Raw genomic sequence first — 144,179 nt, 5'->3', positions numbered from 1 at the left:
TCTTCAGGGTCCAAATTGCGGATTAAATGAAGATATGATGTGAAACATCACTCCTGTGTCATTTAGAATCTTTAGGACAGGCCGGACATGGTGGCTCATGCCTGTAATCCCAGCACTCTGGGAGGCCAAGGCGGGTGGATCACGAGGTCAGGAGATTGAGACCATCCTGGCTAACAAGGTGAAACCCCGTCTCTACAAAAAATACAAAAAGTAGCTGGGCGTGGTGGTGGGTGCCTGTAGTCCCAGCTACTCCGGAGGCTAAGGCAGGAGAATGGTGTGAACCTGGGAGGCGGAGCTTGCAGTGAGCCGAGATCACTCCACTGCACTGCAGCCTGGGCAACAGAGCGAGACTCCATCTCAAAAAAAAAAAAAAAGAATCTTTAGGACAGTATTCATTTCCACCACTCCCAGTACCCCAGGATGTAATACTGTTTTGATTCATTAATTTGGATGAGGCAGGGGAGAGCATTTGAAAGTTTTCACCTGGCCTTCCCTCACTATGATAGCTCTTAATCCACAGGTTAAAAGTCCAATGTAATAGTTGTACTGAATATCAAATATGCCTATTTAAATTGTGCCTTCAGTGACCAAAAAACTGAGCTTAACGACCCAAAAGTCCCTCTTTGAGGTGTACTTTGGCTAGAACTCCATTTATTGAGTGGATTCCATGTACACTGATTAGAAGAGGAAAAGAGGGAGTATAGGAGGACATGTGATGCTTCAGGTTTCTAGCTTTCAGTGTCAACTCAGGCCTTGTGTCTAACAATCTTCCAAACATTTGTGTATTTCTCTGTCCCTATGTTCAGTTACCCTGGAACATGGTTGTTGCTTTCAATGGGGAAGGATGGAGAATCACTACTGCCACTGCTTACTGAGATACTGCCAGCTCCCTTAGGAGCTTCTTCCTAAGGTTCTTCCATCTCTGGGTTCTAGGTCCAAATGCTGGCTCTAGTTCAAACATTTGGCTAGTGATTATGTCTTTTTGTTGGGGAAACTACACTCAGTCTCCTTGACCATCCATACTTGATTTCTTCTGATGGTGCTAGTTGAGCACTGTCTTTTTGGATTGCCTCTTATGTTGCCCTAGCAACGTGTGCTTTATTCAGCACCTTCAGAATGATCTGTGGATCACTCCCCCTTCACTGCTTCTCTGACCTTAACGGTCTTAATGATAATTGCATTCACCTGGATCTTAAAAGTTCAGTGCTACCACCTGGTTTCAATGGTTTTTGCTCCTATTATCCCCATTGCTATCAATGAGACCAGTTCTGGATTGGCCTTTCCTATCACCAGCTCTGGCCTAGAGAGAAGAGTCTTGACGGAACTTCTTAGTGATGCTGGTGCAATTTTTTATAGCCTTCGTAAATGGTGTATTCTCTGTCCCTTTTCCTAAAACCTAATCATCTGGTGGGTTTTCCAGCCTTACATAGAATGTTTACGCCACATGCCCAGTTCCCTGAATTTTTAAATCCATTCTTTCACCATCTTCCCTAGCAAATCTGGCATTTCAACCTCACTGAGCATGGGCCATTGCTTTTCCCATGCTTCTAGCCCACTGTAATAACAATTCCTCACCATTTCCTGGGGTCTTTATCAGGGTATACATTCTATATCTTGGGAGTGTACTCCCAGAATTATCAAACTGTCCTTCATTCTTATGTTCCTGCCCCTTTGATCAAGCACCCTTCAGAATCCAGTCCCACATGTCTACCCCGGCTCCTGTCCACAGTCTAGCTGGGTCATGCAGCTCCTTTGACCTTTCCTCTATTTCCAAGTTCAGTACTTTCCAGATTGATTACACTGTTATTTAATCCTAATTAGTTTTATTCATGGTGGTGGCAGGGATATGAGGAGACATTCTGAAGGGTCACATGTTGACTTGCAAAGAAGAGACCTCTCTGTACTGTCTGCAAATACAAGGGATTTGGTGGTAGCTATTAAGAGAGAGAGCTGGCCAGTTCTGAAGGATCAGAAGTTTCAGAGGAGTCTAGGGGTTTAAAAGTTCTGGAGTAACAACCCAGATGTTGCTATTGCATGTGCCAGTGTCCTATTCTTTCATGGCAGACTTACCTTGACTGGGAGTTTAATCTTCTGCGAGGCTCAGCCACTCTGATGATTAAGTACTGTGCCTGATCCAGCTTTCTCTGACCTCCCTCTGCAGGAAACAAGGGCCTGTTTGTATGATAGGAAGGAAGCCCACTTTCTTGCACACTGGCTTTCAATTGGCTATTAATCAGTCTGTCTTTTGTTCTCTTTTTCTGGAGTGTCAAATGAGCTTAGCAACAGCCATCCAAGTTCACTTCCCCTAACATTACTTTCTCCCCATACTTGTGGATGCTTGATATATAGAATCAGCTACTGCATCCCCTTTTACCCATTTACCAGCCCAATTTGCCACTAGTAAAAGTTTTAACTATAGGATCACCACGACATGTGCAGGGTTGTCTGTGCTCCACAAACCTCAGAGATGGGGCTAACACTGCCAGTCAGGCAGCAAGCAATCTCACCACCAAACCTTATCTTATTACCTGCTTTCTCAGATCATTCTAGGCATCAGTTGTGGCAGACTGAGTTATCCGGGAAACAGACTCTGATATGAGGTTTGCTCTGCAGAACTGCTTATTAGAGATTACCCTTGGGATCAGTATCTGTGAGAGAGAGAGGAGAAGGTATAGAGAGTTCACAGGCGGAGATATTCATCCGTAATATAATTTCAACAACAAACCCCACAGGGCTAGAGCAAAAATGGCCCATTGGTGTTATCCTTCATTAGGCAAAAATGGCCAGGTCTTTACGCCACTGGCTCAATCAGTAAATGCGTGTCGGCTACCACTGGGTGGTGGTGGGCAGTGTAGGGGGCAGTATGAACTTGGGCAAGGGGGCTCTCTACAGCTTTGTCAATCCAGAGGGGCTAACAAATCCTTCTTTGAACGGAGATATAGGCACTGAAGCAAGAGGTCACCACCAGGGAGAGCCATTATCCAAATCTAGGCAGTCTGATTAAAGAGTTTTCCCTCTTATCCACTATACCACACACTCTCTCCTTACAAGGTGCTAGACATTTTTAACACCTAGAAATACAAGAAAAAAAAAAAAATAAGGCACAGCAGAGTTAATCTACTAACTTAATAAAATGTGGTGTTCTGAAGTTGAACCCTGCTATAGTTCAAATGCTTCTCCCGTCTAAAACTCATGTTGAAATTTGGTTGCAGTTGTGGCAGTGTTCGGAGATGGGACCTTTGTGAGGTGATGGGGAGTGAGGGCTCCACCCTCAGAGGCGGGATTCATGCCATTATAAAGTGTGAGTTTGGCCACCTCCTTGCTCTCTTGTCCTTGTACCTTGTGCCATAGAAGGACACAGCAAGAAGGCTCTCATCAGACCGATGCCAGTGATTTTCTAACTTCCAGAACTGTGAGCCAATACATTTCTGTTAATTATAAATTACCCAGTTTCAGATGTTCTCTTATAGTGGCACAAAAGGACTAAGACAAACCCAAATTTTCCTGAAACCAAAAACTTATTGATCATTTGATTGCTTCCACAGAATTGAAATATACTTTATCCTACTGTGAAAGTTTAATATGTGTTCATGGGATCATTGCTGTAATTTTCAGTGAATAATCTGTACTTTAAAATAATCAATCACTTAGGTCTAATGCCAAATGTTAGATAATACCAATAAAAATAAAAATGGCTATGAAATAACTTTCATGCTATACCACTCTTTACAGACTACAAATCAGCACAGCTCACCATAATTTACATGTAATTCATGAACAATATGACTCTGCAACACTCTATTAAAAAACAGAAATTATGTCTCTGAGCTTGGCTTATCTGGCTTAATAGCAACAGAAGTAAGCATTCATTAAATATATTTACCAAGATAAAACTTGGGAAATCTAACAGTATTTGCAATTTGAATTTAAAAACTCCTCTTGCATTTAAGATGTATAGGAAGAAACCCTAAATCACCTTTCTAAACCTTGATCCTTTCTTGTACTTACCATATCCCACACTTAACCCAATGTGAGCTACATTAGCCAATACCTAGAAGATGCCCCACAGTTTTTCTTTTCCTGTGTTTTGGGTCATCCTGTTCTCTTTGTCCTATTCCCTATGTCTATCCCTCTTTGCCAGTTAAGCATTATCTTGCCCTGTATCAAATAAGATTTCATTATTCTTTCAAAGTCTAAGTCAAACCCTACCACTTCCATGAAGTCTTCCTTTGACCCCATCAATCAAATAACAAATACCATATATTTACTGCCTCCAATGTGCCAAGTGTCTTACGTATTTTATATATAATCCTTAAGTCCACCACACAAGATTGGATTTATTCTTAATTGTGGGGATACAGGCCCAGAGTCACACAAACCAACCAAACTAGATTGCCAGGAACTGAAGTGGGGACTTTCAATGGTAAAAATGGACTGAGATGCTTCTCATGTCAGGCTTTCAGTGCTAAAATTGAGCATGAGTGGTTTCTCAGGATGTAGAACTTTCAGTGTTAAAACCAGACTGACCTGGGCAATCCAGGATCATTGTTCTTCCTATTGACAGCGGGCAAGATGATAGCTGGGATGCAAATCTAGGTCTATTTAACTTCAAAGCCCATGTTCTTTCTTCTACCACACTGCCTTCTTTAGGAATCTTCTTTTTAATTCCTGTGGTATCTTTTGCAAATTCGTTCATGACAATTGTTACATTTAGCATTGCGTCATAATTATCAATATATTTGTTACGTTGCTCCCGATAGATTCCCTTAAGAATGGGGCTTTGTCTGACTTATCTTTGAATCTCAGACAGCACCTAGCCTAGAGATCTGACTTGACCCCAGTAACCTCTGTGATCTCATCACCTACTTCTTCATCTTCCATTTATGTTCTATTATCTTCTATATTTCTTCTTTCTATATTTCTTCTATTATCTTCTATATTATTATCTTGTATATTTTATGTTCTATTTAAAGCTGCAACTGACTTCCCCATCCCAGACTACCAACCCACTTAGGCTTCCCTAATTTTCCTTTTTTACATACCACTATCACATTCAAACATTCATGTTATATAATGATTTATTATTAGTGATCTATTACCTGCTTCTTCCTGGTATGATGTAAACTCCACAAGGGCAAAATATTTCTCTCTTTTGTTACTGAGGTACTCCAAGAAGCTAGAACAGTGCCAGGAACAATGGAAACATTCCCAATAAATATTTGGCAAATAAATAAATGAATGAATAAATGAGGTTATTTGATTACATGCATAAATGCATACTGTAACAAGAATTATAGTGGCCAGGAATATAGTTGTCAGAGTTGTAAATAATGCAAGAGACATATAGAGATATGTCAGGATGTGGATTTCCTCTTAGTTGAAATTCAGTGTATCAGAGATGAGCTTTTCTTCTCTGCCTGCGAATGACAGACGCTCCCATCCATTTCTGGAACAACACTATTCAGTACAGTAGCCACCACCTATGAGGCATGCTAAATGTGAATTACATTCCAGCAGTTCTACTCTGAATTGAGATGTGATAAAGTATAAAATACACACCAGATCTCAAAGTCTTGGCATGAAAAAATATCTTATTAGTATTTTTACATTTGTTGCATATTTAAATGGTATTTTTATATATATTCAGTTAGATAAATAATATAAAACAAACAAAATATTGGATTAAATTAAAATTAATGTCAGCTGCTTCTTTGTATGTTTTAAAATGTGGCTAATACAAACTTTAAAATTTTATGGGTCCAAAGTCAGAATTGCTTTACAGAGTTCCTTGTCTCATGATGCAAAGGCCATGAGAAGGACAAGGATGGCAGAACCTGGGATTGGCTGGAAACAGAACAGGGCAGACTTGGTTTGGCTAGGATCCAATCCATAAAGTATCATGAGGGGAAACCAGGTAATTTGCAAAGTTATAACCCAAGACAATGATATGATGCATAGGCAGGTAAGTACTCAACATCAGAGAGGTCTGAAGTGGCAATAGACACAGATCCTAGCAGGCAGATGAACTCTTTCAGGGTGGAGCCTGATAGTATAAAATCAGTGGAGATCCAGGAAAGGAAGCAATCAGAATCAGAAGTCACTGAGGGCAACAGAAAAGACCCAATCTTAGGAAGACTTCAGCTCTGGAATTGAGGAGAATGAACCTAGTTCTAGGTAAGAGTGGAGGGCAAGACCTTAGTCATACAGGACATTAGTAAAGAACATAGTATAAGTGCTCAGTTATTAACACTGCAGTACATATACAGTGTCCAAAGTCCCAACAGCTGAGTCACTGAGCTACTGATGGGGCAACTTTCATATTTTCCTATCCCTATGAAGAATATTGGTCCCAAAGTCATGAGTGAGCCAATGGCAATGATGGACGAGTTGTGGGGCAGAATGCCCAACAGATAATTACATTGGCTCCTGTCAACTAACTAGATGAAGAAAACGCTAGTAGTAAGACTTCAGCCAATCCTGGCTTTCCCACACCCTCAAAATCATGAACCTAATAACCTCCTTCTCAGTCACTGCCATGAACTGAGCTCTGAGAAGGCACAAATGTCCTCAGACCTACTTTATTCAAATGACAAACTATTTTCTAGTAAATTTTAAAATAATTTATCACTATATTCATTTTATAAAGACTGTTAAAGGGGACTTAGCTACTAGAAATACAACAATAACAACAAAACTGACAGTTTTTCAAAGTGTTATTTTAACAAATGTTATTGTAAATTAGTATAGCCATTTGGAAAACAGTATAAAGGCTCTGAAACGGGAGGAGTTTTCCCTTATCCCCCTCGCAGGGCATGTGACAGGGGGTGGCTCACTTCTTCGGCACCCCACTGGTCAAACCTCTAGGGGAAGCATGCAGATGGGTAAGTCATGGGGCTCTAATACCACGGCAGTGTCTAGGATTGTTTACAGATCCCGAAGTCCCAGTGGGCATGTGTTACTGTGTGCTCTTTCCGCTTGGCCGTCTGCAGGCGGCTTGTGTTAATCACCTAAATTAGACCCTCTGTCATATTGCAAGGACAGAGGGCTTTCTGTATCCTGGGTTCTTGCCCTAGTATACCGGAAAAATTGGATTACACGTGAGCTTGGAGAATGAGTGCAATGTTTTATTGAGTGGTGGAAGTAGCTCTCAGTGGATGGGTGGGGAGCCAGACAGGGGATGGAGTGGGAAGATGGTCTTCCCCTGGAGTCTGGACGCTTAGCAACCGGGCTCTCCTCCAACCACCACTGGCTGAATTTCATTCGGCATCCGCGTCATTCTGCTGTGGATGGCCTGCCGACTTCTGTCAGTGTGTTTTTCTGCCAGTGTGTTCCTCTCAACATCCAGCCACTTATATGTGGCCGCTAGGGTCTTGGGGTTTTTATAGGCACAGGATCGGGGGGGGCATGACAGGCCAGAGTGATCTTGGAAAGGGCAACACTTGGGCGTGAAAACAGTGGTGCTTCTCCTCAGTTAGGTCCATGGGTACAGGTCCAAGGGTGGAGCCCTTGCCAGGGACCCCACACCCTTCACCACCCAGCGTTTCCCTGCCCCAGTCCCATATCAGTTCCTCAAAAAAATAAAATATAAAAATAAAATTAAAAAAATAAACTGAAAATAGAATTATCATCTCATCGAGCACTCAATATCAAAGAACTGAAATCAGTATGTTGAAGAGATATCCACACTCCCGTATTCATTGTAGGATTATTCACAATAGTCAAGATATGGGCAAAAAATATACTATTTTTAACTGAGGCACTACCCTATGCCAGATTCACAGAAAATTTTATTTAGTCCTTTCAAAAATGCTACAAGGGAGATATCATTAATAGCTCCATTTTACCTCTGAGGAAGCTGTGGTTCAGCATGTTTATATAATACCCATGGCCAAATCAGTCAGCAGGTTCTGAGGCCAGGATTCAAACTCAATCTACTTTGACTCAAGAGTCTAAGCTCTTCTCTACTGTGCTATAAAGCAGAATTATAGGAGTATCATGGAATACAATAAACAATGAGACAAATCCATTACTTGCCGGGAAGTCAGAACAAGACCTGACCATGGAGGATGTAAACTGAGGAACGGAATTGTAAGTCCAACCTGGGGAAAAACCAGTAGCTATTAATCATGACTTTAACCAATATAAAACAATACTATCTCTACTTCCTTATTTCCCATTTAACCCCTCCACCCCCAACCAATTCAATGCCTGCCTTCATTAAGGACATCAATGCACCAATGACCAGGTTTTTTATTCAAGGCCCTTTTTCAGTTCTCATCTTACCTGGCACACAATAGGAGCTTGATAGATACCTGTTGAGAAAAATCCATACATCTCATTCTATCAGGACTCAGTTCACATACTCTCTGCCTAGAGTAAGTCTTTTTCCCTCTTCCTTCCCTGGTTATCTGCTGCTCATTCTTTTAACTTAGCTTTCAACTTTTGATTTCCACTCAAGCTTTCAACTTAAACATCTTCTTCAGGGAGGCATTTCCTAACTATTCAAATCAGGTTGAGTCCTCCCTTTATATACTCTAAAAACAGTCTTGTACTTTTCTGACTACACTTATCACCACAGGAATTAATTTCTATTTGGGTAATCATTTATTGTTTATATCAATTTCAAATCCACCACTAAGACTATGAACTCTATATGAGTTTAGGTTTTGTTGCTGTTTGTTCTTAAGTGTTTTCATCACAAGGCCTGGCACATAGTAGAGCCTTGATATCTATCTGATGAATGAATAAATAACGAATAAATAATCACATAAATAATAAGATGGGTCATGATAGGGTTTTCTTTTTTTACCTGTAGCTAAAAAGTATTATAAAACTTGATTAGCATCATAAAATTAATAATTTTATCAAGTGGAATAAAACCCATTATAATCCAATTGTAATAAAACTCAAAGAGTCATAAGTATCATATCACAGAATCATAAACTCTTTGATCCAGAAGGCATATCTGGTCTACCGCCTCCATTTTCTTCATACATTCATTAATCCACTCAGCAAACATTTCCAGAGTCTACAGTAGTATAGAAATTAGGAGCATGCGCATTGAAGTCAGAATGCCTGAGTTTAAATATTGACTGCCACTTGTTAGGTATGTAACTCTGTATGTCTCAGTGTCCCCACCATAAATTAGAGATAATGATAGTATCTACATTATAGAGTTGTGCATGTGAAATACTTCAACACTATCTGGTACATAGGAGCATATAAGAAACACTAGCTATAATCTTTACTGCTTCTATTGAGCACTATGATAAGTACTGAGAGCACATAAATAAGTTCAAGAAGCTCAGAGCCTAGCAAGAAGTTTAAAAATCTTATAATTTCAGGTCTAGAGAATTTTACCTACCAAAGGCTTCTAATAAGTACATCTCTTTTTCTTACCTGATATATGGAGAAAATAAGCTTTATTTATATTAATGAGTCACTAATAGTAACTGTAAAGATTATCAATATATCTGTATTATACATAATTTACTTATAAAAATATATTCTTTTCTGGGTGGGCATGTCAAGTAGAAGCTATTAAGCACATTTTAAATTAAAATTACATAATGTTAGACATACCTTTTCCGTAAGTATGCTGTAACCTTACTTTTCATATTCAACTACTCCCAAGCTGTGTGTCGTTTTTAGAACGTAAAAGACAGACAGCATGTATTTAACCAAATGCATTAAAGAACCAGCAGTAGCTTCTGGCCAAGAATGCACAACCTGAATCTAATCATGAAAAATAATCAGACAAACTCCAAATGAGAAATGTTCACTGATACATCCCAAGTGCCTAGAATAGTATGTACCCACCATGTAGTACACATTCATTAAGCATCTGTTGAATGAATGAATGATTACATTCAACAAAAAGAAAATCAGTATTATTTTAAGAGAAAAAAAGAAGCATAAGAAAAAAACATGATATGGCTGAAATTTGGAAAACACAAGGTCTTCTTTCTGGGCACCTAACTAGACCACATTTCCCAGTCTGCCCTGCAGTTAGGTGTGGTCTTCTAAGTTCTGAACAATGGAATGTGAGCACAAATGATCAGCACTATTTATAAGCCTGGTCATTAAAACCCCAGGTAAAATTCTCCACTTTGTTTTCTCATCTGAAGGTTAAATACAGAGGTCTCAGAGACCCTAGAGGATGGTGGTGAGTCACAAGTTATAAGGAGCCTCTGCACCTGAAAGACCATGATAAATGCTGTCCACATCAGAAACACCACTACTGCACTTTCAGTGACTGAGAAATGAACTTCTACTGTGGAAAGCCACTAAGATGTGGTGGTTTGTTTATGCCAACAGGTAACATTTTCCTGACAGTCTGAAGGTCACATACACCAAGGAGATTCTTCTTTGGTGGAAACTTACATATAAATATACAACAGAGAAGAATAAGGTCCTATAAGAAAAACAAAAGACACAGTAACCTGAAGATAACAATGAATCATGTCTAAGTCAGTTTGTTTAAAATAGGCAAGGAAAGATTCTTTTTTTTTTTTTTTTATTATACTTTAAGTTCTAGGGTACATGTGCATAACGTGCAGGTTTGTTACATATGTATACATGTGCCATGTTGGTGTGCTGCACCCATCAACTCGTCAGCACCCATCAATTCATCATTTATATCAGGTATAACTCCCCAATGCAATCCCTTCCCCCTCCCCTCTCCATTGAAATTGATTTAAGGTGACTAAAGGTTTATAATAAAATACATTAAGGAGAGCCAGTCGTGGTCAATTTGGCAAAACTTGTTTTCAAAGGCACCTTTTCCAAGGAAAAGGAATGAAAATAGGGAGTCTAATGAATTAATCCCTAAATAAATTGTACTAGTGAATAACTATAGACATTTTATTTAACCCTGAGACTAATGTACTTTAAAACATATTACACAGTCAACATACTTATTGAACTTTTCTGTTTGTGAAAGATTCTCATAATGCCTGTCTATATTAATTTTTCATGTACATAAATATGCACATATTATTAATGTTAAGAAACAGAATGTACCCATATTAGCAGCAAATTACAAGATAAATACAAAATACAATATCAGGTTGATCAATTAAAATTAATTGCAAAATCTTCCAACTTCATTACCAAGCAAATTATTGACAAAGATGCTTTATGTTTGCTTTTTCTTTTTCTTTTTTTTGTAATACTAGCTCATTTTTAAATGAGGCAATATCTGAGTTTAGAAGAAGTCATTATCTTCTCACCTTACCAATTATTATGAAAGTTCAATTTAATCAATAAAACAAATCTTTAAAAATAGGAAACATAATCGTATTCCTCATTCTAAACTGCTACCTGCATATAACAATTTCTACAGGCAGAAATAAAAGTCACTGAAAAAGAAAGAGCTCCAGGTGATTGAGATTTATTGCTATGAAGGAGTCCATGAAAGTCTACTTCCTTCTCTTGCTCTCTTCCTTTCCCTTTCCCACTTGCTGCTTTTCAATGTGGTCTCTGCATTTTTGTTTTTCCATATTAAAACAGGTTTTATACTCTAGTCTTTCAGGCAGGCTCCTCCAATTGACTGCTTCACTTTGAGTCCTCACTTTGAGTTATCATTCTACCCAAATACTTGTTCATTCCAAAGTCTTGCACTTTATTGGTAAAGATGAAAACTAGTTTAATGGAGAAATGGAAGGAATGAAGTTATATGGGGAAAAAGTTGATTAGCACGTATTGCAATTATTAAAGAGGTCTATATATACCTACTATATAACCACAAAGTTTAAAAATAAACAAATGATTAAAAAATAAAAATAAAAATGTCTGACATCAGGGTACCAAGGAAAAATAATTTCTGAGGTTAAAGTCTTTAATGAATTCTTAAATAACTCTGAATATAGTTCAAATATGACTGTCTTTTTTCTATGTATATGAGATGGTGATCATTACAACTGTTCATAAAGATTATGTTTAATTTTGAAATTCAAATTTAAAATGAAAATGCAAAAACACTTATTAAGGCCAGGCAAATTAATTAGTTGGGACATATACTATAAAAGCAGAATACACTATTTCTAAAGCATTGTAAATTAACCCAAATCCTGGCATGTTATACAAAAGTAAAAGTGAGGACAAGATTTAGTATAATATCTCATATTTGCATTATTTGTCTTATAACGGTGCAAAACAAAGTATGTTGGGGGAATGACAAAGGAACAACTATTTGTGAGAATAATCTTGAACTAGCTGCCCTGATTGCCCAGGAAGATTGTCTTTCCTTTCTCTGCCATCACAGAGATGATCTTCCTGGATAATGAACGATTTCTCTTCAGCCTCAGTTATACTAATCGTTATCCACCTTTCCTAAATATTAATTTCAGTAGTCCATGTAGTCCATTCAGAGAGAAAGGGAAGCAGAGTACATAATGTTAGAACACCTTTAAAAATGTTTAAACAGTCGATTTTTTTTCCTAGGTGCTAAATATTTTTTAAAAATTTTCCGAGTCATACCAATATCCTCCATTATTTTCATACATGATTTATTATACCCATAGGTGAAAAACATCTACCCACAAGGGAAAAGTTTTCCACATAAGGTTATGCAACACACGTAATTTAGATGGTGTTATTTCAGACTAGTATAAAATAATTCTTTTGACTTTGTTTTGGCAGTAATTCATTTTTACTTCAAAATTTGATAGGAGAAGAAAACAGATGTCTAGTGAGATTGTACTTTATATGGGAAAAAATAATTTAATATATGATGCTTAGGAAGTTACCAGAAGTCAAGTTCAAAAGGAAAGGAAAAGCTCTCCTTTGGTTACCCTCCTAAATTTATCCTTTGTTTCTAGTGATCCCTAGCATAGAGTTTTCTGCTAACAAACATGATCTCCAGGGAAGCTGCCTGAGAATCATGATATCTAAGCTAAAAAAGATCATGCAGATTTTCTAGTCCAATTGTTTAATGCTTTAAGAGGCCAGGCAGAAAACTGAAGTGGAGTGTGTGTACCATAGCAGAGAGCGAAGGTCCCTCTTCAAATGTGTTCAAAACAAACAGAACGTGCTTTAGCACAATGTGAGAGTCTAACAAAACAAGGATACAGAGTGGATATCCATTTATATTCTCTGATTACAATTTTTAAACTCAGTGCTATAAAGCTTATATTTGTTAGCCTTTTATACTTTCAAGATTATCTTTCTCTTTCTCCTGAGGCACTAAGAAGCTGGAACTTAATTGTACCTTATAACATATTGCATAACTATTGAGAAGAGTGTTTTGTACTTGTCTTGAATTACTATTCCCTTCTCCATCCCACCCCAGCATCCAACAAAGTCCTGAGCACATATCATGTCCAGTAAATGCATGAATTGAGCTTTAAGAGATGACTTCCTTGCCTCCTTTCTTCAACCTTTGCAAGAGATCTCACCCTTGATCAAAGCCTGTCTCTCCACCAATGGTTTGAACTCCATCTTCTCATATCCTCCAGGATCTTAGGTCCTTCTTCCTCATACATTCTCAGTCTCTTCCATTTCTACAAGCTTCTTCTCCTCACCTTATACACATTTCAAGTTTCTCTCTTCTTCTAAGAAAAATAAAATCCTTCCTTGACCTTGTTGTTAGTTACTGCCATATCTCCTTCTTAATTAAAATTCTTCAAAGAGTCATCTGTTTATCCTTCCTTTCTTCGGGAGTAGATGTGTACTACATGTACCCCAAAACTCTTCCAGCTTCTATTACCCAGTTTCAAAGCCACATGAATATTTCTAGGTAATTTATATAGCAGCACTCCATTTCTTTGGACCAATTTTCTGTCTTAGTCTGTTCAGGCTGCTACAACAAAATACCTTAGATTAGGTGGCTTATAAACAACAGAAATATTTTTCTGACAGTTATGGAAGCTAGAAAGTCCAAGGATCAAGGCACCAGCTGACTAAGTGCCTGGTAAGAGCCCATTTCACTATCCTGATGATACCTTCTCAAATGGTGAAAGGACAATGCAGATCTCTGGGTTCTCTTTCATAAGGGCACTAATCCCATTCTTGAGGACTCTGCCTTCATGACCTAATTACTTCCCAAAGGCCTCACCTTCTAATATCATCACATTGGTAATTAGATTTCTTTCTCTCTCTCTTTTTTTTTTTTTTGTAATTAGGTTTCAACATATGAATTTTGGGGGCATACAAATATTCAGACCATAGCAGAGGGGAAACATCCTCTCTGATCAGACAGCTGTGTTCCAAAAATGGTAGAATAAATATCTACTTTTCAGTTTGGAGGTTTTGTTAGTTTAATTATTTGTCTTTCTGGTGCTAGGCTCCAGACATGGACAGTCAGCAAAAGTGTGCATGTGCAGCAGACCAGGTAATTAAAGTCTCAAGTCTTTGGCCAGAGGACCAGAAAAAGGAAGGTTGGGACCTGCAAAGTACTATACCAAGGAGATCTCAGAGAAGAACTCATGAAAAAGACCGCATAGAGTTGTTTATGAACTCTGGAGCTTACCCCTAGGCTGTATATTTATGAATCAGACACAACAATGTCTCAAAGGCTACAAGAAGAGAACTATGGATAGGACACCTCCCTAATCGCAGACTGGCCTCCTATAGGACAGATCCAAACAACACGCACAAACTTTATATATGGAACTGACATGAAACAGACATGACAACAGAAAATAGGTCAGTCATGACTTGTGCCTAAAATGAACCAGGTGGATTATCTACTAAACTAAAAATATCAATATTTTACAAAAGATGTATATGTAATATAATATATGTGATTTATATCATAATATAATATTCAAAATGTTTAGGATATAATTCATATTTACTCCATATTCAAAAATATATGAAAATGTCAATTTTCATAGGAAAACATAATTAACATATGCCAAAACCAAGATAGTACAGATGTTGGAATTATCAAAGACTTCAAAGCAGGTATTATAAAAATGCCAAAAGAAGTAAAGCCACACACTTCTGAAATGAACAGATGGTATAAACTATCAGCAAAGAAATATAAGATCCAGATTAAAATTTTAGAACTACAGCATATAATAACTCATTATATATACATATACATATATATATATAAATTTGAATGAACTCAAAAGTAAAATAAAGAAGATAGAATATATCATTGAATTTGAAAATAGATCAAAATAAATGATCCAAATTGAACAACAAAAAATTTAAAGAAATTAACAGAGCCTCAGAGACTTGTGAGAAAATAATAAAAGGTCTAATATTTATGTCAATGGAATACTTAAGAGAATAAAGAGTATGAAGCAGAAAAAAATTTAGAGTAAAAAATGTCTGAAACTCTTGAAATTTGTGAAAAATATAAACTTACATATTTGAGAATATCAGAGAACACTAAATAGAATAAACCCACCTATAGAAATCAAAATCAAGAGACATAATCAAACTGCTGAAGACTGAAGCAAGGAAAAAAAATTGAAAGCAAGAAGAGATAAACAATGACTAGTTATGATTCAAATAATTGTGAATTTCTTATCAGAAACCATGGAGGCCTGAAGGAAATAGAATAGGTTTAAAGTGTTGAAACAAAAGAACTGTCAACCTAGAATTTTATATTTAGTGAAAATACCTTCACAAATAAAGACAAATGAAATAAAGACATTATCTGCAGGAAAAAAAATAAAATGAGAGAATTCCACCAGCATATCTGGTCTAAAAGAACTGCTGAAGGAAGTTCTTCAGAGAGAAGGGAAATGATGTGAGTAGGAAACCTTGAATGTAGGGAGTGAAAGAACAGAAATGGTAAATATCTGGTTAAATCTACTAGAGTTCTTTATCCTCAAGCTCTTTAAAATACATTTGATGGTTAAAAACAATTGTTACATTTTTCTGATGGGATTTTTAATGTATGGATATGTAGTACATAAGACAACTACCAATTAAGGAGAGATGGTAAAGGACTTATATACCGGTAAGGTTTCTACATCTCACTTGAAGTGGTAAGATATTGTTTATAAGTAAACTGTCAAAGTTAAGTGATTTCATTTTAATTCCTAGAGCATCCATTTAAAATGTTAGATTAAGGGACATAATCAAAAACACGCTAGGTTAACAAAACTGGAATGCTGAGAAGGTTCAAACGAGTAAAAAGAAGGCAGAAAAGAGAAACAGGAATAAAAAATAGTTAACAATTGAAATCAAATAAAACAATTGATGGAAATCCAAATATAAGTACAAATTCTCTAAAAACACCAATTCAAATACAGAAAATTTCAGAATAAAACCAAAACCAAAAAATAAAAGACCAAAATATATGTTTTTGTACAAGAAACTCACTTCAAACATAATGACATAGGTATGTTAAAAGCACAAAGACGGTGGTTCCAAAATGGCAGCATAGAGGCAAGCTAGTTTCACTCTCTACAACCTCCTGAAGACAAAAAACAAATACACCACACCAAACTTTTCATCAGAAATATCCCAGAATTTAAATATGAAAATAAGACAGTTCACAGAGCAAAAGAGAAGTAAAATAACTCTGAGAAGACTGTAATAGAATTAGATATCCACATCCATGATACCTCTCCCCCATTCTGCCCAACACTAAGCATGTGGAAAATTTCCCCCAAATTCACTATTTGTACACTGGAAAAAGTGAGCTCACGGTGAAAACTAGTTTCCCCACCATTGTGGGTTCCCTGGCAGGAGACCTGTCCCTGCCTTAACCCATGTGAACCATTGCGAGTGTATGAAGGGAGGTATAACCCTGAAGACAGGCAGAAACAAAGCAGGGAGGTGGAACTACCATACCCAGTTCTGGAAAATGCTCTGTAACTTGGCCAAAGAAGATACCAAATCAGAGTGACTGTTCAGCATCACTATGCTGTAGGGGGTTCATCTAATAGGTCCCTTGGGCATGAACTCCTAACCAGCCTTCCCATAACACACTTTTGGGACATCCCTTTTAGGATCACCCCTGTTGGCTTAAGGTACCACCTAGAACCAAAAAGGAGGCAGCAACCTAGCAGTAAAGAAACTCTATACAAATATATCCAATAAAAACCAAAACAAACCAGACAGAGAAGACTGGTATAAATAACTAATTCTTCAATGCAAAGGCATAGACGTCTACAAGAAATAACAGCAAACAGGGAACCAGCCATGATCTCTCGAAACAGACAAATCAGGAAACCAGGAATTGACCCTAATGAGACAGCAATGCTTGAGCTCTCTGGCCAAGAATTCAAGATAGCAGTTTTAAGGAAACTCAGTGATCTCCAAGCTAACGCAGAAAAGCAATTCACAAATTTATTGAAGAAACTTAACAAAGAGGTTGAAATAATAATTTTTAAAAATCAAATGCAAATCTTGGAACTGAGAAATACATTTGTGTAACTGAAAAATTCATTAGAGGTTATCAACAATAGAATGGATGAAATGGAGGAAAGACATCAGTGACCTTGAAGACAGGCTATTTTGAAAATACACAGTCAGAGGAGAAAAATGAAGAAAAAAAGGCATTGAAGATCACCTATAAGATAGAAAATTACCTCAAAAGACCAAATCTAAGAATTATTAATGTTCAAGAGAGAAAGGGAGAGAGACGACCAATAAGGGGTAGAAAGTTTATTCACAGAAGAAACAACAGAAAATATCCTAAAACATGAGAAAGATATAAGTTTATCCAGGTACAGAAAGGTCAGAGAACACCAAGCAGATTTGACCCAAGTAAGACTACCCCAGAGTCAGCTGTAGTGGCTAACGCCTGTAATCCCAGCACCTTGGAAGGCCAAAGTGGGAGGATTGGTTGAGGCCAGGAGATCAAGACCAGCCTGGGCAACACAGTGGGACCCAAGCTCTACAAAAAACAAAACAATAAAAATAGCTGGCCATGGTGGTATATACCTGTAGTCCCAGTTACTCAGAAGGCTGAGGCGGGAGGATTGCTTGAGCCTGGAAGGTTTAAGTTACAGTGAGCCATGATCATGCCACTGCACTACAGCCTGCATGACAGAGCAAAACCTTGTCTCAAAAACAAAAACAAAACAAACAAACAAACAAAAACAACTACCTCTCAAATGTCAAGGACAAAGAACAAAGAGAGAGAAAAGAAGCTAAAATGAATAAAGACACTCCAATTTATCTGTTAACAGACTTCATTCAATGGAAACCATATGGGCGCAGAGTAAGAAGAAGGACATTTTCACAGTGCTGAAAGAAAACAAAAATCTACTGCCATCCAAGAATATTGCAGCTAGCAAAGTTATCCTTCTAATATGAAGGAGAAATAAAGTCTTTCCCAGACAAAGGCTGAGCAAATACACCACTACCACACATGTCTTACAAGAAATGCTAAAGGGAGTTCCTCAAATCTGAAAGAAAAAAAGAAACAGTAATACGTAACACAAAAAGCCACCATCAAAGAAAACAACAAACATTTGAAAATATATAGTCCATTGGTAAAATTACAAAGAAAAACCCAAAATAATACTGTAATTGTGGTATGGAGTCCACCCATAACTCTAGTATGAAACCCAAAACACAAATCTATCAAAAGCAGTAATAGCTATAGCAACCTGTTAAAAGATAGGTAATATAAAAACATATAAATTAAGACAACTAAAAGTTAAAATGTGGCAGAGATAAAGTTAAAGTCTAAGGAGCTTTTTGTTGTTTTTCCTTTGTTTCTATGCATTTATTTATGATCAAAGATAAGTTGTCACCTCTTTAAAATAACTTGTTATATCTATAAGATGTTTTTCATAAGCCTCATGTTAACCACAATACCAAAACTGATACAGATTCACTAAAAATAAAAAGCAGCCAGGCACAGTGGCTCACGCCTGTAATCCCAGCACTTTGGGAGGCCAAGTTGGGTGGATCACAAGGTCAGGAGTTCGAGACCAGGCTCACTACCATGGTGAAACCCCGTCTCTACTAAAAACACAAAAATTAGCTTGGTGTGGTGGCATGTGCCTATAATCCCAGCTACTTGGGAGGCTGAGGCAGGAGAATCACTTGAACCCGGGAGGCGGAGGTTGCTGTGAACCAAGACTGTGCCACTGCACTCCAGCCTGAGTGGCAGAGCAAGACTCCATCTCAAAAATAAATAAATTAATTAATTAAATAGCAACAAATTAAAATATACTACCAGAGAAAATCCCTTAATCACAAAGAAAGGCAATAAGAAAGAAAGGAGTTACAAAACAACCAGAAAACAAACAACAAATTGGCAGTAGTAAGTCCTTATCTATAAGAACACTGAATGTAAATTGACTCAATTAAAAAGTACAGAGTGGCTGAACAGATAAAGAATCAAGATGCAACTATATACTGCCAATAAGAAACCCATTTCACCTACAGACTGAAAGTAAAGAGGTGGAAAAAGATATTCCATGCAGCTAGAAATCAAAAAAGAACAGGAGTAGCTATACTTATATCAGATAAAATAGATTACAAATCGGCCAGGCCCCGTGGCTCACGCCTGTAATCCTAGCACTTTGGGAGGCCAAGGCAGGTGGATCACAAGGGCAGGAGTTCAAGACCAGGGTGGCCAAGATGGTGAAACCCCATCTCTACTAAAAATACAAACAAAACAAAACAAAATTAGTTGGGCATGGTGGTGGGCGCCTGTAAGCCCAGCTACTTGAGAGGCTGAGGCAGATAATTGCTTGAACCCAGAAGGTGGGGGTTTCAGTGAGCTGAGATCGTGCCACTGCACCCCAGCCTGGGCAAGAGAGCAAGATTCCATCTCAGGAAAAAAAAAAAAAAAACAGATTATAAATCAAAGACTATAAAAAGAGACAAAGACAGTAATTACATAATGATTAAGGGGCCAAGTCAACAAATGGATATAAAAATGATAAATATCTATGTACCCAACACCAGAGATCCCAAGCATATAAACCAAACATCAGTAGATTAGAAGGGAGAGACAGACTGCAGTACAATACCTAGTAATGAACATTAACACTCCACTCTCAGTATGGACAGATCATCCAAGACAAAACAAAACAAAACAAAAAATCAGAGTTAAACTACACATTAGACCTAGTAGGTCTAACTGACAATTATAGAAATTTCACCCAACTTTGCAGAATATAAACTCCTTTAATTAGAACATGAACATTCTCCAGATTAGAACATATCTTAGACTACAAATCAAGTCTGAAAGAATTCAGAAGAGTAGAAATCACATCAAGTATCACTTGTGACCACAATGAAATAAGACTAGAAATTAATAATAAAGCGAATCTCAGAAGCTTCACAAACACATGGAAATTAAACAACATGCTCTTGAACATATTGAGTCAATAAAAAAATTATGAAGGAAATTTTAAAATTTCTTAAAACAAATTTATATGGAAACACAACATAGTAAAATCTATGGAATACAGCATAAGCGTACTAAGAGGAACATTTATAGCAATACATATCTATATCAAAAATGTAGAAAGATTTCAAAAAACCTAATGGTGCACCTCAAGGAAATAGAAAAGTAAGAATAAACCAAACCCAAAATTAGTAGAAGGAAATAAATAAGAAAGATCAAAGCAGAAATAAATTGAGACTAAAAAAGTACAGAAGATCAATAAAATGAAAAATTGTTTTTTAAAAGATAAACAAAATCAACAAACTAAAAGCTGGACTAAGAAAAGTAAGAGACCCAAATCAACAAACTAAAATCAACAAACTAAGTCAACAAACTGAAAAACAAACTAAAAGCTAGACTAAGAAAAACAAAAGACCTAAATAAATAACATCAGAAATGAAAAGGAGACAAAACAACTGAGATCTCATAAATATAATGAATCATTAGAAACTATTATGAATAACCATATACCAACAAGTTGGAAAAGCTAGAAGAAATGAATGAATTCTCAGACACATATAACCTATCAAGACTCAATGAGGAATAGAAAACTTTACTAAACCAATAATGAGTAATGAGATTGAAGCTGTGGTAAAAAGTCTCCCATCAAAGAAAAGCCCAGGACCTGATGGCTTCGCTGCTAAATTCTACCAAACATTTAAAGAACTAATACCAATACTACTCTGACTCTTCAAACAAATTGAAGAGGGTATACATCTAAACTCAACCTATGAGTCCAGCATCACCCTGATACCAAAACAAGGACACAGTGAAAAAAGAAAAACACTGGCCAATATCACTGATTAACATAGGCAAAAATTCTCAATAAAATACTAGCAAACAGAATTCAGTATCACAATAAAAAATCATATACCATGATCAAATGAAATTTATCCCAGGGATGTAAGGATGGTTCAACATATACAAATGAATAAATGTAATACATCATATTAATAGAACCAAGAACAAAAACTAAATAATTATTTCAATAGATGCAAAAAAAAATTTGGTAAAAATTCAACATCCTTTATAAAAATTCTTATCAAACTTGATACAGAAGGAACATAACTCAAAATAATAAAGACCATATGTCAAACCCACAGCTAATATTATACTGAATAGGGAAAAATAAAAGGCCTTTCCCCTAAGATCAGAAACAAGACAAGGATACTCACTTTCACAACTTTTATTCAAAATTGTACTGGAAGTCTTGGCCAGAGTAATTGGAAAGAGAAAGGAATGAAGGCAATGTAAGTTGAAAAGGAAAAAGTCAAATTAGCCTTGTTCACAGATGACATAATCCTATGTTTAGAAATACCTAAAGAACCCACGCTGCAACTGCTGGAACCGATAAATGAATTCAGTAAAGTTACAGGATATAAAATCAACAATAAAATCAGTAGCACTTATATATGCCAACAGCAAACAATCTGAAAAAAGTAAAGTAAGCAATCTTATTTACAAAACCTCTAAAGAATTAAAATATCTACGTATCAATTTCACCAAAAAAGTGAACGACAAATACAAGAAAAGCTATAAAACACTAAGGGAATCAATTGTAAAGCACAGGAAAACATGGAAAAATATCCCATGCTCATGGATTAAAATAATTAATATGGTTAAAATGACACTACTACCCAAGGCAATTTACAGATTCAATGCAACCCCTATCAAAATACCGATGACATTATTCACAGAAATAGAAAAAATAATCCTAAAATTTATATGGAACTACAAAAGGCCTAGAATACTTGTAGCAATCCCAAAAAAGAACAACGGTGGTTGCACCACACTACCTGACTTCACAATTTATTGCAAAGCTGTAGTAACCAATTCAGCATGGTACTGGCATAAAAATAGACACATAGACAAATAGAACTGAATAGACAACCCAGATATAAATCTATGTACTTACAGTCAATTCATCTTGGACACAGCTACCAATAACATACAATGGGGAAAGGACAGTCTCTAACATAAATGATACTAGAAAAACTGGATAACTATATGAAGAAGAATAAAGCTAGACCCCTATCTCTCACCGTATACAAAAATCTGATCAAAATGGATTAAACACTTAAATCTGAAACCTCAAACTATGAAACTATTAGAAGAAAACATTGGAGAAATACTCCGCGACATTTGTCTGGGCAAAGATTTTTTGTAAGACCTCAAAAGCACAGACAACCGAAGTAAGAATAGACAAATGAGATTACATCAAGCTAAAAAGCTCCTGCACAGTAAAGGAAACAATCAACAAGTGACAAGACAACCCACAGAATGGGAGAAAATATTTGCAGACTATCTATCCAACAAAGGATTAACAACTAGATTATGTAAGGAGCTCAACAACTCAATAGCAAAAAAATCTAATAAAGTGATTTTAAAATGGGCAAAAGATATGAATAGACATTTCCCAAAAGAAGACATACAAATGGCAAACAAGTATCTAAAAAGATGCTCAACATCACTAACCATCAGAAAAATGCATATCAAAACTACAATGAAATATCAACTTATCCCAGTTAAAATGGCATTTATCAAAAAGGCAATAATGAATGCTGGCAAGGAAGTGGGGAAAGAGGAACCCTTGTACATTGTTAGTGGAAACGTAAATTAGTACAGCCATTATGAAGAACAGTATGAAGGTTCCTCAAAAAACTAAAAATAGAATTGCCATATGATCCAGTAATTCCACTACTGTATATATAGTCAAAAGAAAAGAAACCAATATATTGGAAAGACATCTGCACTCCCGCGGTTACTGTAGCACTACTCTAAGTAGCTAAAATACAGAATCAACCTAAGTGCCATCAATGGACAAAAGGATAAAGCAAATGTTGTATATATACACCAAGAAGTATTATCCAGCCATAAAAAAAGAAACATTGCATGTTGTCAGTCATATGTGGAAGCTAAGAGTGAATCCCAGATAGAGAATAAATTGGTAGTTATAGAGGCCAGGAAAGGTAAGGGAGAGGGAGGAATGAAGAGAAGTTGATAATTGGTGTATTAGTCCATTCTCATGCTGCTAACAAAGACATACCTGAGACTGGGTAATTTATACAAGAAAGAGGTTTAATCGACTCACAGTTCAGCTTGGCTGGGGAGACTGCAGGAAACTTACAATCATGGTGGAAGGGGAAGCAAACACATCTTTCTCCACATGGTGGCAGGACAGAGAGGAACTGAACAAAAGGGGTAAAGTTCATTATAAAATCATCAGATATCATGAGAAATCAGTATCATAAGAAGAGCATGAGGGTAATTGTCTCCGTGATTCAATTACCTCCCACTGGGTCCCTCCCATGACCCATGGGGATTATGGGAGCTATAATTCAAGATGAGATATGGGTGGGGACACAGTCGAACCATATCATTCTGCCCCTGGCCCCTCCTAAATCTCAAGATTTCACATTTGAAAACACAATCATGCCCTTCCAACAGTCCCCCAAAGTCTTAACTCATTCCAGCATTAACTCAAAATTTCAAGTCCAAAGTCTCATCTGAGACAAGTCCCTTCCACCTATGAGCCTGTAAAATCAAAAGCAAGTTACTTAGTTCCTAGATACAATGGGAGCATAGGCATTAGGTAAATATACCCATTCCAAATTGGAGAAACTGACCAAAATAAAGGAGCTACACGTCCCATGCAAGTCTGAAATCCAATAGGGCAGTTATCAAACCTTAAAGTTCCAAAATTATCTCCTTTGACTCTGTCTCACATCCAGTTCATGCTGATGTAAGAGGTGGTCTCCCACAGATTTGGCAGCACTGTCCCTGTAGCTGTGCAGAGTATAGCCCCTCTCCTGGCTGCTTTCATGGCTGGCATTGTCTACGGCTTTTCCAGGTACACTGTTGGTGGAGCTATCATTCTGGGGTCTGGAGGATGGTGGCTGTCTTCTCACAGTTCTACCAGACAATGCTCCAGTGGGAACTCTGTGTGGGGAGTCCCCACTGGAACATTTACTGTTTTAGCTTCCCATATTTCCCTTCCATACCACCCTAGCAGAGGTTCTCCATGAGGGCTCCACCCCTTCAGCAAACTTGTGCTGTACATCCAGGCATTTCCCTACATCCTCTGAAATCTAGGTGGAGGTTCCCAAACCTCAATTCTTGACTTCTGTGCACTCACACGCCCAACAACACACGTAAGCAGCCAAGGCTAGGGATCTGAAGCAAAGGCCTGAGATGTACATTGGCCCACTTTAGCTACAGCTGGAGCTGAAGCAGTTGGGATTCAGGCCACCATGTCCTGAGGCAGCATAGAGCAGAGGGGACTTCGGCCCAGCTCAAGAAACCATTTTTCCCTCCTAGGCCTCCAGGCCTGTGATGGGAGGAGCTGTTGTGAGGGTCTCTGATATGCCCCGGAGACATTTTCCCCATTGTCCTGGTGATTAAAATTTGGTTCCTCATTACTTATGCAAATTTCTGCAGCCAACTTGAATTTCTCCTTAGAAAATGGGTTTTTCTTTTGTATTGCACCCTCAGGCTGCAAATTTTACAAATGTTAATGTTCTGCTTCCCTTTTAAACATAAGTTCCAATTCCAAACCATATCTTTGTGACTACACAAAAATGAATGCTTTTAACAGCAAACAAGTCACTTCTTGAACACTTTGTTGCTTAGAAATTTCTTCTGCCAGACACCCTAAATCATCTCTCTCAAGTTCAAAGTTCCACAGATCTCTAGGGCAGGGTAATATATGGCCAGTTTCTTTGCATAGCAAGAGTGACCTTTACTCCAGTACCCAACAAGTTCCTAATCTCCATCTGAGACCACCTCAGCCTGGACTTCGTTGTCCATATCACTATCAGCATTTTGGTCAAAGCCATTTAACAAGTCCCCAGGAAGTTCCAAACTTTTCACATCTTCCTGCCTTCTGAGTCCTCCAATTCTCTAGGAAGTTCCAACATTTCCCACATTTTCCTATCTTCCTCTGAGCCCTCCAAACTGTTTCAACCTATGCCTGTTACCAAGTTCCAAAGTTGCTTCCACATTTTTTGGGTATCCTTACAGCAGCACCCCACTACCTAATACCAGTTTACTATATTAGTCCGTTCTCATGCTGGCTAATAAAGACATATACAAGATTGGGTAATCTATAAGGGGAAAGAGGTTGAATTGACTCAGTTCCACATGGCTGGGGAGGCCTCAGGAAACTTACAATCACGGCAGAAGGGAAAGCAAATACGTCCTTCTGCACATGGCAGCAGGTGAGAAGTATCAAAGCAAAAGGGGGAAAAGCCCCTTATAAAGCCACCAGATCTCATGAAAACTCACTATCATGAGAACAGCATGAAGGTATCTGCCTCTCTGATTCAATTACTTCAGTTACATAACACATGAGGATTATGGGAACCACATTCAAGATGAGATTTTGGTGGGGACACAGCCAAACTATACCAATTGAGTACAAATATACAATTTGATAGAATAAATAAGACCTCATGTTTGATGGATCAGTAGGCTAACTATAGTTTACAATAAGGTATTGCACAAATTCTTGTCTTCTAGCTATTTGTCATCTAACACTATTGTAAACTATAGAATGGTTTTAGCATAAAGAAAAGACAAATATTTAAGGTGATAGATATCTCAAGTATACTGATTTGATCACTGTAAATTATATGACTGTATTAAATTATTACATGTACTCCAAAACTATGTACATCTATTCAGTTAAAAAAAGCAAAAGGACAAAAAAAGATATACCATGCAGTCACTAAGAAAAAGAACCCTAAAATGGATATGTCAATATTATTCAAAGTAGGCTTCAGAGCAAAGAAAATTACCAGAAGAAGAAGAAAATTATATAATAATAAAAGGGGCATTTCATCAAGAAAATACAATAATTCTGAATGTACATGCATCAAACAGTATTTGCAAATACATGAAGCCAAAACTAGTAGAACTGAGGAAAAATAGACAAATTCACAATATAGTTGGAGACTTCAACAGTTCTCCCTCAATAATAAATAAAAGTAGACAGGAAAATAGCAAGGATACAGATGAAGTGAGTATCACCATCAACCAACTGAAATGCTATAGAGCTTCACCTCCCCAAACAGCACAATATACATTCTTTTAAACCGCAGATGGAACATTCACCAGCACAGACCATATTCTGAATCAGAAAACTTAAATTTATAAGAATTGAAAGCGTGCAAAGTATGATCTGACAATAATGAAATCAACATAAAGAAATGCTAGGTTCTGAGGATGTGAAAAGATAGTCTATATTCCCAAGAAACATGGAGTCTAACTGGAGACACATTTAATCATTAAATTCTGTACTACATGCCACATGCTGTACACAAAATACAACACAACATGGAAAGTGCTCTGATACAACCGTAAATTTCTCTGATTGCACTGGGAATGTCCAGGTAGGTTGCACAGAGGAAGTAATATCTAATCTAGACTTTCAGTTAAAAAATGATGCTTTTATTTAAAATGAGCTACCAATGGAATTGTGAAGATGTTTTGATTTTTAAGTTGGAATTACATATAAACACAGAAAACACACACAGTAATTTCAAATATAGACTAACTTCCAAATCTCTTCAAAGGTAGTTGTCATAAAAGGGAATAATAACTGAAAACAAGAGATGACTTTGAAAGTCCTGGTAAATGTTTTGGCAAAAAAAGCAGCTTGCAAGGCAGGCCTCCCAGTGAGAAAGAAAGAACAAATTTATTCACTCGGTATCAAAATCATAAATTGTGAATTCAGAAAAAAAAGAAAGATGAAGAAATGCAAGTAATAATAAAGGTAGCTACAGACATCTCATTGGTTTTGCATTTAATACTAGAAAGATGTGTATCATAATTGGAGTTGACCTAAGAGAGGTGGCATAAACTGCTTAAATTTAGTACTAAAATCAAGCACATAATGAAATTGGGTATCTCTAATAATATGCTTAATGGCTATTCTGCTTCATGGTAATTAGCCAGAAATATTAGCCATATGCATGAAGATTTATAACATTTCTTTTACCAAATAAAAGTATTTCTAAATCCAGTTAATAAAAGGAAAGGGGAGAGTAACAGAGCAGAAAGTTTATTTATATCCCTCCTAAAAACTCCCTATCAATTCAAAGCAGGTCTTTTAATGCTTTATCAGTAAGTATCCATAGGCCTGGACTTCTAGGATCATCATCACCATCACCACCAATTGTTTTATTAGCAGTTACAATCTAATGAACACTCTACTAGTCTGTGTGATGGTTAACACTGAGTGTCAACTTGATGAGATTGAGGGGTACAAAGTATTAATCCTGGGTGTGTCTGTCAGGGTGTTGCCAAAGGAGATTAACATTTGAGTCAGTGGGCTGGAAAAGGCAGATCCACTATTAATCTGGGTGGGCACCATCTAATCAAATGCCAATGCAGCCAGGATATAAAGCAGGCAAAAATACAAGAAAAGGCCTCAGCCTACCTACATCTTTTTTCCCATGCTGGATGCTTCCTGCCCTTGGACTTGGACTCGAAGTTCTTCAGCTTTGGGATTCAGACTGGCTTCCTTGCTCCTTAGCCTTCAGGCAGACTATTGTGGGACCTTGTATCGTATCAGTTAATACTATTTGGTAAACTCCTATATATATATATATATCCTATTAATTCTGACCCTCTAGAGAACCCTGACTAATACAGTCTGCATGGGATGACATAACAAAATACCAAAGATTGGGTAGCTTAAATGAGAGGATTTATTTTGTCACTGTTCTGCAGGCTGGAAGTCTGAGGTCAAGGTGCCAGAGTTGGTTTCTGGTGAGGCCTCCCTTCCTGGCTTGCAGATGGCTGCCTTCTTAGAGTGCCCTCTCAGTCCTTCCTGTGGGCTCACATGTATGTAGAGGGGGGAAGAGAGCAAGAGAGAGAGAGAACTCTATCTTTCCTCTTTTTATAAGGACAGCAGTCGAATCAGATTAGGCTCCATCCTTATAACCTCAATCAATCTTACTGCCTCCTTAAAGGCCCTACCTCCATATATAGTCAAATTGGGGGTTAAGGCTTCAACTTATGAATTGGGTGGGGTAGCACACAATTCAGTCCATAATAAACATCTACCACATACCAGATATTATGTCAACTTTAGTATCTCAATGTGCTCCTACATCAACCTTACTAGATACTAACTAATCTACTTTGAAAATCAGTTAACAGTCATACAAAGAATTTAAATAACTAGTCTAGTCATATGACAAGTAAAATAGAGAAAATATTGTAAAATATGTTTCAACTTCCAGTAAAAACTTGGTGGCAACTAAGTTAAGAATTACTCCACTTCTCTAGAAAGCCATAGGGAAATAAGCATAATTAGAAAAAAAGATGCACATTCAATGGTCAACAAAGGCAGAAGACAGAATAAATACCTCCAAGCTACAAATTTTGAGTAAATGCTGCCTGAAGCAAAACTGTTGCAGAACGTTGCAGAAACCTTGCAGAAAACTGAAATGAGATATGATAAAACTCAAGGGGAAGTAGGGGACAATGGGAGAATAGTGTAACAACTATCACCACATAAACATACCCAGGAGAGGACCACACTCTGAATGGGAACTGCTATGAGTGAGGCTGGGGAGCACACTTGGAGGTAGAGAAAGAGAGCTCAGAAGTGACCCAGGGATAGTATAATAACAATTTTTAAAATATTCTATATGTAAGGGAGATTTTCCAGAAGGCAAGATCTCTTCCTTGGTGATACAGGTAGATTAGAACCTGAAGAAGTTTAGGTATGGCAGTAGAACCTCCTCTGAGCCAAGATAGATTCAAAAAGTAGTAGAGAAAATGAAATAACACCTAGCTCTGTCACTATAACAGAGGTGACAGCCTTTGAGTTATAGAGGTGCCAGGTTACCCCGGTCTTTCCCCTTTCCCCAACACGAGATTCTTGTAAACAGTTGGTTCATAAAAATAAAATTAAATCAAGTGTGAGAAACAAAAAGAATAATCACTCCATCTACACAACAATGTTGTGTTTTAAAAATGGAAAAATAGTTTATTGGGGAAAGCAAACCAAAACCATAATAAAATACCAACTTACTATAGTCAGAATGGTGATTATCAAAAAGACAGTAGAAAACAAGTGTTGGGGAGGAATAGAGTAAAAGGAACACTTAGACACTATTGATGGTATTATAAATTACTAGAGCTGCTATGAAAAACAGTATGGAGGCTCTTCAAAAAATTAAAAACAGAACTCCCATATGATTCAGCAAACCCACTTATTGGTTATATCCAAAGGAAATGAAATCAGCATATTGAAGAGACATCCACATTCTCGTGTTTATTGCAGCACTATCTATAATAACCAAGAACTGTAATCAACCCAAGTGTCCAACAACACATGAATGGATAAAGAAAATGTGGCATATTTACAGAATGGAATACTATTCAGCCATAATAAAGAGTGAAAACCTGTAATTTGTGACAACACAGATGGACCTGGAGGACATTATGTTAAGAGAAATAAGTCAGACACAGAAAGATAAATACCACATGATCTCACTCATCTGCAGAATTTTAAAAATTAGTTGATATCATAGAAGCAGATAGTAGAATGTTCACCAGAAACTGGAGGAGGGGAAAAAGGAGGATGGGAAGAGGATGCTCAATGGGTGCAAAGTTACAATTAGATATGAGAAATAAATCCTGGTGTTCTACCTCATGTTCTCACTCATAAGTGGGAGCTGAACAATGAGAACTCATGGACACAGGGAGGGAAACAGTGCACACCAGGGCCTGTCGGTGGGTGGGGGTCGGGTCGGGGTAGGGAGAGCATCAGGATAAATAGTTAATGCATGCTGGGCTTAATACCTAGGTGATGGGTTGATAGGTGTAGCAAAACACCATGGTACACATTTACCTATGTAACAAGCCTGCATGTTCTGCATATCATATCCCAGAACTTAAAATAAAAATTAAAAAAAAAATTCTGGTATTCTATTGCACAGTAGGGTAATGATGGTAACACTTACATATTGTATATTACCAAATGGCTAGAATAGAGGCTTTTGAATGGTCTCTCCACAAATGATAAATGCATGAGACAATGGATACACGAAATACCCTGATTCAATCATTATACAATCTATATGCATTAAAACAAAATATTATACCCATAAATATATACAATTACATGTCAATAAATAAATAAATATTGGAAATAACAAAATAGTTTCATTTTAAAAATCACCAATGTTGCATTGGTCGTATGAAAATTGTAAACCACTAGGCTTTAGACAAATATTGAAGAAAGGAAAAAAACCACAAAGCAGAAATACAAAAACTCAGGGAAGAGATGGCCAGAAAACAGTGGTTTATGATAGAACAGTAAGTGTAGATGAATCAAGAACTTGAAAAACTCAAGGATTAAAAATAAGAAAAAGACCAAAAAAATTTTCAGAATATATATATTACACTAAGTATTCATAGCTTCTTATTGTCTCTGTGTGTATATATATATACACATATTACATATAACTTATCACCAGTCTACAACATTGTGTGATATATATACGTGTGTGCATATATATTAATATATATATATACACAAAATTATTTCTGGAATGTAGTAAATAAAAAGAGCTATCTCTTGTATGAGAAATAAAAATAAATAAAAAAGCAAACACATCTGAATGTGTAAACAACAAGAAAGGGAGGATTAACTAGAAAAAAATGAAATTGGGAGTAAAGTGAAAGGGACAGGAGAGGGCATGATAATTCACTGAGGATAATTTTTGTGTAGTTATGACTTTTGGAAGTATGTTAATGTTCTACATATTCCACAAAAATAAATCACCAAGGAGTTGAGCAACAAAATATTAAAATAACTAATACTTAAAGCAAACTGAAACAAATGTGCACAACTGTACTATAAATGAATAACATTATCATCCTGGAGAGAAATTGTTTTTAAAACCCCAATTTTTAAAAACAAAATATTGAACTATAGTGCTTCAGTCTGTGGGTAGGGATGAGGGGAAGAAGAGCAAACTAAATTGGAATTTTGTGTAGGTATTTTTATAGTGGTATGCATAAAATAATTAGGAGATTATACCATGCATAAGAGAGTAAATACTTTGATGTTGCTGGGAACCAATGTTCTCTTTGCCTATGGAAGAAGTGAGATACAAACAGAATGGGGAAAGGCAAGGAAACCTCTATGGCAATCAATGGAATCTGGAAGTTCAGTAAGAACTCATGATTTCTTTCTTTTCTGGGGGAGGGAGGGCTGTGAGGGGAAGATAGAGTCTCTCACTCTGTCACCCAGCTGGAGTGCAATGGAGCGGTCTTGGCTCACTGCAACCTCTGACTCTCAGGCAGTATCTAGGACTACAGGGGTGCACCATCATCCCAGTAGATCTCATACTTTCTAAAGGTCTGCAAGCAAAGAAGATACACTGAAGCTTATCTGCAAAATGATCCTAGAATATATGGTTAAGTCATAAAGTGTTTTTAAGTCATAAAGTGTTTTTAAAAAATGATCGGGGCATGTTAAAAGGACAGAGGAGCCAGTGTAAAGAGACTCCTACTGGCCAAATCTTAGACAATTTGAGAGCTGAGATAAAGACAGTACTAAAAAAATTTAAATTTGAAAAAATAGGAATCCATGAATTCATTTTAATAATGCATCTATAAACAAACAAATGAGGGAAAAGGGAGAGCTTTTCCTTATAGGAGTATGCTGACTGATAAAGGTAGGGGAAAACTGGAATAGGAAAATCAAACATTTTCAACCACAATAGTAAAAATTGGAAGAGGAAAACAGCAACTACATGGTGGATAAATTGAATAATACCTTGACCAAGTGATCAAAATTGATATCAGCAATGAGGGGCAAATGGGCTGTGTACCTCTGAACGTAATGTCTTCAGAAGGACACAAAATCACTAATACAGCACTCCAACTGGAGAGCTTAACTTGAAAGTAATCATAAAGAAACAACAGACTAACCAAAAATGAGGATTAGTCTATTGTTTTAAAATAACCTGCATATTTTGAAATTTGAAAGTCATGAAAAACTAAGAAAAGCTAAGGAGCTATTGCAGATTAAAGAAGATTAAAAAGACATTGCAACTAAATGTAATACATGATCCTGAACCGGAGGGAAAAAAATGCTGTAAGGAATTTTATTTGATCAATTGAAAAAAATTAGAAAAATGATAGATTAATGTATTGTTTCAGTGTCAAGTTTCCTGAGGGTGATAACCACACCATGTTAATGTAAGAAAATGTCCTGTTTCACGCTGAAGTAGTTATGGGTAAAGCAGTATGATCTGTGCAACTTACTCTCAAATGGTTCAGAATAAAATGTATTTCAATCTGTATCTGTAGATGAATGAATAGATATTATATAATAGATTAGATAGATTAGATTAGATAGAGCAAATAGTAAATTGGACAAGATGTTGGAAAATCTGGATGAAGGATATATGGGAGCTTTTGTACCCTTCTTGAAATTTTTTCAGTAAGCGTGACATTATTTCCAAATAAAAACTTTAACAATGAGTACACATGGACATAAAGTTGGAGACAAAGGACTCTGGGGACTCCAAAATGTAGTACAATAGGATTGAAAAATTACCCATTGTGTACAATGTTCAATATGTGGGTGATGGGTACACTAGAAGCCCAATCCTCACCACTATGCAATATACCTATGTAATAAATAAGCACATGTACCTCCCTGAATCTAAAAAAAAAAAAAAGTTTTAAAAAATTAAATGAGAACAAACAAAATAGACACCCTGTGTAGTGGGTTGAATTGTGTCTCCCTAAAAGATATATTCAAGTCCTAAACCCTCATACCTGTGAATTTGACCTATTTAGAAATAAGGTCTTTGCAAATGTAATTAGTTAAGGATCTTGAGATGAAATCATCCTGGATTAGGCTGAGCCCTATATCTAATGACTGGTGTCCATATAAGAGGAGAGGACACAGAGACACATACAGAGAAAAGGGCCATGTAAAAATGAGGGTAGAAATGGGACATATGCAGACAAAAGCCAAGGAATGCCAAGGATTTCTGAGAATCACTAGAAGCTAGGAAAGAGCAAAAAATGGATTCGTCCCTAGAACCTTCAGATAGAGCATGACCTTGCCAACGTTTTCATTTTGATCTTCTAGTCTCTAGCACTGTAGGAGAATATATTTCTGTTGTTTCAAATCACCAAATTTGTGGTAATTTGTTATCGAAATTGTGGGAAATTGACACACAAGTAATTTTAGCAACTAAACAGCAAAAAGAAGAAAAAAGAAAGAGAAATAAACTTTAAAAATAGAAAATGGATATATAACACAGGCAGAACAGACCTAACAATTTCAAAAATGTAGTCTCCAAAAAAGAAAATAACAATAGAAAAGTATGAATATTTTAAGCTGTCATTTAAAAAGGAAATAGTTTCCTAAAATAAAATAATTTATCTACATATTGAAACAGCACACCAAAATCATATCACAATCTGATTCAGAATAGTCAACAATAATATTTATCTTAGAGATTCTATTAAACTTCAGTGATGAAGAAAGTTTCCTTAAGAAACTTGTAATGGAAAGAAAAACACAATGGCATCAGTCTTCTCCACATTCAGGAAACAGAGGAGCAACATCTACAAGATACACAACAAAAGAAAGTCTCCAGGATTTATACACAACCAAGCACTTCTGCAAGTATAAAGACAGAAGACCAAGAACTTTGAACATGTGAGAACTTAGTGAGGATTGTTTACCTTTTGAAAAATACTAAAGAAACCACATTTGGTAATGAAATCTACAGCAGTTAGCATTAGATATTTTAACCAATGAAAATCTAAAATTAAAACTGACATTGGAATAAGAATCACTGGATAGAATATTACAAGCGGAAAGAGAATGGGAAGAAAGGTGAAAAATAGAAAATGTTCTATGATTGACCTGTTCGTGTAAGTAGGAAAGGAAGTATATTAAAATAAAGCTGAAAAACAAATTAAAGAGTACAGTGGGAAGCACCAATAAAGGTAACATGATTAAATTGATTTATGGAAGAAAGAGGAGGAGGATAAAGATACAGACATCTTTAAGTGATACATTATTTGAATTATAAAATTAAGTCATCTTTTTTTTTTCTTTTTTTTTTTTTGAGATGGAGTCTGGCTCTGTCACCCAGGCTGGAGTATATTGGTGCGACCTTGGCTCACTGAAACCTCCACCTCCCAGGTTCAAGTGATTCTCCTGCCTCAGCTTCCCAAGTAGCTGGGACTATAGGCATGTGCCACCATGCCTGGCTAATTTTTGTATTTTTAGTAGAAACAAGGTTTCATCATGTTGGCCAGGCTGGTCTTGAACTCCTGACCTCATGTGATCTGCCCACCTCAGCCTCCCAAAGTGCTGGGATTACAGGCGTGAGCCACCGCGCCTGGTCAAGTCTTCTTAATAACTAGTTTTCATCACGATTTCCTCAGGTACACTAAAGTTAAGGCCAAAAGAAAACATCTGTGGTTATTTCCGTGGTTAACAGGAGTTTTAATTCTTAAAAATTTTTTTATTATCAAAAATTTATTTCAAAGCCTATACCATGTCAAACTTTTTTTTGTATTTACAGTTTTTACCAATAAATAGTATCTCTCATTCCTTCACAGATAATGATAAGACTTTGGGAAGAAAGATATATGGTGTAGAATGAAAATTGGCAGTCAGTTGAAGATAATCATCTAGGAAAGTAGAGTTGAAGACCACCTTAATGTGGAATAGCAACAAAAATGCAGGAACCAAATTGAGAAGTAGCAACACAGAAAGAGAATGTCAGAGGAAAGAAAGGGAAGTAGGATCTCCTGTGGCAATAAAATATAAATGGCTATCCAAGCTTGAGACCCTTCCTTCTCTTTTATTCCTGTTCTATACAGGTAGCTATTTAAGATGAGAACTACTACCATGTTTTATGTTTTCCAAATTTAGCTATGCTGCTTATATTGTGCTTTCACAATAACTGGTATTGTAAAAGATAATGGCTTTTGCTAAGCCAAAATTTTCTAACATTCAATGGATTGACTAGTTTCTATTTTAAGTCAGAATAATGAAAAAATGAAGGCTTTTTGTTAGGAATGAGTTTGGCTCACAACTGAAAAAGGCCTACAGCTCCAGAAATGGTCTGGTGATAGTGAGATTTTTTTTTTTTTTTTTTGCACTTGATCATGCATCTTATATTTTCTTTAACGTATGATTTTCCAGTTGTACGTAAACATTCCTTTTCTTTTTATTGGGAATCTAATGTCCTTCTCAATAGTTATAGTACTTATATGTAGTATAACTGTAAAAGTAAGAGAAAGTCTTTTTGTGTCTCATGTTATAGTTTTAAACTTAAAATTATCATTATTTTATTTTAAACTCAACTATAAAATTACTATTGATCTTGTTAACCTTATAAGAAAGTATTATTTCTGGTGTTCAAGCTTGTAAAAACACAGTTATTTTACATAGCATTTGTTCCTTTTTTATCAAAATTACCATAACAGTATTATATTCCTTTCCCTCCTCATAGATAAATTAGGGAATGAAAGGTTTTTGTCTGCCCTTTTGAATAAACTGTAGGAAGAAGAAAGGAAAGAAAAAACATTGTTGGAAAAGCTAAGTCTTCCCTCTATTAGTGAGTAAAGGTTTTTCTCCTTTTAAAATTTTTATGTTATTATTTTGGCTAAATGAATGGCTTAAGGTAACCTGGAATTCTATTTTATAATATCAAGTGTCTTAAATCTTTGATATTTTACAAACTTTCCAAACTAAAATTATAAAGTATTTTTTTTCTGACCTAATTAATCTTTTAGCTATTAGGTCACCTAAAGTCCAAAAGTGACATTTGGCTTATTTGGTATAAAAATCATACAGAAAGCATTGTCAAATATGAAATGGTATTTGGCTTTCTTTGGGCTGTATTTGTGTAAATGTGTTATTGATATGTATTCCAAAATTTTGAGAAACTTCAAAAATTCACATATGACTTAGTGTATTATTAATAATTACAATTGTTATGTAAAAATATTGTATGCCACAGAAGTAATCAAAATTCCTAGTCAATTGTGGCTTTAATAGTGGCTGTCCTAAAACTTTTTATCATCCACAGATAATTGTTGTCTTGTTTTAATTCTCTTTAGAAGGTGGTCTATAATCAACTATAGGACTCTAACAGGTGTTCTTGAATGCAGGTTTCTAATAACTTTGGAGATTGTGTGATATTAGAATAGAGAAAAAAACTTTCAGGCATCATGGAGAGCTGAAATGTTCCTATCAAGCAGGACAGGAGTTAACTGCATGGAGTGAAGTAAAAGAAGACTGAGTTAATTTGTGTGACATTTTTGCTTAAAATGTTGATCCTTTGTTTTTCAGAGTCAAGGAAACTTTTTCTAAGCTATTTACAGTTTTTAACACTTGAGTATATTCCTGTGAACAAAATTTGGACCATACTTGTTTCTCCCTGCTTGATTTCTCCATAATTTAGAAACCATTTGTAAGTATTCTTATCTTATGGCAATATAGTTATTTCCATAAATACAATAAGAATCTGTTTTCATTTGTAACAGGACACAATTGGAGAAACTTGTTATTTTAACAAGGCTTTGACTTGAATGTTATGCTTTCCTTTGAGAAATAAAACTTGACTTAACAGAGCCAATAAAAGTCCCTTGGGAAAACTGCCTTCATACCTTATCTATACCGTCCCTGTACAAGGTTCTTGACCTGTGGTAAATAAAGAATGTCACTTTCTGACAGACCCAGGAACCCCAGGTTATCTTTGGACCTCAAGAGGAGAGGAATGTACCCAATTCATAGGTAGTTGAGGGTACAAACCCATGGCTGAGCTCAGCTTTAAGAAAAGGTCTTATCTGAAATTTCTTATGGAAGAGAGTTCCATCAAAGCCAATTTTACAAGCCTATGTGAAAATAATTATTCTTGCTGCACTTTATACAACTAAAGTATAATAAAGCAAACTAGACTATCATGATTTGTCTTTAGTAAAAATGGAAGACTGGAGAGAGAAAAAAAAATTATGTTTCAAGAACTATGGTATACTTGTTATATACCTATACCATATACTATGGTATTCTAGTCTCATCAGTTGTTTTTCTTCCTGCAATTTAGGCTGATCTTGCTTATTACTATGAACCAGCCAGTGATCTCTGACTGCAGCTCAGGAAAAACAAGAAGGATGGGTCATGTAAAAATTCGGATCAATATCCTAATTCCGGGCACATATCGGAATCAGCTAGCAACCCCTTATCAGCTTGGTCCCACCAGTTGCCCAGTTCATGGAAAGCCTTCTTATTTAGTTTACTTGGGATAATTTCACTTACTTTGCATTACTGTTGTGAAATATATTGCTGTTGTACTGTTTGTGTAGGAATGCAAGATAAGCTTACTGAATGTTTTCTTAAACACTTATTCATCTTCCAAACATCATCTTTTGTCAGAACTCAGAGTTATGAATGTCCTCACCATACTGATGCTTTTTGACTGAGCTCCTCTCTACCCTGAATACAAAAGACCCCAATAGTTAGGCAGAAATATCATCACCCCTATTCAGCAGGAAGAAGTTACAGAAAGTGGATCTTCATCCTTCTGCAACCCTTAGGATTAAGGGTTCTCTTATAAAAGAGAGGGGGGATATGCCAGAGGGATTTGAACCAGAGTGGCTCTATCTTGAATAGGGGCTGGGTAAAATAAGGCTGAGATCTATTGCGCTGCAGTTCCAGGCAGTTAGGCATTCCAAGTCATAGAATGAGACAGAAGGTTAGCACAAGATACAGATCACAAAGACCTTGCTGATAAAACAGGGTGCAGTAAAGGAACCAGCCAAAATCCACCAAAACCAAGATGGCGACAAGAATGACCTGTGGTCATCCTCTCTGCTCATTATTTGCTAATTATAATGCACTGGCATGTTAAAAGGCACTCCCACCAGTGCCATGACAGTTTACAGATGCCATGGCAACGTCCAGAAGTTACCCTATATGGTCTAACAAGGGGAAGAACCCTCATCTCCGGAAATTGCTCACCCCCTTTTGAGAAAATTCATGAATAATCCACCCCTTGTTTAGCATATAATCAAGAAATAACCATAAAAACAGGCAACCAGCAGCCCTTGGGGCTGCTCTGCCTATGGAGTAGCCATTCTTTTATTCCTTTACTTTCTTAATAAACTTACTTCACCTATATATATATATGCATGTTAAGACAAACAGCTGGTATTTATGACTCCCACTTCAAAAGATTTGATTTCAGAATGTAGTCAAGGAATTACCTTCTAGTTCTTGACCTTCATACTCCTGCCCAATATTATGATACCTTTCCTCTTAATTGCACAAAATATATCATTCATATTAACCATATAAACTATAGATTATGGCAGATTTTTATCTTTAGTACTTACATTTGCCAATCTTTCCTCATCCTAAAATATTCTATATAAACTTTTAATAGTAATAAGAAAAATCCCTAAAAGCTACATTACATTAAAGAGAAGAAACTAGATGACAAAATTAAAAATTAAAAGTATTTCCAAACTGTAATATAAGCCAGGTTTAGTTAAGTGTATATAGCCCGAAGGACACTAAAATGTAGCAAATGAAGGTATGTGTAAACTCTAAACAACTATATGCTAAACTGCAGAACCAAAGAAATGAGAGCCATAGCCATCAGCAATTAGTACATAAGGTTGAAGAGTAATTCAAGGCACCTAAAGGGATATTTGGAGTAGATAGTTATTGTGAAATATCACATAAAATAGAATTGCCAATATGTATGTACATACACATGTATAAAAATAATCAGGATAAATATATTAAAAGATTACATTTATAAAAATAAGTGGGCTATTAAAATCATTCCTACATTAGTGTGAATTTCTTTCTCAGTTTAGATTAAGTATCACTTAGGACTCTGAGGGAAATGAGACTTTGGTATAATGTCAGACACTATTTGTTGAATTTCCAACAGCCATCTCCCTACCCTTACTCCCTTCTAACTGAACCCCAGTTGTGTTCACATATTGATAGCAAAGTACGCAGAGAAGTAGACACAGCTGCAGGAGTTGAACTATGGTTAGTCTAATCAAATTATTCTTTGAGTAACTCGTTTACTGGCGGACAGATGACTCAGTTCTAGCCAATATATCTTGATAGGATGTCTATGGGGTGGGCTTCTGGGTAAGAATTTTCCCCCCTGATTTGAAAAAATAATGCAAAGAGAAATTCTCCTTATTCCTAATTCTGCATGAGGTTATGTGAGGCTCTGATGCCTACAGCTTTAGTAGCCATCTTTGGATGCTGCGGACAAGGAATAAAACAAAACCCGAGCTTCTGAGGTTAGCTCACTGAAAAGGCAGGGAGTCTGGGCCTGTGAGACCACTACTGAGCCAATGATTCACCAACCCTGGAACTACTTTCCTCCAGACTTCTTGTTATGAGGGATAATAAACATCTATTATATAACTCACGTTTTGTTGAGTATCCTGTTACTTCAGCCAAAATATATACTATCTGACATGGGTATAAAAATCAGGTATACTTTGCAGAATATTCAGCACATCTGTGGAAGGGCCTGAGTAACCTAGTGGTTGTATGGTGCAGTGAACTTAGAAACTGAGGGAGCACCAGGAAGGTCAGAGAAGTGACCTTTGTATACTCCTTCTCTTGTAGTATCCATCAAGTCCCAAGTTACACCTGAAATTAGCCCTATGTAAATATGGAAGAATTGCCTCAAGCTAGAATAACAGATATCAAATTCTATTTCTTAAACTTGTACAGACAGTAAAAATTTCCAACTAGCCAGGTCATAGGTCTGGATGGCCCAATATGTCCTTCTGAATGTGTTCGTATTTTCTCTAAGACAGCAGGTTTCAATTTCCTCATCTGTAAAATGGAGATAATAATACATATGTCATGAAGTTTTATGAGCATTACATATGACAGTGCAGAAAATATAGTACAACTTGGAAAATAACATACAAAGCAAGCTGTTTAATGATATACTATAGGCAGATGTTTGTAAAAATGAATGAATGATTCCTTAGGTCACTATAAAAAGTGAAAACCAAACATGACAAAACTGAATCATCTTTTCAAGTTTAAGGAAGTGTCAGGACTTTCTTTGTATGCTATGCTCACTGTCATAGTGGATAGCCAACACCAAAGAGCAGCTTGTGCCAATATACATTTATCTGTGAAGACTATACGTATCATTGTACTCTTTTATTTTATACTATTAATATGAAAATACTAATAGATAATGAGTACAGTGGCTCATATGTGTAATCCCAGCACTTTGAGAGGTCAAGGTGGACTGATCACCTGATGTCAGGAGTTCAAGACCAGCCTGGCCAACATGGTGAAATCCCATTTCTACTAAAAATTAGCTGGGTGTGGTGGCATGTGCCTGTAGTCCCAGCTACTCAGAAGGCGGAGGCATGAGAATCACTTGAACCTAGGAGGCGGAGGTTGCAGTAAGCTGACATCGCACCACTGCACTCCAGCCTGGGCAACAGAGCGAGATACATCTCAAAGAAAGAAAGAAAATATACTATGTATACAGTGGCATTCATGATACCAAAATCAGATAAAGTCATTACAAGAAAAGAAACCAACAGGCCAGTATTCCTAATGAGTGGAAATTTTAAAATTCTAAACAAGCTTCTAACAAATCAAAATGCAATACATGAAAGTACTACATTATGATGAAGTGGGATTTAGCCAAAGAATACAAGATTCATTTAACATTCAAAGCCCAAGGACTGTCATTCACTATATTAACCAATTAAAAAAGAAAAACTGTATGATTATCTCAACGGATGCATAAATAAAATTTGACAAAAACCTACATCTACCCCTAATAAAATTTTCAGCAAACTCAGAGTAGAAGGGAATTTCTTCAACCCGAGAAGGGGTATCTATGAAAAACCTGCAGCAAACATCATGTTTAATGTTAAAAGACTGAATGGTTTCTTCCTAAAATCAACAAACTGGCAAGGATTCCCAACTTCATCACTCCAGCTAAAGATCAATTGTGTCTAAGAATGCACAATACAGAAATTCAGTATAATTATAAAATGGTCTCCAAAATTCCTGTCCCACTGTGGTACAGTATTTGTATAATTGCCTCTCCTTGAATGTGGACTTGACTGCCAATATGATCGATGTCACTCTTGTGGATAATGTTACATTTATGGCAAAAGGAAATGTGAAGATGTAATTCAGATCCCAAATCAGGGCAGGTGAGCTGGCTCACGCCTGCATATCCCAGCACTTTGGGAAGTTGAGTGGAGAGGATCACTTGAACCTAGGAGTTTGGGAGCTGCCAGGGCAACAGAGCAAGACTCACCCTATCTCCAAAATAAATAAATAAAAATTTGTCAAGCATGGTGATACATGCCTGTAGTCCTAGCTACTTGGGAGACTGAAGCAGGAAGATTGCTTGAGCCCAGGAGTTTGAGGTTGCAGTGAGCCGAGATCATGCCATGGCACCCCATCCTGGACAACCGAATGAGACTCTGCAATCAGTTTTGAATAATACGGGTATGGACATCATCTGGGAGGGTCTGACTTAATCAGGCAGAAACCCTTAAAAAGCTTGAGTAAAACTGTTTCCTGCGGACCTCAAAGAATATGAAAGTCACATGAGTTCTACAACTGCCAGTCACCTGAATAAGCCTAGATGCGCACCCTAAGCCACAGATGGCAACGCAGTGTTGGCTTATCCACTAATTGCAGCCATGTGAGCCCTAAGCAATGGATCCATCCAACCGATGCCCAGACTCCTGACCCATGGAAACTGTAAGATAATAACGTAGTGCTTTTTCAAGCTAGTAAGTTGTGGTACTTGCTGACTCAGCAATGGAAAGCTAATATATACACCATTCAAAATACCAGCAAAACTATGAAATAATTGGAGAGAAATCTCACAAAACATGTGAAAGACCTGTGCACCGAAAGCTTGAAAACACTGCTGAGAGAAGGAGAGATATATTACCTGTATGGGTTGGAAGACTTAATTTTAGTGAGAAGCCAATTCTCTCCAAATTGATCTATAATTTCAACTCAATTCCAATCAAAATTGCAGAAGGGTTTTTTTTTTTTTTTTTTGTAGATATTAACAAACTGCTTCTAACATTTACATGAAAATGCAAATGATCTAGACAAAACAATTTTGAAAAAGAGGAATAAAGTTGGAGCACTAGTACATTAAGTATTCGTGGGGGGAAGAAGGGTTCCACCCAGGAGGGAAGATGGTCTAGCCTTTAACTCTATGTCCTATTGGGAAGGGAGCTAGGTGACTGAGGGCTCTTCCATTTTGGCATTTCCATTTCTGGGGAGGGGGTTCAAAGTCACCAACACGCTGAGAGCTGGAGTTCAGAAACAGAAGTGGGGGGCCACTGTTACCACTCTGCTTAGAAATTTTATGGGTTGCCTCTCATGCTATCTGTAGCTTCAGAGCGCACCCTGGATCCTGTCTCTTACCTCAACCAGCTGTGGGATACCCCTCCTCACCCCCAGGGCTGGAAGGTTAGAGGAAGAACACTGTCATTTACACAGACAGATTTAAACAAGAACAGCTTAAAAAATTACAGCTAATCAAGATAATGTATTGACATAAAAACTGTCCAATAATACAATTAAATGGAATGGAGGGTACAGAAACACATCTCCACATAGCTGAATAACTAATTCTCAACAAAGGTGCAAAGGAAATTAGTGAAGGCGTATTCTTTTCCGCATATGGCGCTGAAACAACTGGATATCCAGATGCAAAAAAAGTGAATTTTGATCTAGACCTTATACCATATTAAAAAGTAACTTTAAAATGTACCACAGATATAAATGTAAAACCTAAAACTATAAAGCCAAAAGAAAACATGACAGAAAACATTTACAACCTTGGGTTTGGCAAGGAATATTCAGTTATGACACCAAAAGAATATTCCATAAAAATGTAAATAAAGAGGCTTTGTCAATATTAAAAACATCTGCTCTTCAAAAGATCCCATTAAGAGAACTTAAAGACAAGCCACAGGCTAGAAGAAACTACTTTCAAATCCCACATATGACAATGGACTTCTATCAGAATTCATAAAGAATTCTGAAAATTCAACAACAACAAAACAATTCAAGTTTTTTTTTTAGAAAAAGCAAATAAAAGATTTGAACAGACACACAGATACACAGAAGAGGAATATATAAATATCGCAAATAAGCGTGTGAAAACATGATCAACATCATTAGTCATTAACGAAATGCACATTAAAACCATAATGAGATACCACTACCTACCTGTTAGAACTGCTAAAGTTAAAAATGCTGACTATACCAATTGTTGTCCAACTTATGGAAGAATTAGAACTCTAATATACTGGGTGGAAATGTAAAATGATACAATCACTTTGGAAAATTGCCTGACAGTTAAATGTACATGTATTGTCTTGGTCCATCTGGGCTGCTGTAACAAAATACCATAAACTAGGTAGCTTATAAACAGCAGAAACTTATTTCTCACAGTTCAGGAGGCTGGGAAGTCCACAAGAAAGGCGACAGATTTGATGTCTGGTGAAGACCTGCTTTGCAGTTCCTAGATGGCAACTTCTTACTGTGTACTCCATGGTAGAAGGGGCAAGGCAGCACTCCATGACCTAATCACTCCCCAAGAGCCCCGCTTACTAAAACTAACACATCGATGATTAGGTTTTGACACACAGATTTGGGGAAAACACAAACACTCAGACCACAGCACCCACGAATTTATCCAGCCATTTTACTGCTAGGTATTTACCAAGAAAAAATGAAAACACGTGTCCATGCAAAGACTTGTACAATATTTTCATAGTAGCTCTATTTATAATATCAAAAAATTGGAAACAACTCAGATATTTATCCACAGTTCAATACATAAACAAACTATAGTATATAAATAAAAATAACAAAAAGAACGAACTATCGATACATACTATAATTTAGCTGAATCTCAAAATAATTATGCTGAGAGAAACCAAATGAAAAAAGCATATACTGTATTATACACAATTCTAAGAAATAAAAACTAATTTATTTGGCATCCAGATCTTCATTTCTATACCAGCTTCCAATAAGAAGTCTCAAACTTCCTTGGATAAATGGCTGATTCTACAACTGGGGCTGGAAATATACAAGATGAGCCTATAGCACCTTGTAATACCACAGAGTAAGAAGGTTCACACATACACACAATACGGAGAGTGGGTCAAGGAGCACAGGAGTCAACTGAAAAAGCTCCCAATGCCAAACCTGGAAAAATCTGAGTAACAAAGTATTCATGAATCCATATAGATATAAAGAAAAGACTGAACAAAGAATTAAATGGGGGAGAACAGGCAAATCGTCCACACAGAATTCCAAATAAATTATGTAGATACTCCACTCCAAAGGAGGGCTAGCATAACACCCTACTCCCCTACACTTCCTTAAGTGACTCATAATGATTTCCTTCCAAAGAGTAAAGAGTATGCAAATAAGGAAAAAAGAGTAACTATGCAATGGAGAAACCTGACAAACACTACTTCAGCCAGGTGATGGAGAACAACATTAACAGTCATAAGTCATGTTGACAATATGTACCCTTCATATGATGTAATAAATACAGCACGTTACCTCTTTGATTTCCAACCCTCCCCACCAAAACCCATAACCCTAGTCTACTCATGAAGATATATCAAATTCCAGTAGAGGGGCATCTTGTAATATACCTCACCAGTATTCCTAAGGACTGTCAAGGTCATCAAATACAAGGAAAATCTGAGAAACTCTCACAGCCAAGAGGAGCCCAAGACATCATAACAATTAAATGTGGGGTCCTGGATGGAATCCTGGAAAGGAAAAAGGACATTAAATGAAAATGAAGAAATTCTAAACAAACTGTGAATATTAGTTAATAACAACGTATCAGTATTAGTTCATTAATTATAACAAAAGTACCCTATTAATTTAAAATGCTAACAGAGAAAATTGTACAAATGATATATGAGCATTCTCTATATTATCTGCTCAATTTTTCTGTAAATCCAAAATTGATCCCCAAAGTAAAATCTATTAATAAAACATTTAAAGGAAACGGACCTAAAAGGTATATGCATATGTATAATTTAATGTTTAATAAATTGATATAAATATTTTTTAAAACCTAATATATGGTGACAGAAAGCGGATTAGTGGCTTGCCAGAAAGTGGTGATTAGTACTAGGAGAAGGGGATGGGATAGAATAATATGAGGGAATTTAAAAAGTGGCATGAGGAAACTTTTGGAGGCAAAGGGTATGTTTATCATTTTAATTCACAGGTATAACAACAAATTATACAATTTAAATATATGCAGTTTATTATATGACAACTATATCTTGATAACGTGGTTTTTTTCCAAACTATAGAAAAAAAAACTTCCACGTTTACATCCTCTTCTCCAAAAACAGTCTTCAGGAATATCTGAAGTTAGCCCCATCGCACCTGAATTTAATCAGTTAATTTTGTTTCATTCAACGATTCATACATTTGGGGAGTTCCTGTGCCAAAAATGCTAATCACTCAGCAACAAAATTTATGGAATAATGGTGATTTAGGACATGTTGGACATCTTTGTTATTGTCTTCCCACGTCAAGATTTTCAATCTTTTGGAAACAACCTCCCCAGACATTCTGACAAGGGAATTATTATAATCAACCAAAATCAAGCCAAATATAGTTTGTCAGATTTAAAATGAAGCCAAGTGCCAATTTTACAGTAGCGACCGGGAAACCAAATTATATGGCATCTGACATTTAAAAACACACTCTTAAGGAGTCATTTGATGTCTTGGATTTGGGTTACAGTACTTAACTTTGTAATACCGGATAACCTTGTGCCTCAGTTTCCCTAGCTATGATATTGGGATAAAAGTACCTATTTTGTGAGACTGCTGAAGGATTACAGTTAACACAGGTAAAGGGATTAGAAGACTACCTGGCAATGCTGTCGTGATTTTACAAACTCTATACATTGTGTGGCATTAGCTATCAGGAAAATATAAATAAATCAGTGAGATACCATTTCACACACTTGGAGGGCTATAACAAAAAAGACAGATAAAAAGTGTTGTCAAAGATGTGAAGAAACTAGGACCCTTATACACTGCTGGCGGAAATGTAAGATGTACAATCATTTGAACCATAGTCTGGCAGTTCCTCCAAAGACTAAACCTAGAGTTACCATATGACGCAAGAATTGCACTCCAGGTCGGGCGCGGTGGCTCACGCCTGTAATCCCAGCACTTTGGGAGGCTGAGGCGGGCGGATCACAAGGGGAGATCGAGACCACGGTCAAACCCCGTCTCTACTAAAAATACAAAAAATTAGCCGGGCGCGGTGGCGGGCGCCTCTAGTCCCAGCTGCTCGGGAGGCTGAGGCAGGAGAATGGCGTGAACCCAGGAGGCGGAGTTTGCAGTGAGCCGAGATCGTGCCACTGCACTACAGCCTGGGCGACAGAGCGAGACTCTGTCTCCAAAAAAAAAAAAAAAAAAAAAAAGAATTGCACTCCTAGGTATATACCTGGAGAAAGGAAAATATATGCTGCACAAAAACTTCTACATGAATATTCATTAGCAGGATTTTTCATGGTAGCTAAAAGGTGTAAACAACCCAAATGTCCAACAATTGATAGAGATGGATAAATAAAATGTGGTTTATCCATGCAATGAAATATTATTTGTCAATAAAAAGAGTGAAGAAGTACTGATTCATGTGGTACATGGATGAACTTTGATCCAAAATAGCCAAATCACAAGTACAAAAAGCATATTAGTGGCAGCTGGGAGATTTAGGCAGAAATGTGGAGTAACTGCTAGTGTATACTGAGATTTAGAGTTATACTAATGTTACAAAATTAATAGTGGGTGATGGTTGCACAACTCTGAGTACATGAAAAATCAATGAATTGATACTTTGAGTGAGTCATATGATATTAGAATTATACCTCAATAAAGCACGGCAACTGTTTTAAGATAGGTTGGAAAGAGAAAGCCTGAAAACAACAATAATGATATTAATAAATCAGTTTACTTCTCTAGTCTCATATACTTCTGTGCCCACAATCGCTCCTGCTTTATTTATAATGGTCCCCTTGCAGATGCCCTGTGAACATACTATACCTGCTTCCTGGAATTCTCTTTACCTTTCCTCTATCTGCCTAATTCCCACATACCTAAGATTAATCAGAGTAAACCACTTGCTAGAACAATCAACTCCAAGTCCTAGTGATCTAACATGATAAAGGTTTGTTTCTCACTCATGTAGCTCTTCCCCAGATGATCGAGGGGTCCAGGCTTCTTACCTCTAGTGGCTCCCCCACCTCTTGGAGTCTTCTTCTGTATTTTCTATACATGGTTGAGATAAACTATGAGTCATTAGCATAGCTAGACCTTGAGGTCCTATAAGAAAATTTGCAAATCATTCACTCTGTTTTGAACAAGGTATATTTAAAATGATGTTAAAATACCCAATGGTCTTGGGTCAAATATAGTTTATGACTGTTTATCTAAAATATATATTGCAATACTCTTCCCTTTCTCTACTGACTTCATGAATTTAGACGGGATCCATTTTTATGAGTTCAAAGATAATTACTTTTCAGACTAAGAATATTTAGGGAAAAAAGTACTGTTCAACATCTCTACTGAGGATCTTATGATGTAGCACAGGGTATAAGCTGGAGCTAAAGGAAACTTTCCTTAAAGTGCTATTTACTAAAAATTGGAACACATTCCTTAGGACAAATCAAAGTATGGCACACAACATCCAAACTTCCATCATAGGTACAGAGGTGTGACCATCTCCTACTCCCAAATTTCTTTGTCACGCTGAGGATTACTCAAGAGAATCAGGACATGTTGGTTGCAGCAGGAGAAACTTGAAAGCATTCACTTTGATGGAACGCATAAGGGAGAAAATCTCTTAAAGTATTTAGAATCGTCTTTGATACATTTATTATTTTAAAAGATAATGTAGTCAAATATCTTCCTGTGTTAAATATTTACAAAACTGAAATCTTAAAATGGTGACAAAAACTCTACTTCTGATAGAATCTATTCGTTTTTCCAATTAGATAGGGCATAATTCTTAATTTGCAAAACAAAATGGAATATGCTTATGAGGTTCCATCCCAAAGAACCTGCTATTGAGAGTAGCATTCAGAATAATGGGTGGAAATGCCAATTCCAGAGTTTCAGATTCTACCCCTAATTGGGGTAGGGAGGGGCTTTGGGCGGGGCCTCCCTAGAAGAGGAGGCGTTGTTAGAAAGCTGTCTGGCCAGTACACAGCTGTCACTAATCGGGGTAAGCCTTGTTGTATTTGCGCGTGTGGGTGGCATTCCCAATGAGAACTAGCTTCACTTGTCATTTGAGCGAAATCTACAACCCGAGGCGGCTAGTGCTCCCGCACTGCTGGGAACTGAGATCTTCGGGGATGACTGTCGCCCGCAGTAGGGAGCCAGCAGAAGCCCGACCCTTCCTGGGAATGGGCTGTACCGAGAGGTCCGACTAGCCCCAGGGTTTTAGTGAGAGGGGCAGTGGAACTCAGCGAGGGATTGAGAGCTTCACAGCATGCACGAGTTTGATGCCAGAGAAAAAGTGGGGAGATAAAGGGGCCGCATGTCACTGAATTGCTGTCGCCGTCGCAGTCACTCAGGTGCCGGACTTGTGAGTACTCTGCGTCTCCAGTCCTCGGACAGAAGTCGGAGAACTCTCGGAAAACTCTCCGAGTTAGGAGACGAGATCCCTACAATTACTACTTTTTCTTGCGCTCCCCACTTGCCGCTCGCTGGGACAAACGACAGCCACCGTTCCCCTGACGACAGGATGGAGGCCAAGGGCAGGAGCTGACCAGCGCCGCCCTCCCCCGCCCCCCGACCCAGGAGGTGGAGATCCCTCCGGTCCAGCCACATTCAACACACTTTCTCCTCCCTCTGCCCCTACATTCCCGAAACCCCCTCCTCCTTCCCTTTTCCCTCCTCCCTGGAGACGGGGGAGGAGAAAAGGAGAGTCCAGGTCGTCATGACTGAGCTGAAGGCAAAGGGTCCCCGGGCTCCCCACGTGGCGGGCGGCCCGCCCTCCCCCGAGGTAGGATCCCCACTGCTGTGTCGCCCAGCCGCAGGCCCGTTCCAGGGGAGCCAGACCTCGGACACCTTGCCTGAAGTTTCGGCCATACCTATCTCCCTGGACGGGCTACTCTTCCCTCGGCTCTGCCAGGGACAGGATCCCCCAGACGAAAAGACGCAGGACCAGCAGTCGCTGTCCGACGTGGAGGGAGCATATTCCAGAGCTGAAGCTACAAGGGGTACTGGAGGCAGCAGTTCTAGACCCCCCGAAAAGGACAGCGGACTGCTGGACAGTGTCTTGGACACTCTGTTGGCGCCCTCAGGTCCCGGGCAGAGCCAACCCAGCCCTCCCGCCTGCGAGGTCACCAGCTCTTGGTGCCTGTTTGGCCCGGAACTTCCTGAAGACCCACCAGCTGCCCCTGCCACCCAGAGGGTGTTGGTGTTGTCTCCGCTCATGAGCCGGTCCGGGGACAAGACTGAAGACAGCTCCGGGACGGCAGCTGCCCATAAGGTGCTGCCCCGGGGCCTGTCACCATCCCGGCAGCTGCTGCTCCCGGCCTCTGGGAGCCCTCATTGGTCCGGGGCCCCAGTGAAGCCGTCTCCGCAGCCCACTGCGGTGGAGGTTGAGGAGGAGGATGGCTCCGAGTCCGAGGACTCTGCGGGTCCGCTTCTGAAGGGCAAACCTCGGGTTCTGGGTGGCGCGGCGGCTGGAGGAGGAGCCGCGGGTGTCCCCCCAGGGGCGGCCGCAGGAGGCGTCGGCCTGGTCCCCAAGGAAGATTCCCGCTTCTCAGCGCCCAGGGTCGCTCTGGTGGAGCAGGACGCGCCCATGGCGCCCGGGCGCTCCCCGCTGGCCACCACGATGATGGATTTCATCCACGTGCCCATCGTGCCTCTCAATCACGCCTTATTGGCAGCCCGCACTCGGCAGTTGCTGGAAGACGAGAGCTACGACGGCGGCGCCGGAGCCGCCAGCGCCTTTGCCCCGCCGCAGAGTTCACCCTCTGCCTCATCCACTCCAGTCGCTGTCGGCGACTTCCCCGACTGCGCGTACCCGCCCGACGCCGAGCCCAAGGACAACGCGTACCCTCTCTATGGCGACTTCCAGCCGCCCACTCTAAAGATCAAGGAGGAGGAGGAAGGCGCGGAGGCCTCCGCGCGCTCCCGGGGTTCCTACCTGGTGGCCGGTGCCAACCCCGCCGCCTTCCCGGATTTCCCGCTGGGGCCACCGCCCCAGCTGCCGCTGCGAGCGCCCCCATCCAGACCTGGGGAAGCGGCAGTGACGGCCGCACCAGCCAGTGCCTCAGTCTCGTCCGCGTCTTCCCCGGGGTCGACCCTGGAGTGCATCCTGTACAAAGCGGAGGGCGCGCCGCCCCAGCAGGGCCAGTTCGCGCCGCCGCCCTGCAAGGTGCCGGGCGCGGGCGGCTGCCTGCTCCCGCGGGATGGCCTGCCCTCCACCTCCGCCTCTGCCGCCGCCGCCGCCGCCGGGGCGGCCCCCGCGCTCTACCCTGCACTCGGCCTCAACGGGCTCCCGCAGCTCGGCTACCAGGCAGCCGTGCTCAAGGAGGGCCTGCAGCAGGTCTACCCGCCCTATCTCAACTACCTGAGGTGAGGGCCCGGGGCGGGGCGCGTCCGGGAGTAGCGGTTCCGCTGGCGGCAGCCGCCAACCCTCAGCCCCAGACCCGGCGCACCGCTGCGCTCCCCCGGGCGGCCGGAGGGGGTGGGCAGCGGGACACAGCACAGGGGCAGTTGCCTCCCTTCTTCTTCCCTGCTCTCCTCACTCTTGGGGACACGAAGGTGGGCGCAGAATATACTATTTTGGGGGCGTGCCTGCCTGAAAGCTGTTTTTTTCTTTTTTGTTATTTTAAACTTTCCGAATCTTCCAGATTCCGAAGCAGAACCAATCCTGATTTAAAACGTGCAGCGTCACACTAGGTCCGCTGTAGCCCAGCGGGGCAGAAAGTGCGCGGCGAGTTGGGGGCTTTATGAAATGCTTCTTTCTTAGAGGAAGGACGTTTACCAGGAGTGCCTGTCTTGGAGAGGAGTTAAGGCACCGTTCCCCCGGGAGGGGTGGGACTTGAGAGGTGGCCCGCCAGAACCGAAAGCAGCACCATCTTAGGGATTTGAACACTTTAATGGCTCTATTTTCTTAAGAATCCCAAGATTAAAGTTAAGTTCACGTGAGAGATGTTTAAACTGTGGATTTAAACACCTATCACTGCATTGCACCCTTTTCTAATTATTGCTTGCGATTCACTACAACTTTTTTTTTTACGCAGGTTTAAAAAACACTAATTTGCATACTGAAGTAATGGAATGTAAAAAAAAAAGAATGCTCTGTTTGGAATCTTATGTTGTGAATAGGCAACAGTGTCAGTGTATTGGACAATACTTTAAAATGACAAACATATACTTGTTTAAGTAAGCAATGATTACAGGGTTGTGTTTTAAAAACTCAAAACCAAAACATTGCAAAGTACCATCGAACTTTTAAAGCCAAATCGTATTTGTTTTGACGCAGCATACCCACAGGAAGGACATAACATTTCATTTGTCAAAGACTAAATCGTTGCTATATAAAGAGTTTTGTAGAAAGATTTCTTTTTAACTGACTTTAGCTTTCCAGAACTTAATATTATACCGTAATAATTGTTCTTTTATATTGGTGCTACTGATGAATGGCTAATCATTTGCAAGTGTGTTGAATCCAGTTACAGGTAGTCTATTACCAAGTTTAATTTGCATGTCTTTCAAGTGTATATATACAGTTCTGTTTTTAAAATCTCCTTTCACCGTCTCAATACTGGTTTAAGAAACCTTTAGTATTAGATAGTGGTGCACTTAAAAATAATTGGAGTACTTTGTTTTGCATTTCAAGGCCGGATTCAGAAGCCAGCCAGAGCCCCCAATACAGCTTCGAGTCATTACCTCAGAAGATTTGTTTAATCTGTGGGGATGAAGCATCAGGCTGTCATTATGGTGTCCTTACCTGTGGGAGCTGTAAGGTCTTCTTTAAAAGGGCAATGGAAGGTAGGCTCCTTTCCCATGATCCTTTATTATTGCTTTAATTGTAAATGGAGACCATCTATTATTGCATAGATTTCAATTATTCCTTGTTTCTTCTGAGAAATGGTGATATTTTCATATAATTTAAAATATATGATGACATTTAAACAATATGTTTTTATTTATGATACTCAAGATTGAATGTGGTTGGGTATTATAATAGCATACTCTTTGACTACACTTTCAGTATTAGACATAAGTCTTAAAAATCTTGAGGAAAGTGCTTCTATTATTCCTTAACTGCTTAGCTTTCAGGAAACAGTTTCGTTCTAATAGTACTTTTATATATCTATTATGTAGATATATATGTATGCAGTACTTTAAAATTTTGATTAAAAGAAAAATGGTAGTTGACACATATGTACCTGTATGCATATACATATTTGCCTATACATACACGAACATATATCACAACATATATATGATGCAGTTAGTTTTCTACATGATACTGTCTTTTGACTACATGAATATTTATGTAATATTTACAAAATAGTAATTCTAAACAAATTTTTAAATTCTCTTTTTGTTCAGTATATTTTTGTAAGTGTATAAGGACAGCATTAAACAGTTTAAAACAAAAAATCTGGCCATCACAGTAACATAATCTCTAAAGAAGTATTTTGCTTTAAGTAAAACTTTCATGTTTTTAAACCCATTGAACTTACATGCTTAATGATTTCAGATTTACTTGCATGGTGTGTTTCAGACTTTCTCAAAGTAAATTTTTAAAATTTATTTCTACCTAAACTCTAAGCAGCCAAACATCTTTACAGTCGAAGATAAAAATACATAGAAAGATTTCATATTTTAATACTAGCAATAAATGTATTGTAGAAGTATGTAAAATGGAGCTTAGTGTTCCCTCTGGAGTGCTGAGATCACACCTAGACAAGGAACCAAAGATCTGAATGTTGGCTTTTTGTCTCCTGTTCTGAGGTTTTTTGTTTGTTTGTTTGTTTGTTTGAAAAGCACTCTGCTTACAAGCAGAAAAGCAGGGAATGGGAAATTTCACTTTAAGGGAGCTTTCAAAGGAGTTCTTCATAACAAATATTTGTTTTGTATATTTTTAGAACGTGATTTTTTTTTAACAAAAGATAAATATATTTTACTGATGTTGAACATATTCAGCTTCAGGGGGTTTGATTGCCTTTTAAACTAATTGAGGCAGTGTTAAAAGTGGTACTGGAGAAAATAGGGCAACTGAGAGTGGCTCTTACCCATTGACATAGTTTATTTACGGTTTCAGATGGAAGTTCTTTATGTGGAAAAGTCAGTTTTCCAGTGGGTAATTGGAGTTACCATTTTTATCTGACTTCGGTTCTGGTTTCTTAAACATTCCCTTCTGCATTAATATGATTTCCTCTAAAGTCTCCTAAGGATAGTATAATTTTATAAGTAAATGACTCCCTTAGAATCCCCTGAAGGCCAATTTTTCCTACCCCAGCTCCTTCTTTTAAAGATAAGCAAATCTCAAAGACATAAATATGAGTTTCCAAAAGTCACAAAACTAGTTAGTAGCTGATTGTTAGTAAACATAGGTTAAATATTTTTAAATTGCAGTCTTGTAAATCAGAGACGATATGCAAAAGTAGATATATAAACTCTGTTTGATTCATAGAAGTTATTTCATAAAGTGCATATGTAGAGCAAAGAGCACCCTAACTAAAATACAAATGCTTTCTCATCATTTTGTTAGAATAGCATCCAAAACTGTGAGGAAATCTTTCCAAATGTACTCTTAGAAAGCATTTGTTGGACTCTGGCTGTTGGCATGGTCCTATAGTCTTGAGCAGTAGAAGTGAAGCACCTTTATTTATCTATAATTACAAAGAGTTACTTAAGATTTGATGCAGATAAATCATTCATGAAACTAGAACAAGATTATGAACTATATTAGTAAGTTCCTTCATTCAGCAATTTATACCAAAGATATCCTTTGTCCCTGACTTCACTTTTCTCTGCCTTGAGATAAAATGAGGATAACAGTGGCTATTTCTTAGGGTTGCTGTAAAGATTAAATGAACCAATACTTGTAAAGTATGTAAAAGGCCTGACATATTATCAGTTTCTATTGGCATTTCTACTTTCAAGGAGCTTGTAATACAGTTAGGGAAGTAACATATGCACATAAAACATCTAAATAAAGATTCTCAGTAAATGCCCAAGTAAGCAATTCTGTAATGTATATGAGATCTTTGTGGTTTGTGAGTTTTTGTATTTGGACAAAGCGAGGTGGTCATGGGCTGGAATATGTATATTCTTGCATGATGAAGAAGGCTTCATGGAAGATATGAACATTTGATTAGTAAAGGACAGATAAGATCTCTAGGCATCGAGGAAAACTTTAAGTGTACATAGTCAAAGAAGAGTGAAGAAATTAAGATTGCACTGACTAAGTGTTGAATGTTCACATTAGGAAATTGAGAGAGTTAAAGGTTGGGAAACTAGGTTGCTAGTGTTTGGGTGAATTTGGAGAATTAGTAATTTAAGGCAAGAGAATAGAGAGAAGGTTCTAGGAGTTTTCAGGAATGAGAAAGATAAGTAGAAGGACTTATACTAGGTTCAAAATCTTCAATAAAGCAATGCTGCGTGATGAGCTGGTTCACGGTGGTGCTATGTGTGGTTTCCAAAATGGCCAGAAGTTTCAAGTCAACAGGCAACAATATGGATACTAATGTTACCAAGATGATAATGAAAATGATGGCATTATAAAGTGCTTTCTCTGTGCCAGTGACTATTTCAGTGCTTTGCAGGTCTTAACTTATCTAATTGTTGTAATATTGATATTATTATTATTACTCCCACTTTACAAATGAAGAAACTAAGGTCTGTAGATGTTAAGCTGTCTTAATACACTTAGGAAATGGTAAAGTCAGGATTCAAATCCAGGTGGTATGAATCCAGAATCCCTGCCCTCGACCACTACGCTTCCTTTCTCATAATAGGAAATGCAATCAAAGAAAAAACAATAGAGGGTTCGAGGAAAAGATGTGAGCCAAGTGATGAAACATCTAGGAAGGTAAAAGTGAATCCTAAAGGAGAATGCAAGAGCAGGGGTAATGAGAAGTGTGTGGTATAAAAGGATGAATCATATTAACTTCATATTTAGGGCAACAATAAGAAGACATAAGCAGGAGCCAACAGTTTCTTCACCTCCTTCCCATGTTAGGGGTGGGAGGTGATAAAGCCTATAAAGTCATTCTGGGTGACTCGGTTTCCCTTGATATGAGACAGAAGAGAGAAGAGATAAAGAAATAAGATACCACTCAGGAAATGGGAGAAAGGAGTTGGGAAAGATGGTTTCTTTTAAGCTAACTGAATTGTTTAAAATATAGTATTGGTCAAAAACCAGTTGGTGGGATAGCCCATTGCATTCCTTTACCAAGACTTACAGGTTTGGAATGAACCAGGAAATAGTCAGGAATTGACTTAATGCCTTCCAAGGAGAGGAAGTAATAATGACCTGCCAGTCCTGCAAATGCAGACTACTAACCTGGTGTGATGAAAGAAAGGACAGTTTTTCAATGACTTATCTTTGCCAGTACACAGTAACCAGCCCAGTGCTAGGAATATACTAGGCATCCAGTACATAACTGCTACATGATCCACTCATCATAACTGATAATGCCACGCTTTTATTCCTTGGATGCTTTACTCAGTGACAGCATTTGTTGTGAATACATTTGATGTAATATGATTAAACACATGTTATAATGCAGTTGAAATGTATTACTTAGAAGACACTAAGCTAAGTAGGTATTGATGGATTTTCAATTGCATTGCAATATTATCCTTATTCTTTTATTCATATATTGTTCATGAAGTAATTACCTTAATTACATTAGTTCATGTATGTATTGAGTACCTGCCATGCACCAGGTACTATGGTAGGTGCTGGTGAAACCGCAGTAAAACAAGAGAGACCTTGCTAGCTGTTGACTAAAGTTTATAGTGTAGTGGTGGAGAGAGAAATTTTACCAATTTGTGTACACATGACTAATTGCATGTGTGGTAAGTGATTCGTTTATGCAATGTTTGGACAACTAGAGAATTGACCCCTCTGTCAGATAATGGGGAAAGTTTTTCAGACCTAGACATCACAATAAATAGACTACAGAGGAAACTAGACAGAAATGAAATACTTTTATGAATAAAGTATTTCTTTCAAAAGTTGAGTATACTTGGTGTCATAGGATAGTAATGAAAACTGGTTTGGTAGCATAGTTCTCCTTGATACAGCATCAGAAAGAGAAATGTTGAACATCCAATTTTTCATTAGCAACTTCTGTGATTTATTTGTTCTATATTTAGAGCTCTGTAATGCTTTCTCCATCTTTTGTAGTGCACAGATTATCCAGCAATCTCTTCCACTGTAATCTATTTGAATAATATTTGGACTCTGAGAAGGTATTTTGCCGATAATCTTACTTAAATTCAATTACTCTCCAATAGAGTCTACTCTATAATGGCTTTCACATTACCCTAAAAATAAATATGTAGTAATTCACTAGACTTTATTTCAAAACTCTATATCCAATTTCTTTTCAAGCTGGGGTCTCTCAGTTTAATATTTAGCATGGGTAATGATAGACTGGTTTTACACACCATTTTACATTATGGTTCACTGATATAAACCTCTACTCTACTGAAAAAGAATGGTCAAAAAGATAACATTTGGTGTCATGTGTTCATATTTGGTTATTTAGAGCTCCCAAATTATTAATACTCTTTTAACCTATACCTTAATACCACTACTAGAGCCAGAGGAGAAGCAGTAGTATTAGCCATGCATGCTAGTGCTAATAACTGCTCCTGTTCTGGCCACTGAATCATTGTACTTTAATTACTCAAGTAACTCAACAGTTCATCTCCTTTAAACAATGAAAATGTTACCAATAAGGCTTAAGTCCTCTTTGATCAATACCTCTAATCTGTTCCCTTGCCTACCATTTTTCTCTTCCTCTACCTCAGTTTTTCACGTGTGTGTGTGTGTGTGTGTGTGGAATATGTTCTCTGGGGTGTGTTAATATATAAATGTTATATATCATAATTTATGCATCATTCATGTTATTTTGATACAAAAATGACTTGAAGCTCTATTGTTCATATATGTAGTTCTAACCTGTGTTTTTTAACCACTACTTAATACTTCATAATATGAAAATCGTTATATTTAGGAATTACTACACTATTACTTAAGTAAACACTTTTTGTACTTTTCTCCTTTGGTACATGTCTTCTCTTTCCAGAATATATTGAAGTATTTTGATACAGTTCTGGATGAACTAGACGACAGCTTTCTACCTGCTGCTAAGATGATTTGATTCACTAATTTATTCACTTCAGATACATGTATTGATACATTTAAAAGTGCTTGTGCTAGGACTGAAGATGAAAATGTATACAGACCCTCTCTTTTACATGCACAAAACCAAGAAGAAGAAAACAAAACAATACAAACCCATGGTACAACTAGTGAACATGAGAATACCTTGATATACGTTATGCCAGAGCCATAGCTGACACACCGTAGTATTCAGTTAGACACATGGAGAAGGATGGCAGTTTAGTCTACTATCATATCTTGATGTTGTGCAAGAGGCTTATTCATTTACTGTAACTCAGGCACGGTTTTAACTGCTTCACTGGATTAGCTCAATTAATCCTTGTAAGAGTCCTATGAGATGGAGGTTCTGTTGGTATCTATATTTTACAGATGGGTATAAAGAGAGGTTTCTACTATTCAGGAGGTCTGACTCTAACTTCTGTGCTGTTTCCCCAGACTGTTCTGTATTTGAGCAAATATTAATTATTTTATACTTTTTCAGATAAATACATGGTCTCTTATAGGAGACTGGTTTTCAAATTGTGCTCCTTAACTCAGTCAAATTCCTTCTTCTGCTCAGAACAGCTCTGTATTTCTTTATGTGGTTTATATTTCCACTTGAGATTTTTATTGGGACAAAGGATTCTCAGCCAACCTTTTTGTAAAAAAAAAAACAAACAAACAAACCAAAAAAACAGGAAAACCTTAGATCTCAGTCAAGTGTTGAATTATTCGAGTGACTCCTAAGACTTTTTTGGCTCTATTTGCTGTTATCTTTTTGGCATTTGTGCAAAGATAGGTTGACCATTTGTGATCAAGATTTAAAGTCCAACTATTCACTATTCTAACAGAATATCCACATTACCAGCTGAAGATCACATCTGAGTTATAAAGCTTTTGCTTTTGTCAGCAAAAAAAACAAAGTAACTCCAGGGAATCCTTTATCAGTCACTTCTTTAAAGGAAGGATTGAAATAATTGATACTTAAGACAGACACTCAAAAATAGGCACACTAATCATTTACACAAGGCATTTCCAACCGCCAGGATGTGGACTGATAGCACAGCCAGTCCATGGTCCAATACGGGTCCATGGCCAGTTAGGGAGTGGGCCAAACAGGAGGTGAGCAGTGGGCAAGTGAGAATTACAGACTGAGCTCCGCCACCTGTCACATCAGCAGCAGCCTTAGATTCTCATAAGAGTGAGAACCCTATTGTGAATTGTGCATGCCGGGGATCTAGGTTGTGCACTTCTTATAAGAATCTAATACCTGATGATCTGTGGTAGAACAGTTTTATCGAGAAACCATCCCACACCATCCGTGAAAAAATTGTCTTCCACAAAACTGGTCCCTGGTACCAAAAAGGTTGAGGACTGCTGGTTTACACCTTGGCTTTTAAACTTCATTGTCATTTAAGAACATCAGAAAGTCACATACTCTATATATCATCCCTATCTATCTAATTTGAGGATGGGCTGATGAACACAATATCCTTCTTGTGGCTAGACAGCCCTCATATAATTAACTATATAATGCATACTTCGTATAGCTTATCATCAAGACATTTTTTTCTCCTCTGATGAGATGTTATGCTTTCTAACAAGTGATATGTAAATAGCCTATTGTGTTTTCCTTTTAATTTTAACTCCTACAAAACAAGTAAAGTTTAATGCTCAATTTTTAAAAATTAACAGGTTTTGAGCTTTGTTTTAAACTGCTACTACAGCATTTTGTGTTATGTACTTTAGATGACATTTTAAGGAATCATAACTTTTTTCTTAAAGCATAGTGTTTACTAGTAATCATTATTTCTTTAGAAAAAAATGCAAATACTTTTCATGCTATTTACTCTCCTATGACCAAGTGATTTATTTATGAGATTCAATACACATGTAGTGAGTATGAACTGTGAGCTCAAAACAATGCTGTAGCATTTGTAGGAAATATAAAAATTAAAGGGTAAAAATAATGGTTATTTATTGAGTGTTTACTAAATTCAGGTACTCTTCTAATGTCTTTTTGTGTACTAACTCATTTAACACTTGCAACATTCCTATGAGACAGGTTCTATTTTCCTCATTTTACAGATGAGGTTCGTTCAGTTAGTCAACAGTAGAGCAGAACTCCCCTCCTGGAGCCAATGCTCTTAACTTTCACTCGGTATTCCTTTGCAGCAAAAGATATAGTCTTTCACTTCAAGGAGCCTGCAATGTGTGTGTGGAAGTGAGTGATTAACAGACAACACTGCAATTTAGTGTTTGATTAAATTGTGTGTTGCAGACTTAGGGTGCTATAAGTGAACTAGAGAGGAAGGTACCAAGAGTTGTCATTACTGATTGCCTATATGTAATAGAAACCATGCTAAATGCTTTATATAATATTTCTATTCTTCACAACAATCCTAAAAGGTAGAATTTACCATTTCCACTTCATATGTAAGCAAAGACTCAGAAGTTAATTAACTTACCCCAAATAATAGTAGTACTGGCAGAGACTTGTCTTCAGTAGTTAGAAAAGGTAGTTTATTGAGCTAGTAAGATTTATTCAAAGCCTTTAAAAATAGAGACAGTAATTAAGAAACATTTATTTTTTAATAGTTTTTTTAATATAATAATATTGTGACTCCTGGCTTATTATACACAAGAAAAATTTCATGTGGGTCAACAACTTAATTGTTTTAATTTAAAGAAAGGAAACCTAAAGTATGGCAAGATGATGGAGGTATGTATTTATAATATTGGGATGGAAAAAGTTTCTAAATTTGATATAAAATCCAGAATTCAAAAACAAATTTGCTCAATTTGCTATATAATCTCAAAAAATTCATGAAGTCAAAAGACAACAATAAATTAGGAAACTTACGTGTATATAAGTCAAAAGGAAATTATTACCCATATACAAAATATTTTTACAAATCAAGAAAAAGACAACAGGAAGAAAAATGAACAAAAATTATTGAGACAGTTCACAAAATACAGCCCATAGAAGTATGAAAAAGGCTCAACTCACTAATAAGCACTACTGATTAAAATAATAATGGGAATTTCAGCAATTCAATTACTGGAATAATAATGAATAACAGTGACCATTGGAGAATCTGAAGATAGTTTGGTATTGTCAATTAAAATATGCATTACTTTGGCCCAGCAATTCTGCTTCTAGAAACTCACCCTTACAGAACTCTAGAATACCTTTAGATGAATGTTTATTGCAGTATTACACAATTTGTAATAACTGAGAAACTGAATACAGTCCAAATGTCTGTTAAAAAGAGATTAGCAATTTGTGGTATACCCTTGCAATGAAAAGAGTGAATTAGCGGTCTAAATATTCACATCTAATGTTTCACATCTATATTACAGATGTGAAAAAGTCTCTAAAATATTTGATTTTATGAAAAAGTAAGGAATAATATCATTCTGGGTAAAAATTGTACCCATTTGATCTTACTAGCTGTAGAGAGCTATCTAAAGAAAATAAGTGCTTACTGTCAGGACAATGAGAGACTTCCAATTTCTGATGACATTGTTTTATTTTATTTTTTTGTTGTTGTTATCTTTTGTTTTATGAGGTGGAATCTAGCTCCGTTGCCCAGGCTGGAGCGCAGTGGTTTGATCTCAGCTCACTGCAACCTGCGCCTCCCTGGTTCAAGTGATTCTTCTGCCTCAGCCTCCCGAGTAGCTGGATTACAGGCGCCCACCACCACACCCAGCTAATTTTTTTTATTTTAGTAGAGATGTGGTTTCACCATGTTGGCCAGGCTGGTCTCGAACTCCTGACCTCAGGTGATCTGCCCACCTCGGCTTCCCAAAGTGTTGGGATTACAGGCATGAGCCACCGCACCCAGCTTCATTCTTTAAGCAAGTATTTACTGAAGGGGCTGCGATTACAGATCAACTTGGTGCCTGACTTTCCTCCACACTGGCCCCGCCTAGTCTCAGCTAGCCTCTCCTGCCCTAATGCTGTCTAGTGACCATATGCACCACTTTTCACTTTCAGGTACCCTAGAATGTTGAAAGAGACTAACAAAGCATGAAACTTGAAGAATGTTGAAGCAAAAGCTTGAGGTTACTCTATGTCATGAATTAAGGAATCCTTCCTGACTAGATGGAGCCAAGAATGGACACAGGCCCACAATTCCTCACACACAATCTCAATATTCAAAAAGCACTGCAAACAAAAATTTTGTTGTAGTCACTTGTCAACAATACCTAACCTGACATGAATTTGTTTGGCTGCAAAATCTGATCTGAAATCACATGAGGATATCTTGTAGTCTCTGTAAATATTCATACATTTTGCTGCATAAATATAATGTTTTATTAAGTGTTGCTCTATTTCATCTTTCTAAAATACAAACAGTTTTGAATTTTGAAACACATCTGGCCCAATACATTTCAGCTCAGAGATTTTGGACATGTACTCAGAGATGATTTATAGACTAGATTGCAAGTGGTGCCTGCTGACTTTTTACTGTGTGGCAGCCCTGAACATTTTTGTAAACAATTCTTATCATTTATTCTTATCTTTTTTTTTTTGAGACGGATTCCCACTCTGTTGCCCAGGCTGAAGTGCAGTGGCACAATCTCAGCTCACTGCACTGCCTCCTGGGTTCAAGTGATTCTCCTGCCTCTGCCTCCCAAGTAGCTGGGATTACAGGCTGTACCACCATGCACACTAATTTTTGTATTTTTAGTAGACATGGGCTTTCACCATGTTGGCCAGGTTGCTCTTGAACTCCTGACCTGAAGCGATCCTCCCACCTTAGCATCCCAAAGTGCTGGGATTACAGGCGTGAGCAACGGCATCCAGACTATTCTTATCATTTTTAATAAATTCTTACTACCATGCTGGGTTCTGCAGGGAGCTATAAAAGATAAACAAGCCATATTACCTAACTTCATATAGTTTTCATTCAATCATGGAGTTTATCCCATATGCAAGTATAATATAGGTAATATATAAACCAAATGTGTTTTTGATTTCAAGGGGAAAAAGATCATATTTAACTAGAGAGACCAAAATATGTTTTTATGGAAAGGGGAGCATGCTAGATGGGCTGCTGAGAATGCATGAAATTTTTGATAGCGATAATTGTAATGGCTTTTATAAACAAAAACTACAGACTGAGCAGAAGGACAATTTGGCTAAAGCAGGGAACATGATCAGAATCCCTTATGATAATATATAATTTATTTGTGTTTTTTCTAGATAATCCATTTCATGAGCTTTTGAAAGAGATCAGTGACCCCTTTCCCCCACCCCCAAAGAAGTTAGCTTACCACTGCTTTAAAGGAATGGTGAAGATTATTATAAAATAGAAGGTCAAACAAAATGTGGAATGACACAATGGAGTGTTTACAGTTAATTGAGTAAAGAGTCAGAAGCCCCTAAATATTTTTGGGCAGTGTAGTGGCCTATTTTAATATTTAGGAAAATTAGTATATCAGCAGTATGTTGGAAAGATTAACGTCAGAAAGGTAAGGGACAAGGAAAACAGTCTGGGGATGGTGCGCTAAGGACCTGAGCCAGGGTTGTGGAGAGAGGAATGGATTCAATGGGTAGACCGGAACCCATTGAGAACGGTAATGAAAGCGACACAAGAGAATTGTGGGGGTGGGGGAAGTCACCTTCAGAAATAGGAAGTACATGATCATTTTACTCAGTAAAGGAGTGATGTTGAAAGTAGTATTTAGGGAGGATTATCCTCAAAGCACCATGCAGAATATATTTGAACAGAGATTAGAGAGCTTGAAGTCAGAGAGAACAGCTAGGGAACTGATAACATGGATTCTGAGAAGTAGTTTAATTTCAAATTGGTTGTATTATATTCTACATAATGTCCTCAGCAAGATATTGAAATAATATAATTTTTTGTGCACAAAATAACTTCTGAGAATTGAGATGTTCTTGTTTGTCACTTCATTTAGCCATCTGCTTATTTATTAACTCACCAAAAATAATGCCTTTTTGTGCCTGGATTTGTGTTAAATATTGAGACTCAAAAATGGATAAGCCAAATTCATAACTTTATTGAAATGCATTATTGAAATGCAGTCTGGTAATATCTATGAGAGGTGTGAGCTGATAATTGTGGAAGAATGGGACAGGGAGAGCTAACCCTGGTGTTTAAATGCTGGTGTATGGAAGGGGAAAGTCTGAATCCTGACTAAGCATTAGATAAAAAATACTAAATTTTAAAAATTATTGTAATTTCCAAGTTTGTGGCAGCTTTTTTGTAATTAACAGTGGAGACCACAATGATTTATCTTTTGTTAAACAGAGCACTTCAATGAGTGTTTCTTTGTGCAAAGGCCCATCCAGAGGCCACTTTGGATTGGGGGAAGGAGGATGAAAGTATGAAGAACCGAACCTCTCTATGTACTATTTTAATAGAAATTAGGGAATTGTAGGCTAGCAGCTGGGGCAAGGAGTAGGAAATAGAAAAGGCCTAGCAACTGAGTAGGAAGCAAGGGCTCAAGGAGAGTGGATGCCTGTGAGAATTTCCCTATTGCAGGTAACAATCCATAAATCCCTAGGCTGGTAGTGCCTGATAGCAAACTTGGAATTGTTTACTGTCTCATGTTTTAATTACCTCCAGCTACCTCCCAAACCTTAAGTAAGTTTTTGCTGTTTACATTTTCCTTTCTAAAAGGATATGTATTTCAGATTGCTGACCTTTCCTATGATGACAAGTGTCTCAGTAGTATGATACTTAGAAGATATATAGGCTGGGTGCGGTGGCTCACGCCTGTAATCCTAGCACTCTGGAAGGCCGAGGTGGGCAGATCATGAGGTCAGTAGATCAAGACCATCCTGGCTAACATGGTGAAACCCTGTCTCTACTAAAAATACAAAAAAAAAAAAAAAATAGCTGGGCATGGTGGCGGGTGCCTATAGTCCCAGCTACTCAGGAGGCTGAGGCAGGAGAATGGCGTGAACCCAGGAGGTGGAGCTTGCAGTGAGCAGAGATCACGCCACTGCACTCCAGCCTGGGGGACAGAGCGAGACTCTGTCTTTAAAAAAAAAAAAAAGGTATTTAGCAGAAGGTACAGTTAATCTGCCCCCTTCAAGTTAAAGATAATGTTCAGGATAGAAAAAGAAGTTCTGCCCACCTCGACCTTCCAGAGTGCTGGGATTACAGGTGTGAGACACCACACCCGGCCTATATATCTTCTAAGTATCATACTACTGAGACACTTGTCATCATAGGAAAGGTCTGCAATCTGAAATACATATCCTTTTAGAAAGGAAAATGTAAACAGCAAAAATTTACTTCAGGTTTGGGAGGTAGCTGGAGGTAATTAAAACATGAGACAGTAAACAATTCCAAGTTTGCTATCAGGCACTACCAGCCTAGGGATTTATGGATTGTTACCTGCAATAGGGAGATTTTCACAGGCATCCACTCTTTTGAAAGACATCTGTGGTTTGTAGATAGCATTTTGAAAACAAGTCTTTGGGATGATTCCACTGTTATTTGATTGTATTGTGAAGATATTATAAGAGATCAAAATTTTATAGTTACATGCGTAAACACTTTGAAATAAGATTTTCTAACTTGTTAAAACATCACAGAATTTCAGTGGTTAGGTTCTAAACACATTTCATAATAATAGTGACATTATTGAACACATATGTCAGGAACTTGGCTAAATGTGTTATATTAAACACAAAGATTTTAAATCACTTGCACGGATAAATAGTAAATAAAATGGTAGAGCTGAGATTGGAACCCACAGAACCTTCTCTCTTATTTGTTACATTATCTCTTATTCATTATCTAGTGTCTCTTTGTCCTAAGTATTTGTAATGAAACTTGATTGACATAAGGGAGAGTAGATACTTGCTAGCTGAATTTCTGGGGTAAAAGAAACTTTTCACAACTGGCATGTGGAATTGAAAATGAATATTATGACTAGATAATCTGCCCTGCAGACAGTCCCCTCGTTCTCTGTGGTTTCTGGATGGCTGTCTTACACCTTCTCTTCTCAGCCCGCCAGCACTCCCCTGTCCTCACTTTCAGCTAACAACTTTGCTTCCTAATTTTCAGAAAACAAACTTTATGAAATTACTACCACCATCTGTATGGACAGAAGTGGCATCTGAACTATAATACCATTTTTCTTCTGTTACCAGAGATCTGCAGTTCTCAAGTCCAGCCCTCTCTCCTTGACCACTAGATCCAGAGGACTCCTGCTGACTCAAGGACAGGCTCTCCCAATTCTCCCACAATGCTTAAATCATTTCCCCCTTCTCTACTGGATCATTCCTGTCAGCCTACAAATATGCTCTGTCTTTTCCCATCTTAAAATACAAACACAATACTTTTGTTGATTTCACTTACTCTTCAGCCACCAATCATTTTTCTTCTTCTTTTACAGCAAAACTCTTCTAACACGTTTTCTTCCCCCATACACTCTTAAACCTAACCCAATCAGTTACTTACCTCTGTCACTCCACCAAAACTTCTCTTGTCAAGGTTACCATGTTGTTAAATCTTGTGGGCAATTTTCAGTCCCATGTTACTTGACTTATTGGTAGCATTTCACAAATGATCTCTCCACCTTCCTGGAAATTATTCGCTTGGTTTTCAGGACACGACCCTCTCTTGATTTTCCTCACTGGCTCCCATTCAAACTGTTCTTCTCCTTTAGCTTTTAATATGAGAGGGTCCAGTGTTCAGTATTTGGTCCTCTTCCCTTCTGTTTATATACTTACTTCCTTGGTTATCTAATCCAGTCTCAAAACTTTGGATAAATCACCCATAATCCAATCACTCCCAAATTTCTATCTCCAGCCCAGACCTTTCCCCTGAACTCCAGACTTGTGTGTCTAATTGCCTACCTAATATCTTCATAGTATGAGTACTGAATATCTCAAACCAACACATCCCAGAGTTGGCTCCTGATGTACTTTGGATTTTGTCTGGTAAGCCAGTGTTCTTTTGGTCTTCAAGCTGTCTGCCTCAGAATCATGTGGGTACTGGTTTGAGATGATTTCTGCGCCTCGCCCCAGGTAAGCCAAATCAAAATATCTAAGAAAGGGACCCAGAAATTGCATTTCAGATAGCTGTTTGGCTGTTTCTTAAAGTTCTGCTTGGCTCAGAGGGGAGCCAGCAGATACAAAGCTGAGAGGTGACATGGTTGGCTTTTTTTTTTTTTTTTTTTTTTTTTTTTTTTTTTTTTTGAGAAAGTTAACTCTAGAAGCAATGGTGAATAGAGGCAGAAGGTCATGCCAGGGAGATCAGACCTAAGATTATTTAAAATACTCTTTGATCGAGATCTGGGGACTGTCAGTCTTTTGCTGAGAAAACACTACTTTTTAATTCCCTAAAGCAGTGAAGCTGAAATATAGAAGGCAAGTAGGCTGTGGCCCCTACCAAGAATGCTCCCTTCTCTAGGAAGAATTCTAAAAAATTGAGAGGCTAGGGAGGGTGGTTGGAGACTTCCACTTTTTGTGTCCTTACTACGTACCAGGCACTATAGTAGACACATTGTATGTATTTGTTAGAGGCATACCTTAGAGATATCGCAGGTTCTTTCCAGACAACTACAATAAAGCAAATATGATAATAAGGCAAGTCACACAAATTTTTTGCTTTCCCAATATCTAAAACAGTTATGTTTACACTATACTGTAGTCTGTTAAGTGTGCAATAGCACTCTGTCTAAATAAACAATGTACATACCCTGATTGAAAATACTTTATTGCTAAAATTGCTAATGATTATGTGAGCCTTAAGCAAGTTGTAATCTTTTTGCTGGTAGAGGGTCTTGCCTTGATGTGAATGGTCATTGACTTATCAAGGTAGCGACTGCTGGAGGTTGGGGTGACTGTGGCAATTTCTAAATGAGACAACAGTGAAGTTTACCATATCCATAGACTGTTCCTTTCACAAAAGATCTCTCTGTAGTATGAAATGCTGTGTTTTACCCACAGTAGAACTTCTTTGAAAATTGGAGTCAGTTTTCTCAAAACCTGCTGCTGCATTATCAACTAAGTTTATATAATATCCTAAATCCTAAATTTTTTATTGTCCTTTCAACAGTGTTCGCAGCATCTTCACCAGGAGCAGATTGAATCTCAAGAAACCACTTTCTTTGCTCATCCATGAGACAAAACCCCTCATGCATTCAAATTTTTTGAGATTTTAGCAATTCAGTCACATCGTTGGGCTCCCCTTCTAATTCCAGTTCTTTTGCTATTCCTACCACATATGCAGCTACTTCCTCCATGAAGCCTTGAATCCCTCAAAGTCATCTATAAGGATTTGAATAAACTTCTTCCAAACTGCTGCTAATGCTGATGCTTTAACTTTCTCCTGTGAACCACAAATGGTCTTAATGACATCTACAATGATGAACACTTTCTAAAAGGTTTTCAATGTACTTTGCCCAGATTCATCAGAGGAATCACAATCTATGGCAGCGATAGCCTAATAAGTTTCTTAAATCATAAGGCTTTAAAGTCAGAATTACTCAGTGATCCATGGGCTGCAGAATGGATGTTGTGTTAGCAGGCTTGAATACATTAACCTTCTTGTGCATTTCCATCAGAGCTCATGGGATTTTTTTTTTTTTCTAAGCAGTAGGTCTCAACAGTGGGCTTAAAGTAGTTGACCATGCTGTAAATAGATGTGCTGTCACTCAGGCTTTGCTGTTCCATTTCCAGAACACAGGCAGAGTAGATTTACCATAATTCTTAAGGGCCTTAGGAATTTCAGAATGATAAATGAGGATTGGCTTTAACTTCAAATGACCAGCTTCATTAGCCCCTAACAAGAGAGTCAGCCTTTCCTTTGAAGCTTTGAAGCCAGGCATTGACTTCTCCTATCTAGCTCTGAAAGTTCTAAATGGCATCTCTTTTTTCCAAGAGAAGGCTGTTTTATCTACGTTGAATATCTGTTGTTTAGTGTAGCTACCTTCATCCGTGATCTTAGCTAGATCTTTTGGATAATTTGCTGCAGCTTCTGCATGAGCACTTGCTGCTTCACCTTGCACTTTTATGTTATAGGAATGGCTTCTTTCCTTAAACCTCATAATCCAGCTTCTGCTACTTTCAAACTTTTCTTTTACAGCTTTCATCCCTCTCTCACCCTTCATAGAATTGAAGAGAATTATGGTCTTGCTCTGGATTAGGTTTGGCTTAAGGGAATGTTGTGGCTGGCATGATCCTCTATCCAGGCCACTAAGCATTTCTCCATATCAGCCATAAGGCTTTTTTTGTTTTTGTTTTTGCTTTCTTATCATTCATATGTTCACTAGAGTAGCATTTTTTAACTTCCTTCAAGAACTTTTCCTTTGCATTTACAACTTGACTAACTGGTGCAAGAGGCCTAGCTTTTGGCCTATCTTGGCTTTCAACATTTCTCCTTCATGAAGCTTAATCTTTCTAGCTTTTAATTTAAGGTGAGACATATGCAACCCTTCCTTTCACTTGAACATTTAGAGGCCATTGTAGGGTTGTTAACTGGCCTGATTTCAATATTGTGACACAGGGAATAGGAAATCATGAAGAAAGTGACAAGGACAGAATGGCCAATTGGTGGAGCAGTCCGAACACACACATTTATCAGTTAAGTTTATAGTCTTATATGGGCAAGGTTCGTGACACCCAAAAACAATTACAGTAATAACATCAAAGATCTCTGTTCATAGATCACCATAACAGAGATGATAATGAAAAAGTTTGAAATATTTTGAGAATTACCAAAATGTGACAGAGACAGGAAGTGAACATGTGCTTTTGGAAAAATGATGCCCATAGTCTTGCTGGATGCAGGGCTGCCACAAACCCTGAATTTGTAAAACATACAATATTTGTGAAGTACAATTAAACAAAGCACAATAAGATACTATATGCTTGTATCTCCCTTAATTTTCAGCTAAGAGCTGTTTGAGAAGTTACTACCATCTCCTTTTTTCAGATATAAAAATTAAAACAAGGAAGGAAGTTAACTTTCCTAAAGATACCTCAGCAGTTAGTAATGGAGCTGGTAACCAAACCCAGTTTTGGCAGACTCCAAAAATTAAACCGCTTTCACTAAAGCACACCACTGGGCACTGTGAAGTACGAGATGATACTAGCAATTGATTGAAAGATTTATTGAAAATACTTAAAAATCTTATTGTAGTCAAAACTTTTATAAATATTTTTTACTTAAAAAATGTATTATTATTTAGGGACAGACTGGGATGCAGTGGCATGATCATAGCTCACTGCAGCCTTGAACTCCTGGACTCAAGTGATACTCCCACCTCAACCTCCAGATATTTTTTTAAAGACAGGGCCTTGCTTTGTTGCAGGCTGATCTGGAACTCCTGGACTCAAGCAGTCATCCCAACTCAGACTCCCAAAGTACTGGGGTTAGAGCAGGCATGAACCATCTTGCCTAAGCTCAATTTATTTATTTATTTTTTTTTTGGATGGAGTCTCATTCTGTCGCCCAGGAGTGTAATGGCACAATCTCTACTCACTGCAACCTCCGCCTCCCAGGTTCAAGTGATTCTTCTGCTTCAGCCTCCAGAGTAGCTGGGATTACAAGCACCCACCACCAAGCCTAGCTAATTTTTTCATTTTCAGTAGAGACAGGGTTTCACTGAGTCGACCAGGTTGTCTCAAACTCCTGACCTTAAGTGATCTGCCCGTCTCAGCCTCCCAAAGTGCTGGGATTACAGGCGTGAGCCACTGCGCCCGGCCACTGCACCCGGCCGGCTCAGATCTTACATATTTGGGTGCCTAGACTTAAATAACATTTAAGAAAATGTTAATTAATTACCCATATAGTTCTACCTTTACCTCTTTTTGCTTTTCTTTTTTTTTTTTTTTTTTTAACAAAGCCATTTTCAAGTGAGACTGAGGAGATTCTGGAAAATTATCACAGAATCTTAAGTCACTTGATGTACCTAAACAGAGTTTGAAGAAGTAACGAAGCTGAACATTGATAAATTTAGGATTTCTATAATCAGGAAGAAAAAAAAAACTGTGTAGATATGAGGGAAGGAATTAACCATTTGCATGTATATAACTGCTATAATCCTGCATCAGAGTAGCACAAGGACGTAAACAACTGTGTTGACAAATAGTTTTGTAATTTTTTAATGTTTTTTATGTAGCTGTCTTAAACTCCTTTCTCAATGGTATGTGAGGTCAAATGATTGTGGTTTCTTTTTTTTAATTTTGCATGTAATGTGTAGTTCCTTACATTCTCTAAATGCTTACTGGTTAGCTAACTATGTTATTATTGATGTCAGTTATAACTAGATACTTCATATAATTTCATGTTTTATAAGTTAGAAGATATGTGAATAATTAGGGCATTTGGAAGAGCTCCAGAGAGATTGTTTTATTGAGAAAGAGAGGAGCAGAACAGCTTCAGGAAAGGTAGATGAAAAGCTGATTCATGGTCAGAAATAATTCAATTTAAGAGAATTGAAGGGAAGAAAAAAGAACACATTATTTAGAAAGATGACATGAAGGACTTAATTTCTTTTCTTTTTACTTTAAGTTGTAGGGTACATGTGCAGAACTTGCAGTTTTGTTACATAGATATACACGTGCCACGGTGGTTTGCTGCACCCATCAACCCGTCACCTACATTAGGCATTTCTCCTAATGCTATCTCTCCCCTAGCCCCCCATCCCCTGATAGGCCCAGGTACGTAACGTTCCCCTCCCTGTGTCCATGTGTGTGTGTTCTCATTGCTCAGCTACCACTTATGAGTGAGACCATGTGGTGTTTGGTTTTCTGTTCTTGTGTTAGCTTGCTGACGGTGGTTTCCAGCTTCATCCATGTCCCTGCAAAGAATGTGAACTCATTCTTTTTATGGCTGCATAGAATTCCATGGTGTATATATGCCACATTTGTTTACTCCAGTCTATCATTAATGGACATTTGGCTTGGTTCCAAGTCTTTGCTATTGTGAATAGGGCTGCAGTAAACATATGTGTGCATGTGTCTTTATAGTAGAATGATTTATAATCCTTTGGGTATATACCCAGTAATGGGATTGCTGGATTAAATGGTAATTCTAGTTCTAGATCCTTGAGGAATCACCACGCTGTCTTCCACGATGGTTGCACTAATTTACACTCCCACCAACAGTGTAAAAGCTTTCCTATTTCTCCACATCCTCTTCAGCATCTCTTGTTTCCTGAATTTTTATGGTTGCCATTCTAACTGCTGTGAGATGGTATCTTATTGTGATTTTGATTTGCATTTCTCTAATGACTAGTGATGATGAACATTTTTTCATGTCTGTTGGCTGCATAAATGTCTTTTTTTTGAGAATGTCTGTTCATATCCTTTGCCCACTTTATGAGGTGGTTTTTTTCCTTGTAAATTTAAGTTCCTTTTATAGATATTAGCCCTTTGTCAGATGGATAGATTGCAAAAATTTTCTCCCATTCTGTAGGTTGCCTGTTACGTCTGATGACAGTTTCTTTTGCTGTGCAGAAGCTCTTAGTTTTATTAGATCCGATTTGTCAATTTTGGCTTTTGTTGCCATTACATTTTGTGTTTTGTACATGAAGTTTCTGCCCATGCCTATCTCCTAAATGGCGTTGCCTAGGTTTTCTTCTAGGATTTTTATGGTTTGCAGTCTTACATTTAAGACTTTAATTCATCTTGAGTTAATTTTAGTATGAGGTGTTAGGAAAGGGTCCAGTTTCAGTTTTCTGCTTACGGCTAGCCACTTTTCCCAAGACCATTTATTAAATAGGGAATCCTTTACCCATTGCTTGTTTGTGTCAAGTTTGTCAAAGATCAGATGGTTGTAGATGTGTGGTGTTATTTCTGAGCCTCTTTTCGGTTTCATTGGTCTGTATATCCGTTTTGGTACTAGTGCCATGCTGTTTTGGTTACTATAGTCTTGTAGTATAGTTTGAAGTCAGGTAGTGGGGTGCCTCCAGTTTTGTTCTTTTTCTTAGGATTGTCTTGGCTACTCTACGTTGGCTCTTTTTTGGTTCCATATGAAGTTTAAAGTAGCTTTTTCCAATTCTGTGAAGAAAGTCAGTGGTAGCTTAATGAGGGTAACACTGAATGTGTAAATTACTTTGAGAGTATGACCATTTTCACAATATTGATTCTTCCTATCCATGAGCATGGAATGTTTTTCCATTTGTTTGTGTCCTCTCTGATTTTCTTGAGCAGTGGTTGTAGTTCTCCTTGAAGAGGTCCATGAAAGACTTAATTTCTTTAAAAAAAAAAAAAAAAAAAAAAAAAAAAGGAATATGCTACCAAATAGGACTCTATAAATCACTTGGCTCCTCCTTTAGAAAACATCCAGAACCTGACCTCTTTTCCCTACCTCCACTGACCACTTTGGTTCAAGCCACTCTTATTCCCCTTTGGATGTATTGCAGTGGTCTCTTGACAGTCTCATTTCTATCCTTACCCTCCTAGATTCCAGAGGGTGAGAGTCCGCCCTCAACTTACAAGCCATTGTGATACTGTTAAAATATAAGTCAGATCATGTTAGCCCTCTGCCTCAATGTCTCCAGTGGTACCATATATTTTAGAGAAAAATCAAAGTTCTTACAGTGCCTTCAAGGCCCTACAGCATCTGCACTCTGCTGCACTCTGATTGTACTGTCTGCTACTCTTCTCCCTGGCTTAGCCAGCTCTAGCCTTACTCACATCCTCAAACAATCCGTCATCTCTTAACATCTTAGCAATTTCTTCTTTCCTCTCTAATTCCTTTTCCCAACACTCCCCACTCCTCCAGCCCATTCCAGCTTCCAGCTTCCATGAATATCCTGAAACATAACAAAGTTTGGTGACTGCCAGTGTCTCACTTAACACGTTCCCCCACTAGAGTGTTGTCAAGTTGTCTCATTTAACACCAGTAACATTTAATATCAGTAATAGGCAGATTCAATCTTAGGGAAAATATGCCTAAAATTTATTTGCTGAAAAAAAAAAATTTGGATAATAATCTGCTTTGAATTATTACAAACACAACAGTATCTATGAAACAAGACTGAGTGTCATAAGGAAACAACCGGATTAGAGAAAAGCATAGCTGGATGAGATAAGAAACTACTGCAGTATGATCTAAAATGCAATAACAGTTAAAATCCATATTGGTGGTCATAAAGAACAGGAAATAACACCAATTAGGTAGAATTCACATTTAAGGATTTACTTCAGAATGAAGGGAAATTTGTAAACTTGAGAAAGTTACATGCTATGATTTATTGTTTTTATTATGTACCAGTCATTGTGATAACATTTCATCTAATTTAGCTCACTTAATCCATATAACAGCATTATAAAATGTTTATCTCTATAATATATGTGGGAAAACTAAGAGTTTGATTAAATAATTTTATCATGCTGCAGAGAGTGACAGAACTGAATTTGAATGAAAGTCTAGGAAAGGACTTATCACTATGCTGTTGGACAACAGATATGATGAATAGAGAGCACATATGCAACCCATAAATATCCAGTGATTCTGAAAAAGAAACTAAAAAACAAGGCAAGCAAAAGTATTAATTGATTATAGAAAATTACTCTTTCTTATGTATCTTTTTTACGAGATCATTCCTACATTGTGTCATCAGCGCCTAGAACAATGTTGGCACATGGTAGATATTCAAGAAATATTTGTTTATTGAACTGTCATAATTACTATTTATTAAGCATTTATTCTGTGTCTGTCATGGTGCTATAGATTTTATATACATTATTTTACCCTCAAAGCAACTTTTAAACGGTTATTTTATAGATGAGGATAATGTAGCACCAAGAAGTTAAATGATCTGTTCAAGGTTATATTTTTAATAATAGGTGGCAGAACACGGATAACAGAAGTAAGTTTAGCAGTTAAATAAAAATTTTACTTTTTAGATCAAAAAAACTCACTGCATCCCAGGTACATATAATTTTTAAAAGCTAAAACTTTGTATATATTGGTAATTTTTCATACGAAGAAAAAACACCCTATATGCATTTAAGTAGGATTAATAAAACTGGTTAACTACTAAGACATAAAAATTGTGTTGACATTAGATTTCCTTTTTGAGTACTAAATGCTTGGATTGGCAAAATTCCATCAGGTTGAGTTGCTATTCTTGGGTGAAGATAACATATATTCTTATATATGTAAGAGGTCAGGAATATGCCCAGTCAATAGCGAAGTACTTGTTTGTCTGATGGTTGGACTAATTTGGGATTTCTGTAGTATCCTGTAGCTCAGGGTGAAGTTTAGTAACATGCTGGGGTAAGAGACACAAGCTGCTATTCTCTGCCCTGCTGCCCACCAGTGTGCTGCATCCCTCCCCAGGATCGTCCTTAAGGTCTCTCAGATGCTCACACCTGGTGTTCAGTGCCCAGTGGTCTGTTTTCTAGCCAGCATATTCTGTGTCGTCTTAGATTCTAGTCCAAAGACTATTTAGATCTGCTGTATCCTTGGGAATTTCCATGCACTTTATTATTTCTTCTAGGGCAGGGATCTCCAACCTAGAACAAGCCTATGACTTGTGGGCCATACCATACTGACTTTCACTGTTTCATTGCTCGAACTTTTGAACATACATTATTATTTTTCCTGCCATTTTACTCACCTGCTGCTCACCTCCTGCTGTGAATCAGGCCACACAGCAGGAGGTGAGCAGCAGGTGAGTGAGCATTACTGCCTGAGCTGCACCTCCCATCAGAGCAGTGGCAGTATGCAATTCTCATAGCAGCGCAGACCATATTGCATACTGACCATATTGCATACTGCGCATGCCAGGGATCTAGGTTGTGCTCCTTATGAGAATCTAACTAATGCCTGATAATCTGAAGTGGAACACTTTCATCCTGAAATCACTGCTTCCCCCAACCACCCCCCTCCACTGCCCCCAGTCCATGGAAAATTCGTCTTTCATGAAACCTGTCCCTGATGCAAAAAAGGCTGGGGACTGATGTTCTAGGGAAAATTAAATGTTTATGTATCTACTTTGTTACAAGGTTACTTGAAATAAACCAGTTAAATTCTTACTATTTTGGTCTCTAATATGCTCAACAAGATTTTCCTTCTCTCCCTCCCCCCACACCTTTTTCCTTCACTTTTATCAAAAATCCTTGGATCTTCATGAAGATATTTTAAAACTTACTGGTTTGTTATTGTCCAGCTGTCTTTCACACTCTGCTAGATAGTCACTCTTCATTCCACTTTACATGACCATCCCCTGATTACTACTGTGAAAAACTGGTCTCAACCTTTGTCTCATTCTGCATGCATCTTCAGAATATGCTGGATGCTAGAAAACATACAAAAAAAAACTTTAAGGAATAGTACAGCAAATATCTGTAATCAACAATTTGAAGGTAAGTTGCAGACATCATGACATTTCACCTCTTAAGACTTCAAAATTCATGTCCTAAGGACAAAAACATCTTCCATTATAACCACAATATTATCACCCCAAAATTTTAACATTGATAAAACAATTCTAATATTCAGCCAGTATGAAAATTTCTTCAGTTTTTCCCAGAATGTTTTGTATATAATTTTTTTTTCATTCAGGATCCAGTCAGGAATTGTGTATTTTACTTGGTTGACAACTCTATTTAGTTTTCTTTAGTCTAAAAAGGTCTCCCACCTTTGTTTGTCTTTCAGGACATTAACATTTTTTTCAGGAGTCTAGGCCAGCTGTTTTGTAGAAAGTTCCATAATCTGGCTTTGTCTGATTTTTTCCCCCACATAATTATATGCCAGTTAAACATTTTGACAAGAATCCTACACAGGCCAACGGTTCTCAGACATTGATGTCATGACCCCCTTATGTGCTTAAAAATTGCTACAAGCCCAAAGAACTTTTGTATACATGAATTATCTCTCTCAGTATTTACTGTGTTAGAAATTAAAACTCATAATGTTTTAAAACTTTTTATTAGCCCATTTTTAAAAAAGCCAACCCATTAAACACTAATTATTCAAACCAAAAAATTTAATGACAAGAATGACATTGTTTTACATTTTTATAAGTCATTTTAATGTCTATCTTAATAGAAAACAGCTGGATTCTCATATCTGGATCTACAGTCAATCTGTTCCAATATGTTGTTTTGGTGGAAGCATGGGAAGAAAATGTGGCCTCACACAGATACATAGTTGGAAAACGGGGGAGTATTTTAATTGTCTTTTCAGACTTGACAAGTGGTGGCCATTTCATTAGAAATTGCAAAAGGATGATTCTCTATTTCTATTATCCTTTCTGATTTTATCAGCTATAAATATTTTTAATAGTTCTCTCTCTCTTCCAAGAGGCAATTTGGTAATCTTAAAATACATTTAATAATGGAAAGCCAAACATACTTATTATTTACTTTTAATTTTCAAATTTCAAAGTTGTGAGTTTTTGCCCTAGTAATCTCCAGTGGTTTCCAGTGAGTTCCTCTTGTTTCTTTCATTCTTTCTCTTCTTACATATTATTATGTACTCATGTTTTTTAAAATATATATTCAATGTGTTTTAATCACTTGAACTAGTTCTTTTTGATGTTCAAATGGTTTTAATTTTGGTTGGTGTGACTTATCAGTGGTCAATGAGACACAATTTTTATTAGCCCTCAGTAAAAGCAAATCATCTGTCACAGCAAAGCATCCCAGGCTCAACTTGCAGATTTCCTGCTGTAGTCCTGGATCAGTCATTTCCCCAAGGAGCTCTGGTTCCTTTTAGATGAAAATTATATTAGATGTGAAAATCTGAATTCTTGCTGGAGTTGTCTTTACTTCTGGGCATTTTCAGTGAACAGACCTAGAAAATATCTCTTTTTGAAAAAGAAAGGGGATCATGAATTTATACCATGATTTCTCCACCTCACACTGTTGACCTATTGGGCCACATAATTGCTGCAGGGGGGATGCCCTGTGCATTATGGGATGTTTAGCAGCATTTTTGGTCTCTCTGTAATAATACCTACCCTCTACTTGTATAAACCAAAATTGTCTCCAGATATTGTGAAATGTCCTGGTGGGGAAGGGAGCAAAATTGCCTCTAGTTGAGGATTACTGGTTTACATTTGTCTTTCTAACAAAATCAAAATCATTGCTAGTTGTTTTTTCTATATGTATTGTGTGTATGTGTGTGTGTGTGTTTGTGTGTGTGTGTGGATTCAAAATACTCAGCATTCAAAATAATCAGCATTATTACCTCTAACAACAAAACCTGCTTTGTAGACTAGCTCTTCCATCTCCTGCATAAAATCTTAGGCCAGTCCTATAGATTTTAATCAGAAGAACCATCTCATTCCACTGATTCTATTAGTCTGTTCTCATGCTGCTGTGAAGAAATACCTAAGACTGGGTAATGTATAAAAGAAAGGTTTAGTTGACTCACAGTTCCACATGACTGGGAAGGCCTCAGGAAACTTACAATCATGGCAGAAGGGGAGGCACACATGTCCTTCTTTACAAAGGCAGCAGGAGAGAGAATGAGTGCCAGTAGGGGAAATGCTAGACTCTTTTAACACCATCAGTTCTCATGAGAATTCACTGATTGATCATGCTGCTCATGATGATCACGAGAAGAGCATGGGGGGAAACCACCCCCATGATTCAATTACCTCCCACTGAGTTCCTCCCACAACACGGGGGGATTATGGGATTACAATCCAAGATGAGGTTTGGGTGGGGACAGAAAGCCAAACCATATCAGTAATCAAAATGCCCAGGGAAGCATTATGCCAAATTTACAAATCCTCTTCTAAATTTAGATTTCTTCTTTGCCCCAATTCAGCACTCACTGCTTTGAGCTTGAAGCCTACAGGGAAGAACAAATAAGATCTGCTTCTTTTCTGTTTATGCTGCCCACACTCACCCACTGGCAGCTGATTTTGACCCTTCCAGGGCCAGGGTGTGGGAAGAGAAGTTAGACAGAGTGCATAATTTTACGCAACAAGTAGGAATTTTACTGTCACTGGGGTTATCTGTGTTTGGTGGGAGATTACAGGCTGCTCTTCCTCTAGTGGGATACTTTGGTGAGATTCGTGGAGATACCTTACTGAGAGGCTCTAACTGTAATCCTGTAATCCTGTAATGCAGTACACACCTCTCTTCTCTCCGGACGTGACCTTGACCCTGTGCTTCTGAACTTCCGCTGACTGACCCTACACAATACTCTCTAGGTTGTCCTCTTAGCTGGAGCTAGTTTTTAAAAGAAAGAAACCTTTATTGATAAATATTTTCAGAAAAGCACTCAAATTAAAGATGTAGAGCTCATCAGTAGGTAAATGAAACCACGTTGTTATCACTCAGATCCCAAAATTTACAGATCATTAGGTTCCCAGAAGCTCCATTTTACCCCTTTCAATCATTCCCCAAAAGTAACCGCCATCCCAATTTCTAACATGATAGATTGTTTTGAACTATTTTAGAAATTTATATTAATGGAATCATATGGTCTTTTTCTGTGTCTGCTTATTTTATACAACATTATACTTACGGAGTTCATCCACATTTTGCATGGAGCTAGACATTTATTCTCGTTGCTGTGTAATAATGCATTGAATAAATAAAACCATTTGTTTACACATTATGCTATAGGTGATCATTTGGGTTGTTTTCAGATTGAGGCTATTATGAACACTGCTGCTATAAATATTCTTGTACAAATCTTCTATTTTTTGCATGTCCCTACAGATAAGCTTTTCATTTGCCTCTCCAAGGACGCTGGCAATTTCACTGGTCCTGTACCAGTCTTTGTTCCTTGGCTCGGGTTCCTATACCACGTAATAGTGAAAATTCACCTCCCATTAAAGGCCAATATTGTATTTTGTTTATGTTGTTTTTAGTCATAAATGATTTTTGTCCTCACCCTGACTTTTGGACAGATTCCTGGCATTTTCTGTATAGTGTTTTCTAGTCCTGTTTTCATTGCTAAGGCAGGCTTTAAAGGTTCTACATTTTTATGCATGTAATTCAGCCCTGCCACTCTCTTCAGTTGGGACTGAAGTAATATATCCCATCCTGTCATGGGCTTTAAACCCCATTTCTTATCTTTCAGGCATTTCTTATATCTGTATCTAAAACTTTTTTGATCACCACAGAGTCCAGTTAAGTTTGTTTCTCTGGCTTTCATTTCTTTTTTCTTTTCTGGCTTATGGAGATTTACATCCTTTTTTTTCCAGACTGTAATTAAGCAACATGCTTCTATCATATTTTCTCCAGTATTTCTGTGTTTGTGATAGAACGATTGCCATCATATGGACCAGCTCATGTTGCTTCAAGCTCATGACTGGCGGGTCACACCATATTGACTTTCACTATTTCATTCCTTAAACTACTGAACGTATATTATTTCCTGCCGTTTTACTATGGATTTTCCCCTCCTTTTCAAAAATGCCGTGAAAAATTGTGAACTGTCTCAGACGTAAGTGAAATATGTTCACCTGTGCTCATATTGAGAAGCAACACAAACAATATAAAGTTCTTCTTTTACAGGTAAGTCCCTTTCTTGTTTATGATAAAGATATTTTATTTCCTTTAAAATGGAATTGTATTTGTCATCTGTCTAAAATTTTTGTAAGTCACTAGGCAAATAAAATGATCTAATCACATTTGATAGTGCTTTTATTTTCACAGAATATTTTTTAATAAGAGTAACACTTGGGGCTGGGCACAGTGGCTCACGCCTGTAATCCCAGCACTTTGAGAGGCTGAGGCAGGCAGATCACAAGGTCAGGAGATCAACACCATCCTGGCTAACACGGTGAAACCCTGTCTCTACTAAAAATACAAAAAATTAGCCAGGCGTGGTGGCGGGGCCTGTAGTCCCAGCTACTCGGGAGGCTGAGGAAGGAGAATGGCATGAATCCGGGAGGCGGGGCTTGCAGTGAGCCAAGATCGGCCCACCATGCTCCAGCCTAGGCGACAGAGTGAGACTCCGTCTCAAAAAAAAGTAACACTTGGAAATTAGATGTTAAAAATAGTCTTGTTAGACTTCACATTTAATTATGGTCCATTACTATAAAAAGGCAAGAAATTGCTGAATAAAAGGCATTCTGTAAGAAAAAAGTTAAAAGGGGGTAAAAAATCAGAAGCAAGTGACTATTTACTATATATGACGATAAGTGAAATATGTCTTATACTGTTTAATATAACTCTATTTACAAATATAAGTGAAGCCATAGATATAATTGTATATACAATACTTATCTAACAAATATTTATCAAACTGTATTTTCCATAAGAGTTAAAAGTATCAAACTAATTAGTTCCTACTCTTATAGAACCTAGTAGCTATAGGCACACAGTATATAATAGGAATTCGTTGAATGTGCAGTTGGTACACAGAAGAAATGTCTAAAGCCTTTATGAGAGCAGTCAGGTAAGACCAGCTGAGGGGAGCAGTTAAGCCAAGGCTTGAAAGATGAGTGAGATTTTGTTAAGTTGATAAATTGGAAGGAAGGGAGGAAAGTCATAGAGGCATGAGAGATTCTGGGGGTAATCCAAGGATGTTAGTACTCTGGAGCATAAAGAATATGGGAAAGAGTATGTGATTAGAAAGAAAAGACATAACAGTTTGAACTCACCCCCTGCTTTCTCCACCCTAAAACAGATCAGTTTTGCAAGGAGAAAGAAGTGTAGTGCCCTATTAAGCTCCCCAGGTTTCAACAGGGCCAGATGATGCATATATTAAGGGAGAGAGCTAGATAGTGGCTCCTACTGGAGTGAACTCCCCTATTTATCATTATGCTATGTAACCTGTTTGTGGTGGCTTATAGCTTTTAAGCGTTCCTAAATGTCTTATACTCCTGGTGGTGACAATGTAGGTAAATAGCAAAGATGGTTAACAAATGGAATGCTCCGAGTCTTTTAATATAGTGACTTGTTTTATACTTGTTGTATAATGACAATGTTATGTTGGACTGAGGAGAAGAAATAATATGCAATTTGAACCATCAACTTATGGTTTATGATGAGTGAGCGAGTAGATCTAGACATGGATGTGTTTCTCAAAACCAGGATATAAACTGGGGACTATTGTCTGAAGAAAATGGTAGCAACTGATATTATGTTAGATTTTCATCTTTTTCTAGATTTCCAGGAAAATGTTGTGATAGGGCTAATGCATTTGTGCCTGACCTTTCTTCACCCGCATATACAGCCGGGTACCTGATAGAGTGACACATGTAGTGAGTGGCTTCCTCTGCATTCATTGCATTCTTGGTGGCTCTCAGTCCTGGCCATGCATTATGGTTCAGAGGCAATGCCTGGGCCCCATGCCAAATTATCTTAGTCAGCTCTAGTTGGAACTGGCTAGCTACAACATTTCTTTAAGCCAAAAAAATTGCTTGAGAAGATAAACCTATAACTACACCCCCTATATTTTGTTTGCATGATAATGCATCTACTTTGCAGTTTTGATGGCTCATCACTTAGTGTTAAAGGTGATGAAAAGTTAGAGTGACTTGAGCTTCCAGATTTATTTGAACTGTGCCAGTCTGTCACAGGCAGTCTACAATGATATGAGTTGTGCCAACCCCTCAAGGTCGTGACTTCATGCCAGTGTCCTTAATTATTAAATAGTTTCCTTCCCACTCAAACTTTAAATATTGGACCTCTAAGTCATTTTTTTCTTCCAAAGTTACAAGAATTGCATTCTGTTTGTTAACTATAATTTCCTTATTTATACTCATATTTAAATTTATACTTATGTTTAAGTTTATTTGGTACTTATCATCAGTCTCTTCATACCAGACTTCCTACCTCATACATTGTTGGCTACAACTTATCTATTGTTGACTGTATTACATCTTTAGGAAGAGTATACTGGGGCCTTATTTCCCAATTTTATGCATGTTTCAGAATATCTTTAAGTTGCCTTTAAACTGAATAAATTGACTAGATATAGACTTCTTGGACCACATCTAGAAAAATCTAACTATATTTGAGATTTAGATGTGTGATAATCATAATTATAGTAGACATTTGTTAAGTACTTGCTATGTGCCAGACTATTCTAAGCTCTTACATGAGCTTGTGTATTCCTTAGATCCAATCCAAGGTACTAATGTTATCTTCATTTTAATTGCCAAATGTCATCCAGATACTAAGTGATGAGATTGACATTCACACTTAAACAGTACTGCTCCAAAGTCCATATGCTTAACTTTCTATACTACCTCTCAAGATAATTAACCTAAAATGTTTAACTGTGTGGCCTTGAGCATGTTATTTAACTTCTAGATGCTTCAGTTAACTCTCTATAAAATGAGAATAATAATACCTCCAAAGGCTGCTTTGATGATTAAATGAGTTAATATACGTCAATAGCTCATAACAATGCCTGGCACACAGTAAGTGGTTAATAATTGTCTGTTGTTCTTTTATTATTTGTGGATAGTAAGTTGCAGATCTGAGCTTTGAACAAGCAGTTTGGCCTCTAAATTTGCTCTTTGGTACTACAATGTAGTATCAGCAATTAAGATGGCATTTTAGTTTAGTGGGGGAAAACATGGATTAGTCAGTAAACAGTGTTGGGATATAGTAGATACTCAATACTTGTTGAATGAATGAGAGTTTTATAAAAGTATAAATATATTCACTTAAATATTAACAAATAAATATCAAGAACCATTTAGATTTGTATAGACAATTTGGAAATATTTTAGTCTGTTCCACTGCAATAAAAAAATACCTTAGACTGGGTAATTTATAAAACAGAAATATTCAGAAATATTTTCTGATAGTACTAAAGTCTGAGAAGTCCAACATCAAGGTGGCACAGATTCCACGTCTGGTAAGAGCTTGCACTCTTCTTCCAAAATGGCGCCCCTTACTGCATCCTCACATGGCAGAAAGGACAAAAAGGACCAAATTCGCTCCCTCAAGCCCTTTTGAAAGGGTACTGATTCCATCCATGAAGGCAGAGACCCCACCTCTTAATATTGTTGCACTGGGGATTAAGTTTCAATATGAAGTTTGAAGGGGACACAAACATTCAAACCATAGCAAGAAGGAAGCAAAAATGAGAAGAGATGCATGATTATCAAATTGTAGGTTATTTTCTGTTTTGAATTTCCTTATGTTCTTACAGAATTTCTCTAATAATACAATTCATGATATAGTTTGAACAGATAACCACTAAATTGTATTTTTTAGATATTGAGTTTGAGGTACCTAGAAAGATGACTGGAAGGTCAGAGCTCATATTGAGATTTTGGGACCATCAGAAGATAATGAGACTACCCACAAAGTGTGTGCAGTGGCACACAACATATAAAGACTAAGCAAAGTAAGAGGAGTTGACAAAGGGAATTTAAAAGGAACTGCTGGAAAGATGGGTGAAGGGTCAGAAAAGAGAGGCCCCAAAATATGAATCAGTGGGACAGGCAGGGAAAGAAATCGCCTGAAGCAAACAATTCAGAAGATCAGGAAAGCATTCACAGCATTTAGGAATGAAAAAATCTTTGATGATGTTAAGCCATTTTATAAGAATAGTGACTACGCAAGTCAAATTACCACATAGGAATAAAGGAAGTTAGGTAGAAACAGCAAATGTAGATGATGTTTTCAACAACTTTGATGACCAAAAAAAAGGGGAATGGATTCCGGGAGAATCTAGAGTGAGCTAGGGTTCCTTTTTTTGGTGCTGGAACTTTTTTGGATGGAAAAATAATGAGAGAGCACGACATCACTGGACAGGAGAGACTAAAGATTTTAGGAGAGCAAGGAGGAAATCGATGGGACAAGACTTGAAAGCAGATAGGAAGGAACTGTTTGAAGGGCAAAAGCAAAAACGGTTGGTAAGGAGGACTCTCTATGAGACACTGAATAAGGAGGTGATATTGTAGGCCATTTTAGAAATATAAATGAGACAGATGAGCAGCATGCCAGCTTCTGGTGTTTAGATCAGACCTTTTTCCTGGGTATTTATCACCTGGAAGCAGAGAGTAGGACAGCCTCCCTTCAAACAACAATTACAAACAACAATCTGTGTGCTCTATTTCTTGAAGTCTGTTTTCTGTATAGAATAGAGACCCTTGCCGGACACAGTGGCTCTTGCTTGTAATCCCACCACTTTGGGAGGCCGAGGCGGGCAGATCACCTGAGGTTGGGAGTTTGAGACCAGCCTGACCAATATGCGGAAACCCCATCTCTACTAAAAATACAAAATTACCCAGGCATGGTGGCGCATGCCTCTAATCCCAGCTACTCAGGAGGCTGAGGCAGGAGAATTCCTTGAACCCAGGAGCGGGAGGTTGTGGTGAGCTGTGATTGTGCCATTGCACTCCAGGCTGGGCAACAAGAGCGAAACTCCATCTGAAGAAAAGAATAGAAAATCTTGCTATTTTCTGTTCTCTCTTCTTATGAGATACTAATATAGGGTCTAAATAGATGATTGATTGATAGACTGACTTACACACACCTTGCTCTCACAGTCACTCCTATAGCCTAAATATATAACTTGTGGTTGAAAAAAAAAATAAATTAGAGTCAAATCAGAAAGTAGCATGCAGTATACTCTGCTAACCTCCTGTAGGACCGGCATTATGTGCACGAAAGTCCCCATAGATATGAGGCTTCACAGTTACCCTTTATTAGGTGAAAGCTTAATTCCTGGGACTCTAAACGTTTAAAGAGACGCACACTACTGTGTGAGTGTACATGAACATAAGTTAATAGAGGCATGTATCTTTATGAAAGTATTTGTGCTTTTCCAGAAATGCCCGAGGTCAGGAACCTTCTTGATATCAGCTGTCACATAGATAGGCCTTTTGGCGTTTTTGCCCTTTGCCATTTAGGCTAATCCTTCCCCTGCTTGATTAAGTACATGTTGTAGGTACCTCTGAGTTCCTTTACTGCAAACTTTGGCCAGAAGACTCTGATTTTAATCTTAACTAATGTAAAATACTACAGAAAAATTCCATGATCTTTTAAAATTATTTGTCATGTTCAGAAGTATAAGTAGGCTGAAGTAGTCTGATCATATTAAAAGACTCACAGTCTGTTTTAAAGAAATTTTTTGGGAAAAAAATAGTGCCAGAAAAAAGTAAATTGACGTTTACATGTTTAAGCTGAATTTATTTTTGTTAAATCTAAATAAATTAGATTGTTCCATGCCTTATTAACATATTTGTGGTTTAAAAATCATTGTTGAATATTAAATTCATGTGCCAGACCTTTTTAAAGGCATCCATAGTTTCCTCTACACAAAGTGACCCCAGGGTGATATGTGATGTGTATTATCTATATTTCTATAATTTTTCTCTTCTTTATTGAGTACTTCTGTGTGTTTTAAGTTCTTCCTTTATCATTATTTCTGTTCAAGGTATTTTCTAATGTATAGTCAAAATAAAGCAGGTATTAAATTCCGTAAAATAAGTGCCCTATTTTTACATGCTCTTCCGTTGATTCCTTAAAGAGAGAACCAGCTCTGGAACTTTTCCAATAGAACTAAGCATTTAGATTTTTTTTAAAAGTCTATTCCAGAGGCCTCTTCAATTCTTTAGTCTGTATCTGTTTTCTTAAAGGCATCGATGTCAGAAAGAAAGGTTTTACTAGAGTTTGACCACCTCATACAACTAATGCTTATTAACAATGTGTAGCTAATCTTGAAATGACATCTAAAGGCAATCTGATTAAGAAGATAAACAATCTGATTAAGAAGATAAACACCATTAAGAAGATAAACATAAATCTTTTGCAAAAGATTTTTAAAGGAGCCCTAGGATTGATTCTTCAGCTATACTCACCTCATTTAGGCTCCTAAAGGCACAGGTAAAGTACTGAACAGTTTTATAGCTTCACCAACATTCAGCTGTGCCAGGCAGGAAGCTGGCTGAGTCATGCACTTGCTGATGTGTATCTAGTCTCTATTTCAGTTGTCACTGCATAGAGTTTCCAGTGTATCTTAGATATTGTAAATAATTTTAACTCATTTTTTTTTTTAGGGCAGCATAACTACTTATGTGCTGGAAGAAATGACTGCATCGTTGATAAAATCCGCAGAAAAAACTGCCCAGCATGTCGCCTTAGAAAGTGCTGTCAGGCTGGCATGGTCCTTGGAGGTAATTCTGGTGTTTTCATCAATAGTATACTGTGTAATATTTATACTGTAAAACTGTGTGTCAGAAAATTGTAATTTCTTATTCATCTTTGTTTTGTTTTGTTTCTTCTGTCTTGATTATTGGCAGTGACTCTGCATATGTGAGTGTCTGAATGAAGCAACCAATACCATTCCGTTAACTTTATAGGTTTCCAGCACATTGAAACTGTTAAGAGAAGAAAACTCCATTAATCTATATTGCCTATAAGTAGAGGTTATGGGCAATGCACTGACCTGTCATTAAGTAGCATGTGTCAGAGTTTGCTGCCCATTTCCTGTGTGACCACAGCCCTTCCTGGGCATCAGTCTACTTATCTGTAAAACCAGAGCATTAACGTTCCTTTCGGCTCAAAAATTGACTCTGCAGATTGGTCAGGTACATTGCTTACTAACTTCTGCAAGTGATTGATTAAAGCAAGATTACTGTAACTGCGGTAGGAATCCATTTGATGAAGAGTTATATTAGTAATTCCCTTTTCCCATATTTTTATTAGAATCTCTAAAACTTTCAATAATATAGCACACATTTAGAAAATTAATGTCAGATAGTGACAGATAGTTTGAATGAAAACATAGCGGAGTGAGGGAGATCAAGCGAACCACGGTTGTGCAAGACAATCCTACTCCCTTGCATTTTTTCACTTAGCCACATCCTGTACAACACTGTCTGGGAATCGTGGCTTTTACATCTAGATATAACTTTTAAAAAACATAATAAAAATATTACATAATTGTTAAAGCTAAAAATGCTTTTTCAGTGCACCAACTATAAACAGCTTGTGTTCCGGCGATGTTACGTGCATTTTCCTTTGGGAAATGCCATGTTTAGACCAATGCTTCTCAAGTTTAAAACATATACAACTGTCACCTCCTTTGTTTTTGCAAACATGCTGGACCAAAATTAAGCACCCAGGTAACATGCTGGGTACTTTACAGTAATTCATGTAATTAGATCACTTATAGAATTTTATAATTTCTTGATTAAAGACTTGTTTTCCTAAGTTAAGGGCAGTGATTAAGTTGACAGTAGTGCCTAGCTTAAGGAGGTGCTCAGTAACTTTCTATTAACTGAATGAAACCACAATCTCAGCAGATTAAAATTGTTTTTGAGTCCCACACCTCAATTACTACCTCTTTGTACTTCTGTTTCCACTCAGAAGTCTTAAGGAGCCTCCTAAATTTTAGAAAATACAACTTTCTCACAAAATCACACATCTAGTCAATGTTGGAGCCAGAAGAAAGACCTGAAGGTATCCTGACCCTGGCGCAGCCATTGTTTTCTCTTTGGCATGCTTGCCTTAGAAAGTAGCAGAGCCTCTAATGCTGGCACTTAGATTCCATTAAGATCTTTAATCTTGAGTGTTTTCCCAATGACTTTAAAAGACTCTTCAATTTTGTCAAAGAATGGAAATGGCAGAGTTCTGGATAGAACCTTCAGAATATTCCTGGGGATCAGCAATATAACCTAGAGAATTTTATGCTATCTTTTAATATTCTAGGGCTTTATTTATTTATTTATTTATTTATTTGAGACACTGTCTCACTCTATCACCCAGGCTGGAGCGCAATGGCACAACGTGAGCTCACTACAATTCTGCCTCACAGCTTCCAGCGATCTTCCTGCTACAGCCTCCCGAGTAGCTGGTATTACAGGCACCCGCCGTCATGCCCAGCTAATTTTTGTATTTTAGTAGAGACAAGGTTTCACCATGTTGGCCAGGCTGGTTTTGAATTCCTGACCTCAGGTGATCTGCCCACCTCGGCCCCTCAAAGTGCTGAGATTACAGGCGTGAGCAACTGCACCCAGCCTTTAGCATATTATTCAAGCATCTATAATTCTTTATCTTCTCTAACCAAACTGCTTGTTACTTTAGCCTGTTATTCCTATGCTTTCCAAACCATATTCTATGGGCTTCACAACTATTGCTACATTTTCATACATTTTATATTATTTATTTGCTTAACTCTACTCCCTCCCTCCCTCCTTCATTCCTCTTTCCTTCCCCCCTCTTCCCTCTCAATCATTTTCTAACTTGCACCCCATTCCTTTCTTTCAGTAACTGTATATTGAGCCCTTTCTAGTTACCAGATACTATTCTAAGTTCTGGGCATATAGCAGCAAACAAAATGGACAAAATTCCTGCCCTCATAGATCTTACACTGTGGGAGGAGGAGCAACAAATGTACATATCAAATAATGATAAGTGCTGTGGAAAGATATTAAGTAGAGTTAGTAGGGATTATCAGGAAGCAGACTCACTATTGAACTCATTAGTCTAGTAATATTTTTGTTTTACTTAGCCTCTTCCTGAGCAATTAATATCTCTGAAATCATGGATTTGATATGCCAGTTATAATTTTTCTAAAAGACATTAAAATAAACTCTTAACTATTTAAATGTATATTCAATGTACCACCTAAAAACTGCTTGTATACCATAAATGAGTATGTGTTACACTCTGGAAAAGAGCATATTAGACCCTTTTTTTCCAGCTGTTGCAGCTATATTTATTTTTTCAGCTTTTATTTTAGCTTCAGTGGGTACATGTGTACATTTGTTACCTGGGTATATTGTGTGACACTAATGTTTGAGGTACAAATGATCCCATCACCTCGGTACTGAGGTACTGAGCATAGTACTCAATAGTTTTTCACCCCTTTCTTCTTCTTCCTTCCTCCTCTAGTAGTCCTCAGTTTCCATTGTTGCCATTTTTATGGTCATGAGTACCCAATGTCTAGCTCCCGCTTGTAAGTGAGAACATGCAGTTTTTGTTTTTTTGTTCCTATGTTAATTTGCTTAGGGTCTTGGCCTACAGCTACATCCATGTTGCTGCAAAGGACATGACTTCGTTCTTTTCATGGCTGCATACTATTCCACGGTGTATATATACCACATTTTCTTTGTCCAATCCACTGTTAATGGGCACTTTGGTTAATTCCATATCTTTGCTATTGTGAGTAGTGCTGTGATGCACATGTGAGTGCATGTGTCTTTTTGATAGAACAGTTTATTTTATTTTGGCTATGTATCCAGTAATGGGATTGCTGGGTCTAATGGTAGTTCTGTTTTAAGTTCTTTGAGAAGTCTTCAAACCAGTTTCTACGGTGGCAGAACTAATTTACATTCACACTAACAGTATATAAGTATTCCCTTTTCTCCACAGCCTCACCAGCATTTATTAGGTTTTGCATTTTTTGGGTTTTCTTTTTTGAGACAGAGTCTCATTCGGTCACCCAGACTGGAGTGCAGTGGCACGATTATGGCTCACTGCAGCCTCAATCTCCTGGGCTCAAGTGATCTTTCTACCTCAGCATCCTGAGTAGCTGAGACTATAGGCATGCACCACCACCCCTAGCAAACTTTTTATTTATTTATTTTTTGTAGAGATGAGGTCTCACTATGTTGCCTAGTCAGGTCTCAAACTTCTGGGCTCAAGTGATCCTCCCAAAGTGCTGAAATTACAGGTATGAGCCACCATGCCTGGCATGAGTTTTTAATAATAGTCATTCTGATTGGTGTAAGATGGTATGTTATAGTAGTCTTGATTTGCATATCTTAATGATTAGTGATATGGAACATTTTTAAATGTTTGTTGGCTGCTTGTATGTCTCCTTTTGAGAAGTGTCTATTCAAGTCTTTTGCCCATTTTTTTGATGAGATTTTTTGCTTGTTCAACTGTGTAAGTTCCTTATAGATTCTGGATATTAGATATTTGTTGGAGGCAGAGATTGTGAATGTGTTCTTCTATTCTGTTGATTGTCTGTTTACTCCATTGATAGTTTATTTTGCTGTGCAGAAACTCTTTAGTTGAATTAGGTCTCACTTGTCAATTTTTGTTTTTGTTTCAATTGCTTTTGAGGACTTAGTCATAAATTATTTCCCAAGGCTGATATACAGAATTATATTTCCTAGATTTTCTTTTAGATTCCTGTGGTTTGAGGTGTTATATTTAAATCTTTAATCTACCTTGAGGTAATTTTTGTATATGGTGAAATGTAGGGGTCCAATTTCATTATTCTGCATGTGACGAGGTAGGTATCCCAGTACCATTTATTGAATAAGGAATTCTTTCTGCATTGCTTATTTTTGTCAACATTGTCAAAGATCAGATGGCTGTAGGTGTGCACCTGTATTTCTGGGTTCTATATTCTGTTCCATTGGTCTATGTGTCTGCTCTTGTGCCAGCATCATGCTGTTTTGGTTACTGTAGCCTTATAGTATAGTTTGGGATTGGGTAATGTGATGCCTCTGACTTTTTTTTTGTTTAGGACTGCTGTAGTTATTTGGGCTCTTTTGGTTTTATATAAATTTTAGAATAGCTTTTTCTGGTTCTGGAAAAAATGTCATTGGTAGTTTGATAGGAATAACATTGAATCTGTAGATTGCTTTGGACAGTGTGGCCATTTTAACAATATTGATTCTTCTAATACATGAACATGGAATGTTTTTACATTTGTTAGTGTCATCTGTGATTTCTGTTAGCAATGTTTTATAGTTATCCCTATAGAAATCTTTCATCTGCTTAGTTAGATGTATTCCTAGGTATTTTGTGTGTGTGTGTGTGTGTGTGTGTGTGTGGCTATTGTAAATGGGATTACTTTCTTGATTTGGCTCTCACCTTGAATGCTATAGTTGTATGGAAATGGTACTAATTTTTGCAGGTTTGTGTCCAGAAACTTTACTGAAGACATTTATCAGTTTTGGGAGCCTTTTGGTGGAGTCTTTAGAATTTTCTAGGTATAGAATCATGTATTATGCAAGAGAGATAGTTTGACTTCTTTTTTTCATGTTTAAATGCCTTTTGTTTCTTTCTCTTGCCTGACCACTCTGGCTAGCACTTCCAATGTTAATAGGAGTGGTGAGAGTGAGCATCCTTAACTTGTTCCAGATCTCAAGGAAAATTCTTCCAGCTTTTGCCCGTTCAGTCTGATGTTGGTTGTGGGTTTGTCATTGTGGTCTCTTATTGTTTTTAGGTATGTTTCTTTGTTGCCTAGTTTCTTGAGTGTTTTTATCAAGAAGTGGCACTGCATTTTATCGAAAACTGTTTCTGTGTCTATTGAGATGATCATATGGTTTTATTTTTAATTCTTTTCATGTGGTAAATCATATTTATTGATTTGCATATATTGAGCTAACTTTCCATACCAGGAATGAGGCAAACTTGATCGTTGTGAGGTTTGATTTGGTTTGCTAGTGTTTTGTTGAGAATGTCTGTGTCTGTGTTCATCAGGGATATTGTCCTATAGTTTTCCTTTTTCACTGTATCTCTTACAGGTTTTGGTATCAGGGTGATGCTGGCTTCGGGGAACAAGTTAGGGAGGAGTCTTTCCTTCTCAATTTTTTGAAATAGTTTCAGTAGAATTGGTACCAGCTCTATTTTGTGAATCTGGTAGAATTTAGCTGTGAATCTCTCTGGCGAGGGCTTTCCTTTTGGTTGGTAAGTTTTTTATTACTAATTCCATTTGGAACCCAATGTTGGTCTGTTCAGTGCTTCAGTTTTTTCCTGATTTAAACTTGGGACATTGTGCATTTTCAGGAATTTAATCATTTCCTCTAGATAGTGTAGTTTGTGTGTGTAGAGGTGTTCACAATAGTTATCTAAGGATCCTTTGTATTTCTATGGGCTCCGTTATGATGTCATGTTTGTCATTTCTGTTTGTGTTTATTTGGATCTTCTCTTTTTTCTTTGTTCGTCTAGCTAGCTGTCTATCAATCTTGTTTATCCTTTAAAAAAAAACTTTTGGTTTTGTTGATTTTTGGGTCTCAATTTCATTCAGTTCTGCTCTTTAGTTCTTACTTTTCTTCTGCTAGCTTTGGGGATAGTTTGTTCTTTTTTTTTTTTTTTTTTTTTTAAGTTTCTCTAGGTGTGATGTTAGATCATTAATGTGAGATCTTTCTAACTTTTTAACGTAGGCATTTAGAGCTATAAACTCTCCTCTTAATATTGTTTTTGCTACATCCCAGATATTTTGGTAAGTTGTGTCTCTGTTTTCATTTATTTTAATTTTTTATTTCTGCCTTGATTTTATTGTTTACTCAAAGTTATCCAGAGCAAACTTTTTAATTTCCATGTAATTGTGTGGTTTGTGCAGATCTTCTTGACGTTGGCTTCTCTTTGTATTCCACTGTGACCTGACAGTATGACTGGCATGATTTTGATTTTTTAAAATGTATTGAGTCTTGGTTTATGACCAAGGATGTGGTGAATCTTGGAGTGTATATTCTGTGTATGTTCTGTGTACAGATGAGAAGAATTTATGTTCTGTGGTTGATGGATTATTCTGTAGATGTTTATTAGATCCAATTGGATAAGCATTGAGTTTAAGTCCAGAATTTGTTAGTTTTCTGCCTTGATGATCTAATACTGTCAGTCCCCCACTATTGTTGTGTGGCTTTCTAGGTCCTTAGAAGTCCTTGTTTTATGAATCTGAGCATATGTTGAGGCCAATGTTGAGGGCATATATATTTAGGATAGTTAAATCTTCTTATTGAATTGAATGAATTCATTATACAATGCCCTTCTTTTTCCTTTTTTACTGTTGTTAAAGTCTGTTTTATCTGATCTAAGATAAAACAGTCTTTTTAGTTTTCTGTTTGCATGCTACATCTTTCTCCAACCCTTTACTTTGAGCCTATGGTTGTCATTACATGTGAGATGGGTTTCTTGAATACAGAAGATGGATGAGTCTGGTTCTCCTAACTGGTTTGCCACTCTGTGATTTTTTTTTTTTTTTTTTTTTAGATGGCATCTTGCTCTGTTGCCCAGGCTGGAATGCAGTGGCGTGATCTCAGCTCACTGCAACCTCCACCTCCTGGGTTCAAGCAATTCTCCTGTCTCAGCCTCCCGAGTAGCTGGGACTACAGGTGCCTGCCACCAGGCCTGGCTAATTTTTGTATTTTTAGTAGAGATGAGGTTTTACCTTGTTGGTCAGGCTGGTCTCAAACTCCTGATCTCATGTGATCCACCCGCCTCAGCCTCCCAAAGTGCTGGTATTACAGGTGTGAGCCACTGTGCCTGGAGCCACTCTGTGACTTTTAAGTGGGACACTGTATTAGTCCATTCTTGTGCTGCTATAAAGTACTACCTGAGACTGGATAATTTATGAAGAAATAATATTTAAATGACTCACAGTTCTGCAAGCTTAATAGGAAGCACAGCTAGGCAACCTCAGGAAACTTACAATCAAGGCAGAAAGTGAAGGGGAAGCAAGCACATCTTACCATGGCAGAGCAGGAGAGGTAGGTTGGGGGCATGCCACACACTTTTAAATCATTATATCCTGGGAGAACATACTCACTATCATGACAACAGCATGGGGGAAATTTGCCCCCATGATCCAATCACCTCCTACCAGGTTCCTCCCTCAACATTGGGAATTACAATTCAACATGAGATGGGATGGGGACACAGAGCCAAACCATATCATTCCACCCTGGCCCCTCCCAAATCGTATGCCCTTCCCACTTTTCAAAACACAATCATGCCTTCCCAATGGTCCCCCAAAGTCTTAACTCATTCCAGCATTAATCCAAAAGTCCAAGACCAAAGTCTCATCTGAGACAAGGCAACTCCCTTCCACCTATGGTCTTGTAATATCAAAACGAGTTAGTTACTTCCAAGATACAATAGGGGTATGGGCACTGTGTAAATGCTCCCATTTTCAATGGGAGTAACTGGCCAAAACAAAGGAGGTACAGGCCCCATGCAAATCCAAAACCCAGCAGGGCAGTCATTAAATATTAAAGCTCCAAAATAATCTCTTTTGTCTCCATGTCTCACATCCAGGGTATACTGATGCAATAGGTGGGCTCCCAAGGCCTTCAGCATCTCCACTCTGTGGCTCTGCAGGGTACAGCCCCCACAGCTGCTTTTACAGGCTGGCACTGAATGCCTGTAGCTATTCCAGGCACACAATGCAAGCTGTTGATGGATCTACCATTCTAAAGTCTGGTTGATGGTGGTCCTCTTCTCACAGCTCCACTAGGCAGTACCCCAGTGGGACCTCTGTGCAGGGGCTCCAACCCCACATTTCCCCTTCACACTGCCCTAGTAGAGGTTCTCCATGAGGTCTCTGCCCCGAAGCAGATTTATGCCTGGATATCCAGGTATTTCCATACATCCTCTGAAATCTAGATGGAGGTTTCCAAACCTCAACTCTTGCCTTCCACATACTCCCAGGCCTAATACCATGTGGAAGCCACCAGGGCTTTGGGTTTTCATCCTCTGAAGCCCTGGACCAAGCTGTACCTTGGCCCCTTTTAGCAACAGCTGGAGCTGGAGCAGCTGGAATGCAGGGCAGCATGTCCCAAGGCTGCACAGAGTAGCTAAGCCCTAGGCCTGGCCCACAAAGCTGTTAATCCCTCCTAGGACTCTGTGCCTGTGAAGGGAGGGACTGCTGTGAAGGTCTCTGAAATGCCCTGAGACATTTTCCCCATTGTCTGGACTGTTAACATTTGATTCCTCTTTACTAATGCAAATTTCTGCAACAGGCTTGAATTTCTCCCCAGGAATTTTTTTTTTTCTTTTCTACCACATGGCCAGGCTGCAAATATTCCTTTTGTTGTTGTTGTTGTTGTTGTTTTTTTTTTTTTTTTTGCTGTGCTTCACTTTTAAATGTAAGTTCCAGGTTCAGATAATCTCTTTTTTTCATGCATATGAGCATACATATTTGGAAACAGCCAGGTCACATACATCTTGAATGCTTTGCTGCTTAGAAATTTCTTCCACCATATACCCCAAATCATCTCTCTGAAGTTCAAAACTTCACAGATCTCTAGGTCAGGAGCAAAATGCCACCAGTCTTTCTGCTAAAGCATAACAAGAGTGACCTTTACTCCAGTTCCCAATAAGTTCCTCACTCCATCTGAGACTACCTCAGTCTGGAATCATTGTCTATGTCACTATCAGCATTTTGGTCACAACTATTCAACAAGTCTCTAGGAAGTTCCAAACATTCCCATATCTTTCTGTCTTCTGAGCCCTGCAAACTGTTCCAACCTCTGCCCATTACTCAGTTCAAAATCACTCCCACATTTTCAGGTATCTTTTTAAACAGTGTTCTACTCTCCCAGTCCCAATTTTTTGTATTAGCTCATTCTCATACTGTTATAAAGAACTACCTGAGACTGGGTAATTTATGAAGAAAAGACCTTTAACTGACTCATTTCTGCAGGCTTAACAGGAAACATAGCTAGGTCGTCTCAGGAAACTTACAATCATGATGGAAGGCAAATGGGAAGCAAGCACATCTTACCAGGGCAGAGCAGGAGAGAGAGAGGGAATGACAGGGTAAGTGCTACCACTTTTAAACCATCAGATCTCCTGAGAACTCACTCATTATCACAACAACAGCATGGGGGAAATCTGCCCCCATGATCCAATCACCTCCCATCAGGTCCTCCCCAAACATTAAGAATTAAAATTCAACATGAGATTTGGGTGAGGACACAGAGCCAAACCATATCAGGCATTTAGACCATTTATGTTCAAGGTTAATTTTTATATGTGAGGTTTTGATCCCTTGTTTAGTTGTTAGCTGTTTGCTTTGTTGTTTCTATTGTGTTTTTGCTTTGTAGGGTGTGCAGGCTATGTGCTTAAGTGTGTTTATGTGGAAGCAGGTATGGTTCTTTTGTTTCCATGTTTAGAACTCCCATGTAAGGATCTCTTATAAGGATGGTCTAGTGGTAACAAATTCCTTTAGCACTTGATTGCCTGGAAAAGATTTTATTTGTTCTGCACTTGTGAACCATAGTTTGGCAGTATGTGAAATTATTGGTTGGAATGTCTTTTAAGAACGCTGAAAATAGGCCCCCAGTCTCTCCTAGCTTGCAACCCTCTGCTGAGAAATCTGTTATTATCCTGATGGGGTTCCCTTTGTATGTGATCTGCATTTTTCTCTGGCTGCCTTTAAGATTTTTTTCTGTAATGTTGCCCTTGAACAGTCTGGTGACTATATATACCTTGGTGATTTTTTGTTGTTGTTTTTTTGTTCTGTTTTGTTTTGAGACAGAGTCTCACTCTGTCACCCAGGCTGAAGTGCAGTGATGAGATCTCAGCTCATTGCAACCTCTGCCCTCCAAGTTCAATGGATTCTCCTGCCTCAGCCTCCTGAGTAGCTGAAATTACAGGTGCCTGCCACCATGCCTGGCTAATTTTTTGTATTTTTAGTAGAGACAGGGTTTCACCATCTTGGCCAGGCTGGTCTTGAACTACTGACCTCATGATCCACCTGCCTCAGCCTCCCAAAATGCTGGGATTACAGATGTGAGCCACCACGCCCAGCTGGTGATGTTCATTTTTATGGTATCTCACAGGTGTTCTCTGGCTTTCTACCTCTCTAGCAAGATCAGGAAAGTTTTCTTGAATTATTCCCTCAAATATATTTTCCAGTTTGTTTGCTTTTTCTCCTACTCTCTCAGAAATGCCAATAATTCATAGGTTTTGTTGCTTTATATAGTCTTATATGTCTCAAAATCAGCTCATTTAAAATAATTTTTTTCTTTATTTTTATCAGATTGGGTTAGTTCACAAGACCAGCCTTCAAGCTTTAAAATTTTTTCTTCTGCTTGATCCAGTCTATTGATAAGGAATTTCAAAATATAATTGAAAGCTTTAAGTGAGTTTTTCAACTCCAGAAGCTACTATTGATTATTTTTAAGATGTTCATTTCTTTCTTAATTTCCTAGATTGCTTTAGAAGTTTGTGTTGGTTTTCAACCTTGTCTTGGATTATAGTGAACTTCCTTGCAATCCATGCTTTGAATTATTTATCTATCATTTCTGAGTTTTCATCTTGGTTAGGGACCATTGCTGGAGGGCTAGTGCAATCCCTTGGTGATGTCACTACAATCAGATTTTTCATTATGCCAGAATTCTTGCACTGGTTTCTTCTCATCTGGAGACACTGGCACTTCAATTTTTTTTTGTAATTATTTTCATGTGGGTAGGAGTTTTTCTTTTTTTTTTTTCTTTCCCTATAATGGTGTTATTATTATTTTAATAATAATTTTTTTGTTTCCCTTTTCCCCTTTTTCTAGGGATTGTGCCTCTAAAAATGCTGGGTAGGGTCTTTTCACTTTGATTCTACAGCCCTATGTACTTCTTTCACCAGGTTTAATACTGGGCTCTGCGGGTCATCCCACAAGCCCATAGGTGGCGCTTATAGGTAAGAGCAGGCTGTGACCAATGTGGATGGATATATACTTGATCGTTGTTTACTAGCGAAAGCTCTCCATTGAGGCAATGGGCTGATACTGATTCGTAGAATGCACGGTAGTCAGAACTCCCTGCTCAGCCCCAGGGAGATGGGAGCCACAAAGGGCAGGTTTGGACCCAGCAGGTCCACCTGCAGGTCCCCTGATGGCAGGCACCAGCACCAGTCCCAAGGAAGAATCAGTGGGTGGCCCCCAAGCACCCAGAGTTGGACATAGATATGAAGCGGAAGCCTCCTTAACTCCAAATTCTCTGCATGAGGGGCATCCTAAGCTCCTGATTCAGGAGACTGGGTGCTCCAGATGCCTGGAGATCTACTTTGGCATGGAATAAAGAGGGCCCCCGTGCACCAAGATCTCCACACAGGAGGGGTAAATGACAGTTATGAATAGTGCTGCAGTAAACATGTGAATGCAGATATTTCTTCCATATATCAGTTTTCTTTCTTTCAGCTATATACCCAGTAGTAGGATTGCTACATCACACGGTAGTTCTGTTTTTAGTTTTAGGAACCTCCATACTGTTTTCCATAGTTACGGTACTAATGTAGATTACTACCAACAGTGTATGAGCATTTCTTTTTCTCCATATCCTCACCAGCATTTATTTTGTCTTTTTAGTAACAGCCATTTTAATTGGGGTGAGATGATATCTTATTGTGGGTTTGATCTGCATTTCCCCAATGATCAGTGATGTTGAGCATTTTTTCATATATCTGTTGGCATTTGTATGGCTTCTTTTGAGAAATTTCTGTTCAGACATTTTGTCCATTTTTAAATGGGATTACTTGGGTTTTTTGCTATTGAGTTGAATTCTTTATATATTCTGATTATTAAACTTGTCAGATGAATAGTTTTCAAATATTTTCTCTCATTCTTTGTCTCTTCACTTTGTTATTTCCTTTGCTGTGCAGAAGCTTTTTAGCTTGATGAAATTCCATTTGTCAATTTTTGCCTCGATTGCCTATGCCTTGAGGTCCTACTACAAAAATATTTTCTCAAATGTTTTAAAGCAGTTCCCCAAAGTTTTCTTGTAGTAGTTTTGTAGTTCCAGGTCTTACACTTAAGTCTTTAATCCATTTTGATTTTATTTTTGTATGTGGTGAGAGATAGTGATCTAGGTCCATTTTCTGCATATAGGTAGCCAGTTTTCCCAGCAGCATTTATTGAACAGATTGCCCTTTCCCCAGTGTAAGTCCATGGCACCTTGGTCAAAAATGAGTTGACTGTTAATGCATGGCTTTATTTCTGGGTTCTCTATTCTGTTCCATTGGTCTTTGTGTCTGTTTTTATACCAATATCTCAATATGGTTGAGAATTCTCATTTCTGACATAGAGAACATTTGAATAACAAAAGATAAAACATGATAGAATATTAGAAAGCTTTAAAAATATTTAATAAAATCTTACAGTAGAATAATAGAGGTCATAAATATGTTTTGACATGTCATGACATAGATTTTGTTAGGAGCAGTTTGTTCTTATCTGCTCCGGTGGCTATGTTTTGATTATAACAATTATATTTGAGTTATTTGATTTCTTCATTGCATATGATTCTTGTTTTTAATTAATCACTTCCCTACCTTCAACAGGTCACAGTGAACTTTTGCTTTAGTTCACTGCTGTACTGCACTGAGTGGGAAGATAGTTACGCCCTTAAGGATGGTAATATATCTTCTACTTTAGGTGTTCTGCTTCCATCTTCTTTCTTCTAGAAAACATTTTTGTTTAATGACTCACAAAACATATCTGAAATGAATACAGCTTTATATTTTGCAGTTGTAAAAATGCTAAACTAGTATAAGGTAATTAGCTCTTTCAAAAATAAGTAGCTTTCTGCATAAAAGTATGATTAAATGAATAGTTATCTTTGTTGAAATTTTTTTAAATCCACAGTTATAGGTTTTATGGGTTTTTCTTTTTTTCTGTATTATTTTTTGGTAGAGAGCCTTATCTTCACATTTTAAAAGGTTGTGTTAGCCAGTTTCTCTCCTACTCCCCCTACCTCCTCCTCCACCTAGATTCAACCACTTCTCGTGGCAAAGAGAATAACTTTCTGGGCTAGAGAGTATGGGTTGTGTAGTAAAGATTTTTGTTGTTTTTTGTTTTCTCCTCCTATACTTGACAGCCAACAAGGCTATGGTCTTCTTTGGAAGAATTGCAAAATTCTTGAATTTAGGACACAGTGGTATCTTTTCTAGAAGTATAGAGCAGGACTCTATATAGAGTCCTGCTCTGTGCCTTTAATACTCTAAGAACAAAAATTATTTTTCCTCTTTAAGACAGGATCTACTGTAGATAATGGCTACCACCTACCTCTCTAGACCTCACATAATTTTCCTCTAATGGGCATCTCTTTTTCCACCCAAATCCTGGCCTTTGAATCAGCATCTCCCAGAGACAACACCTCTCACATTGTTCCCTGAGTTCACTGCATTGAAGCCTGCAGCCAACTGATATCTTTCTCATCAGTCTGGTTGTTCACCCTAAACACCATCTCACACATGCTAGCTGGGAATGGTCCTCAGAGTATTCGTTCTCATTTCTTTGCTTAAAATTTTTCTGTGTTTGTATGGGATGTCTTTTGTGATTGCCAACTAGAACTTTTCAGTAGTATCTATTATTTTCTAGACTCAGTAAAAAGTTAGAATTGAGGGGTTCAAATATTTCCTCCATTGTAGTTGACTTTATTTGAATGATTGATATACGTTAAAAAAAAAATCAATTCTAGTATAGTTTTGTTTTTTGGAAAATACCTGATTTCACTTTATATTTCCTGTTGTCTAGCATCTTTGTTTCTTTGAAGTATATACAAAGGCACATTCTGTTTTCATCTGGAAATTGGAGGTGAATCCTGAAAAACAGAAGGCAAACACTATCAGTGCTATAAAGGATTTAAGTGTAGTGCCAGTGGACTGATTCCAGCACTGCACAGTAGTCATCATCATTTTGGTAATCTGAAGTAGAAGCATGCCTCTAGACATCCTTCCATATTTTTATATAGGTAGTATAAAGATGATTGTCTATAAATTCACCTTAACTACAGAGATTCTTCTGATATAATAAAAGAAAAATACAGAGATTTTTCAGGATGGGAATGCAAACACTAGCAAATTGGAAAAGCAAAGTAGAACTTCTGAATTAATAGAATAAGTTAATAGGAATGAGAAAATCAAGGGAAACTTGACCAAGCTAGCAAAGAAAGAAAATGGAAAAGAGGTAATTATGAGACATTATAGCACAAACTCTGTTGGGAAAAAAAAAAAATCCATTTGTAGTTTACAAAAATAGTAAAGATATAGAAAAATCTATTGAAAATACAAAAATCTGTATTCCTCTTTTATTATATCAGAATTAAATAATAATTTTGTCTGCCCTGTTTTACCAAATTATTTTATTAAAACACGCTAAGGAAGTTTACAAGCTTTTCTTCTCCCAGCTCTCATTCTCTATAGGATTTTTGCTGAGATATTTCAAAATTTTTATTTTTAGGTTATATTTAAGCTTTCACTTCTAATAAATCTCTCTCAAAAACTTTTCATATCACTTGTCATAAAAATTTATTCTCATAGTATCATCCAGATTCAGTTACATATACATTGAGAATAATTGTACAATACTGTTTCCTAGACTCTTCATCTTATCTTTTCAATGCATGATATTTAAATAAACCATACTTTTTAATGTTTTTTAATTTTTTATTTCTAATTTTTTTATTATACTTTAAGTTCTGGGATACACGTGCAGAATGTGCAGGTTTGTTACATAGGTATACATGCACCATAGTGGTTTGCTGCACCCATCAACCCATCATCTACATTAGGTATTTCTTCTAGTGTTATCCCTCCCCTACTTCCCACCCCCAATAGGTCCTGGTGTGTGATGTTCCCCTTCCTGTGTCCATGTGTTCTCATTGTTCAACTCCCACTTACGAGAGAACATGCAGTGTTTGGCTTTCTGTTCTTGTGTTAGTTTGCTGAGAATGATGGTTTCCAGCTTCATCCATGTCCCTGCAAAAGACATTAACTCATTCCTTTTTATGGCTGCATAGTATTCCATGGTGTATATGTGCCACATTTTCTTTATCCAGTCTCTCATTGATGGGGATTTTGGGTTGGTTCCAAGTCTTTGCTATTGTGAATAGTGCTGCAATAAACATACATGTGCATGTGTCTTTATGGTACAATGATTTATAATCCTTTGGGCATATATCCAGTAATGGGATTGCTGGGTCAAATGGTATTTCTGGTTCTAGATCTTTGAGGAATCACCACACTGTCTTCTACAGTGGTTGAATTAATTTACACTCCCACCAACAGTGTAAAAACTTTCCTATTTCTCCACAGCCTCTCCAGCATCTGTTGTTTCCTGACTTCTTAATGGTCACCATTCTAACTGGTGTGAGATGGTATCTCATTGTGGTTTTGATTTGCATTTCTCTCATGACCAGTGATGATGAGCTTTTTTTCATATGTTTGTTGGCCACATAAATGTCTTCTTTTGAGAAGTGTCTGTTCATATCTTTTGCCAACTTTTTGATGGGGTTGTTTGTTTTTGTGTAAATTTGTTTAAGTTCCGTGTAGATTCTGAATATTAGCCCTTTGTCAGATGGACAAATTGCAGAAATTTTCTCCCATTCTGTAGGTTGCCTGTTCACTCTGATAATAATTTCTTTTGCTCTGCAGAAGGTCTTTAATTAGATCCAGTTTGTCAGTTTTGGCTTTTGTTGCCATTGCTTTTGGTGTTTTAGCCATGAAATCTTTGCCCATGCCTATGTCCTGAATGGTATTGCCTAGTTTTTCCGCAGGGTTTTTATGGTTTTCAGTCTTACACTTAAGTCTTTAATCTATCTTCAGTTAATTTTTGTATAAGGTGTAAGGAAGGGGTCCACTTTCAGTTTTCTGTATATGGCTAGCCTGTTTCCCAAACACCATTTATTAAATAGGGAATCCTTTTCCCATTGCTTGTTTTTGTTAGGTTTGTCAAAGATCAGATGGTAGATGTGTGGTATTATTTCTGAGGCCACTGTTCTGCTCCATTGGTCTATATATCTATTTTGGTACAAGTACCATGCTATTTTGGCTACTATAGCCTTATAGTATAGTTTGAAGTCAGCTAGTTTGATACCTCCAGCCTTGTTCTTTTTGCTTAGGATTGTCTTGGTTATACAGGCTCTTTTTTGGTTCCATATGAAATTTAAAGTAGTTTTTTCTAATTTTGTGAAGAAAGTCAATGTTAGCTTGTTGGGGATAGCACTGAATCTATAAATTACTTTGGTCAGTATGGCCATTTTCATGATACTGATTATTCCTATCCATGAGCATGGAATGTCTTTCCATTTGTGTCCTCTCTGATTTCATTGAGCAGTGGTTTGTAGTTCTCCTTGAAGGGGACCTTCACATCCCTTCTAAGTTATATTTCTAGCTATTTTACTCCCTTTGTAGCAATTGTGAATGGGAGTTCAGTCATGTTTGGGCTCTCTGTTTGTCTATTATTGGTGTATAGGAATGCCTCTTATTTTTGCACATTGATTTTGTATCCTGAGACTTCACTGAAGTTGCTTATCAGCTTAAGGAGGTTTTGGACTGAGATGATGGGATTTTCTAAATATACCATCATGTCATCTGCCAAGAGACATAATTTGACTTCCTCTCTTCCTATTTGAATACCCTTTATTTCTTTCTCTTGCCTGATTGCCCTGGCCAGAACTTCCACTACTGTGTTTAATAGCAATAGTAAGAAAGGGCATCCCTGTCTTGGGCTAGTTTTCAAAGGAAATGCTTTCAGCTTTTGCCCATTCAGTATGATATTGGCTGTGGGTTTGTCATAAATAGCTCTTATTGTTTTGAGATACGTTCCATCGATACCTAGTTTATCAAGAGTTTTTAGCATGAAGGGGTGTTGAATTTTGTCAAAGACCTTTTCTGCATCTATTGAGATAATAATGTGGTTTGTCATTGGTTCTATTTATGTAATGGATTACATTTATTAATTTGCATATGTTGATCCAGGCTTGTATCTCAAGGATGAAGCTGACTTGATCGTGGTGGATAAGCTTTTTGATGTGCTGCTGGATTTGGTTTGCCAGTATTTTATTGATGACTTTTGCATCAACATTCTTCAGGGATATTGGCCTGAAATTTTCTTTTTTGTTGTGTCTCTGCCAGGTTTTGGTATCAGGATGATGCTGGCCTCATAAAACAAGTTAGGGAAGATTTCCCTCTTTTTCTATTGTTTTGAATAGTTTCAGAAAGAGTGGTCCCAGCTCCTCTTTGTATCTCTGGTAGAATTCAGCTATGAATCTGTCTGATCCTGGGTTTTCTTTTTGGTTGGTAGGCTATTAATTACTGCCTCAATTCAGAACTTGTTATTGGTCTATTCAGGAATTTGACTTCTTCCTGGTTTTGTCTTGGGAGGGTGTATGTGTCCAGGAATTTATGCATTTCTTCCAGATTTTCTAGTTTATTTTCATAGAGATGTTTATAGTATTCTGTGATGGTAGTTTGTATTTCTGTGGGATTAGTGGTGATAGCACCTTTATCATTTTTTATTGTGTCTATTTGATTCTTCTCTTCATTCTTTATTAATCTGGCTGGTGGTCTGTCTACTTTGTTAATCTTTTCAAAAAACCATCTCCTGGATTCACTGTTTTTTTTTTTTGTTTGTTTGTTTAAGGGTTTTTCATTTTCATGTCTCTATCTCCTTCAGTTCTGCTCTGGTCTTAGTTATTTCTTGTCTTCTGCTAGCTTTTGAATTTGTTTGCTCTTGCTTCTCTAGTTCTTTTAATTGGGATATTAGGGTGTCAATTTTATATCTTTCCCGCTTCCTCTTGTGGGCATTTGGTGCCATAAATTTCCCTCTAAACACTGCTTTAGCTGTGTCCCAGAGATTCTGGCACATTGTGTCTTTGTTCTCATTGGTTTCAAATAACTTACTTATTTCTGCCTTAATTTTGTTATTTATGCAGTAATCATTCAGGAGCAGGTTGTTCAGTTTCCATGTAGTTGTGCAGTTTTTAGTGAGTTTCTTAATCCTGAGTCCTAATTTGATTGCACTGTGGTCTGAGAGACTGTTATGATTTCCATTCTTTTGCATTTGGTAAGGAGTGTTTTACTTCCATTTATGCGGGCAATTTTAGAATAAGTGCAATGTGGTGCTGAGAAGAAGATATATTCTGTTAATTTGGGGTAGAGAGTTCTGTAGATGTCTCTTAGGTCCGCTTGATCCAGAGCCTGAGTTCAAGTCCTGAATATCCTTGTTAATTTTCTGTCTTGTTGATCTAATATTGACAGTAGGGTGTTACAGTATCCCACTATTATTGTGTGGGCATCTAAGTATCTTCATAGCTCTGTAAGATCTTGCTTTATGAATCTGTATGTTCCTGTATTGAGTACATATATTTTCAGGATAGTTAGCTCTTCTTGTTGAATTGATCCCTTTACCAGAGTAATGCCCTTATTCGTCTCTTTTGCTCTTTATTGGTTTAAAGTCTGTTTTATCAGAGTAGGATTGCAACCCCTGCCTTTTTTAGCTTTCCGTTTGCTTAGTAAATATTCCTCCATCCCTTTATTTTGAGTCTGTTGTGTCTCTTCATGTGAGATGGGTCTCCTGAATACAGCACGCCAATGGGTCTTGACTCTTTATCCAGTTTGCCAGTCTGTGTCTTTTAATTGGGGCATTTAGCCCATTTACATTTAAGGTTAATATTGTTATGTGTGAATATGACCCTGTCATTATGACGCTAGCTGGTTATTTTGCCCGTTAGTTGATGCAGTTTCTTCCTAGCATTGATGGTCTTTACAATTTGACATGTTTTTGCAGTGGCTGGTACTGGTTGTTCCTTTCCATGTTTAGTGCTTCCTTCAGGAGCTCCTGTAAGGCAGGCCTGGTGGTGACACAATCTCTCAGCATTTGGTGGTCTGTAAAGGATTTTATTTCTCCTTCGCTTATGAAGCTTAGTTTGGCTGGCTATGAAATTCTGGGTTGAAAATTCTTTAGAAATGTTGAATATTGGCTCCCACTCTCTTCTGGCTCATAGGGTTTCAGCAGAGAGATCTGCTGTTAACATGTTGGGCTTCCCTTTGTGGGTAACCTGACCTTTCTCTTTGGCTCCCCTTAACATTTTTTCCTTCATTTCAACCTTGGTGAATCTGACAATTATGTGTCTTGGGGTTGCTCTTCTTGAGGAGTATCTTTGTGCTGTTCTCTGTATTTCCTAAATTTGAATGTTGACCTGTCTTGCTAGGTTGGGATACTTTTCCTGGATAATATCCTGAAGAGTGCTTTCCAGCTTGGTTCCATTCTCCCCATCACTTTCAGGTACACCAATCAAATATAAGTTTGGTCTTTTCACAAAGTCCCATATTTCTTGGAGACTTTGTTCGTGGCTTTTCATTCTTTATTCTCTAATCTTGTATTCATGCTTTATTTCATTAAGTTGATCTTTAATCTCTGATATCCTTTCTTCTGCTTGATTGATTTGGCTACTGATACTTGTGTATGCTTCACGCAGTTATCATGCTGTGTTTTTTTCAGCTCCATTAGGTCATTTATGTTCTTCTCTAAAGTGGTTATTCTAGGTAGCAATTCCTCTAACCTCTTTTCAAGGTTCTTAGCTTCCTTGCATTGGGTTAGAACATGCTCCATTAGCTCTGAGGAGTTTCTTATTACCCACATCCTGAAGCCTGCTTCTGTCAGTTTGTCAAACTCATTCTCCGTCCAGTTTTATTCCCTTGCTGGCGAGGAGTTGTAATCTTTTGGAGAAGAAGCATTTTGATTTTTGGAATTTTCAGCCTTTCTGGGCTGGTTTTTCCTCATCTTCATGGATTTATCTACCTTTGGTCTTTGATGTTGGTGACCTTCAGATGGGGTTTTTGTGTGGATGTCCTTTTTGCTGATGTTGATGCTGTTCCTTTCTGTTAGTTTTCCTTCTAACAGGCCCCTCTGCTGCAGGTCTGCTGGAGTTTGCTGGAGGTCCACTCCAGACCCTGTTTGCCCTGGGTATCACCAGCGGACTCTGCAGTACAGCAAAGATTGCTGCCTGTTCCTTCCTCTGTAAGCTTCATCCCAGCAGGGCACCCACCAGATTGCCAGCCAAAGCTCTCCTGTATGACGTGTCCCCCAGTCAGGAGGCACAGGGGTCAGGGACCCACTTGAGGAGGCAGTCTGTCCTTTAGCAGAGCTTGAGCGCTGTGCTGGGAGATCTGCTACTCTCTTCAGAGCCAGCAGGCAGTAACGTTTAAGTCTGCTGAAGCTGCATCCACAGCCACCCCTTCCCTCAGGTTCTCTGTTCCAGGGAGATGTGAGTTTTATGTATAAGCCCCTGACTGAGGCTGCTGCCTTTCCTTCAGAGATGCCCTGCCCAGAGAGGCAGTCTCATTATAGCAGCTTTGCCAAGTTGCAGTGGGCTCCACCCAGTTTGAAGTTCCAGGTGGTTTTGTTTACACTGTGAGGGGAAAACTGCCTACTCAAGCCTCAGTAATGGTGGACACCCCTCCCACCACCACGCTCCAGTATCCCAGGTCAACTTCACACTGCTGTGCTGGCAGTGACAATTTCAAGCCAGTGGATCTCAGCTTGCTGGGCTCCATGGGGGTGGGATCTGCTGAGCTAAATCCCTTGGCTCCCTGGCTTCAGCCCTCTTTCCAGGGGAGTGAATGGTTCTGTCTGTCTCACTGGCATTCCAGGTGCCACTGGGGTATGAAAAAAAAAACTCCTGCAGCTAGCTCAGTGTCTGCCCAAATGGCTGTCCAGTTTTGTTCTGGAAACCCAGGGCCCTGGTGGTTTAGGCACCCAAGGGAATCTCCTGGTCTGCGGGTTGCAAAGACTGTGGGGAAAGTGTAGCATCTGGGCCAGAATGCATTGTTCCTTACAGCATGGTCACTCACAGCTTCCCTTGGCTAAGGGAGGGAGTTTCCCCACCCCTTGTACTTCCCGAGTGAGGCAATGACCCACCCTGCTTTGGCTCGCCCTCCATGGGCTGCAGCTACTGTCTAGTCAGTCCTAATGAGAGAGGCAGGTACCTCAGTTGAAAATGCAGAAATCACCACCTTCTGCGTTGATCTCCTTGGGAGCTGCAGACTGGAACTGTTCCTATTCGGCCATCTTGCCAGCTAGCAACCCCCTGACTTTTTTTTTTTTTTTTTGTATTATACTTTAAGTTCTGGGATACATGTGCAGAATGTGCAGGTTACATAGGTATACATGTACCATGGTGGTTTGCTGCACCTAACAACCCATCATCTACATTAGATGTTTCTTCTAATGCTATCCCTCCCCTAGCTCCCCACCCCTCAATAGGCCCTCATGTGTGACATTCCCCTCCCTGTGTCCATGTATTCTCATTGTTCAACTCCCACTTATGAGTGAGAACATGCAGTGTTTGGTTTTCTGTTCTTGTGTTAATTTACTGAGAAGATGGTTTCCAGCTTCATCCATGTCCCTGCAAAAGACATTAACTCATTCCTTTTTATGGCTGCATAGTATTCCATGGTGTATATGTGCCACATTTTCTTTATCCAGTCTCTCATTGATGGGGATTTTGGGTTGGTTCCAAGTCTTTGCTATTGTGAATAGTGCTGCAATAAACATACATGTGCATGTGTCTTTATGGTACAATGATTTATAATCCTTTGGGCATATATCCAGTAATGGGATTGCTGGGTCAAATGGTATTTCTGGTTCTAGATCTTTGAGGAATCATCACACTGTCTTCTAATATGGTTGAACTAATTCACACTCCCACCAACAGTGTAAAAGCTTTCTTACTTCTCCACATCCTCTCCAGTATCTGTTGTTTCCTGACTTCTTAATGGTCACCATTCTAACTGGTGTGAGATGGTATCTCATTGTGGTTTTGATTTGCATTTCTCTCATGACCAGTGATGATGAGCTTTTTTTCATATGTTTGTTGGCCACATAAATGTCTTCTTTTGAGAAGTGTCTGTTCATATCCTTCACCCACTTTTTGATGTTTTTTTTTCTTGTAAATTTGTTTAAGTTCCTTTTAGATTTTAGATATTAGCCCTTTGTCAGATGGATAAATTGCAAAAATTTTCTCCCATTCTGTAGGTTACCTGTTCACTCTGATGATAGTTTCTTTTGCTCTGCAGAAGGTCTTTAGTTTAATTAGATCCAATTTGTCAATTTTGGCTTTTGTTGCCATTGCTTTTGTTTTTTAGTCATGAAATCTTTGCCCATGCTTATGTCCTGGATGATATTGTCTAGGTTTTCTTCTAGGGTTTTTATGATTTTATGATTTTTATGATTTTAGGTCATATGTTTAAGTCTTTAATTCATCTTGAGTTAATTTTTGTATAAGATATAGGGAAGGGGTCCACTTTTGTTTTCTGCATATGGCTAGCCAGTTTCCCCAACACCATTTATTAAATAGGGAATCCTTTCCCCATTGCTTATTTTTGTCAGGTTTGTCAAAGATCAGATGGTTGTAGATTTGTGACGTTACTTCTGAGGCCTCTGTTCTGTTTCATTGGTCGATATATCTGTTTTGGTACCAGTACCATGTTGTTTTGGTTACTGTAGACTTGTAGTATAGTTTGAAGTCAGTTAGCATGATACCTCCAGCTTTGTTCTTTTTACTTAGGATGTCTTGGCTGTATGGACTCTTTTTTGGTTCCATATGAAATTTAAAGTAGTTTTTTCGAATTTGGCGAAGAAGGTCAATATTATCTTGATGGAGATAGCATTGGATCTATAAATTACTATGGTCACTATGGCCATTTTCACAATATACATTCTTCCTATCTATGAATATGGAAAGTTTTTCCATTTGTTTGTGTCCTCTCTGATTTACTTGAGCAGTGGTTTGTAGTTCTCCTTGAAGAGGTCCTTCACATCCCTTGTAAGTTGTATTCCTAGGCATTTAATTCTTTTTGCAGCAGTTGTAAATAGGAGTTCACTCATGATTTGGCTTTCTGTTTCTCTGTTATTGATGTAAAGGAATGCTTGTGATTTTTGCACATTGATTTTGTATCCTAAGAATAAGCCGTACTTTTTAATATAAAATATTTTAGTCATACAAAAAACACATATAAAGCAAATGACATAGCAACAATATGATTAGTATCCACCACCTCTAGACTCAATTGGCTTAGGAAAATATAAATATTTCACTACACTTGAAACTGATTGCATGTTTATCACTTTCCTCTTTCCCTTTCTACAGAAACCTCTATATCTTTAATTTGGAGTTGGTCATTTTCTTATATTATTCTATAGTATTTTTAATATCTATGTATTTCTCACCAATATATTCTTAGTTTTGAGATATTTTTTCTACTCCATAGAAATGGTATGTGTATTTATGCAATTTGATCTTACTGCCTAATATTGTATTTGTGTTTTTTTTTTGTTTTGATTTCTATTATTCTGGTTTTTTTCTACACTGTATGATTTCATTGTATGAATATCTCCCATTTATTTATTCTCATGTATTCACATGTGCTTGCACTTGGTATTTGCTGTACTTTACCTACAGTTCAATTGTGAACATTATTGCACATGTCTTCTGGTGGTTCATGTGTGAGAGTTTCTATAGGTAACCTGCACACCTGGGCATGAAATTTCTGATTGTAATACATGCTGATGTTGGGCTTTACTAGCTAATGCTAGATGGTTTTTAAAGTGGTCGTTTACACTCCGTGGCAGCTCTTTATTGTTTTGTGTGTTTCTGTATTCTGTGTCTTTGCCATTTTAGGTAGATGATGTCTCATTGTGGTCTTTCTTTGCATTTCTCTGGTTACTAATGAGGTCAGTCATATCGTTGTGTTTTGTTGTCTATATTTTTCTTCCTCTGTGAAATATCTGTTCCTGCCTTTTCTTTCTGATTTGTAATAATTCTTTGTATATTCTGGATATATATGTTATAAGTATCTACAGGATAGACAAGAACAAGCTATCTGGTAAGGTGATATGCAGAAATATAAATTAGGTGAGGAAGCAAGCCATGCAAATATCCAAGGAAAAAATCATTTCAGGCAGAGGAAACTGTCAGTGTAAGACCCCAAGGCAGAAACACACTTCAGGGGCAAGATGGGCATCAATATGAAGGGAGCATGAGGGAGAATAGAAGAGAGACTATGCAAGAGTAAGTTGGGCCTTGTAGAGCTTGGTAAGAATTTTAACTTCATTCTAAGCAAGATCAGGAGTCACTGAAAATTCAAGCAAGGAATGACATAGTCTGATTTAAGTCTTTAAAGTTGTGTAGAAAATAGGCTACAAAAAACAAAAGCTGGGAAACCAGCCAGCATATGTTACAGTAGTCCAACTGTGATTGTGAGGATGTAAATTATGGTGCAAGCAGTGGAAACAGGGATTTGAATTTGGGTTATATTTTCATCGTTATCCACCAGATTTGCTGATGTATTAGATACGAGGTGAGAAAATAAGTGAGGTATCAATGACTCTAGAGTTTGGGGCTAGAGCAGGTGAAGATGAAGTTATAAATCTGGAAGATGCATGTTTGGGCCAATGCATCAAAGTTCTGCTCTAGACATATTAATTTGAGGGGTCTGTTAGAAATACAAGTGGAGAAGCCGAGATGGGGAAATCACGAGGTCAAGAGATCCACACCATCCTGGCTAATATGGTGGAACCCTGTCTCTACTAAAAATACAAAAAATTAGCCGGGCATGGTGGCGGGTGCCGAGTAGTCCCAGCTACTCGGGAGGCTGAGGCAGAAGAATGGTGTGAACCTGGGAGGCGGAGGTTGCGGTGAGCTAAGATCGCGCCACTGCACTTCAGCCTGGGCACAGAGTGAGACTTCGTCTCAAAAAAACAAAAAAAGAAAGAAAGAAATACAAGTGGAGATGCTGAGAATACAGTTGGATAGTTGAGTCTAGAGTTTCTGGGAAAAGCTGGGACTAGGACTGTAAATTTGGTAATCATTAATGTCTAGATGATATTAGAGACATAGAACTAGGTGCGGACACTTAGAAAGAGAGCATAGTTATCTAAGAGAAGTCTGAGGACTGAGCTCAGGGTACTCAAAGATTTAGAAGTTGAGAAGATGAAAAACAGCTAGACAGAGAGACTGAAAGAGTGACTACAAGAATGAAATATGTGGAAGCCAAATGAGTAAGAGCGTTAAAAGATGACGGAAATGATCAATGTGTTAAGTACTTACCCGGGTTAAGTCCAGGACTGAGAATTGGCCATTGTTTTTTGACATTTGGAAATCTTTGAAGGCCTTGCCAAGAATAATTTTGTTGGGATAAGGAGAGGAATGACCTGACTGGAGAAGGTTCAAGGGAGAATTGGAGGAGAGGAAATGGAGAGAGTGATGTTTCTCCACGGAATAGATTATGTGTGAGAGGGACTATTAGAGGATGCAGACAAGAGGGCAGATGATTTCGGAGAAAAGTCCCTGAGTGGGTGACAAGGACTAAGATTTGGTACTGAAATGTCAGGAATATGAACTGTAACAGGAGGGAAGGCAGAGTACAGGGGTAGCCATACTGTAGATTGGCCACAAAGAAAATATTTTCCAAATGGGGCTTTATTCCCCCTAAGCCTCTTCCCAAATCATTACCTCTGCTTCTGATTAAATCCCTCAAAACCTCATCCATCAGCTTGAATGAGAGACAACTAATAAATAATAGATAATAAAGACAAGATATTCAGAGTGGGAGATGGAAAAGACAGTAATGTATTCTTTCATTCATTTAGCAGACATGTATTGCCAAAAGACACTGGAGAAAATAAAGATGACAAACAGGTGGTGCCTTTGTTAAAGATTATAGTCAAGGACGGGAAAACTTTAGCCCTCTTCTTAACATTTTCTTCCCTTAGACACAACACACACACACACACACAATTCCTGGCATATACTATATACTCCGTAACAGTTCCTTCCCTTCCCTTTGTGACTCATTCCTTCCCCCAGAAAGCTCATTTGATCTCTGCAAATAATGTTGAATCCCCTTTGTTTTTAACCGTGGCAATTGTTTTGTTTTCCCATCTCCTACAAGTTCTAGCTCAACCCGTCGGGGCTTTTATTTTGTTGTTTGTTTGTTTGTTTTGAGATGGAGTTTCTCCCTTATCACCCAGGCTGGAGTGCAATGGCATGATCTTGACTCACTGCAACCTCTGCCTCCTGGGTTCGAGTGATTTTCCTGCCTCAGCCTCTGGAGTAACTGGGATTACAGGTGCCCACCACCACACCCAGCTAACTTTTGTATTTTTAGTAGAGGCGGGGTTTCACCATGTTAGCCAGGCTGGTCTCGAACTTCTGACCTCAGGTAATCTGCCCACTCGGCCTCTCAAAGTGCTGGAATTACAGGCATGAGCCACCATGCCTGGCCATTCCTTGGGGTTTTTAGAACAAGTATGATCCTTTTTCTTTATGACAATACCCTGAGTTCAGAAATCTCAGAGACAAATGTTTACAGAGACCAGGTAAACAAGTGGCTAGAGTGGCAAGACTTAAGAAAAGAGATCATTGGCGTACCACCAGTTTGTGGAGGGAACTGGACAAACTGGAATACCCATGCCCCATCCAAAGGCAACCATTGAAACTAAGCTTTAACAGATTGTTGCCACCTAAGTAATTCACGGATGGTCTCATAATTCTGGTCAGCATTGTCTGAGCCAAACAAAACATATCTGTGGCCATGATCAGATACTAGAGCCAGCAGACTGCAACCTCTGCTTAGATAATTGCAGGTGTCAGCCTTCCCTTGGCTAAACAGCTACTTCACACTGATAAGTAGCCCTTGCCTGGCACAAAGCAGGTGGGGCTGAATCCAGCCTGATATCACATCACCAGAACTTTCTCTAATACTCCTCAATGCATCTGTGAACTACCAGCAGCCCAAATAAGCATCCTTTTCTCCTTCAATCATTTCTCATAAAGCAGATTCTATTCATCTCACCATCCATCTTTTTCCCCTAATATATCAGAATTCATCAAAGTAGAAACTCTAGAAATCATCCAGAAATACAAATGTGATCTGACCAGCATGGGTGTAAACTTCCTCTTTCATTAATTTAGAAAAAGGGTTATTAATTTTGAGTCTTAGATCTCATAGAAGTAGAGCTGGATTGATTTTAAGGTATCAATGAACCCACTGAAATTGTATAAAAAGATTTTGTGGGGCTGGCAAACAAATGCTTTTCTTTTAACATATTCTTAAAAGAATAAAACCCCAAAGAAGATTTAACAACCACTATAGACTAAGTTTCAATTAATGTAGTCTGTAGCATTAGCTTTTGGAAGGCTGTTCTGTCAGAATATGGACCAATTTTGGAGAGTTTAGTCTCTACTAAAACCCTTTGTCTTTTTATTCATATCTTCTCCTACACAGCTCCATAACCCCCGCAGAATACTGGTATAATTACCCACACCCCACCCACCCACTGATTGTTGATGTAACTAATTATTTAATCCAAGTCTGAGGCCTAAACATTTTTAATCAAGCGTCACATGTTTTAATTTATTTTTTTGTAATTTTAATATCTAACATTTTTATTCCATTTCATTTTATTCGACTGATGCTAAAATGTATAGTGTTATGATTCTAAGATTTAGGAAAAATAATATTATACTGGGATATGGAGTTTCTATATATTTACATGAACCTCCTTTTTTTTCTTCTCTGTAGGTCGAAAATTTAAAAAGTTCAATAAAGTCAGAGTTATGAGAGCACTAGATGCTGTTGCTCTCCCACAACCAGTGGGCATTCCAAATGAAAGCCAAGTCCTAAGCCAGAGATTCACTTTTTCACCAGGTCAAGACATACAGTTGATTCCACCACTGATCAAACTGTTAATGAGCATTGAACCAGATGTGATCTATGCAGGACATGACAACTCAAAACCTGACACCTCCAGTTCTTTGCTGACAAGTCTTAATCAACTAGGCGAGAGGCAACTTCTTTCAGTAGTCAAGTGGTCTAAATCATTGCCAGGTAATAATAATTTTTATATACAGCATGTAATAAAAAAATGTACTGTTTGTTTTATTAGTAGATTGTTAAAACACTCTATGCAGTAAATTAACTACAACATAAAATAGTGTATGATAGTATGTGTTTCAGCGGTTCAAAATATTTGTCTGGGACCCTAATATGTGTTGTAGAAATATAAACAAATAGAGAACACACTGAGTCTTATTGATGGGTCAGAAATTGCATACATTAAACTTATGCTAATAAGAAATAGCTTAGGTTTACGTGTTCAACCACAGATATTACGGTAACTCAGAAATGATAAACTGACCATTTTTTATAAATGCCCCGTTTATTCTAAACCTTAATTCAACCAACCTTATTTGGTTGAAAATAAGACTGAATGTATAAAGTCATATAAGAAATCAAAATAGTTTTCAGAGTACAGTAAGGTGTCAGAAGTAAATGGAGAAAACAGAATTCCTAAACATAAATTACTTTTAAAAAAAATAATAGCATCCAGAGAAAAGAATCTCTAGTCACTATTCCTTTAATTTTACCCAGACAAAGGGAGTATATCACCCAGCAACAGAGAGAACTTGGATTATATCATCACAGAAGAATTTCAGTCACTTTACTTATCAGCTATTTTTGCTCCCTCACCACAGCTCTGTAGGAGCCAAGTACTTGAAAGAATAACAAGGATGAAATTCTCATTTGGTTAAATCTTAGACTGCAGAACCAGGAGAATACATGTATAGCAATTGTTTGTGAAGGCATTACTCCAATAAGTAGGAATAGAACTTTTTACAAAACTACATTCTCTTCACATCAGCAATACCCTTGTACTGCTATAGACCAAATTATTTTTCTAATATCTGATCAAGAATCAAACATGTTATGTCCTTTTAGTCCCCAAGTAAATTCAATGGCTCTTTTAGAAAAAGAATTTCTTCCCAATTTGCCTTAATATAACTCTCAGTTATTATTCTACCTGAAAGGTTTGAAATACAATAGATGAATTGTTACTGAAAATTCAATTACATGAAACAGAAAGAAAAATAGATACCTATTTGTTGAATCTTTTAAAAAAAATACATATTAAGAAAAGTTAATAGAATTCAGTGTTCTTGTGGAGATGAAGTAATTTTACAGAAAAATCAAAATGCCCAGATTCTTACTGACTTCGGTCTCACTGAAAGGCCTTAAACAGATAATAACTTTTTGAACATTCTGAATGTTTAGGTTTTATCACATAGTGGTTATCAAACTTGACAGAGCTTTAATAAATAAAAATAACCCAAGAGCATTGATGAACTTTTTCTATTTAAAAATGAGTGTTTAAACATGTGTTTAATTTTTCTCCATTGTTCTATTATTTGGAAAATATGATTTCTTTGATTTTTGTTGATATAGTTTATATTCCTTTTGTTTGCAATGTTGGAGGTTCTTTACTGTTTAAAAAGATGCTAGCATCAGCTGGCAACGTTAGAAAATAACCAGTTATACTGGAAAAGATGACTTATTCACTTTGGATAAAAGCTAAGTGACCTTTTTAACTGGAAACAGTTGTCTGTCAGAAATTTTTGACCCCCACACAGCCTCAAAAAGGAATGAGAGAAAACTCTTACATTGAATTTGGTGGCAACTTTTTTAATGCTGCAAAATGTAATTTTTGTTTAGTAAATCAGAATAATGGCAACACTAGTATTACCCATACTGTTTCCATTAATTGCAAACAGGGAAACATTGAGATTATCAAAGTGTCTTGTGGCCTGTGGACTTTTAAAACCATATTTTCATGGTTTGCATTTTGGGAATAGCACTACTGAATGAATTATGAAAATGGCCAGTTAACTAGAGTGACTATTTGACCTCTGAGAAAGGACTTGGAGGGATACATGTATAGAAAGTAATTTAGTATCATTAGCTACTTAAAACTGATTTCAATTGACTTTAAATAAGCTTACAGTTTTTATTCACTTATTCACTCAATAAATGTCTATTATGTACCTGCTGTGTGCAATATCTAATAATTAAACAGTGGTTTAGAAAGAAAAGCCACAAGGCTGGGCTCATGGTGTGAATGCATTTTGGTGCAGGACATCCTAGCGTCAGGTCATCAATTTTGCATGTAAAAGAAATTTATTTCATTCATTCACTCATGTGCAAAGTAAGTCTGTGGAAGACAGACTTTTTTTAGTGAGCCTCACTAATAAGCCAGAATGTCAACTAACTTGCTTATTTACAGTGAGACACACACACACACATGCATGCACACACACAATATAAATATACATAATACTTATGCTGCTAGGAACATATATTAACAGATCAGATCGTTCTTTCACAATAGGAAACTGTATTCGGGAAGTCACATTAAGATCTGATACAGAATGACCATCATAACAAAGTTGACGGCATTTATGAAGACACTTAGAGAATTCTTATTGCCTGGTCAGGGCTTTCTCATTTCTCCTTTGTCTACACTCGTCCATTATCTTGGATCTCTTATAATAATGGTAGTTTATATTTCTTCAAAAATATTTCACATATATCCTTTTTCTTTCTTTTCTTTTCTTTTTTTTTTTTTTTTTTTTTTTTGAAACAGGGTCTCACTCTATTGCCCAGGCTAGACCACAGTGGCACGATCTTGGCTCATTGAAGCCCAGACCTCTTGGGCTCAAGTTATCCTACCACCTCAGCCTCCTGATTAGCTGGTAGCTGGGACACTACAGGCATGTGCCACCTTGCTCGGCTAATTTTTTAATTTTTAGTTGAAATTGGGTTTAACTGTGTTACCCAGGCTGGTCTTGAACTCCTGGGCTCAAGTGATCTGCCTGCCTCAGCCTCCCAAAGTGCTGGAATTACAAACATGACCCACCGCGCCCCACCCCATTTTCTTTAATAGAGACTTGTAAGATGCTCTAAACTTATGTCAGCACATTTAGAAAACATTTCTTAGGATGCATTGCCAATGAATGATTTTACATTGACTTTTATCTGTAGCTTCAGTGGGCAATATTTTCTTATTTGAAATGTAGAGCAAAACCATATTTGAATATTTTAATGAATAAGACATATTCCCTCTATTAAGGAAAATTCAATCCAATGGGAGAGAGAAGATACCCAAACAACTATAGTGTTATGTAAAAGTGATATAAGATACAGATATAATGAAAGTGGGGTCAGAAGAACATTTTTGGCTTCAAGGACTAAAGAAGACTTCAGAGACAAAAATGTCAGTTAAACCTCATCTTGCAGGAGAAACAAGACTGATAAATCATGATAAGAGAAAGCATTCTAGATAGAAGGAACAGTATGGCTGAAATAAAAAAGCATGAGATAGGTTTGGTGAATAATGCATTAAACCAGCATATTAATAGTTCTCAACCTTTTCAAGTGTGGGGTTCCCTTAGTAACATCAAAAATTTTATACAGTCTCCCCATAGGGTAGTAATTAAAGTTTTTAGTAGCTATGGATTGAGAAAACACATTTGTACATACGGTCCCTCAGACACTGCTACAGTAAGTACTGGCCTTCAGGGAATTTAATCGCCCAAATGCTAAGAAAACATTGACAATAAATTTATTTTGAACTGAATAATGGAAAGTAAACTTAGAGGTGTAAGTTATAGGCTGATCAAGGATGGTCTTAAAATTTACTGTAGATGTTAGAGTTTAAATTAAAAGTACTAATTCACAATTCAGTATCACCTTTAAATTGTCCTCATCCTGTACATCAATGCATTGCAGTGAAATTGATGTGACAGAGGGGGTATGAGGGAAACATTTCTGTTGCACAAATTTTGTCTTGATATTTCAGTTAATTTAGTGAAAACTCCATTTAGGTCAATGCTTTGACATTTTTAAGCCTTGCATTTTTTAGGACATACTTTATTTATTTGTGTCATTTCACCAGACTACTTGCAGTTATTAGTATCAGAATATTGGAACAGTATTTTGCCTCGGTTTTCTGCTTTTGAAGCATGCCAAAACAACTTTTGAGTCAGTGACAGTCGTTGCATCTTGACAAAGGATTTTTTTCTCTTCCTTCCCAAATCAGAAGAGTAAATTAAATTATTGCTGTCCAGAAAAAAATGATGAGAGAGAAATGAGAGTAGCATACTGAGAGTAAAGGCCTTAATAAATGTGTTGATAAAGACTAAAAAATTGTTTTTCTCACACTTTATTCCACTGAAATTATGATTGCCAATGGCAACAAAAATTTTTACTTGTCAAATCAGATTAATATTTCCAGCCCTTAATGTGTTTCACCTACATCTGGGACTATTGGCAAAGTAACTATTTCTTGCTAAAACTCTTGCTTAGGCATTTGTCACTTCGCTTCCAGGTAGATATGTTTCTCTCCCTATGTACACTTCCTGACTCCTGTGTGGATTTGTTCTTCCACCCACACTATAAATTTGTGTTCTGAGTTCTATCTTTTCCAGTCATTTCTCATTCTACACAGTCTGTGTGAGCTCATTCATAGTCTTGTCTTCAACTACCACTATATTGTGATGACTCCTAAATATATAGTATTAGCCAGACCCTCTACAAAACTACTTAACTTTCAACTGCTTATTATAGAACTCCACCCAGATGACTTCCAAGTCAACATGACCCCATAAACCTAAGGCCTTTTTCAATATCTTGAAATGGCACCTCAGCCAGAATTTTTGGTATCATCCCTGACTCACTTTCTCCTTCACCCCTTATCCAATAAATTGTCAAATTCTATCAACTCCACTTATTAAATATATGATGCATTATACATGCTACTTCTGTTGCTACTTCCCTTAGTTTGGTCCTTGTCTTTTTTTACTTGGATTCATGTTGCAGCCTTCTAACTGATTCTATTACCATCAATTTCACATGGTCCCCAAATGATCCTCTATTCTACCCCCAGAATCATTTTTCTAAAATAATTATAATCAATCATATTTTCCATTTCTTTTTCCAAATAGCATCCAAACTCCATAGCCTCAATATGCAAGGGCTTTCTGTGATCTGGCTCCTGAATTTGCAATGTTATCTCTCATCATTCCTCTTCACACGACTCTAAGACCTAGTTCCCTAAATGCTGTTTGATCAAATTTTAGCCTCCTTCTCTTGCCCATATTATTTTTCCTACCTGGCAGCCCATCTCTCTTCCCACATCTTCCTTTGACTGACCTGTAACTGTCTTTCAGGATTCACCTTACTTGTCACTTCCTCTGGGAAGATTTCTCTGAGCCTTCCTATACTGGGTGAGGAAACCCTGTACCCTCCCTTGTCTCGTTGGTGCTTGTCAACCCTAACACTATGACTCTGAGTTACAATTGTGTTCTACTTTTCTATCTGTCTCACAAGCCTATAGTGTTAAAGGCAGAAACAGCATCTTTCTAATCTTGATCCTAATTGCAAGTATAATGCTTCCTCCCAAATAGGTGCTTAAAGAATATTTATAGAAATTTAATTTACAGAATTGATATGCAAAGAATTATACTACCTTAGGTTGTTAGACATTAAGTTCTTATTCAGAATAAATCATCAAACATATGTTGGTGGTTATACTTGTAGTATTGAAGCTTCTTTGTGTGTCTCAACATTGATACTTGTTGAAATGAAAGTTGATACTTTGTGTCAGAAGCTGCTGAGATATTTAATGCTCTGCCATTGTTGTTGTAGATTATCTGTTTCAATTACATGACATTTTTTACAGAACCAAAACCTACATATTTTATCAAAACTCTGGGAGTAAGATTGGGGAACTTAGTATGTCATATAAGCTGTCTTTTTTTTTTTTTTTTTCTTGGGACAGGCTCTCACTCTATCACCCAGGCTGGAGTGCAGTGGCATGATTATAGCTCACCGCAGCTTAGAACTCCTAGGCTCAAGCCATCCTCTTGTTTCAGCCTCCCCAATAACTTCAGCCTCCCCAGAACTACAGGTGTGCACCACCACACCTGGACAGGCTTTTTAAAATTGGTTTGTAGAGACTGGGTCTTGGCTGGTCTCAAACTCCTGGCCTCAAGTGACTCTCCTGCCTCACCTCCCATAGCACAGGGACTATCAGCATGAACCACCACACCCAGCCCAGGCCATCTCTTTACTATACACTTTCTGTTAATTCTTTAAGCTAAAATTGGACAGCTGTAACAGGGCTTTTGTCAAAAATTATCAGGTCAAGTCACTTAAAAGGAAAAGAGTATTTTTTTTTTTTTTAATATTTGTTAAACACAATTAGTGATAATCCGTCACTTCTCTATGTGAAAGTTTTTCATTTTGGTCATCTCAAATGTACTAAGTTTGCCTGATCATTATCATCATTGGGAATTTGATCTCAGTGTTCCCGTCTTTGTTTCAGCATAAAGTAATGAATGATATTACAGTTAATAAGGAAAAAAATAGCATTTCTATACTAGGCATGTTCAAGTCAATTTAACATTGTACATTTATCACAGATAAGCACTGTAAAAGGTGGAGTAAAGGTTATTTTCTGAGTTCTATTCCATTCTGTCAAACAGAAATATAGTTTCTACTATAAATATTGGTAATTATATAAATTTTAAGTTATTATAATAAGATTTGCCTTTAATGTTGTAATAAAAATAAGCCTGGATTTCTAGTCCCAGAATGTGAAAACAAAGAAAAAAGCAAAAAGACAAAAACAAAAACTAAGAGTAGGATAAAGTGAATGTGAACATGTAAATGTAGACAGGATCTGTTTTTGGATAAAGAACAATTTAATTGTTATATAATTTTCCAAAATGTTTAAATGTTTAAAACTATTCAAAGGTTAACATAAAACAAATGCCTGAAGTGAAAAATTATAGCATAGTTAAGTCAAATATTTAAATATTATACTTTTTTAGAAAGTTATAAAGTTCACTGAGAAAGATATAGGGAATAATAAATGTATTTGTGGAGATTATTGTGAACTCTTGGTTAATGTTTTGATACATCTGATTAATTAAAACTAAGTAACTTTCTATGAGCCTTTTTTTGTTTTGTTTTGTTTTTGTTTTTGAGATGGAATCTTGCTCTGTCACCAGGCTGGAGTGCAGTGGCTCAATCTCAGCTCACTGTAACCTCAGCCTCCCAGGTTCAAGCCAGTCTCCTGTCTCAGCTTCCCAAGTAGCTGAGACTACAGGCATGTGCCACCACGTCCAGCTAATTTTTGTATTTTTAGTAGAGACAGGGTTTTACCATGTTGGCCAGGATGGTCTCAATCTCTTGACCTTGTGATCTGCCCACCTTGGCCTCCCAAAGTGCTGGGATTACAGGCATGAGCCACTGCACCCAGCCCATTTTTTGTATTATATGAAATACATAATTTGTTATATATAACAACATAAAATATATATTCTGGAAAATATATATTCCAGAACAAACACATAATTTATCTTTAAAATTTTTTCACTACTATTAACATTTATACTTTAGTTCTTATAGGTTCTATAATGTATAAAATTCCTCCTAACATTTTTTTAATGCCATTGTGTTTTAGTATTACAGACTTCCCATTAGACTGACTGGTGGATTTCATACAGTATTAGTCCAATGAACAATTCTGTTGCATTGATAGACTAATAATAAATATCTCTATAGTGTTCTACAATGTGCATAATTATCCCATTTGTCTCGTAGCAACTCACTGAGTTAGTTATCATAGTCATTGTGATTTTACTCATGAGGAAATTTAGATTCAATGATAATAAGTGATGTTTCCAAAGTGGCTGTTAGTGAGTGGTAGAGCCAGGACTGGAACTTGGGTCTTCTGTCCTGAATTCCTTCCAACTTGTGAAGACAGATCAGCAATAGGGACGTTTATATGTGCCTCCCTTTAGAAAGTCTTCCTCTTCAAACATTAAGACAATTAATTGATCTCTTGTCAAATGATTCTAAATTTTATCACAAAATTACCCATGTTTGTAGTCTGTTAAATATTTGACTTACAAGCAGCATTTATGTATTACATTTATTTTGTTGAGCTTTATAATTTTCTTTCAAAGTTTTTATGTAGACCTATACCTGAAGACACATTTAAGTCATATGCAAATTTTAAAAATTATAAAAATTGCAAGTCAGAAAATTTTTTGGCTAGTTATTTAGAGAGTCTTTCTGCACCTGAGTAAACCAGGATTCTTGGATGCCAGTAATAAAAATCAACTATGTTAATTATAAAACACACAAGCAACAACAAAAACCCCTTTTAAAAACAAAAGAAAAAGAAAAAAAAAATAATTTACTGAGAGGACACCAGGGGTTCACTGAATGGAAGCTAGAGGACAAGCTTAGAATATGGGCAGAAGCCAAGGCACATCTGAAGGGCCAAAAAGCAAGCATCACAAATCCTCCCGTTGGTTCTCATTATCTGGACACCACCACCATCAAGAATAAATAGTCATATATTTGTCTTTGCTTTAGTATTTTCTGATTCAAATTCCTGTTAAAGTATGTTCCATGGGCCAAAGCTATGCCCCAAGCCCAGAGAAGGAGAAGCTTTACCCAGCTTTCTCAGTGGGAAAGTAGGAAGGTAGGGCACTTGCTCTCACAAAACTACAACCAGTGGGGAACTCTGTCCACACAGAGGAAGAAGGAGGGGAGGAAGAAAGTTGGGAAGGAAAGAAGGAAGGTATCAGAGAGCAGTGAGGGAGGAGGAGAGGAAAGGAAGGGAGGGAGGGAGGGAGGGAAGGAAGAAAGGAGGGAGGGGAGGAAGGGAGGGAAGAAATGAGGGAGAAGGGGAGCAAGGAAAGGTGGGAAGGAGAAAAGAAGTTTAGTTAGACACTGAAGAGCATCCCTTCTCAGTAAAAGGTACATGCTCACTATGGCATCTCTTATTATGAATATGCATTTGAGTTTTTGGTCTTATTGAGGCTAAGGAATTCTAAGAAGAGAAGAGCAATTTTTCTCCATGAAGATGGGACGTCTCCATGAAGATGTAATTTTGAATACAACTTTCAAAATTATCCTATATGTACACTTATAATAACAAAAACAACAAAAGTTACTACTTACTCATTTAGTATTAGATCAGGTGCAAAATACAGCATCTGCCCACTGACGTGTTTGTAGGATCTCCATCCTAGACCAAACACCATTAAGCTCATCCAAGAATATTGAATGACGCCCCATGGGACGTCCCCATGAAGATGGGACGATCTGAAGTCTATGAAGAGAAGAGCCTTCTTTTTTCATGTCAAGCCTACCTTGACATGATTAACATTGTCAGCAAATAACTTTCTTTTGCTCTTGATAGCTAATGAATTAAGTTTTGCTTTGGTTTTACTTTTGAAACAGATTATTTGTGAGAACGTCAGTGGATTTTTAGAGAAAATAGATGTTTTAAAAATAACTTTATAGAAAGAACCACAATGTTCTCAGCAAAACATTGTCTCTATACCTTTAATTTTAAAAATTATCCATTTTCATTGTTTCAGCTACACTGAGAAATAAATAACTTTCAAGTTTATATTAATATTTTTAGCCCAGATATCTCCTCATACTTCTAATTCATATGTACAGCTGATATCAGGATATTGACCCCTGAATCCTATCCAAAACTATTTTCTCCCTAGCAAGTTTCTTCTCCTTTATTTTATCTCGGCAATGCTGTTATCATCATCTATGGTTCAATAAAAATACTGAAAGATGTATTTGATTCCTTCTTCTTCCCATCTACCTGCAATCAGTTGACAAATGTCTTTGATTTTTCCCTTTAAATATTTTTCTGATGCACTCTCTCCTCTTAATTCCGATGTGTTCACTTACTTCAGGCTTTTATCATCTCTCACCTGGGCTTTGACAGTATCTCTCAACTGTCCTCCCTAACTCCAGGCTTATTTCCTTGAATCCACCTACCACATAGCTAAAAGGGATCTATCTATATTGCCAGGCTATGTCACTCCCATTGCTCCTTAGTAGACATGCAAGACCTTGGATGATCTGACCCAGCCTACATCTCCAAACATATCTTTGCTTCTCCCACGTTTAAGTTACTCATTGTTGAGTTGGTGATCTTCCCTTGAGAATTGGGAAGACATGGAGAGACTTGTGATGATTAAGTCAAGATTCATTTGCCCTTTCCTTGCCCTCCTTCTGCCACCAACACCATGGAACAGCCTAAAAGAGGATGAAAGACCAAAGCATTCACACCACATCCCCAATGCACACATGCACAGATTCTAAATCTCTTAAGCCACATGGAAGTTTAAACTAAGATTGGATTAAGTTTCAGATAACTCAAGTGACCTGATGACTGTGGAATCTACCCAAGACATAGTTAAGGGTTGTTAAAAGAAAATTAGATATAACACAACTGAAAGCAGTGGTTTTACAAAGTAAGACCAATTTATGTTTAAATCCCAAAGAACTGAGATTTAACAAACTGATTATATTCCATTTAGGCATTATCTCTCTTTTTTTCTGGAAATTTTTTCCTGACTTCCCTCCAGATTGACTGATGCACTCCCTTTTAACCTTCTCTACCCCAGCACTCATGTGCTTGTTTCTCCTGTTGAGTTGTGAGCTTCTTTTGAGGCTAGGATTGAGTCTTACTCATCTTCATTTTTAAACAGTGCCTGGCATATGAATCGTTCTCATTAAATGAGTGTTGCATGAATGAGTGATGGATAATGGATTCACTTAGCAAAATCCCAGAAATGCTAAATCACACTGACTGATTTTAAGTGACTTCCAAAGTTGCTGATATTTTAGGCTGTGTTATTTATTAATGTTTTCTGATTTTCAGTGTAAAATATGTTGAGATTGAAAACATTACCCTACTTATACCTATTTTCAGATTTATATGTATTTTCAACATTTTTGATATAATCCAGTCATTTTTGTGGTCACTGTATTTTTACATTTGTTTTGTAGGTTTTCGAAACTTACATATTGATGACCAGATAACTCTCATTCAATATTCTTGGATGAGCTTAATGGTGTTTGGTCTAGGATGGAGATCCTACAAACACGTCAGTGGGCAGATGCTGTATTTTGCACCTGATCTAATACTAAATGAGTAAGTAGTAACTTTTGTTGTTTTTGTTATTATAAGTGTACATATAGGATAATTTTGAAAGTTGTATTTCAATAGAGGATCACATATTTAGTGTTCTTGATATGATGATATTAATGTCATTTTATGGTAATTTGATATTTGGAGCTTTTTTCTCATTTCAAAATATAGCTGTATCAAATCCAAATTTCTTACACACCAAGAATGTATCAAGTAATATATTTAAAGATAAACTTAAATGTTTCTTTTATCAATTTAAAATTTCATAGCTTGGTATAATAACAATCATAAAATAAATGAGAAATATTTTTGTTGTTGACTTACATTCAAAAAGTAAAAACCTCTTTCTTCGTGCATGACAAATTAGACTGGTAATTTATTTTAAAATTTGAAAGATAAGTATTTCAATTTGCTTTATATTTAAATAATTTTAATTAATTTTCTACATGTAACCTTTAACTGAATAAGCATCTTTTCATGGTAATGTTTATATTGTTCTAATGGTGAATGCTGACTTAGAAGTATATAACTCACACTGAAAGCAGTGGTTTTACAAAGTAAGACAAGTTTATGTTTAAATCCCAAATAACTGAGATTTTTATAAGTCTTTACAGTTTTTAGATAATTTTCATGTTTCATTGTATTTTATCCAACAATTCCTTGAGATAATTAAGAAATCAGCATTCTTCATTGTACAGTTCAGAAAACTGACTCTCAGAAGAATTATATAATCTGCCAAATAATTTGAATGACAGTGAGATTCGTTCTCTCTTTTGAGTCAAAATCTAGTTTTCTTTTCATTATTTTTGCTAGCTTCATTTGACTAATGTGGACATTATAAAACAACACATGGTTGAGAAAATGCCTTAATTAAATTTTCTCAGCCTTCAGCACTTGTGTTTAACTTTGTCCATTCATTAATGCTTGCCAATGTCCTCTTTTGCTCTTTTCTGTATCATTGTATATTTCCCTAGAAAAGTTCAAAATATGGTAAGCTCTGTGAACCGACTTCTCCTATTTAATTGCACACAAAATTATAGATGTTTTCATAGAAAATAAATTGTAAGTAAATAAAATATTTCTGAGCATTCTTCAGCTCTGCATTCTCAACTCCTACACCTCTGCTCTGTTTTCTTGGTTTAGGTATTTACAATGTGATAATAAAAATGAGCAACAATGTTAATCTTGGTCACTGTGTATTTAATATAATTTTCTAATTTTAAGATTTCTTAACCTCAAAAATTCAGTATTGTGAAAAGTTTAGAAGATGTTTAAAACTCCAAATATTGGGTTTGTTTATTAAAAGTGTAGTCATACTCAATAATATGTAAGGTAATTAACAAAGTCATATTCCCTGATAAATTACCTAAACTGGCTGAGACACTATTTTTTTTTTCCTGTTGCTTTTTCTTTTGTGTATGGTGTGTGGTGCAAGACAGCGGATGAAAGAATCATCATTCTATTCATTATGCCTTACCATGTGGCAGATCCCACAGGAGTTTGTCAAGCTTCAAGTTAGCCAAGAAGAGTTCCTCTGTATGAAAGTATTGTTACTTCTTAATACAAGTGAGTGAGTTCAAGTAACTTAATGCAAGATATTTAGTTTCTTAATTCATTAGAAAAGTTGCAAACAATATGATTATATAGTTATATATGAGGTAGACATTTTGGATTATAAGTATAAAGAAGAAATACCCAATATATTGTTATAGACATTAATAAAATTACTCGATATTTTTAGTCTTTTACCTACCGTATAATACTAAAATAGCCTCATCAATTTCCTTTTATTTTAGATAAAATGATTTAATTACTCTTTCATATTCACCTAATTCAGTAATGTAAACTACAGTCATGTGCCACATAACAGTATTTTGGTCAACAATGGAACACATATATAATGGTTCCCTAAGATTATAATGGAGTTGAAAAATTACCCTCGCCTAGTCCCGTTATAGCCACCATAACATCATAGCACAATGCACTAATCACATGTTCGTGGTGATACTGATGTAAACAAACCTACTGTGCTGCCAGCCATATAAAGTATAGCACATACAATTATGTACAGTACATAGTACTTAGTAGTGATAATAAACAACTCGTACTGGTTTATGTATTTACTATACTATACTTTTCTATTGAGAGTCACTACTTCTACTTTTTTTTAAGTTAACGCAAAACAGCCTCAGGTAGGTCTGTCAGAAGGGATTCCAGAAAAGGGCATCGTCATCCTAGAAGATGACAGCTCCATGTGTGTTACTGCCCCTGAAGACCTTCCAGTGAGATAAGATGTGGGGGTGGATGACAGTGATATTGATGATTCCCACTCTGTGTAGGCCTAGGCTAATGTGTGTTTTGGGTATTCATTTTTAACAAAAAAGATTAAGCAAAAAAGAAAATATTTAGAAGTAGATAAAGCTTATAGAATAAAGATATAGAGAAAGAAAGCTAGGCACGGTGGCATGTGCCTGTAGTCCCCGCTACTTGGGAGGCTGAGGTGAGAGGATCACTTGAGCCCAGGAGTTCAAGTCCAGCCTAAGCAACCTGTGAGAACTTGTCTCTAAAAAAAGAAAGGAAGAGAACTGTACCATGTGTTTTCGATTTTAACTAAATGTTATTACAAAAGAGTCAAAAAGTTAAAAAACTAGAGTTTATAAAGTAAAAAAGTTACAGTAAGGTAAAGCTAATTTATTATAAAAGAAATAAAAATATTTTTATAAATGTAGTGTAGCCTAAGTGTACAGTGTTTATAAAGTCTATCGTAGTGTACAGTAATGTCCTAGGCCTTCACATTCTTTCACCACTCACTCACTGACTCATGCAGAGCAACTTCCAGTCCTGCAAGCTCCATTCATGTTAAGTCCCCTATGCAAGTGTCTCATTTTTATCTTTTATATTGGATTTTTACTATGCCCCTTCTGTGTCTAATTAGATACACAAGCACTTATCACTGTGTTACAGTTGCCTACAGTATTCAGTAGTCACATGCTGTACAGGTTCATAGCCTAGGTATAAGGCCTAGGTGTATAGTAGTCTATACCATCTAGGTTTGTGTGAGTACACTCTGTGACAATCACGCAATGATGAAATTGCGTAAGGACACATTTCTCAAAATATATCCCCATCATTCAGTGATACATGACTGCAATTAATATTGGATAAGCATGAACCATACTCTTTTCTACCACCACTCTCACCCCATCCTCAAAGTATTTACTATATAAAACACATAATTTTGTTTATAATTATTTTTGTGATGTCAAGATAAATTGTTAAAACAGGTAACTATAAAGATTAGCATCTTAATATAATAGTGGTTTCTTTATCACAGACACAGTCCAGTGAGTTAGCAAGAAACACCCAGGCTCCTTCTAGCCAGTGGCTCCACCCTTTCCTAGTGGCTTGCAAACCTCTATTGGACGTGACTAGAAATGAGCACTGAGTGAAAGAGGTTTTGAAGGCTAGATCTGGAACTATCATACATCACTTTCACCCACATTCCAAAGCACTTAAGCTGCAGGAAAGGCTGGGAAATACAGCCTAGCTATAGGCCCAGAAGAAAGAGGAAATTATGTTTTATAAAGCACTGCACTGATCACCAGAAGGACAGGCAAATATCTGTTCCACTTTTTCTTATATCCAAGGAACATACTTACCTCTGCCTCAGTGGATCCCCAAGGGTCTGGGTGGGAAAAGTTTAAAAAGAAAGAAAAAGCAACTGCTTTGACCCTTGCATAGGCAGGATCAGCCCTCACATGTACAAACTGATGCTTCCTTGATTCATTGTGATTTGTATGAGAACCACAGGGAGCTAAGACCTCAGGCCGAGGGTGAGCCTAAGGTCTTTCTCAGCAACATCGTTACAGGGACTTCTTTCTAAGGCACAAATCTCAAATGACTGGGGGGTGCAGATCAGGAGGGAAGGGCAGGAAAGCTAAACCCTAAAACGAAGGCTTCCTCATGGAATCTATGCAAAGACAAGGATCAATACATAACTCTCTTGGGAACCCTATTTGGACGAGGAATTTCAAGCCTAATTTGGTGACAGAGCATCAAGTGGAGAAAGAATATTCACGTGGAACCGGCCCAGAGAGTCAACTGGAATACTTTTAATAACACAGTAATTAGCTCCTGCCCTTCTTTGCATGAAGGAATGAATCCTATAGGACTTATGTCACAGAGTCCTAGATCTTCCAAATTGGCTTATATCTTTAACATAATTCTCTCTTTATGGATAGGCAACATTATGCTGGGGAATTAAACAACAATGGAATTAATCAACAGGGAGGCACTGCTCATTGTTGTCACTTAGAAACTTAGGCGATCACTAGAGCAGAGGTAAGAAAAGCAAGTGAGATTCGTACAACTTCCACTCATATACCATAGAGAGTAAGATTTTTAGCCACTTGCCACTTCACAAAAAGGAAGAAAAAGAAACTATTTAATGAATAGTACTTATGCTTTCCACAGATTCTAATCAAGATTCTAATGAGATTTTGGGGGAAGAGGGTGAATTTGACAAACCTATTGAAAATCTATTTTTAAAACTAGAATAAATAGATAAGCATTATAAAAACATGCATGGAATTAGAAAGCTACTGTAATTAATACAGCATGGGAGGAGAGATATACTGAACTTTTGTGCAAGTCAGACAAGTATATATTAGAACATATATAGTATAGTGGAAACCACAAATCAATGAGTATGAAGCAAATAAATGTTAAGAAAAATAGTTTTATATTTGGAAAAAAACAGTTTGGATATATAGCTCAAATTATATCCTTGAATAACAGATAATTGAGTTAAATGTAAACACTCAAATAATTTAAAAATAGACTAGAAGAAATAGAAATAATCTTCAATCTCAAGTAGAAAATACCTTTTATAAAATAAATGCAAGAAGATTGGCAAAGTAAAACTTTGATGATTTGGTAGTTATGAACTTAAACCTCTCATTTGCCATTAAAAATGAAAATATAAATCTCCAGGAATAGACAGTAGGTTGAACAAACATTTTTACCATTGTTCTCTCCAAAATTACACTAAAAGCCAAATGTAGTGGGTCACATTTCTAATCACACTTTGAGGGGCCAAGCCAGGCAGATGGCTTAAGCCCAGGAGTTTGAGACCAGCCTAAGCAACTTGCAAAACCCCGTCTCTAAAAAAAAAAAAAAAAAATACAAAAATTTAGCCAGGCGTAGTGGCAAGCGTCTGTAGTCCCAGGTAGCTGGGAAGCTGAGGTGGGAGGATCACCTCAACCTAGGAAGTCAAGGCTGCAGTGAGCCATGATTGCGCCACTGTACATCTGCCTGGGTGATTGAGGCCCTGTCTCAAAAAAAAAAAAAAAAAAAATTTACACTAAAATCTTAGTAAAGGGATTTACTAAGAGAAAATTAAGAAAAAATAAATTTATATTCATGTTTACAGCTGAGGGAAATATAGGGATTGGTTGGTAACCTTAAAGAGAGTTGTGAAGGTTTGAAATGACTGCTCCTTGAAGTAGCTCCAGAAAATTAGTACAACCTCTATGAAAGACCATATGGAGATTTCTCAAAAAACTATAAATACAACTACCATTCTATCTAGCAGTCCCACCACTGGATGTCTTCCCAAAGGAAAAGAAATCATTATATCAGAAAGATACCTGCACTCGTTTATTGCAGCACTGTTCACGATAGCAAAGATAGGGAATCAATCCAGGTGTATATCAACAGATAATAGGATAAAGAAAATATGATGTATTCACACATATACATACACATACACACACACACAATGGAATATTCAGACATCAAAAAGAAATAAAGTGTGTCTTTTGCAGCAACATGGATGGAACAGGAAGTCATTATCTTAAGTGAAACAATTCAGAGACAAAGTCAGATACCACATGTTCTCACTTATAAGTGGGAGCTAAATAATGCATATATATGGGCATAGAGTGTGGAATAATTGACAGTGGTGACTTGGAAGGCTGGAAAGGTAGGAAGGGGGTGAGACATTACCTAATGGATACAAGGTGCATTATTGGGTGATTGTTATACCAAAAGCCCAGATATCACCACTATGCAATATATGCATGTAACAAAACTGCACAGATATTCCTTAAATTTATACAATTTTTTTTAAAAAAGAGGTTCTAGATATACATATAGATGTACATACTAGAGTTTTCAATTGACAAAAATTTGCATAGATATACTGAATTGCCAGAATTACTCTTCAGAGTCCCCTTTATGTATAAGATCCAGAAAACTCAAAAACCAAAGAATTAACTTATTTGTTTTTCATAAGTTTGTATCTCTGGCCTTTTTTTTCTAGGGGAAATGGAAACCAAGTTTTGATTGGGGTGCAGGGGATAAATATAGGTTTAAGAAATAGTAATTTTCCTCCCTGTTCCCTGAGGTACAACAATATTGGAATTAGGCCAAGGCTGGGCACAGTGGCTCATGTCTGTAATCCCAGCACTTTGGGAGCCTGAGGTGGGCAGATCACTTGAGGTCAGGAGTTCAATACCAGCCTGGTCAACACAGTGAAACCCTGTCTCTACCAAAAAGACAAAAATTAGTCTGAAATGATGGCACACACTTGTAATCGCAGCTACTCAGGAGGCTGAGGCAGGAGAATTGCTTGAACTTGGGAGGTGGAGGTTGCAGTGAGCCGAGGTTGTGCCACTGAACTCCAGCCTGGGCGACAGAGCAAGACCTTGTCTCAAAAAAAAAAAAAGCAAGTAGGCCAACTAACGATCTTAGAATGGCCTCTTGGTGTTCCAGTAAAAGAAAGAGTTGCAAGTCTGAGGTAGAAATGATTAAGCTTAATGAGGAAGGCATGTCAAAAGTTGATACAGGCTAAAAACTAGGTCTCCTGAGCCAAGCAACTAACCAAGTTTCAAATACAAAGGAAAAGTTCTTGAAGGACATTAAAAGTGCTATTCCAGTGAACACATGAATGATAAGCAAAACAACCTTATTTCTGATGTGGAGAAAGTTTTAGTGGTCTGAATAGATGATCAAACCAGCCACAATATTCCCTTAAGCCTAAGTCTCATCCAGAGGGAAGGCCCTGATTCTTCTCAATACTAGGGAGGCTAAAAGATGTGAGGAAGGAACAGAAAAAAGTTTGAAGCTAGCAGAAGTTGGTTCATGAGGTTTAAGAAGCCATTTCCATAACATAAAGCATAAGGTGAAGCAGCAAGTACTGATGTAGAAGCTGCAGCAAATTATCCAAAAGATTTAGGTAAGATTATCGCTACTTCTGAAAGTAGCTGTGCTAAAAACAGGTTTTCAGGGTAGATAAAACAGCTCTCCATTGGAGGAAGATGGCATCTAGGATTTTCATAACTACAGAGAAGAAGTCAATGCCTGGCTTCAAAGCTTCAAAGGACAGGCTGACTCTCTTGTTAGGGGCTAATGAAGCTGGTGACTTGAAGCTGAAGCTAATGCTCACTTATCATTCTGAAGATCCTAAGGCCTTTAAGAATTATGCTCAATCTATTCTGCTGTTTATGACTGGAACAACAAAGCCTGGATGACAGCACATCTGTTTATGGCATGGTTTACTGAATATTTTAATCCACTGTTGAAACTTATTGCTCAGAAAGGAATACTACTTTCAAATATTATTGCTCGTTGACAATGCACCTAATCAGCCAAGAGCTCTTATGGAGATATGCAAGGAGATTAATGTTTTCATTTCTGCTAACACAACATTCATTCTGTATGTAGTTCGTAGATCAAAGAGTAATTTTCCACTTTCATATCTTATTATTTAAGAAATATATTTTGTAAAGCTGTAGCTGCCATAGACAGTGATTCCTCTGATGGATCTGGGTAAAGTAGATTGAAAACCTTCTAGAAAGGATTCATCATTCTAGATGCCATTAAGAACATTCATGATTCATGGCAGAAGGTGAAAACAGCAAGATTAACAAGAGTTTGGAAGAAGTTTATTTCATCCCTCTTGGATGACTTTGAGGGAGTTCAGAACTTCAGTGGAGGAAATAACTACAGATGTGTGAAAAGAAGAGAATTAAAATTAGACGTAGAACCTGAAGACATGACTGAATTGCACTAGTTTCATAAAACTTGAAAGATGCGTTATTTCTTATGGATGAGCAAAGAAAGTGGTTTCTTGAGTTGGAATCTGCTTCTAGTGAAGATGCTATGAACATTATTGAAATGACAACAAAGGATTTTGAAGACTACATAAACTTAGTTGATAATGCAGCAGCAGGACTTAAGAGGATTGACTCTGGTTATGAAAGAAGTTCTACTGTGGGTAAAATGCCATCAAACTGCTAGCATTGCATGCTACAGAAAAATTATTCACAAAAGAGTCAATTGATGCAGCAAACGTCATTGTTGCCTTATTTTGAGAAACTGTCATAGCCACCCCAACCTTCAGCAACCACCACCCTGACCAATCAGCATCCATTAGCATTTAGACAAGACCCTCCCACCAGCAAAAAGATTTTGACTCATGGAAGACTCAGATGATTGTTACCGTTTTCTAGCAATAAAGTATTTTTTTAGTTAAGGTATGTTCATTTTTAAAATAATGCTGTTGCACACTTAATACATTCTAGTATAGTGTGAATATAACTTCTGTGTGGGCTGGGAAACCAAAAGATGCATGTGATTCACTTTGTTGCAATATTTCCTTTATTGCAGTGGTCTGGAACCAGACCAGCTATATCTCCAAGATATGCCTGTGTAACAAAGTGGCTGGATATAAGATAAATATTTAAATATTAATACTTTTCTCCCATATCAGCAGGAAGGCATTAGAAAATTTAATGAGGCAATTTTTAATATTACAACAAAAAGATAAATCTAGGAATAATCTTAATGACAAATACTTGAGATTTATATAAAGAAGACAAAAGTTTACTAAGAGATCCAAGCCAAGTGTTCATTAAAAAGAAGGGAAAAAAAGGACCCAGATTACATGCAGCTGTAAACTAAATCAAACCAGGTATTCAAGAAGCATGTAGAATAAGGCCAGGTACTCTTTTGAGCAAATGCTAAGATAGATGCACAATCCATTGATACAGGTCTAAAATAGGTCAGCTGAAGTGTTCTTTAATATACCTATTAGTTCTTATATTCTTCCAGTGAACTAGCAGTTTATATGTCCTGATACTATCAATAACACGATCTCTTTCCTATATAAGGTGTTTTTTTCCTAGAGTCACATATCAGAAGAAATCTTTATATATCTTAGAAATATATGTTATAAGTTGTTAATGTCATCTTTTTAAACATAACTGCCACTTTTAATTGTCTTCTTACAGTTCCTTTGGAAGGACTACGAAGTCAAACCCAGTTTGAGGAGATGAGGTCAAGCTACATTAGAGAGCTCATCAAGGCAATTGGTTTGAGGCAAAAAGGAGTTGTGCCTAGCTCACAGCGTTTCTATCAACTTACAAAACTTCTTGATAACTTGCATGATGTAAGTATTTGGTTGATTCCAGAATATCAATGATTATTCTCTGATTTTCTATAACTTTTTAAATGTTACATATCAATTTTACTTTATATGATTTTCTCAGATTAATGCTTGTATTTTAAAAGTGTTTGGATCACGCTGCTCAGACTTTATTTATTTATTTATTTTTCATTTTCAATATAGACCACTCAAATATTCTTTTACAAGTATTTGTATAATTTGAGGGTAATTTAATAGGTGATAGAAATTATGGTACATTTCCTGAATATGTTCTAAAATATTTGTGCCTAAAATTATAAAAGATTTTATATATACAGTAAAAACAAAGGTATGTATGTGGAAAATAAGACTCATGCCATTTTAAATGGAATTATAAATAACATTGCTGATGGATGGGCAATGTTTGCATGCTTTTCAAGTTTCTATATTTTAGAATTTATCTTAAAGAAATAATTAGGCAAATGTAATATACATGCAAGGATGTTCACCATAGCAGAGGGGAAAAAAAGAAAAACAAACAAGAAATGCCCAACACCAGAAGTGGATTACTAAGAAAAGATATCTGTGCTTTGTCAGGATATATGAAATACAAGCTTTTATTGCTACTATGTTCAGATCACATTAAAATGACAGTGAAGACATAAAAAAGCTATCTACTCACCAGGTCAACTTTTGAGGTCTTATTCCTGAATATGAACAGACAGCCAAGATTATGAGCTATTTGAGTAAAGCCTCTAAAATGAAAGGCAGAAAGCAAAATAAAAATACACTTGAAGGAAAAAAACACCAGTGCAGAGAACAGAAGAGAACTTCTAACATCCTCAGAGAAATAAGAATGATATGGCGTCCATGACATGAGAACAGAAAACATTTTTAAAATGAACATTTAGCAAGAAAATACTTTTGGATAATTAAATGAAGAAAGGCAGAAATTAAAAATTCACTGAAAGGGCTGAAATGGAAGGGAAAATCTGGGGAAAAGTAAAAGATCAAAACATGGAAAATTAGAAAGAAGAGTTATAGTAAATTTAGTACCCAGGGAGTTCTAGCCTCCAGTTAATAGGAATGTCCAGAAGAAAAAATAGAAAATCAAGGAGAGAAATTTATGTAAGAAATCATAAAATTTGCTGGAACTGAAATACACGAGTTTTCTAACAATAAGGGTCCAGTGTAGAGGCACTGCACAATTGAACTAAGGTACATTATTGTAAAACTGTAGCATGCCAGAAATGAAGAGAATATTTTAAAGTATACCAGCAATGAAAGAAACAGATCACATAGAAGTTATCAGGATTCAGAATGATGTTGGACTTCTCTGCAGCAACACTGGAAGCCAGAAGACAGTGGAGCAGGCCTTCAGAATTTCACGGAAAAGAAAATCTTCAAAGAATTTCATACCTAGCCAAACCATCAAACAAGTACAATGGCAGCATGAAAGTATTTTCAATTGTGCAAGGTCTTCTAGAGTGTACCTCAGATACAACCTTTCTCAAGAATTGCTACAGGATGTCTTATAACAAAACACCGGACTAAGCCAAAGATCCACCCCTAGAGAATTGCAAAGTGATGTCCCAATACAATAATTGTGCAGAGCAGTAGTTAGTCTAGATAGGAGCAGTAATACAAAGGGTTCTAGGATACCAGCTCCAGGAAAAATAAATGGAACTGAGAGATTACCAGTAAGTATGACTGTAATTGAGGTGATTTTTGCAATTCTGTTGGAGCATTTGACTATGACTTTGTGACAAATGTAGAGAAAACAAAGCAAACAAGAATACGAGGTGATTCACTTTTGCAAAATAAAAATTAGTCATAAGAATGGAGATGCAATCCAGCAGAAAACCATTAAAAATCTTTATAATATAAATGCTGGATATTGCCTTTAGCTAAAAATTGAGCCAAAAGCTCTCTCTGGGAAGAAGAGAACAGGTACATAGTTGAGGAAGAGAGTGTCTAGTATAAGAGAACTTCATTTTCTTCATTTCCCATAGTAGAAACTAAAACTAACTTTAGTGGAAATATAGAAATAAATATCAAAAGACACAGGCTACAAAAAGTTGAAGGTAGTTATGTCTACGGGGCTGGAATAGGGATAGGAAGAAGTCTATCAGGAAACTGCAAGGCTGTATTGCTGCTGCTGCTGCTGCTTTTGTTTTTATAATCATGTAGTACTACTTGGCTTTTAACACTATACACATGAATTACTTTGATAAAAATTAGATTAAACGATGTTGGATTGTTAGCATAGAAAGAATCAATATGTTATATAAAACAGCCAGATTAGCAAATAGAATTTATGAAACATGTGTAACATCGTGTGTATATTTGGGTATGTGTGTATACATGTATAAAAGGCAAAAAACCTTGAGTAATATACCAAAATGTTTACACAGTTTATCCTGTGGAATTATGAATAACTTCCATTTCTTTAAATAAATCTTTCCGTAATAGCAGAATGTTCTATCACGAGTATGTAACATTTTACATATTATTCTAGAAAATGGTAGGAGTTATTTTCATTGTGGTAAGAAGAAAACACCTTGAGAAGTATTTATATTATAAATAGTTAGAAAAATAAGTTGTCACATTTGAATAGCATATGAATTTATTATTTTTATTACATGTTTTCTACTCGTTTGTTAAACCAACAGCTTGTCAAACAACTTCATCTGTACTGCTTGAATACATTTATCCAGTCCCGGGCACTGAGTGTTGAATTTCCAGAAATGATGTCTGAAGTTATTGCTGCACAATTACCCAAGATATTGGCAGGGATGGTGAAACCCCTTCTCTTTCATAAAAAGTGAATGTCATCTTTTTCTTTTAAAGAATTAAATTCTGTGGTATGTCTTTTTGTTTTGGTCAGGATTATGAGGTCTTGAATTTTTATAATGTTCTTCTGAAAGCCTTACATTTATAACGTATCATAGTGTGCAAATTTAAGAGAAAAATTGTGAGGTTCTAATTATTTTCCTTTACAAAGTATAATTAGAATGCTTAACTGTTTTGTGTACCCATATTTTCTTGAAGAATTTACAAGACTGAAAAAGTCTTGTAATTGTTACTAAAATTGTTAAACTATATCTTATCCATACTATTTCATACCATGTAGGTGAGAATTTTTAACTTTTGCATCTAACAAATCATCTACTTAAGAGAAAAAAAATCTTACATGTAATAATACAAAGCTATTGTATAAGTTATTTCTAGGTAACTCCCTTTGTCTCAATTATATTTCCAAAAATGAACATTTAAAATGTTATGCAAAATTTTGTCTATATATATTTGTGTGAGGATGAAATTCATAACTTTCATCAGATTTTCAACAGTATTTTTAATGCAAAAAATGTAGAAAGAGTTTAAAACCACTAAAATAGATTGATGTTCTTCAAACTAGGCAAAACAACTCATATGTTAAGACCATTTTCCAGATTGGAAAAACAAATCTCTTAGGAAGTTAATAAGTAGATTCATATCATTATACAAATAGTATTGTGGGTTTTGTAGGTTTTTAAAATAACCTTTTTTGGGGAGAGAATTGTCCTCTAATGAGGTATTACAAGAGGAAATAAGAAATCAGAAGATTATGGCCTAACTGTACTTCTAACCACTTGTGGCATGTTGAAAGTTAGTCACCCTTACTGATTTTCAATTCTCTCACCTTTGAAAGTAGTAAAATATCTTTCCTGCCAATTTCTCCTTTTGGTCAGAGCTTATTAACATCTTTTCAAATCAAAGGAAAGAAGAAAGGGAGAGGAGGAGGAGGGAGGTATCAATTCACATACCTTTCTCCTCCTTATCCTCCACTATCATGAATTCATCTTATGTTTCAGCCATGCAGATCTTTTTACCATCAAATTTCTGCCAGAATTTTCCCCTTTGATGCTAATTCCATATGCACGTTTCAACCTTCAAGACTCAGCCAAATGTCATTTCTGTAAAATCTTCTCTGAGTCTTTCAAGCAGTAATTTGCCTTCTCCTAGAGTTCACCTGCCATTTTGTGCACATTTGAGTTACAGTAGCATGTTGTTTTACAATTGTGACTCTCCTAGGAGTCTGAGAGCCACATAAAGTGGACAATAGTGTTTGTCGACTGAGAGTTGAATGACATGTTCTCTCTGTCTTGGTATTACAGTAGATTTTGATCATTCTTTGGTTACATTTTTGCATATTTCTGTACCCATGACTCTATGACTTTCTTCTCCCATGCTTTATCTCTATCAATTATCTTCATCACTTTTAAACTTTCCACCTTTGCTTCCTACTTTGTGAGATCTCTCCCTTTACTGACTATAATAGAAGAAAAGAAGTGTATTTTATGTATCTTAAGGACAATATTTTAGATTTCTTGTTCTAAGTTTTAAAACTGAATGAATGGAATATTATTTCTCTCCCTAAGAAAAATTCCACAAAACAATTATTTCTCACATTTATGTAGCCTTAAATTGTTTTGTACTGTAAACCTCAGTATAAAAACTTTCTTCATTTCTAATTTCATTCAGCAAATATTGATCGAGTACCTGGTATTAGCACAAGAAAAATGTGCCAATAAGCCTTATGAGAATTTGGAGCTGAAGAAAGACTATATAACTCAGGAAAGTTACAGTCCAGTAGTAGGTATAAATTACAGTGCCTGATAGGTAGGCATTTTAATATCTGTACACTCAACATATACTAGATAGATGCAAAACATTTACATACAATTTTACTGATACATGTGCAGCACAAAGGTACTAACTTTAGAGTAAATATTAAATAACACCTTTATGTGTCAGTAATTCATTTGCATTAAATCTTATTGAAAAGGCTTTCAGTATATTTTCCCCACAAATGTCATCCCAAGAGAAGTATTTTTAACATCTCCCAAATATAATAGTTATAGGAAATCTACCTCTGTGAGAGTGACACCTCTCAGAATGAACTGTGTGACATAAGAAAATGAATGTAGGTCTATCAAAAAAAAAAACCCAAGAAACAAAAACAATATTATTAGCCCTTTATACTTAAGTGATGGACTCAGGGAACAGTTGATGTTGTGATCATTTTAGTATCTCATTCTTACTACTTTGAATTAAACCAATATTTTGATGATATAAATCATTTTCACCAGCATAGATTTAATTTCCATCATAACTTTAAAATTTTCTAATTTCACTCAACTATGAGGGAATAGAATGTGGTAGCCACAGGTTTGGCTTTTGTTAAAATGTTTGATATCTTCGATGTTGATCTCTGTCTGCAATGTAGATATGTAAATGCTAGGATTTAATATTTAATGCTAAGCTTAAAAAAATAAAACACCTTTTTAAAAAGAATATGGCTTCACCAAATGGAAAATATCTAATTTCTAAATCTTTTTCTCTACAAAGTCCTATCTACGAATGTCTCCATTACTATTTAGTCATCATAACCATTATCTTCATTTTACAGGTCATGTTCTTTCTGGTAGCTCTAAAATGACACTAAATCATAAGAAGACAGGTTACATATCAGGGAATACTTGAAGGTTACTGAAATAGATTCTTGAGTTAATGAAAATATTTTCCGTAAAAAGGTTTGAAAAGCCATTTGAGTCTAAAGCATTATACCTCCATTATCAGTAGTTATGTGACAATTGTGTGCCTGTGTGTTTAATGTTTAAAGATGTGACACTTTTTAGTAAGGCAATGCTATGCTATTTTTTCACATTTAACATTAAGATAATTTATTGCTATACAGATGAGATGAAAATATGATGAATATTTTTTTTTGCCAAAACTATGCCTTGTAAGTAGCCATAGCATGTCAACCTGTAACTGAAATTATCCACAGCTAGTCATGTGTTTGATGATGGGCACTGTGGAGATAGCTGACCTAGGACTGTGCCCCCCTTCTCTGCCACTTACTAGCTGGATGAGATTAAGCAAGTCATTTAACCTCTCTGATTAAACCTGCCTTTGCCCAGTGCTTTATAATGAATAGAAATGGAAACCAAAAAAAATGTATACAGGCGTTCAGAAATAGTAATTGCTATTATTTTGTTTTCATTAAGCCATAGTTCTGGCTATAATTTTATCAAACTAACTGGCTATTTTCTGTAGTGAAACCAGGATTCTAGAAAGTCTCATTGTTTTATTTATGTCATCATGTGCTATGATATATTTGATTGAATTCATTTAAAATTAGGGCTGAAAGTATTCAAGTAATTTATTCTGCTGAAAAAGTACAGTGTTTTGAGTTTAGGGCCTGTTTTATCAAAGATCTAAAGAGCCTATCACTCTTTCATTGTAGATGTTTTAAAATAATGACACTGATTTTAACATTTTAAGTGTCTTTTTAGAATGAAGAGCCTGACTAGAACACAGCCCCTACAAAAACCCATGCTGAAATTATTTTTACTATGGCAACAATTCCACAAAAGGGAACAATGGGTTTAGAAATCACAGTGAAGTCATCAACCCAAAAAATAACTTCCTATCCCTAAGAAGGTTATGATGTAAGATGCCCGCAAGAAATCTATGTCTGCTTTAATCTGTCTTGTATTCCTTTGGTAGAATGGCTATTACATTTTTAGTTTTTGCTGTGAGTACCTAGGCAATTTCTCTCATCCATACTTATCCTTCACACATCAGAAGTCAGGATAGAATATGAATCCTTTTAAATATGTTTACAACCCTAGAGCCTTGGGCATAAAAAGCACTCAAAACTTGCAAAATATATATTTTTTTCAAATTTAAAGATACTCTATTTTTGTATTCAATAACTCAACACTGATAAAGTCCCCACTGATAAAGTGAAGTGGACAAGAAAACAAGTAATGGCATAAGTTTCTTGTTCCCAAAGTATGCCTGTTCAGTAGCCATTGGATGTGGGAAATTTCTACATCTCTTAAAATTTTACAGGAAATACATAGCCAGATAGTCTAGCAAAAGTTCCTCAAGTCCTAAATTGCTTATCCTTACTACACTAAGTCATGAAATGACTTTTAATGAAAAGAACATCACCTAGGTTTTGTGGTTTGTTTTTTTCTTATTAATGGCTGAGTGAAAAGAACAATCTCTCTTTCTCCCTAGCATCTGCGGACTATTTAATGTACCATAATTCCACACTCTGTGGTCCTTATTAAATCCAAAATTAAACAAAAAGCAGTAAAATAACTGACTACTCACCCATATTATGAAATATAATCCAAACCAGATTAGTCAACATCCATAAGATGAATCTAAGCTGAACTGGGCCCAGATTATTGAGTTCAGGTTGGATCACATCCCTATTTAGTAATAAACTCAGGAAAGAAGGCCTTGCAGACCATCAGCTAGCTGTAGCTAATAGAACTTACATTTCTAAAGTTAGGCCTAGAATGAATATGGCCTTAAAAACTGAAAAGAAGCAGGAAAGAATAATTTTCTTCGATAATTTGTCCACCCTGTCACTGGAGAAAATTTAAGAATTTGGGGGTGTTGGTAGTAAGTTAAACACAGCAGCTGTTCATGGCACAAATGATTTAATACATACATTCTCTGAATATCCTATAACCAAAGCAAAGAAAAACACGAAGGGGTTTATTCTCCTCCTTGGAGCTGACTGCATTCCAAGGCAGAGCTCAGGTCACATGCCCAGGGGCTGCGCCCAAGCTTGTCTGCAGCCTTTTGCAGCTGTGGAGTCTGGAAGACTGTTGCAGGACTGCTGGCCTAGTCCCAGAATGTCAGCCTCATTTTCGTTTTACTGGCTCTTGTTGCTTTATGTCATGCTGACCTTATTGTTAAACACAGGTTTGTTTGCTTTTTTTCCACTCATGGAGACATGGGAGAGGCATTATTTTTAAGCTGGTTGAAAACTAACTGATAAAGCATTTTTAGAGAAACATGAATCAGGCAGCTAAGAAAGCATACTCTGTCCATTACTTTAAAGAAAATGTACAGATTATTAACTCTGTAGTGTGGCATTAATGTCCTGGTCAATATTTAGATAGGTATGAATACAATATTTAAATGATATTGTAAATAGTTTTCAGGACATATGCTATAAGCTTATTTTTATTATCTTTTGAAATTGCTCTTAATACATCAAATACTGATGTATTCAATTTATCAGATATATTCTAAATGAAGCCCACTTCAATGTTTTCGTCTTGTCAGTTATATGTTAAGCCTCTGATCTCTTTGTCTATGATGTTTACTAATCTGAGTTTTTGTTCTTATGGATTATTTTAGAGAGCAGTGGTTTTAAGCTTTTTGCCACGAAAAATACCTTTTATTTTCTCCTCCCCCAGAAAAGTTTATACCTTGAAGTATCTATCCACCAAACTCTACTTCTATTAAGAAATAGTTATTTTGTTTTCTTAATGTTTTGTTATTCAAAGACATATCAATGAAAGCTGCTGAGCAGCATGAATAACAATTATATCCACACCGATTTGCTATATTGTGTGTAGCCTTAACTTGATAGTATAAAATGTAATTGCTTTTTAAATAATAGCTAGTCAATGGTCTTCTATCGTAGCTTTCCTAAACTAGGTTAAGATCCAGAGCTTTGGGGTCATAATATATTACATACAATTATCTTTTTCTAAGGGCTTTAAAATTCATGAGAATAACCAAAAAAGGTACGTGGAAAGTTAATTCAAACATACCATATTCTTGTTAAAACAGAGATGTGGCTCGCTTGTTCTCCATAAGGTGGAAATACTTTCCAGAATTTACCTAAACAAGTAAGCCCTGTATTTGCTATGATTGGGGATAGGAAGATATTTTCACATTGCA

The 144,179-nt window shown here is 37.1% G+C and overlaps 1 protein-coding gene across 3 annotated transcripts; it reads left to right on the top strand.

Annotated features, from left to right (window-relative positions):
• The first annotated feature begins 47,931 nt into the window (after positions 1 to 47,931).
• PGR (progesterone receptor) lies at positions 47,932 to 139,003 on the top strand. Of its 3 annotated transcripts, none has more exons than XM_023208004.2 (8): positions 47,932 to 51,037; positions 52,308 to 52,459; positions 86,712 to 86,828; positions 114,697 to 115,002; positions 125,848 to 125,992; positions 127,425 to 127,555; positions 135,283 to 135,440; positions 138,089 to 139,003. In XM_023208004.2, the coding sequence occupies exons 1-8, from the start codon at positions 49,389 to 49,391 to the stop codon at positions 138,242 to 138,244; spliced, it is 2,814 nt and encodes a 937-aa protein (XP_023063772.2). In that variant the 5' UTR covers positions 47,932 to 49,388; the 3' UTR covers positions 138,245 to 139,003. The 3 variants fall into 3 exon arrangements, with proteins under 3 accessions (XP_023063772.2, XP_023063774.1, XP_023063773.2); XM_023208006.2 differs by having other exon boundaries at positions 48,734 to 49,034; positions 138,089 to 138,695; XM_023208005.2 differs by lacking the exon at positions 114,697 to 115,002 and having other exon boundaries at positions 49,389 to 51,037; positions 138,089 to 138,244.
• The last annotated feature ends 5,176 nt before the right edge of the window (positions 139,004 to 144,179 follow it).

The sequence above is a fragment of the Piliocolobus tephrosceles genome, chromosome 13 (assembly GCF_002776525.5).
Source record: "Piliocolobus tephrosceles isolate RC106 chromosome 13, ASM277652v3, whole genome shotgun sequence".
Classification (NCBI taxonomy): Eukaryota; Metazoa; Chordata; class Mammalia; order Primates; family Cercopithecidae; genus Piliocolobus; species Piliocolobus tephrosceles.
The sequence above is the reverse complement of the archived record's forward strand: the minus strand, read 5'-3'. Positions and strand labels throughout refer to the sequence as shown.

Bases quoted from the DNA above. Each gene is read 5' to 3' on its own strand.
- PGR (XM_023208004.2), top strand. From the start codon at position 49,389: ATGACTGAGCTGAAGGCAAAGGGTCCCCGGGCTCCCCACGTGGCGGGC. The intron at 52,460-86,711 runs GTAGGCTCCTTT...TTTTTTTTTTAG, and splicing joins CTTTAAAAGGGCAATGGAAG to GGCAGCATAACTACTTATGT. The intron at 86,829-114,696 runs GTAATTCTGGTG...TCTTCTCTGTAG, and splicing joins GGCTGGCATGGTCCTTGGAG to GTCGAAAATTTAAAAAGTTC.